Source organism: Meriones unguiculatus, chromosome 16, assembly GCF_030254825.1.
Source record: "Meriones unguiculatus strain TT.TT164.6M chromosome 16, Bangor_MerUng_6.1, whole genome shotgun sequence".
In the NCBI taxonomy this organism is placed as follows: Eukaryota; Metazoa; Chordata; class Mammalia; order Rodentia; family Muridae; genus Meriones; species Meriones unguiculatus.
In genome coordinates this window covers 1214022-1350906 of record NC_083363.1, presented here as the reverse complement: position 1 = coordinate 1350906, position 136885 = coordinate 1214022, and the positions used below count along the sequence as shown (strand labels likewise).

Genomic DNA, 136885 nt, shown 5'->3' with positions numbered 1-136885 from the left:
CTTTAACTCTAAGACGAGGGAAACCCTCTCTCAGCTTTCGGTCAGTGGTGTGTGTGTGTGTGTGTGTGCGTGTGTGTGTGTGTGTGTGTGTGCATGTGCGTGCGTGTGTGTGTGCGTGTGTGCGTACGTGTGTGCGTGCGTGCGTGCGTGTGTGTGTGAGTGTGTGCCTGTGTTGGGAAGGCAGCTCTGGTGGTTTTGTTGTTGCTGTTTTGGTTTTTATTTTCAGACAGGGTCTCAGCATGTAGCCCTGCCTATCCTGGGCTCACTCTGTAGACCAGGCTGGCCTTGAACACCCAGAGAGCCACCTGCCTTTCCTCCTGAGTGCTGGGACTACAAGTGTGACCACCACAGCCGGCCCCTTCATATTTTTTCCTATTACCTTTTCCAGCTTTCCATCGGCAGGAGGCACCTTTGCCGGGTGTTCAACACGGCTCCCATTTTGGGCTGAGGGATCCTTGAGAGAGGTGACAGCAGTGAGTGACGCTGCCGCCACCTGGCTGGACTCAGCGCTGCCTCCCTGGAGAGGCTCACTTCTGCCCTGCTGTTCCTCTGACGCCCAGCGAGAGGTGTGAGCAGGAGCTGCTGGTCCTTCCCTGGCTCTGCCCCACGGGAGAACTCTCTCGCTCTGTGGATTCAGACGGATTGCGCAAGCAGCTGCCCCTGCCAGACCTGGAGGGCCAGCAGCCCCCTGCCCTGGACTGCCAGAGTGATGCAGGGGAGGGGAGACCCGCTCCTCGCTCCTCCCCCACCCCGCCGCTCTGGCTTCTGCGCACAACAACCTGATTCTAAACCAGCTCTGCCTCCCTGAGTCCCCAGCCGGGGGCGGTTTGAATGACAATGGCTCCCATGGGCTCCCATGCTGACTGCTGGGTCCCCGTTGGTGAAACTGTTTGGGACGGATTAGGAGGTGTGGCCTTGTTGGAGGGAGTGTGTCACTGGGGTGTCGTTCCGGTGTTTCTGTTTCTCCCTCTGTCTCGTGGTTGTGTCTCAGATGTGGGATCGCAGCTATGGCTCTAGGGAGCCCGCCTGCCTGCCCGCTGCCATCTCCCCTCCATGCTGGTCATGGACTCTAACCCTCTTAAACCAGCAGTGGAAAAATAACTAAGACTCCAGGACAGCGGCTCCTGCGTGGAGCAGGAAGACAGAGAGTGGGGACACATGGATCTTGAAGGAGGCCTCTGGATTTTCCTGTGGAGACTGGGAAGGCCACACAGAGTCCAGTGGGAAAGCGCTCTGGGATAACTGGGCAGTTTTCTTCTGAGCTCTGGACACCCACCCACACACACAGATCCTCTCTTCAGACATGTTGGAGTTTTTATTTCTTTGTGGAATGACCGACACAGTGTTCCCCTGGAAGGGAAGCATGCATCCTTCCCAAGAACGTCAGGGACCCAGGGGGAGTTGGGACCCGGAAGAGGGAATGCAGAAGGGGCGGCGGCAGTGGCTCGGCTCCCCCTGAAGGAGGCAGCCCTGGCTTCACAGCAGGAGCGGTGGTTATCTCCCACTCATCTCCGTGGCCTTGAAGACTAAGATCCCTAGGACCAGGCAGGACTCCCCGGAAGCGTGTGGGGTGCTTCAGGACTATAGTGGCAGTTGTAGAGCGATATGCCAGCGTCGACGGCATTTCTCAGAGACAGGTATCTTCTCTAGAAAAAACACCCAGAGTTGAAGAATCACGTCTCCCTCGCCCAGGCACTCACTCAGGACAATGCTGCAGCCACCTCCTCCCTCCACAACCCTTCTTTAACGCTCCATCCGCTCCATCCGTCTTCCATACCTAAAGCTCCTCCCCGGCCTCCATTCCTCTTAGCATCCTTTGCTCAGACTCAGTGGTTTCCTCCTCTGGTTATGACTTGCTGTTCCTGCTTGTAACTCTCCCGATCTCCTCCCATCTACTTCCGACTGTGGTCCTGATCCACCGCCCCTCATTTCCCTAAGCAGCTTGTATCCCAGCGAAGGCACTCACCACATAAAAGAAGAGCCCAGCACAGAGCCCCAGAACCATAACGACAGATGCCAGGGTTATGAGGAAGATTTCCCAAGGCTTCAGGGACCCCCTGGACTTCTCCTCCATCTCTGGAGTCGCAGCAATGGTGTCCGTGTGGATGGAGGTGCTGTGTGTTCCTGCTGAAACTGTCAGGCTAGAGCTGCTGCCGGGACGCAGGCCCGAGCTGGAGCCTGTGCTGGTCGCAGTGGTGGCCGGGGTGGAGGAAGGGCTGGAGCCTGTGCTGGTCCCAGTGGTGGTCGGGGAGGATGAAGGGTCAGAGCCTGTGCTGGTCCCAGCGGTGGTCGGGGTGGAAGAGGGGTCAGAGCCTGTGCTGGTCGCAGATGAGGTCGGGGTGGAGGAAGGGTCAGAGCCTGTGATGGTTGCAGATGAGGTCGGGGTGGATGAAGGGTCAGAGCCTGTGGTGGTCGCAGATGAGGTCGGGGTGGATGAAGGACTGGAGCCTGTGCTGGTTGCAGATGAGGTCGGGGAGGATGAAGGGTCAGAGCCTGTGCTGGTCCCAGCGGTGGTCGGGGTGGAGGAAGGGTCAGAGCCTGTGATGGTTGCAGATGAGGTCGGGGTGGATGAAGGGTCAGAGCCTGTGGTGGTCGCAGATGAGGTCGGGGTGGATGAAGGGCTGGAGCCTGTGATGGTCGCAGATGAGGTTGGGGTGGATGAGGGGTCAGAGCCTGTGATGGTTGCAGTGGTGGTCGGGGTGGATGAAGGGTCAGAGCCTGTGATGGTTGCAGATGAGGTCGGGGTGGATGAAGGGTCAGAGCCTGTGATGGTCACAGATGAGGTCGGGGTGGATGAAGGGTCAGAGCCTGTGATGGTCGCAGATGAGGTCGGGGTGGATGAAGGGTCAGAGCCTGTGATGGTCACAGATGAGGTCGGGGTGGATGGAGGGTCAGAGCCTGTGATGGTCCCAGCGGTGATTGGGGTGGATGGAGGGTCAGAGCCTGTGATGGTCCCAGCGGTGATTGGGGTGGATGAAGGGTCAGAGCCTGTGATGGTCACAGATGAGGTCGGGGTGGATGAAGGGTCAGAGCCTGTGATGGTCCCAGCGGTGACTGGGGTGGATGAAGGGTCAGAGCCTGTGCTGGCCTCAGCGGTGACTGGGGCGGATGAAGGGCTGGGGCCTGTGCTGTAACCACTTGGCGTAGAGGCCGATGTGGAGCTGGTAGCTGTGCTGGCCTCAGCGGTGCTCAGCGTGGATGCAGAGCTGGGATTTGCGCTGGAGGTGTGGACAGACACTGCGGGAGAACACAGGTTTTGCTGAGTAAAGTCATGAATGATGACAGGTTAAACTGAGCAGCAGTGCTGCCTGCTCCTGCTCTGTCAAGTTTAGTGCGTGGGTGATTGTCCTCCGTACTCCCAAGTGCTCCGCGGGTGCCACGACTATCAGTCATAATCACGAATTAGAAACTGATGGTTTCCTTTTCCCCGTGGTGCTATGTGTTGGAATCCCTGAAGCTGGATTTGCAGGTGGTTGTGGGCCACCATGTGGGTTGTGGGAACGAAAGCTTGATCCCGTGAAAGAGCAGCCAGTGCCCCAAGCTACCGAGCCGTCTCTCCAGACCCACGGGGAATCTTACAGCAGCCCAGACTACATCAGACCATGTCGAAACAAACAAAAACCCACAAGAAACCTAACAAAGAGCAGCAATAACAGCAAAAAGCAAGATTAAGTTTATGTGATAATAAAGCTATTCTATTTTCTCATATAAAATAACAAAAGCTTTGTTAAAATGTCACACAGGAGTGATGGGCTGCAGCTCAGCTTAGTGGTGTTTGCCAAGCGTGGGCAAAACTGTGCATGTGGACTCAACTTGAATGTGCAGACACACACACGCAGACACAAACGCAGAGAGACACAGAGACAGAAACAGGGAATTACCAGGTAGCTGGGTGACGCACAACATGCCCTGTGCTGTTATAAAGCGCTCCGGCACGGGCGGCCCTGGGCAGGCGCTGTTATAAAGGACTCCAGCACAGGCGGCCCTGGGCAGGCGCTGTTATAAAGGACTCCAGCACGGGTTGAAGAGGTGGCTTGGTAGCGAGGTGCGCGTGCTGCCCCCGAGGGTTGGCTCCCGGCTTCTGTGCCGGGAGCCCCACCTTCACGGGCAGCTCCAGGAGCCGGTGCCGGCTGCTGCCCTCCTCACCGTGCACGCGTGGCACAGTCATGCGCGCAGCTAAGGTATTTGGCTTGATTTGGGTTCAGAATGGTGGAATCCCCAAGGAGCCCTCTTCCCCTTCCGTGGAGGCAGGGCACGAGTGTTAACTGACGTCAGAGCCGTGACGTGGTTTAGTTTTTTGAGTCAGCAGCGCCTCACTCTGTACCAGGCTGCCTTTGAACTTACTCCTGACCCTCCTGCCTCAGCTTCCTGCATGCGGAGATAACAGGCCCCTGCGGAAAGCACTGAGGGATCGCCTACGCACCACAGTAGTGGGCCTTTACGGGGCATGTCTGAAGCCTGCTGGGAGAAGCGCCCGGAGGCCCAGCGGGCTGTCTCACCCTGCGCTCTTCCGGAGAACCCGGAAGGTTCTTCCTGGCTGCCTGAGACGCTGCCTCCTTCACAGCGGCCTCACGCGGGGCCTCCCTTCGCTCTTACGACTCTTGTCTTTATAATCAGCTTGCCCATAAATCACTTATTATCTTCTCCCGTGTTTTACGTTCAGGCCTGGCTGGCTGCTGAGACCTCAGGCACGAGGGACCGAGCCCAACTCTATTTGTTTGAGTTGATTGATTTTTGTTTTATCTTTGGCTGAATTCCAAACCCAGGGCCTCCCCTATGCTGGGCAGGCGCCGTGGCCGGGAGCTACCCTGTGCCTCTAACCTCGTTTTATTCTGTGCCGTGTTATTTCGGGACGGGCTCTCGCCACCTTGCCCGGGCTTCTGTTGAGCTTGCTTGACAGCCCAAAGAAGCCTCGATGTCCTCCTGCCTCAGCCTCACCGGTGGCTGGAATTACAGGCTTGAGCCACTGGCCGCAGCTTGATCTTTAGATCCTAGTCTTCTTGATTGGAGGACTTAGGCTGACATGGAGTCAGGGCTATAGACAGGAGAGAAATTCAGTTTCTAAAGTATGAAAGACTGACGTTTAAGGAGCAGTCAAATCTTTTTACTGCTTGAACAGCTGGCCCATGCCACACAGGTTATGGCCTTCAACAGACGCACACACCGAGGTGGGGTGGGGGGCAGTCCCCATAGAGTACTTACTAAGTGGAGCTATGACTCAGGTTGTGGGCACTGTGAGACCAGAGCCCACTGTGCCGGCTCCTGGGTGAGGGCACGCTATCCCCTGAAGAGATGAGGAGATGGGTCTGTTCTCTGGGGAGAACTGGAGCTTTTCACAAGTCCTCCCGCCTCCCCAGAAGCCCCCAGACCATCCACATTTAGGTAAAAGCACTCACCACTGCCTAAAAGCAGGAGCTGCCAAGGCAGCCAGCGCCAGAGACGGCTGCCCCTCTGCATCTTCTGCCTCCCTGGGGCCAGCAGGCAGAGACACCTGGATCCCCAGCGTGGCCAAGCCCTAGAGAGCTCTTGAGGAGGGGGAGATGAAGCTGAGCTCCCGGGAGCCCAGTTCGTCTAAGGGCTTGTGCCTGGGGAGGAGGTGGTTGGGTGCCTGCGCTGTCAGGTGTCCCGAACACCAGGCTGTCACCTCCTTCTCACAGAGCGGCTGCTGCGACCTTTATAGATTCCTTTGGGCCAGGGAGAGGCTGGGCACTTAATCCTGACAGGCTGCCAGCTCTGAGTGTGCAAGGAGACGGTGCTGAGCCCAGGAAGGCAACCAAGGGTCAAGGGGATGGTACAAAAAAGGAGAATGACATGACCATACTGTCATGGGTTGAAACAGGAAGAGAAAAAGGAAAGGTGATCAAGATTGTCCAAGACAAGGGACCCACCCCTGAGGGATGGGGCCAGAAACCCGTTCTAGTTCATTTGTTTCCTGGTCAAGAAATTCTGTGGTTTGACTTGAGCAGAAAAAGAAGCGAAAGGATCTCAGCTGAAGGGCAGGGCCCCGAGTCACTGGAGCAGATGAAAACGTGAGACTCGGAAGGGAGCAGTAAGCAGGGTCTGGGCTTCCGGGCTGTAGGCGGACAGCACACACGCCTCCTCCTGCGCTGAGTCAATAGGGGAAGAGGGATCCGGGGTTGGCGAAGCTGCCCGGGCCTCTGCCTTTGTCCATTTTCTGGTGTTATGACAAAGCGCCTGCCTGGTTTGATCTCTGCTGCTGAGACAAAACACTCGCCCAAATGCAACTTGGGAAGAAGAGATTTGTTTATTTGGCTTATGCTTCGGGGTCACAGTCCGCCATTGAGGGGAGTGAGGGTAGGGGCCTGAGGAAGAGCTGAAGCAGAATCCATGGAGAGAGGCCGTCATTCCACCTCGCTCTCCTGCTCGCTTGCTAGCTCATGTTCAGCCAGCTTTCTCTTTTTTGTATATAATTTTTTTTAATTTTTATGGACATTGGTGGTTTTGACTGTATGTCTGTGTGAGGGTGTCAGATCCCCTAGAACTGGAATTACAGACAGTTATGAGCTGCTTTGTGGGTGCTGGGATTTGAACTCGGGTCCTCTGGAAGAGCAGCCCATGCTCTTAACGTCTTAGCCATCTCTCCAGCCCCTGCCTGGGGATGGTGCCGCCCACAGTGGGCTGGACCTTCCTGTGTCGGTTGGCAAATAAGACGCCCTCCCATACAGGACATATCAGAGGCCGGTATATTCCAGGTTGTTTCTCCGTCCATACTTCTCTCAGATCACGCTGGGCTGTGTGAAGTGGACAGCGACAGTGCCCGAAGCTGGAGACTATTAAAAAGAAAAGAGAGGTGGGTTTAGCTCACAGCTTAGGAGCCTCAACGTCCGAGAATGGGCAGCCCATGTGCTTGGCTCTGGTGAAGGCTCCGGGTCTCACCATGATGGCTGGTGCCACGGTAGAGGATACCAAGGGAGATGCACGTGTAGGCATAGCAGATGACGTGGTGAGATGCGAAGAAAGGGTCCTTAGGGCTATTCTAGGCTCTCTGATAACACCCGCTGTCTCCAGAGCAGGAGAGCCCCCACCGAGAGAGAAGCTGACCCCTGTCATGTCACTCTCCTTCCTTAGGCTCCGCCCCCCGACTTTCAGCACAGGGGTGCTCCTCCCCTCCTGGGATCCTTCCAGACAGGCATCTCTTGGAAGCACCCGCCAGCGCGAGCGCAGGCTCTGCCTCCGGGGCTAACGGGAGGAGGTTAGGCAGCCTGAGTCCTCTCGGACGCTTGAGTCCGGGCTGGACACTTGGGTGTTCCCAGCAGTGAGCACACACGGTCAGCTGGCGGAGTGTGACCAAACAGGTCCGGATGAGCGGAGGGTTTGGAGGACACGGGGAGGGACTCCACACGCCCGGGAAGATGGGTGCCCCTGGCCAGTCTGCCTGCCCGCCCCTCATCCTCTGCCACAGAGGAGCTTCACACAAGAGCAGACATTTCTGAGTGCGTGTGCGGGTGAACGGACATTCCCCGGGTGGAAGCGCTGCTGCGGGGCAGCAGTCAGGGGGTGTCGCCGGGCTTGGGAGGGTGGGTCTGAGACAGGAAGGGAGGCAGGGAAGCCCAGGGGTGGGCTCCCCGAGGCCTGCAGTGAAGGGGAGGTCCAGGCTTCCGCAGCCTGAGAAAGACCTCGCCAGCCCAACACTGGCTGGGCCGGAGGGAGGGGCCTCGGAGGCAGATCAGGGCCCATGATTTAGCTGCTTTCCAAAAAGCCGAAGCCGACCAGAATCTAAGCGGAACAGCCCTTTCCTCAAGCAGAAGCCAGGAGCGCTTTAATAACGCTCCTGACTCACCTCCAGGTCACACGCCAAAGCCACGCGCACTTTCTGCCTTTGGTGATCTGCGAGTCTGTTCGCTTCCTGGCACAGGGGCTTGCGGGTAGCCCAGGTTGGCCTCAAGATACAGACTCCCCCCCCCAACCTTCCTGGTGCCGGTTAGGCTAGCACACCCAGCATTTCTTTCCCCTTTGAGTCTGCGTGGAGCTTGGGAAGGAGCCCTGAGCCTTGCTCGCTGCCGGCAGCTCTAGTAACCTCCGCAGAGCTACAGCCCCGGGTGTGAATCTTACCTTCTGCCTTTTCCTTCATGAGACTAGTGTTCCTGGCTCACGTGCCACCAGCCATGGCACACAGATATACACAGGTGCAAGGGAAACAGCCTGAGCAGCCTAACCAGGCGTGATGGCACTCCCCCGGAATGCCAGGACGTGGGAGGGATAAGCAGAGGAGTGAAGGGTTCAAAACCAGCCTCCACCACGGAGTAACCAACCCCAAAGCTAAAGCTGGCCAAGGAAGGGCAGCTCTGAAGCGTGACACACGTGTAAACCCCTCTCCTTTATAGTCCACGTGTAACGAGCCTGCTTCGTGTTGCCCCTCTTTCCTGGCCGGCCTTCACGCGTGCTGTCTGTTAGGGGGTCTGACACTGTGTGGGCTTCTCACAGGGAGTCACCTGCAGACATCTGAAGGCTGAGCTGAGCAATGACCTTCCGAGTAGAACTGTGCACCTTTCCCAGGCTCACACAGGCATGGCCACGTGAGGATTCTTTAAATGGGGCTACAGGACTGAGGGTTTTGTTTTGAGACGGGGCCCTGGGCATCTTGGAACTCACCACGTCGACAATGATGGCCTTCAGTTTACAGAGATGCCCCTGCCTCTGCCTCCCGAGTGCTGGAAGTAAAGGCGTGGGACTCAGCACTTGGCCTCATTTTCTCCTATTAAAAAACAATTTTATGTCAGGTATGGTGGCACACCTCTTCAATCTTATCACTCAGGAAGCAGAGGCAGGAGCATCTCTGTGAGTTCAAAGCCAGGTGTGGGGTGGGGCACACGAGCATTGATCTCTGGAGCTGAGTCACTTATGTGGGTTCTGAGCACTGAATCTGTGTCTCTGGAAGAACAGCAAATGCTTTCCACCAAGCCAACTCTGTTGGTTTTATTTTTTATTTTTTTAAAAACACTTTTGTTGGGGCCGGAGTGATGACTCACAGTAAGAGCAGCGCCGGTTTGTCCCAAGGACCCAGGTTAGGGCCTACCTCCACACGGCGGCTCGCAGACAGAACTCCAGCTCCAGAGGCTCCGATGTCCTCATCTGGGTCCTGGGGCGCTGCATTCATGTGGTGTGTTGGCATATATGCAGGCAACACACGCACATACAATAAAAATAAATACACTCAAGCCAAGCGTGGTTCACCTTTAACCCCAGCACCTGGGAGGAGAGACAGATCTTTATGAGGTTAAGGCCAGTCGGGTCTATATACTGAGACCCCTTTTGAAATAAATCAATGACAACAAATAAATAAATTCGAGTCTGTTGGACAGGTTCTGTCAACTCCAGCAGGCTAATCCTCAAGGGCCTCAGGACTGAGGTCTTTCGAGTGACCTTCATTGCGTGTCTCTGGCCGGAAGCCGTGTTAAATCCAGCTGTGTTTACTATTTGTCTCTCAAGGTATGCGTTTCTTACCCTCTCCATGCCGTGCCTAGGGAGAGGCAATCTTACTTGCATTTCCTTCTAGGAAGGATGAGTTTCGTTTCAGCTTATATTCTCAGAGAAGGCTCGAGATTTAAGTGCAGACCTACCGCTGGTCAGGCCACCTGGGCTGGTCCCCGAAGGTTGAACGAGCAGGAGCTCCAGTTCCACAGGCTTCTTCTTACTTCCTTCTTTGGTTTGTTTGTTTATCACGCCACATAGCCCAGGCTGCCCTCAAACTCTTGTCCCTCTATCTCCAGCCCCCTGAGCGCTATAAGGCTTATAAGTCACATCCACAGACAGCAAAGGACCTGTCCTAGCTGCAGCAGAGAAATGTCCTCAGAAGTAAAGAAGATGCCATCTTAAAAATGTTTAAGCATATTTCTTTTCTGTATACAAGTGGGTGTATGCATGTGCGTGCGTGCCTGCGTGCCTGGTGCCCACGGAGGTCAGAAGGCACTGGATCCTCTAAAGTGCTGGGACTGGAGTTAGACAGTTATGAGCTGACACGTGGGTGCTGGGAGCTGAATCCGTGTCCTCTCCACGAGCAACAAGAGCATTTAGCCACTGAACAATCTCGCCAGCCCCAAGACGCAGCTTTATTAGGCATGCCTCACCGTGGCTGGCTCACCCGCCTTTTAATTTCAGCACTGCTCCCTTTCCTGCCATAACGCCCTGAAGATTTACCAGCCCGTCTCTTTCCCTCAGGGTATTTCCAGAGAGGACCCCTGGTCCGTTAAGTAGGTTGTAGTTTCATTCTGTTACTGTGAGAATACACCCTGATGGAGAAAGAGCAGCTGGGGTTGGGGGTGGGGGGAGGAGTTTACTTAGTTTACAATTCCACAAGACTATCACCGAAGGAAATCAAAGCAGGGATCGAAAGGTGGGCCTAGGCTATACTGTGTAATCTTGAAGGAAACCCAGTCTGTGTCACAGTCCAGAGCTGCCTCTGACCCCTAAGCACAGCCCTGTTCAGTCTGAGTTTATTTAAACCTCAATCTAGAGCCTGCGAAATGGCTTCCTGAGTAGAGGTGCCCTCGGCCAGGCCTGAGAGACCCCAGTTTAATCCCCAGAACTCACACAGTAGAAGGACAGAGTTTACTCTCCAGGTTTTCCCCCTGACTCCCATCTGTCAGTCATGCGTGCAATGCCACCTCTTGCCATCAATAAATAAATGCAGTAAAAACTTTAAAGAATGAATTTTATTCAAATGCTACTGAAAATCTGCAGTTTGGATACTAGAATGGAGCCTCTTTTCTTCTTCCAGTGAGAAGCTCCTTAGATCCTCTGGCATGGTTTCTTTTGATACAGGACCTGGCCTTGGGAGGCCGTGGATTTGCTCCTGCCTTCTTAGGTGACCTGAGCTAGCACCAGAGCCATCCTCCACTCACCCGTTTCCACACATGCTCACTTACTGTGCAGAAACTCAGTCCTACAGCTCGAATAGCAACTCAAACCAGGAAAACGAGGAACAGGTGTGAAAACATCCAGCTGCTTTGACCTCTGGGGGTGGGGCTAGGGGAGGTGCCCATCGATACTGGCTCTATTACACAGGAATTGGGAATGGTGGTCAGTCAGCACATGGACTGCCTGGTCATTTGATCTAGCAGGAGGAGGCAGAGGCTGCTGCCACACGGATATGCCCAGGCTGGAGGTGTTCGGCACTGCTGAGCTGGCATGGAGTCCCTCCCAGGAGTCGTGGCGATGGAAGCAGTAGTGGCCATATCAGGTGCTGTAGTTCCTGTGGAGGACGCAGCCATTGTCCAGGGCATCTCATGGAGGCTGCAGTGGTCTCAGAGCCCGAGCTGAAAGCCAGGGTGGACACGGGTCCCGCAGAGGAGGAGGTGACGGTCTGGGAAGTGCTGGGGGACTCCGTGGCTTTCTCGGAGGTGAGCTGGAGACCCTCATGTGCACAGACGTGGTGGAGGATGTGGTTGGGATGGACGCCGTCGTGCGTGGCTGCACAGCATGGCGGAAGGCATGGCGTGTGCGGATGTCATCACAGGGCATGTGGGAGGCAGGGACACCATGACGGCAAACAAGGTGACCACGGGCATTTTCACCAAGACCCTGTAGACACAGGGGCTTGGGCGGTTCAGAGCTGAGGGGAGGAAGAGTCCCTAGCGGGATGGGAGGTTGGCCAGGATATGCAGAAGCACAGCGCTGTCGACAATGGTAGCTTTCGAGCATTTGGCTTGGCCTAGGGAGGGAAATCTAGGCTGCCCCATCAGTGATTAGGGCAGAAACTGACCTAGTAGATCTCATGCTGGGAGAAGAAAGAAGCCCAAGATCCAGCCAGCAGGAGGAGGCTCAGGGCAGAGAGAGCACCAGGTCAATGAGAACCTGCCCTCTGGGTCCAGCCCTCTGGGCCCTGTGGTGACCTCCAGGAGGCACAGGGACACCTGCACACATGGAGAGAGTGTTTCCCCTCCAGACCTGCTCAGCACACGGCTGAGCTTCCTGTGGGCCCAGCCCTGCGCTCATTAAGAGGCTTCCCTGTGCAGTTCAGGGCAGTAATTAGTGACAGGAGCTCCCAGGGTAGCAGGGCTCAGTGGGAAGGTTGGACTCCAGGGGGAGAGGTTGTGGCTGCTGCCCTTGTGATTGTGGACAGCTATGCTGAGTCACATCTGCCCAGACAACTGACAACCACACATCCTTCTCCTCTTCTTCTGGGAGTCCCTGCCCGCCAGGGGCTTCACCAGGGGCCTAAGTCTGGGGTCCCTCTGGCCTCTGAGGTACCTATTTTCTGAACCCCAGCTTCCATTCTGCCCCCAGCAGAGCCTGTCCCCCACATGGGCTATCGAGAGAGACCTTTGGGCCAGAAGCAACCCAGATAACTCAGGACCATCCACTTCAGGGCTGGGGAAGGTTGACCTCGAGAGACCTCCCACTATCCAGAAATAAAGAGACAAAAGGGGCACCTAAAGACCTGTGACCCCGCTGTCTGGTTGAGGATGGGGTCTGGTGGGGAGGCCTATGGTATGTTGGACTGCCTTGGCAGCCACCTTTCTCCAGAGACAGTGGACATCATGGCTCTGTGGGTGATGGGCAAAGTTCTGTGGAACTCATAGTTTGGGCATCTTAACAGAGAGACATGGCTGCTTATAAATGCCGGTTTAATTATCCAGGTTATTTAATCTGAACAGCACTTCCTGCTTACACAGTACTTCCTGTATGCACAGCACTTCCTGTGATGACTCTTGAGGAAGTCTAGTGTTCCTGCATCGTGTCTCAGGCGGGAACCTTGTCCTACATGTCTTTGTATCAACAGCCCATATATAATGGATGTTTAAAAGTGCGGCTCATGGGCTGGAGAGACGGCCCAGCAGTTAAGAGCATGCACTGTTTTTGCAGAGACAGGAGTTTGGTTCACAACACCCATACTGGGTAGTTCATAAGCACCAGGAGAATCTGATGCCCTCTTCTGGCCTCTGTGAGCAACTGCATATGTGCAGGCAAACACACACACACACACAGAGGCACACACACACACAGGCACACACAGTCTAAAAAGGAAACAGAACCTTTTACCAACCTGAATTCCCCACCCCCCTAGTTTTGTCACCTGCAAATAAATCCACACTAGATTAAAATGAGCTTTTGCCTAAATCCAGAAACAGACATTTTAGAGATAGAAATCTGTCTCCTCTCTCTGCCCCTTTCAAAGAACTCCTGCCTGTCCTGCCCTCCAACCTCCCCTGCCCAGGGTCACCCAGAGGGCCACCGAGCCAGGGACACGAGCCCGTTCTTCCAGTCCGCACGTTACATTATGCTTTATTAGAGAAATCCAGCAGAGGGCACCCGCTCACCTGCCCGTCAGTGCCAGGTAAGAGGCACGGGATAAGCTGGAAACAAAAATCCCCAGAGCACACTGAGATTAACTGCCTGCAGAAAGGAAAGTGAGCATGTTGTGGGAGAGTGGGGAGAGGGGCTGCAAGGTGAAGCCAGCACCGGCCTTCGGCGAGGGACGCAGGAATACAGCTGCTGGGCGGGCACCCCAGCAGGGAAGGTTGGGGAGCAGGCTGTGTGGGCGAGACTGCGGGCAAACCCACACCCAACCACGAACGGGAGCCCACCACTGACATCCCGAGGAAGCAGGCGGAGCCGTGGGGTGAAGGAGTTTTGTGGTCTCTGTCTGTCTGTCTGTCTGTGTCTCTCTGTGTCTCTCTCCGTGGTGATGGAGAGAACAGAAAAGAAAATCCTTCTTTTCTTCCTTTATTCTTGGGCCCTTTTTTAATTAAGAAAAAGATACGATCTGGTATCTCGGGAATTCGGAGGTGTGTGCGTCTTAAGTGGGTGTGGACAGAATTGCTATAGATCAGTTCTTTAGCCTGGGCGCGCGCCCCCACTCCCGCAGCGCCCCGGGTCTTCCGAGCGGCCTCGGCCTCCCTAGCCACGCCCCTCGGACCTCGGGGGCGGGTGTCCCCACGGGCCCCGCCCCGCCGCTTTGGAGGGGAGCGCGCGCACCGCGCGTCCTTCCTTCTCTTTCCTCCGAGGGTCACTCTGTCACCCTCGCCACCTTGTTCTTCGAGATGTCAGTGAAGACCCGGCCGATGGGGTCTACAGCCGCTATCTGTCAGTTTCGCTCCCCTCTCCGAGTCCGCGAAGCTGGAGTCCTGGGCCCAGCTCTTCCAGGAAGGGGCGAAGCCTGGAAGAGCTGGGGTGCAGTCTCAAGGTCATGGAGGGGTCGGGATCTGGTTTGGTCTCAAGTTCTGCTGCTCCATCAGGTAGACGGGGTAGGAGTTGTGGCCCCCAATGTCCTCGGGGTCGGAGTCCTCGGAGTTCCGGCTCAGCACGTGGCGTGCGCGCGAGGCGCAGGAGACCTGCGGAGACAGGGGGAGGGGGAGACGGGGGAGGGGGAGGGCAGGGGGAGAGGCCAGCTCTTTGATTTCCTCACCCGCCCCCGGGGCGTTCTCCTGGGCCTGTGCCTCTGCCCTTCTCCTTGTCCAAGATTCTAGCCAAGCCTTGGTCCATGTTCCAGACCTGGAGTCCGGGTCCCACCCACAACCGGCCCCGCCCCGCCCACCTTGCCCTATAGAGCCGGCCCCGCCCCGCCCACCTTGCCCTATAGAGCCGGCCCCGCCCCGCCCACCTTGCCCTATAGAGCCGGTCCCGCCCACCTTGCCCTATAGAGCCGGCCCCGCCCACCTTGCCCTATAGAGCCGGCCCCGCCCCGCCCACCTTGCCCCTGTATCTCCACCTCATACCCACGACTTTCACCAACTCCCCGAGTTTCTCGCTCACTGCCCCCCACCCCAGCCCCAGCCTTCTAGCGCAGCCGCCCCGTCTCATGGATTTTGCTCTTTCTCGCTTTCACCCGGAGCCCACTATGTCTCTAACCCTGACCTCACTCTCCTCTCAGTCTCTCTCTGCCTCCTCCCCGCCCCGTTGCCCTTACCAAGAAGATCAGGCCCAGGGAGACCAGAAGGACGATCACGGCCAGAAGGATCACGATAACTATGGCCCACGCGGGGAAGGAATCGGTCCCCTGCCTCTCCCCAGCAGCGTGGGGGCCCGCGGGGGAGCTGTGGGTGCTCTGCCGGGGTCGGGGGGCTTCCGAGGGGGTGGGGAAACCCACGTCCGTCCTAGTTGTCACAATGCCAAGGACTCCTGGGTGCGTGGTCTCGAAATGAGGAGGGGGAGCCGTGGCTTTGTCTACCGTGGCCTTGTCTGCCGTGGCCTTGGCTGGGCTTCCCGTGGCTTTTATGGTCTTGGCAGCTGGTGCGGTTTTCTCCAGGGATCCCGTGGGACTCTCTGAGACTTTGGGGGCTTTCTGGGTGGTGGGTGAGGCCTCTTCTGAGTGGTCTGTAGACTCCGCTGAGGCGTGTGTTGTGTTTTCGCTGGCCGGTGTGGTGCTATGTTCTATGGGCATCACTTGGGCATGCGTGGTGTCCTCAGTAGCTGATGTGGTTTCTCCCCTGTGCTGTGCCGGTGTTGTTGGGGCTCTTGCGGTCCCATTGGCGGCCTCGCTCTGGCTTTCACGGTCGGTAAGCGCCACCGGAGCCTGCGTGGCCGTCACGGTCTCTCTCTCATACTTGGTGGGTGTTAGGGATGTTGTGGCCTCCTCGTTGGTGGACGTGTTATCTACCTTATGCTCTGCTGACGTCACTGGGGGATTGGTCGTCTTGCTGGCTGACGTGCTGCGTTTGGCGTGTCCTGTGGTGGTGTGGACAGGCTTGTCTGAGGCCGATGGAGCCCTGTGGTCGTCAGCTCCCGGGGTTCCTGGGGTCGCTTCTGTGGACTTTACCGAGGAGGGAGGGCTTTTCCTGAGCTCTGAGTCATGGGGACGAGTTGCGGGCTCGTGCGAGGCCGTGCTCGCCGGGCTGCTGACCTTCACAGGGCCCACGGGCGTCCCCGAGTTCCTTGTGACCCTGCTTTTGCTTGTGGTGGATTTGCACACCGTGGTTCTCCGGGGCGCCGAGGTCGGGCGTTTTCCCCCTGACCCTTTCTCCGTGTGGGTGGACTTGGGGTCGTCAGCTGAGCGTCCGCTCCGGACCATCGGGTCTTCTTTGGGGCTGCTGACCTTCTTTTCCAAGAAGGGAGGCTTTTCATGATCATCGGTGGCGCCCTGGGAGTCTGTGGCTTTGGAGTCGTCCACGGGTCTGTGGACGGGTTTGGCGAGGCGGCTGACGTTGCACTGCTTTCTGGGCTTCTGGGTTGCCGCAGGCTTCGGGAGGTCCGGAGGCCGTCGTCCTGAGTTCGGGTCTGCGTGCTCAGAAGGAGCTCTGTGAGGAAGGCCCGGGGGAGGGGGAGGTGAAGGCTCAGCTGCTGGAGGCTCGCCAGTCTTCTGAAGCTCCGGGAAGGCGTTAGCGCCTGGGGAGAGAGAGGGAGGTGAGAAACTCCCGCCTTCTGGCCTGCTTCTGCAGTAGGAACCCTCAGGAAGGCTCCCTGGAATTCCACACTGCAACCCCACTCTCACCTCGAGCTGTGGAACTTTCGCTTACACTGTACCTCAAGAGGGCTGCAGCCTCTCTCCTTTCCCACATTCTCTTGGGCTCCGGCATCCTTCCTGGTTCCTCTAAGTTGCTAAGATCTAGACTCATCTCTCATTGGTCAATATGGTCTCTCCCACGCACCCTGTGGGTGCTGCTTGGACAGTTCTGGGCCTCCCATTGGCTGACACGCTGTCAATCAAAAGCATCTCTCTTTCTGCCTTTCCTTCGCTGTGTGTCTCCCAGCATCCACTCCCCAGCTCATCTGTCCAACCCTGAGGTTTTGAGAGCCGGGCAGACTGGTATTTTATTGTTGGGTGTTCTAGAACTCCGTGTGGTCGGGAGAGCTGAGAGGGAACAGAATCCATGCCAGACCTTTGTCTCTCTGTAACATCCACTTCTGTCCCAGAAGTGACAGTATAAGAAACCGAGACGCACTTCCGGCAGAACTTCCTGGGCAGAAAGCTTGTGAGAGGAGGGTAAGATGGAAGAGGGTGAGGGAGAAGGACGGGAAACCCCCATTCTGGTGATGCAGGTTGCTCTGAGTGGGGGAGGGAGATATGGCAGCTCAGCCGCTGTAATCTTCCCTTGCTGGGTCCCCTCCCTTGTTCTGTCTGGGAACAGAAGAGCATGGCTCTCTTTACAGAAAGGGGTCTGTCCTTGTGGGAACTGGCAGCAGTGAGCAAGGCAGCTGGATTCTGGGAGTAGTTCTATTTGGAGACAGGGTGTGAAGGAAAATACCCGTATCAGCGGACAGATACGGGCCTTGAGTCAACGAAAACAGTAACTGGATAGGGACAGAGGAAGCGTCTCCTATTCTGACCAGAATAAGGAGAGCCAGGAGATGAGCAGGGAGGAAAGAGACATAACTGAGATTGTCAGCCATGTTGGCCCAAGGTGGCACCCAGCCTCTGGACCCATTCCCTGTCATGGGAAACAGATCTGTCCCCCTTCCACTGATGAGAATGGGGGCTGGGAATTCAGTCCTGGAGAGAGACATGGGGAGAGCGGACAGCAAGGGGGTGAGAGAGTACAGAAGCCCAAGCCCCATGAGGGACCCGAGTTGGCAGGAGGAGGCCTCACGGTCTCCGCTCTCCTGTGCCCTGAGCAGCACTCTCCCCTCAGTGCTGGGGAGCACCATTTCCAGGTGCCAGAGCGCAGATCCAGACTGCCCCACAGGAGTCAAATGCTTAGCCATCAGGTTGGCTGCATGGGAGGTGACAGACGGGTGGAGGTTGGGATGCTGGAACACATCCCTTGAAGAGACCATTACAGTGCCAGCTCCTTCCTCCGCTGACCAGTGAATGGCTTCAGCCTGTCAGACACTCCTGTCTAGACGGAGGGCACCAGCGCCAAATGTCACGGATGCGATCATCAAAAACTATGACCCAAGACAAAACTTCTGTCGTCAGGGGTCAATAATCTCCGCGATGGTTGCAGAAAGCTGACGCAGTAGGCCGGGCGCTCCATCTCTTCACAGAGACAGCCTTTCACGACTGAGCTTTCGGCCCTCACCAGGCTCTTAGAAGCTGCCAGTCTCCCCGTTTCCCCAGATATGGCACTGGAATGTCACGGAGAAAGTTCCAGCTGCAATAGCAGCGTAACTTTTGAAGAGAATTTCCCATAAGCCTCATTCACCTGTCCCCCAAACCTCTCGAGAGTGGGAACTATTTTCTGTTCGCCCAGCTTTACACCCGAGGGAACGGGGTTCAGAGAGGCTGGGTGATCTCGAGACACTGAGCAAGCAGGGTGGGGGCTGCCAGCCCCGGACTGGCTAAGACCTCAGTACGGAGCGCGGGGCAGTCTCCGGGCCGGGCAGGGGCGCAGCTGGCGTCCGCAGTACACTGCTCACGTGTGTGCTTACTTTATCTTTTCACAAGCCCACGGCGTGGGAGCTATCGCCGCACATTTTCCAGGCGAGGAAAAACCTGCGAGTCTAGCTGGCAAGGCCAGGTTTCCGCTACGCTCCATGTGCCAGACACGATAAGCGACCGATAGAGACGGCAAGGGAGCAAACAAGCAGCCATGGCGGAGAGCAGGCTTCCACTGGCCTTGCGGAATTGAGGGACAAGGCTGCAGCGCAGGCTTTGTGCATCAACTTTGTCCTCGCTGCGGCCACCTCCATGCTTGGAAGCTCGGAATAGCAGCCTCCCTGTGACAGGCAACACCACAAATACTGGACTGTCAGAGGAAACAGTTTGAGATGGTTGAAAAGACTTTAGAATGCCCACCGCTTTCTACCGTGCACAGTAAGAAAAACAACAAGCCTGTGATCCCAGCACTCAGGGAGCAGAGGCAGGCAGATCTCAGTGAGTTCAAGGCCAGCCTGGTCTACAAAGTGAGTCCAGGACAGCCAGGGCTACACAAAGAAACCCTGTCTCTACAATAAAAAAGAAAGAAAGAAAGAAAGAAAGAAAGAAAGAAAGAAAGAAAGAAAGAAAGAAAGAAAAGAAAAACAACAACAAATGTATTTGTGGCTTCCAAAGGTTGGAAGAGCCAGGAGCGACATCTGCCGTGTCAAGTAACTGGCTTCCGAAGATGAGCAAGCAGAAGGAAGGTGGCTGGCCACCAAGTCTGGGTGGGTGTCAGTTATCATTTTACCTTATTGTTAATTAATTAATTAATTTACTTATTTTGAGGCACGTTCTCATGTAGCCCAGGCTGGACCTGAAATTGCTATGTAGGCCAGGATGACCTTGAACATTTGATCCTCCTGCATCTACCTCCCTGGTGTTAGGATTACAGGTGTGCACCCCCATGGAGCCGGGAACGTTATTCAGGGCGTGCTTGGCAAGAACCTTACCACTGCAGCCACATCTCCAGCCCGGTCCCAACATGCCCTGTCCACGCTGAATCTGTGTGCTGCCCCTCGGGCAGGCGCTGGGGTTCTACACCTGCCCGAGTCTGGGCATCACCAGGTCGGGCGGACAGGGGCTGAGCCACACCAGAGCCGTGTTCCGGGGGCCTCGCCCACCCGGGTGACCTCCTCTCTCCTTTTCTCTCTGCTGTTCACAGCCCTGTGCCCAGCCCTGGCCCACACCCCAGACTCCATCCCACCCCTCTTGTCACCATCTCTGTGTGCCTCCATCTCTCCCCGCACCCTGCCTCACCAAGCTCAAGGGTGCTCCCTGACCACACCCATCATGACCGATGTACCCCGCCTCTGTCCAGGTGACCACAGCGAGCCTGCTTTAGCTCTGTACCCCGCCCCCCCTCGTAGGTTTGTTCTGTGCTGCAGCTTGACCCCCGGTGGACCTTAGCTGACACAGGAAGGGAAGCGGGAAGCTCAGGAACAGGGGAGCTGAGACCAGCGTCCGTGCTCTGTTGCAGGACCCTCTGGGCAGGAGCAGGGATGTCAGCTCAGGACGCCTACAGAGCACCCTGTAGAGGCTGTCCGAGGTGCTGAGTCTCGGCTCCCGCCCCTGCCATTCCATGGGACCCTGGAGCCTTTGTTTGTTTGGTTTTGTTTTTGTTTTTGGAGACAAGGTTTCTCTGTGTAGCCTTGGCTGTCCTGGACTCACTTTGTAGACCATGCTGGCCTCAAACTCACAGAGAATCTCCTGCTTGCTCTGCCCCCGGAAGTATCCAGAAGCACCCCGCCCCCACATTCCTCTAACACCTGTTGGAGATGTGGGTGCCCTGCCTTTTTGTCTACACGATGAAGACCCTCCTGTAGATGCCTGGGCCCCCTCGGTGTGCCCCTTCATTTGGCATCTCTGCTCCCTCACACTGCCCCAGTGCCGTCTGTTACCTACGTGAACCGACTCAGCGATGCTGCCTCCACCCCTGGCATCTGTCATGCCAGGCGGACTTCTCCTATCCAAGCCTTGGGGTGTTTTTAGACGGGGACAGAACCTCACTGAGCTGCCATGAGGGTTAAGTGTCTAAACACGGACAAAGCCCTCAGAGCCATGCCTGGTGCAGAGTGCAGTGTGCCCGGGTGCTGGCACTGGCTGGCAGCACCTTCCTGCTTCACCATCGGCCAGTGAGCTAAGTGGCTGAGTCAAGTCCAGGTCCAGTCTGCACAGAGCTCTCTGGAGCCCACCCCATGCTCCTGCCCCCCAAAGCTTGCCCCCTCCAGCCGTGTGATTTGGGGCGGTTCCCTTGCTCCCCAAGTTTCTCCTCCACTGGAAGACGGACGTTAAGGAGATGAAGTTCGGTGAGCATCGGTGAGCTCCTTACACGTAGTTACGTGTAGTTAGTGGCCTGTGTGTGCCAGCTCCCTCCCCGTCCCCAAAACTAAGCCCACACAGTGCCTTCACGCAAGCTTGAGGCTCTGGGCAGGCGGAGCCCTCGAGACCTCGTGTCAAAAGAGACAGCAGAGTCAAGATTCCCCTCCCTTATGTCGTGAACGCACTAGGCCACCCTTCAGGACACCCAGGCCACTGGCCTGCGCTCCCTCCTGTGACTGGCAACCGGCCCCATCAATACCGAGAAAGAAGCCCTTCGTGATTTCGAACCCCCGCCCCTCATAATGGTGACCCCTTTACCTCTCTGGGCATCTTACCTGCCTCCCAAGAAGCTGGAAGGAAGAGGAGGCAGCAGAGGAAGCCAAAAGTGGGACAGAGGCCACTGGTCACCTGAGCCATGTCACAGCTGGGTGGCTGGCCGGGGACCCTGCGTCTTATAAGGGGTCAGGTTTGACGTCATGGGGGGCTGGGGCTGCTCTGAACTAAGCCCTAAGCAAATGGAGCTGCCCCACCCGTCGGGGGTGCCCTGATAGTGGGAGACCGCAGCTGTGTCATGGAGCGAGGCACCTGGGTTCCACCAAAGGGTGGGAGCTGGGGGCACGGAAGGGATTTGGGTGGGTACCCAGCTGGCCTCCTGACCCAGCCCCGGCAGAAGGAAGGGCTTGCCCTGGGTGGCCCTCAGGCTCGGAGCCAATGTCCATGTTCTGGAAGGATTGGACGGCGCACGGGACATGTCTGCGCTCTGGGAGGAGGCACACTCACCCTCCGGTGTCTCTGGCGTCAGCCACTCCACACCCCTTACTCACACATGGTCACTCTCTGCCCAGGGTGGAGCTGTCCCCAAGACCGGGTGAAAGAGCAGTGAAGGGGGCAGCCCTCACGTGGCACACAGGCAGCTGCGCTCAGGTGTGTAAGATGATGGCACTGACTGCGGGGGCAGCTGAGGCAGCGGCAGGGACAAGACAGGCAGGGGGGCATCACAGGTCTGGCCTACGGGGATGTCTGTCCTGCCTGTCCCTCTCCTACCAGCCCAGCCCAGCAGCTGCCTCGGCAAAGCTACATCTACCCCTACAGAATGTGGACCCCCTATAGCATGTGGACCCCCATTTTCTAGAAGCTCTGCTGCCCATTCTCACTTCCATATTCCCTTTGAACCCCACACCCCGAGACTTCACCCATGCCGGCCTAAAGCAAGCATCAGTTTAGACAGCAGCTCCGCTGGGGCTCCTGGGGAAAGGGGGGGCCCACCCCTCCCTAAAGCTGCTTTACTTAAGGGCCTCCCACACTGTGAGCACCTAGGGTGATGTCTTCGTCCCTATCACCTCCGAAGCCCCAGTGTCTTGGACAGTCCATCAGCGGTCCTTTGCCAGTGTTGGGGATGGGGCTCAGGGGAGAGCGCTTGCCGTGAGCTCAAACCCCCAGCACCCTAAGGAATGTGAATCTCCTGGTGGGTTGGGAGCAGGGCTGTTGCTCCCTGAGGAAACTGGGTAGCAGAGGGTTTGGACAGAACTGAGACCAGGGTGGGAGGCTGTGGCCGTGGAGACTCACGAGTACTCTTGGTCTGACGTGATTAGGGCCTACACCCTAGGCAGGGCTGCATCAGGAAAGCGGAGAGGAGGCCAGGTGCCCGATGGCTCAGCTAATGAGAGATTAATGAGCCCTCGTGGCTGGGTCAGAGACTGGTGGCTCAGAACTGGGTAGCCTGAGGAGCACACAGCATGGCCGGCGGCATGAGGAAACTGAGGCAGACAGGACTTTCCTGGGGCTCCTCCAGGAGCCATTCTTGCCCCAGAGTGGTGACAGGAGGCAGCCGGGGATGCTACTGGCTGTCTGTATGGCTTGGAATGCCTTCCAGGATGAAGAACCATCCAGCCTGGGTGTCAGTAGTGTCAAGGGTGAGGAGTTAGAATAAGCCTCAACCAGCACTTGTGCACAAACACCCTCTTCCCACTTGGCTCACAACTCTCGGAAGACCCAGGCGTCTGGAGAGGAGGAACCTGGGATAGGTGGAGGCCAGCAGCCTCTCAGTTTTTAAAAATAACTCACCGTCATTCCCTTTTTTAACATGTATATTCTAATGTCTATGGCTGTTTGGCCTGCCCGCCTGTCTGTGCACCGCCTCTGTGCAGCCCCCACGGAGGCAGAATAGAGTTGGAGCCCCTGGAACTGGAGCCGCAAACAGCTGTGAGCCTTCGTGTGGGTGCTGGGAATTAACCTGGTCCTCTGGGCGCGGAGCCAGCATCCTCAACCTCTCCAGCCCCATCCGTAATTTATTTTTTAAATTTTTGTTTTCTTTGCTTGGCTTAATTCTCTCTTAATCTCTCTCTCTCTGTTGTTCTGAGACAAGATGTCCTGCGCTCCAAGCTGGTTAATGCCTGGCTCAATTGTTTTGATTTTGGAGGCAGGGTCTCGGTATCTTGTCTTGGCCGACCTGGAACTCGTTATGGATCCCAGGCTGGCCTCCAACTGGTGGCTAACCCTGCCTCTGCCACCTGAGTGCGGCGCTTACTGGTAGAACGCACCATGCCTGTTCTGAGATGGCACCTCACAGTCTCGAGAGGTGACTGTCTGAGCCGGGGGCAGAGGGGCCAGCCACAGGGTCTGCTGGACTCCTGGAGGCCAAGCGCCTCTGTGTATCTAAACACCTCACCATGAAAACTCATGAGGTCAGCCTCGCCATCTTGTTTTTTCCAGCCTGGCTGCAGGGGCGGACTTGCTGAAGCTGTACCTGGGGGAGGCAGAAACCAGCCTTTGCTCAGGGTCTACTCAGCTGTGAAGCCCACCTGGGAGACAAGTGGAGGGAGGTGACAAGCCGTCACCCCTGTGGAGTGGCCCAAGGGACACCGCAGGGCAGGTGGGACATCCCCTCCTGCCTCGAAGGGAGAAAGTTGGATGGGGGAACCCTGGGGACCAGCATCGGGCAAAGGAAAGGGGCTTTTAGTGGGGAAGTGTCGTGGGTTAAAGAGCTTGTGTGACATTTGGGGGAGGAGGGGTTTGAGCGGCAGGAAGGGGTGAGGGTTCTAACGGACCCCCTCCATGACAGGTTAGGGATGGTCCCGCCATCAGAAAGAGCATCTTCCGGCTGTGAGTCTTCGTCCCGTGGCCCCCTGCCTTGTGCTGGGAACTGAAGCCGGGGTCTACTGCTGAGCTCAGACCCAACTCCCGTTTGTTTCTCTGCCTCATCATTTTGTTTTGTTGTCTCGTTTTTGTCTCTTACACCAGCTGGAGCTGGCTGGGCCAGTGAGAACTACCCCTTCCCTTTCTCAGGTTGGCAGAGATAGCCACCATCACCTTAGGTGCCAGGTCTATGAGACAGAGAGAGGGCACAGACGGAGTTTCGGAATGGGACCCGTCGCCTGTGATGCCAAGCATGGCTGCAGCTGCTATCACAATAACATGAAAGGTTATCAGTTGGGTCAGCATCTCCCTACCATGGGCATGGCCACCACCACACTTACAGAGAATCTCTGTAAGTTTGGGGCCAGCCTGGTCTACAGAGAGAGTTCAGGACAGCCAGGGCCACACAGAGAAACCCTGTCTTAAAAAAACCAAACAGTTATTACTAAGCCCATTGGTCCAAGCATATGGACCTGTGTTCCATCTGCAACACCCATGTGAAAGGCCTGGCCTAGGGGCTGGAGAGACAGCCTAGGGGTTCAGAGCTCTGTTACTCTTCCAGAGGACCCGGGTTTGATTCCCAGCACCCACACAGTAGCTCACACCCTCCTGTTGCTCTGGTTCCGGGGGATCGATGCCCTCTTCTGGACTCTGTGAGCATCACACATGTGCTGTCCACACACATGTGCAGCACAGCACTCACATACAGCAGAAACTAAGGTGGACGGTCCTCGCGGCCTGGAAAGGCACGGAGGCTGGGGGAGGAGCCAGGCCTCATCCGCCCCTCCCTGGGGCCCGCATTCCAGAGCCCTTCCAGCAGTTAATCATTAAGCCTCCAAGAGCCACTGGAGGACCCAGGCTTAGGTGGGGCCCAGACACCTGTGGGAGCCCCCCAGCCCCCTCCTCCCACCTCTCCCTCATGCACCCTGTCCTAAGGTCTGAAGCAAACAGTGGGGGGGGCTGCCCTCCAAATTACCCAGGAGTCCATGCGTGGCCCTCTCCAGGGTCATGGGGACCGCTGGGGGGAGACTGGAAAATCCAGTTGCCAGCACTGGTGCTGAGGACCCGGGTGAAGAGAGGCCGTTCCCACATCCCCTCTGCCATCCGAGAGGTGAGGTAGCCGCAATGGCGTCTTCAGTGCACCTCTTCCTCCTCCTGGTCCTCCTCAGCAGCTCCTGTGCAGCGGGTGAGCGTGGGAGGAGGGCAGCCTGGCCTTGCGGTGGGCTGGTGAGAGGAGACGGGATTCCTCGGCACGGAGCCCCTGTCCTGACTTGATGGGGCAGCACGGGAGGAAAGGGGGTCTCCAGGGAAGACGGGACATGTGCCCCACCAGGAGGGTAACATGACCCCAGCTGCAGGGTCCTGAGCCACAGTTTTGGGTTCCCAGGGCCAAAGGTGATTTTGCAAGGAAAGCTGACTGAGGCTTCTCAGGCCTCCCAGGACTCCGGCTTTCCCAGTGTGCTCCAAAAGGTAGTTGTTAGGATGGGAGAGGGTGTGTGTATGTCTGCGAGTGCCTGCCAGGGGCTGGCTGGGCCGAGTGGGGTACCCCTCACACGGTCTTGCTCCCCAGATCTGCCGCCTCCTCCACCTCCCACCGGGGACCAACGTTACCCTTCATCACAAGGGGCCTTCACACCGCCTCAGCTGCGGAGCCTGAGGGCAGCGGAAGCCGGCGTGGGCGGGAGTGAGCAGGCCTTGGCCTAGCAGGCCCCTGCCCTGCTGTGTGCTAATAAACACGAGAGACCAGGTGATTGCCTCCGTGTCCAGAGGGTCTGTGCGCACAGGGCAGCCGGTGAGCTGCATGCCAGGGTCTCTGACTGATTCTCCCGTTCGCTGAGCAGGGGTGCCAGCGGACTCCCCGCCTACACCACAGAGGCCTGGAATGGAAGCGAAGGAACTTCAGACAGACAGACAGACATGCCACACACACACACACACACACACACACACACACACGTGTAGAGTCCTGCTTCTCCACGTGATCCCTGTGGCAATCCTGAATGCTCTGTAACAGGCCTCTTCATCTTCTAGAAGAGAAAAGCGAGGCTGGGAGAGGGCTGTTTGCCTGGGCTCAGCAGCAGCCAAGACGCCAGGCTCCTCACAGATGTCAGCCAAAGCAGGATTCTAACCGCAGCCCCAGAGGCCTAGGCAGCCTGCGGGCAGGGTGGGGTGGAAAGCAGGGTGAAGGGCACTCAGAGGGGTGCGGGGTTCAGCTGAGAAGTCGAGGTGCTGTGGGGAGGCGCTGTGGACCACGACCTCAGGGGTCCCAGATGAAGGGTCCATCCGATCCTGTTCGCCCACGGGGTGGGGATGGAGGCAGTGCCTGCATCCTTTTCTGGGAACCGCGTGGGTAAACTCGGGGAGGATGGCCCACGGGGCCTGTCCCTCAGGTGGGCACATCTGGGACGGACCGAGGCCAAAGGGGAACCTTAGGAGTTCACACCCCCTTGGGATCCAGGAACCCTTCCTCAAGTTTATCTCGAGCTGGTCTTAGTGGCACAAAAGCTTTAACTCCTGGGCTCGGGAGGCAGGAGGATCCCTGAGTTCGTGGCCACCCTGGTCTACTGAGTGAGTTCCAGGACAGCCAGGGCTACACACAGAGACCCTTTGTCCAAAACAAAATAAATTCTCCTGCCTCCTCACTGGCCAAATCTTGTAGCCTAGTCCTGACTGACCCCTCCGGAGGGTTGAAGTGATTGCCCGTCCATCATTCTCCACCCAGCCACCATCACCCCCATACAAGAGCGCCCTCCTGTGGGAGTGCAAGGTACCCCAGCAGAGCACGCCGCTGAAGCACGGGCAGGAGGCAGCAGAGCAGACATTTTGCTTTGCCTCTTTCCCTCCTTCTGACTGTCCTTCAACATGTAGCATCAGGCAGAGGTAAGCACAGGTCCCCGGGGGCCTCTGGGCTCTGTGACCTGTCCTGGGCTGCACCCGGAGGGAGGTGGCCCATGGGTCAGGGGTGCAGACTCCAGATCGGGGCGGGCTTGAAGAGTGGATGGAGGTGTGTTCTTTAGCCCTGCCTCAGGGCCACAGTCTTTCCCTAGAGCGCCACAGTTCACCTCGGGGTTCACCAGGGCTGTGGGGGAGTTAGAGGAAGGAAAATGAACAGTCTCCCAGAGTTAGGGGTGACTCATTCCCGGAAGACATTTCAAGGAGAAATGGCAGGAAGGCGTGGGGGCGGGGCTCCCAACTAGGGCCAACAGGGGAAGGGAAGACCCAGGGACCCCATATAGTACCTGAGGCAGCTTCCATTAGCCTCCTCTCATCCCTGGGGCTGTTACCTTTCTGACCCCACAGTTTGGTCTTCTGTCCTTCCCAGGGGATGCTCTCAGCAGCCCCTACATGACCAGCAGCCCCCCTTCTATTTTTATGGAGTGTCTTGTCCAGGATTAGAGAAGACTTCTATCGCCAGAAGGACTCGGAAGCAGCACGCATTTAACACTCCAAGGGCCCCTTCCGAGCAAGGGGACACCCTGAGACTAGCAGATGGGAACCCCAGTCAGTTCCCTGTCCAGTCCACCAGGAATGAGAGGACAGGTGCCTGAGGGAGGGGGCTCTGACGGAGCCGGCTGCTCAGAGAGCTTGAGAAGCAGGATGGAGGGTTAGGCCACTGCTCCCCAGTAGAGACGGAACGGACCCCAAGGCGCTGGGGAGGATGGGCTGGAGAGGACAGGTGCCCACCCAGTACACCCGAGACAGGGCTGTGAGGCAGGTCCTTAGCTAAGAGTGGGCACCTGGGTGGGCTGCGAGGCGGCACGGAAGACTCGCTCAGCAGACTCGCTCAGCAGACTCGCTCAGCTCGATCTGTGCATCATGCATGTCTGCATTCGCAGGAAACCAGACGCAGCAGCCCGAGTTGCAGGCAGTTGTGAGGCACCTGACCCGGGAACCGAACTTGGAGTCTCTGAAGAGCCCAGCCATCTCCAGCCCCTCTCCAACTGTCTCCTAAGCCAGGGAAGCTTAGGAAAACCCAAAGTAGTCTTTTTTTTTTTTTTTTTAAGATTTATTTATTATGTACAGGGTTCTGCAGAAGAGGACACCAGATCTCATTCATTCAGTGGTCCACATGGTCGCTGGGAATTGAACTCAGGACCTTTGGAAGAGCAGCCAGTGCTCTTAGCCCCTGAGCCATCTCTCCAGTGCCCAAGTAGTCTTGAAGCCTTGTGATTCAGAGGAAAGAGATGGCAAACATGGCCTGAGAGTGAAGAGGTTCCGGTTTCTGGGGGTGGTGGTGTGTGTGTGTGTGCAGAGGGCCAGTTCAATTGCCTGCTCAATGTTGCTTTTCCAGCCCACATTCCACCCCCTGCCCTGCCTCTGGCCTGCTCGCTCTGGAGGCTGGAGGGATTGCTGTCCTAGGGGACAAAGTATCCTCAGTGTCTGTGCTTGTGCCATGGACTCGCCTCTCCTCAGGAATGAGCACTTTCACTCCCAGTTAGACGACCCTGCCCACCAGGCAGTTTGAGGCCTTAAGGGCCAGCCCTTAAGGCTACGTTCTACCTTAGCTGTGTGCTCCTGGTTGCAGCTGGGTTCTCTTGGCAGTGGGCAGAGCGGGCGGCAAGGCCTGGGGACAGCCAGCCCAGCGTGACTGCAAGCTGGCAGGGTCTGAAAGGACTCCTGAGCTGTTTGCAACCTGTGTCATGTGAGGAGCCAAGGCTTCCAGCCTGCTCATCTGGGGACCAGAGGAGATGGGCACCGGGGATGAAGCTGGAGGACGGAGGACGCCCGTCAGCTCTGGCTGACAGCGGGATAGCGGGCCTGGCTTGTCAAGTTCCAGAGGATGGGAAAAGATCCGACAGCCATTCTCAAGATCTTAGCTGGAAACCCGGCTTCTGACAACATCAGCCTGCCTCCCTTGGCAGCTCAGCTGGCTGTGTGATAATGCCCCATCCAACACGACGCAAGCAGCATCAATATACTTGAGGAAAGAGCTGCCATTTCAGAGGAAGTCCTACCCTTCAAAGAGCCTACTGCTTGGTCTGGTTTTTAAGATTTATTTACTTATTTTTATGTGTATCAGTGCTCTACCTGCATGTACTCCTGCTGGCCAGAAGAGGGCACCAGGTACCAGTATAGCTGGTTGTGAGCCACCATGTGGGTGCTGGGAATTGAACTCAGGACCTCTGGCAGAGCAGCCAGTGCGCCTGACCACTGAGCCGTCTCTCCAGCACTCACATGGTTTTTTCAATGCTAACTTCTGTGATAACAAAAAAAGGTTTGTAACTGTGGACCCATGTGCAGCCACTAACCAGAGTTGAAGAGGAACTCTGTTCCAGTCCAGTCAGCTGGCTCCAGCACAGGTCCCCATTGAGAGCGAGTGCACATGCATGTGCTTGCGTGCGCATGCACACAGACGCACGCGCACGCACACACACACACACACACACACACACAGAGGGAATACAGGTCTCAGCTCGCTTTCTCTGACCTCTGTGCCACACTTTCTTTCCCAGGCCCGCACGGCTAGTCCCTGCCCCTCCTGGAAGTCTTAGCTTAACTGCATCTTCCTGAGGTTTACTCTGACCCATTTACTGTCCCACACACTGCAGCTCCCTGTCTGCCCTTGTCCCCGTTGATGACTTTTGAACTCTCTCACCCACTGAACCAAGGGAAAAAGGAGGCCCTCTGCCTCCTCCCTCCATCAAGAGTGCAGACACCTGGTAGCATCTGAGGTAGGTCCTGAGTGCAGCTGGGGTGTCAGAGGAATCAGACCGAGGGCGGCAGATGAGGTGGCCAGACCCTGCACGTCTGCCAGCAGCAGCACGCGTGAAGCCCCCAGCACGCATGAAGCTCCCAGCACGCGTGAACCTCGTGACCGCAGCAGCAGCAGCAGCGAGCTGCCCCTGAGCAGCGCTGAGAGCCAGCGCTGAGACTCCCGCCGATCAGCGCGCAGCTGGCTTCATTCTCTGGCTCCGTGTCCAGAATGAAGCTCCAGAATGAAGCTAAGACCCACGTGTGCTGGTTCTTCGGAGTCAAGTGAGGCCCAGGTGGTAACGGACCACAAGAAGGTGTGTCTGGGGCGTTATCACGTCATCTCCTCCTCATTCTTTTTTTTTTTAAAGATTTATTTATTATTTATACAACGTTCTGTCAGTACATCAGATCTTACTATAGATGGTTGTGAGCTACCATGTGGTTGCTGGGAATTGAACTCACGACCTTTGGAAGAACAGCAAGTATTCTTAACCCCTGAGCCATCACTCCGGCCCTGTCCTCCTCATTCTTACAGCACAGGGACCTGCTCTGCTTCCTCTTACAGAATGAGTCACCCTGAGGTCCCGCCGCACCAGCAGAGGCACCCGTGCTCACGCAGGTCTGAGGAGCGTGGCACTCAGGAGCGGAGCTCAGAGTCTCCCCACCCTGGAGCCTCATCACTCAGCCGCTGGAGGTGGGAGGCCGCCTGGTCCAGCTTTGACAATTCCAGGCGGAGGGAGGAGAGCTGGGCGGGAGAGGAGATGAGAATGGGTGAGCCGGCCTCCGCCCACACCCCCCGGATCGCAGGCTCCCCCCAGACTCACCCTCTGCTGCCTCTCCGCAACCCCCTCTGCTGTGGTCCGGCTCAGCTCATCAAGCTGCCTCTGTAACTTCTGCCTCCGGGCAGCTAGCCGAGGTAGCTGGCTCTGGGGGTCCACCAGACCCTGAGAACGAGAAGCCGGAGACCCTGCAGCCTGCACAGCCTCCCCGAGGCCCCTCCCTGCCACCCCTCCGCCCAAGGCTCCTCCACCCTTCTGGTCACCTGCAGCTCCATGTAGATCTTCACGGTGTCCCCCAGTGGGGCCGAGGCCCAGCCTGCGGGAGCCGCTGCCCCTGGGGGCAGGAATCCTACAGCCCCACAGTGGCTCAGGGTGCCCAGGGCCTCCAGGAAGGGCTGGAACAGGCTCTCGTCTCCCGGGTCGGAGCTCTGCAGCAGCACTAGTGGATGCAGGGACGGAGAAACGGTCAGTGCGAGCAAGGGTGCCTACGCTGCTTCCTGTGCCCGCAGGCTGGCCCTTCCCGACAGCCTCACCTCGGGGTCGGGCTTTTGTGAGCTGGTAGGTGGCTCGGAGGGCCCGCAGCGCCTGCACCACCTCTTGGACCCTGGAGAAGCAGCGTTCCAGCTCAGGCTGACGCCAGGACTCCTGGTGAGGAAACGCAGCATCAGCACCAGACTCGGCCTTTTGATTCTCCTGGCTCTGTCCTCTCTCCACCTGCCTCCTCTCCAGGCAATAGCTCCCCCTCAGGAGAACAGCATGAGAGCTGCCAACCAAAGGTTGATGCTTTCATCACTCTCAAGATGCCAACCAACCCCAGCTGAGCTACAAACCTAAATACTATCAACGCACAGAGCCCATTGACTGTCAATTTTAAATCTACAACAACTGTATTAGGTATAAATGTTTTGCAAGCATGCATTTTTATGTGTAACATGTGTGTGCCTGCTAACTCCCCTGGAACTGGGGTTACAGATTGCTGTGAGCCACCAAAGTGGGTGCTGGGAATTGAGCCCAGGTCTTCTGCATGAACAAATTCTCTTAACCGCTGAGCTGCCTCTCCAGCCCTGGACTTCCAGACTTTCGTTCTTCTCCCCGACCTGTTTTGTTTTGTTTTAGGCAAGGGTCTCTGTAGTCTGGGCAGTCCTGGAACCGGGTGGTCGGGCTGGCCTCCCACGCAGAGATCCTCCTGCCTCTGCCTCCCGTGCTGTTAAAGGTGTGCACCACCACCCCCAGCTCAAACTTGACTTCTTGAGGCTGAAAACAGCATTGTAGTGAGACAATATCAAAACCAGTGGGTCGGCATGGTGCCATGCCAGCACTCGGGAGGCAGAGGCAGGTGGGTCCACGGTGAGTCCCTGGCAGCCAAGGCTACATAGAGACCCTGTCTCAATTTACCAAAAAAAAAAAAAGTGTGTCTGGGGAAATGATCAGCAGGTCATCCTGCCAGGCGAGCCTGGCGACCTGACTTGGAAATTCACGTAAAGAGCTCCATGGCTGACAGTCACCTACAGCCTTCAGACATCAAAGGCTGCCCCGCGTCCCGGATCCCTGCCCATCCATGACTCACCAGGCTGTGGGCACTGGGGTAGGGGGCCACACAAATGCTGGGGGCAAGGGCACCACTCTGCCTGGGCGGCAGCCGCTGCCAAAGTTCTTCTGCCAAGAAGGGCATCAGTGGGGCGAGGAGGCGCAGCCCAATGTCTGCGCAGGAGAACAGGACCTGCCGCGGTCCCGGGGGGCTGGGTACATTCGCCAACACCGGCTTCACGGCTTCCTAAGGAGAGAGCTTACGGTAGAAGCATGGCCACGCACACCCTTCACCGCTGTGCCGGTGGGGACCAGTCCCCAGGACAGGGAAGGTCCTGCACATCTATCCTGGAACGTGCATGCGCACATGGTCCACAGCACGGATTCCCAGAGACGGGAGAGGAAGGGTACAGTTTAGGAAAGAGGCACAGACGAACTAGGAGGTCTGCCAGTGAGCCGTGTCCTTTGCGGGAACAAGGCTGAGAAGCAGGGAGCTCGGCGCACAGCCACCTCTGCCTGCCCTGACCGCCCGAGAGGCACTCTGGGCGGCTGTCACGGGACCCTGTCCTCCCCGCACGCAGCTGCCCACACTCTAAACACAGCAGCGTGGGGTCGAAGAAACCCCCTCTGCCCCACTCCCCGGCCCCCTGTTCTAGACTCCCCCACCTTCTCACTAGGAGGCCGGCCACAGCTCTGGACACTGCAGAGCCCAGGCCAGCGGAGGAGGAACACGCCCTTCCTCCATGAGCGGACAACCCGGCACACCCAGAGCCACACACCACCCAGGCCCGGACCCACCAGGCTGTGCCGCCCTCACCAGGTACACATCACAGAGACTGTGCAGCCAGAAATGATACAGGGTGTGGGTGACAAGGGAGAGCTCCCGGCTGAGGAAGCCCCGCTCACAGTCCTGGGCTGCGCAGGCCAAGCGGCTCAGAATCCAGGCGTCCACGGCAGAGGAGGGAGACACCTGCAGGAGGGAGGGCATGAGGACCCCAGGGCTGGACGCCCTTCCCCTGCCACCCGGCCAGGCTGGCTGCCCCTCCCACCGTCTCCGGCGGCTGGGGCACGAAGCCTTCCCCCAGGGCCCGGAGGATGAAGCGCAGTGCGTTCCAGAGCTTGTTGCAGAAGTGACGGTAGTTCAGGACCTCGGAGACAGACAGGTGCAGGTCGCCCCCTGCAGGAAGGAGGAGGAGTCAGTCACCCTCGTCTGGGGCTGCCCACACAGAAACCCTCGGCCAAACTACCCGCCTCGGCTCACCCAGGATTCCATGGGAGCACAGTGCAAATCGCAGGGCATCTGTGCCACACTCGGGGATCCCGTGAGGAAAGTCCTTTCTCTGCAACCAGAGGGAGGAAGGTGTGGCCAGCGCCTTCCTCTGCAGAGGAAGCTGCAGAGGCTCGGGCAGCTGCTGCGGCTCTCACCTGTGCCGCGGCTGCAATGGCTAGCTCTCCCGGGTCCAAGTTGCCCTCTGTCAGCTTGGCCTGCAGCACCTGGAGACGAGTGAGACGTTCATAGGCCGCGGGGTCAGAGCACACGAATCGTGTCCTGAGCTACAGCCCTGTCTCACCTGCAGCTCCTGCCCGCTGATGACATCCCGAGGGTCCAGCACGTTGCCCAGGGACTTGCTCATCTTCCGGCCCTGCCCGTCCCGAACCATGGAATGAAGCAGCACCTGGAGACGCGGAGCGGTCAGCCGAGGGCTTGGCCGGGGCTTCCGGGGCAGGCTGGGGCACGAGAGCACGGTACCTTGCGGAAGGGCAGCTGCCTGGTGAGCTGGGTCCCCAGCATGACCATGCGGCCCACCCAGAACAGCAGGAGGTCGCCGCCCGTCTCCAGGAGCGAGAGCGGGTAGAAGTGAGCGAGGTCTGGCGTCTGTGGCAACAAACAGCCTGTGAGGCCAGCCTGCCCCAGCCTGCCTCACGGAGAGCATGAGGTGGCTGCCGCTCCGGGATGGACACGGACACGGACACGGACACACACACACACACACACACACACACACACACACACGGGATAGCTCACCTCCTGAGGCCAACCCAGGGCAGAAAAGGGGAAAAGAGCCGACGAGAACCAAGTGTCCAGGACATCAGGGTCTGGGAAGGAGACGGGAACAGCTGGAGCCTCAGGCCCCGGCCCCTGCTGCCCCCAGGCTCCCTGTCAGCCCTCCACGGCCTGCCCACCAGGCACTCACCCCTCTCCAGGGTCAGCTCTGGGCCTGCTCTGCCCGTCTGCTTGGCGGCTATGGCTCTGGCCTCAGCTTCTGACCGACCAACCACCCAACATTCCTCAGTGTCATCCTAAAAACGAAGAGGGGACGCCAAGGGATGTGTGTGAAACTCACTGTTCAGCTTCCCGGGTGCTGAGCGGCAGACGGCTCTGGAGGAAGGCAGGCACTGGGAGGGGGACGGTCACTCAGGAGGTTGCAGGACAGAGCCTGACCTCCCTCCCCCTCCCCCCCTGCAGGCTCTTCCGACCAGAGGCTTCTCACTAACCTCTGCACTCTCTCCGACGACCTTGTAGGCTGGAATCTGATGTCCCCACCACAGCTGCCGGGAGACACACCAGTCCCTGTCCAGGACGATGCCCGTGATGCCAGTGTGACCAGTGGGCCCCTCCCCCCTTCTGAGAGCCACCTTACCCAATGTGGGCAAACCAGTGCTGCCAGCTCTTCTGGTGGAAGGCGGGCCAGAGCTCCAGGGCCCCTGACTCCACGGCCTGTCAGAGAGAGGTGGCCCACGCCTTTAATCCAGACACGCAGGCGGGCTCTGCAAGTTCGAGGCCAGCCGGGGCTGCACAGTGAGACCCTGGCTTAGAAAACATAACAACGACCCCTCCGAGGAGGCCAGTGTGAAGGCTCAGCAGGGGGAGGGCTTGGCTCACGCACGACGGAGACAGCAGGGAGGAGCCGGGTCCACGGCTTGCCCTCTCAGCGCCTCCTGCGAACCACAGGGCACACAGATGACTTCCAGGTTTAAAACTCAGGCGTGTGATGCATATGTGCACACGTACGGAGGCCGCAGGGCAACTTTGGGAGCCGTTGTCTCCGCCTGCCACACTGGTTCAGGACTGAACCGAGGCTAGGCTTCACAGCCAGTGCCTTTCCCGGCTGAGCCAACCATCACCTACGTCCCCGTGACGGCACAACACCGGAAAGGACCGGAAATGCTGCCCAAGGTTCTGTGCCAGAACAAGGACGCAAGCCGGCCTTCCTCCATCTCCACGGGGCCCGACGACAGGGGCTCCCCTCCTCCCAGGCCCACTGGCCCACACAGGGCCGTACCTTGGCCGCTCGGGCCCCCATTTCCTGGCAACGCAGGAACCACTGGCTCTTCAGCAGGTGTTCCACCACGTCCCCGGAACGGCTGCAAGGGCGGCAGGGAGAGGCCCTGAGGGCTAAGGAGAAGCTGGGGACCAGACCCCACAGGAACCCCGACACTTGAAGGGCTGAGGCACCCCGGCCCGGGTCCTGTCATCAAGAGCGACAGAACACGCCGGGCACACAGAGCCCAGGCTGTGGTCACTGTTAAGCCTCGTCCATTCCCTCTTGGTGCAGCCCCCGGTCAAGGTTAACAGGGCACCTGCAGATGGGCAGCAGCATGGGGTGCTCCCGTAAGCCCCGGAACAGGCCCCGCTCCCTCAGCGTGCACACAATCTTCTCCCGGGCCACAAATCGGTGAAGACCCTGGGGAAGGTGACAAGGTTAGGGGCCTCAGGCAAGAGGGGGAGGTGGGGCAGAGACGGGGTGACACCAAGGCGGGCTCACCTGCAGCCAGTCTCCACAGAGCGACGTCATGGTCCCATCCTCTGCAATGACACTCAGGGGGGTCAAGCCGTGCCGGGCCCCCATCTCGGCATCGGCTGGACTGTGAGCAGGCGTCACCTTCACCGCCCCTGGGGGAAATAGCTGCCTGAGGCTGGCTTGATGGCGGCTGTGGTTTCCAGGGGTCATCCCCTCCTTCCTCCCACTCTCCCACCTTCATCCTCCTCCCGTTCTCCCCTCTCACCCTCCCTGCATGCTCGGCATCCACACACCTGTGCCCACATGTGGCTCAACTGAGGTGTCTGTGATGACAGGGAGCAGCTGTCCTGTCAGGGGATGACGAAGCTGTCGCCCGTGTAGACGCTAAAGGGAAAGGTGAGCTGTCAGGAACGGGCATGAGCACTCGAGAGGGTAGGAAGCAAGGGAAAGGGGCCAGAGCAAGGCGCAGCGTGCCGCTTCAAGGGCCGGGCTCCCGAGGGAGAGCCCGGGAGTGTGGCCCACAGACGCAGCGGCCGCACTTGGTCCAGAGGCCGTGGCCAGTTAACCCTGCACGTGAGACAGAGCAGAACAGCAAAGGCAGGCGAGCAAGGCTGGAACTGGCGCAGAGCTGAGGAGGGTCTCCAACGGAGGGCTACCACTGAGGACAGGCTGCCTCACGGGGCGGGAGGCCTGGCGGGGCACACACCACCCACTCACCGTGTACCGTGGGTCGTCTGGGTGGACGGCTACAGCCACGTCGCCCGGCAGGGTCTCAGGCCTGGTGGTTCCCACCACAATCTCCGTGTCTGGAGACAAGATTCCAGCCCCAAGGTCAGCCATCAGGCCCAGCCTGCCCGCCCTCCCCGACAGGATCCAGCGGGCCCCCTCCTGCCTCCTCTCCAACATTCACAGCTGCAGTTTAGAACAGGGTTCCTTCCGCACTGTCTTACCAAGCCAGGGCCTTGCATAGCCCTGGCTGGCTTTGAACTTGCTGTGTGGACCCGGGGCCCCACAGCACAGCAGGTACCCACAGCAGTGCAAACCTACCAGAGGTCCCAAACGCCCCCCCCCCCCCCCGTGCACTCGAGAGAATGGGAGGCAGAGGTAGGAGGGCAGCTTTCAGGCCCACTCACCAGGCTCTCCATCCACAGGGAAAGCGACAGAGACGAGGAGCCCGAAAGACACAGGGGCCGGGCAGCCGGGCAGCCGGAGCTCTGTGCGGCCGGGCAGGGGCCGGCTCTCCACCTGGCGGGGCGAGGAGCAGGAGGGCCGTGTCTACGGTGCCCACGTGCAGGATGCCCACAGCCATGCGTTCTGTTCCTGCCACCCACCCCAGGGCTGGGAGGATCGTCCACCGTGAGGTCACGGAGCTCAGAGGCCGCGACGGGCGCCGTGCTGAGCCTCTTTACAGCGTTCCTACAAAGCCGCCCTCTCTGAGTGACAGTGACCGGAGCTGGCGAGAACCTGACACAGCTGCCCTCGGGGAGAGCTCCCCCCCAGCCTGGCTCCCTCGCTCACCTCAATGTCCGAGATGGCCGATCTCAAGGCGCACGACCAGTTGACCAGCTGGCGGCTCCGGTACAGCAGCCCCTCGCGGTGCAGCCGCACGAAGGCTTCCGTCACAGCTGCCGAGGAGCCCTGGAACGACCGAGTGTGCACCCTGAACTCCCTGGACCGGGGCCCCTCGACCCAGCACGGCCCACACTGGCTCCAACGATCCCCACGCCGCCGGCCTGCAGCGGGAACTCACGGCGTCCATGGTGAAGCACTCGCGGTCCCAGTCCAGCGAGGCTCCCAGCGCGCACAGCTGCTCGTAGATCTCCCCTCCTTTCCTGCACCAGAGACTTGGGTCGGTGAACACGCCGGAGCCCCTGCTGACACTAACCATGGATGCTCGCCTCGGCCTGCGGCGCGCCTGACCCAGCCTGGAAGCCGACGGGACAGAACCACGCACGCACGCACGCACACAGACACAGACGCACACAGACACAGACACACACACACAAGTGTGCACACCCTCACATAAACATAACGCACACGCAGACACGCATGCACCCTCTGCCCGTCAGAGCCCCTGCTCTGAGGATGTTAGGGACGAGGCAGGAGGAGGGGAATGCTGCCAGCCAGGAGAAGCGGTGACAGCAAAGCCTCCCCGTCCCCCGCCGGCCCTGCCACCCGCCGGCCCTGCCACCCTGCTCACACATGTTTCCACTCCCACACGGCTCTGAGGAAGTCTTCCCGGCTCAGCTCGTGTCTCCTCACTCTCCGCTCCTTCCACAGCTGTTTCTCCACCACAGCCTGGGATCAAGCACAAAAACATTGCTGGTCGAGTTGCTCTGGGTAAGGATACACCACCGAAGAAGCGAAGACGGGTCAACAGACACACCTGTGTAGCAATCCCCGCGTGATCTGAGCCCGGGACCCACAGCACGCGATCCCCACGCATCCGATGCCTGCGACGGAAGCACGTCAGGGACCCCGAGCTCACAGATGCTCACCAGCCCAGCCCCGCCAGCGGCCCCATGCCTCACCAGCGCACGAGCGCGTCCTGGATGGCCACTGTGAGTGCATGGCCGATGTGCAGGGAGCCGGTGACGTTGGGAGGTGGAATGCACATGGAAAAGGTCTCCCCCGTAGCGTGGGGCAGCCGCGCCTGGAAGGGAGGAAGTCAGGGGCCAGGGAGGAAGGGACGCAGCCGGGGCAAGCAGCACCCCCGGTGACCGCGGGGCAAAAGAACCTCAAGGAGGCACACTTTAATCCCAAGGAGGCAGAGGCAGGTGGATCTCTGAGTTCGAGGCCAGCCTGCTCTACAGAGTGCGTTCCAGGACAGCCAGGCCATACAGAGACGCCGTGTCTCAAAATAATAATAGTAATAATAATAATAATAGAATTTCAAGAATATCCAACAAGGGGAAAGGGAAAAGGAACTTCTGAAGCCAAGTGCCAAAAGAAGCAACGCTCAGCTGCGCCACCAGCTGAGCCCCCAAGTTCTGTCCCAGGGACCCCGCAGAAGGCCCTGCCTCGCACTAACCTGATACTCCGGCTTGAAGAAGCCCTCTCGCAGCCACCACGGGTACCAGGCCGCTTCCACATACCGGGGGCTGTACGCAGGGGGCAGGGGCGCGGAGACGTCTGCGGAAGAGGAAGAAAGGTCCCCCACCGAGCCGCACGCCGGCAGCGGGGCAGGACAAGCGGGAGCGCGCCCCACACTTCACCTTTCTTTTCACCCGGCTCCGTGGCGACGTCATACACTACTACCTCCTTGCGACTCCAGGCCTTGGCGGGCGCTGCCGGTGCCTGCGGGGAGGAGACGCGGTGTGTGCGCGTGTGTGCGGCAGGCTGCACTCACCCGATCCAGCCTCCTCCGCCCCGCCCCGACCTTGCTCCGGTCAGCTCGCCCGGCCTCCAGGGCCGCCTGCTTCTCCCGCAGGCGCCTCTGCTTGGCCTCGCGGTTCCTCCGCGGGAGGGGCGCGCCGGGCTCCGGCTGCGTGCAGAGCGGCTGCAGGCCCCGGGACGGCGGCAGCCCGCCGAGCGGCGGCCGGAAGGCGGCCAGAGGGAAGCGAGGCATCGGGAGCGCTTGGGGGCCGGCGGTCCGCTCATCGGCGGGGCGCGGGGTCAGCCCCTCACTGCGTCCTTCCGCCGGGGCGCGGCGCCTGGCGGCCGCGCTGCGGAATCACCCGCACCAGGCCGTGCAAAGGCGGGCGCTGTGCCCCGCGCCGGGTGCCGACGGACGCGCGGAGGAGCCGGGCTTAGAGCACCCGGGAGCCCAGCTAAGCGGCGCGGAAACTCGGAGAGCGGGGAGGGGCGGGGCGCCGGGGTGCGCGCGCACGCAGGGGCGGGGCGGGCGCGCTTGCGCAGAGAACGCCCGCTCGCCGGGCTCTGTTTGCAGGGTGGCCCCCGCAACTTGTGTGGGAAGACAAGGGCAAGCTCCCGGAGCCGCAAAGCTTTTTCCATACTTTTATTAAACAAGAAACGTCCCGGTTTGTAAAGCAAATACACCTGGGTCGGAAAGCCGCCCGCCCGCCCGCCCGCCCGCCCGCCCGCCCGCGGCCGGCTCAGGAGCTGTGCTTCTGCCGCTTCCAGAAGCGCTTCACGTCGCTGTGCCCCGCCGGCGTCACCACCATCAGCCGCTTGGCCGAGTTCTCCAACACCAGCACGCCCAGCTCCCGCGCGTGGGCCAGCAGCAGCTCAAAGTCCACTTGCGACAGGAACTGGTTATACAGGACGCCTGGGGTTGGGTGGGACAGGCAGGAGGTGAGGGGCTGCAGTGCGCTCGGCCCTCCGCAGCGTGCAGGCCGGGGCTGCCAGCCAGTGCCGCAACACCCGGAGCAGACACACATTCGGAAAGAGCAGAAAACAGCGCGTGCAAACCCGCCCCGGTAGTGGCTGAACCACCCCGCCCCTTGCCCTCGCCTGACTTAATCCGGACTGCACTGATCTGGACATATCCTGCGAGCAGAACATCAAGATAAAAGATGAGCTTTTCTCTCCCTCTCTGTGGAAACAAACGTGGACTGCGCCAGGCCTGTTTCGTTATCATGGCTGAACTGTCAGTCGGCCTCACCTCGTTAGCCAGTGCCCAAGCTTAGGTGGTGGTGGAGGGGGGCGCTCACCTTCAGTGAAGCGAAGTCTGTCCCGCTCCAGCTCCCACAGCCGAATCTGGTCTGTTATGGTGGGGGGCAGCACAGGAGTCTGCAGAGACGGGGGGGGGGGAGCTATAGCAGTCACAGGGCTTTGGGTGTCCCTTTCTCACCCATCCGCTCACTGCGAGGCGCCCCGGCTGCCAGCACCAGCTTCCCTGGAGCCAACCATACCTGTTTGAGCATGTCTGGATGGGCCCTGGTCCTTAGGAAATGGATTATCTAGGAAAACACAGGAGGCAGAAAGGCATCTGAGCAGCCGCCTAATGTGATCTTCCAGCCGAGAGCTGCCGTACTCGGCCTGTCCCTGCTCAGCTGTTACTGCCGGGTGGGAGGCACCTAGGTAACTAGCAGGTTACTCCCACTGGCCACACCTGCCACTCCCACGGCGCATCTTCTGCTCTAGCCGTAGCCCTGCCCTGTCTTTCTACTGTCTCTGAGCACTTGCTGCTGGGCTAACTGTCTTAACACCTAGTCTTCAACTGCGCTGTGGGGTGGACTGCTGCTTCCTGGGAGCGGGGTGAGACAGACTCGGAGCTAGACCGCCTCCCTTCGTGTCTCCCCTTCAGGCTCCGCCCCGAGTCCCTAATTCCTCTTCACGTGCCTGGTGCTCAGGCGCCCCGGCACCGCTGACAGGCCCGAGGCTGCCTCCAGGACGGGCACAGCCGTCTCCTGACCTCCACTCCAGGCAGCTCACCTGCTGCGCTGTGATGCCGCTGGCGATGGCCTGCTGCACGCTCTCCCGGGTCACTTGGGCCACCACCATGTTGGGGAATCGGTAGAGCATCTCAGAGAAAAGGGCGATGAGCGCAATCTGCAGCTCCGACTCTGGCCCAGGGATCCAGGGATGGAGAGCAGTGAGGAGGCTGCCCACACCGCCCTCCTCCAGCCCTGCCCTCACGTGTAAGAATACCGGCCGCTCACAGACCACCCAGGAGAGGTGGCCGGAACTGGGCTTTCTCCTGTGCCACCCCGTCCAGCCTTACCCGTATAGGCGTACAGTCGGTAGTTGGTTTCTACGACGATGAAGCCTGGCTGGTGCACAGTGCCCCCGGCCCCGGAGACGCCGGATGAGAGGTTGATGGCCAGGCGTGTGGGGTAGTAACGCCGGGACTTCCTCTGGAGGGCGCAGGAAATCAGGGTCCCCGTTCAGGTGACACCCTAACACCCTCCTCCTCCACCAGCCGCCTCATGTGAAACCGTCGGCCTTACTGTCCCCCTTCAGGCGACCCGAGCACAGAGTCCTGCAAGGGCCTTCTACTGCCCCCAACCGCCTAGAAGCCAGGTGGCTGGGTGTACACACCTTCCTCTGGAAAACAAGCCCGAACTCACGCAGGTGTTGCAGGAAGTTCAACAAAGAGTCACTCATGCCCTCTACAGAGTAGTCCTGGAGAAGAGATGGCCCTTCGGGTCACTGCCAGCCTGTCCCTCCTCTCGCCTCCTCATTGGTTCTGTGCTCACTCCTACCGTCCCACCTCCCCATAAGCTCTCCTTATCTCCCTCCTCACCTTGCCAAGGGTAGAGAAGCTGAGCTGGAAGAGGAAGGAGAGAATCTCCACCAGGTCCATGCCTCGGCTCTGAAGAGAAAGCAGAGATGAGACAGGAAATGAGGCAGAGGAAGCGGCAGGAAAAGGGAGCCGAGTACAGGGTGTGGCTGCCACTGGGGGACTTGGGAGTGAGTGCACTGACCTAGGCCCTGGCTCTCACCTGGGCCGTCTGCAGATACTGCAGCATGAAGTACCAGAGCTGGGCGGACGTGTCCAGGAGCAGGAACTGGAAGCCAGCGGAAGTGATGCAGGGCGGCTCTCCAGGCTCCGTGCTAGAAATGCAGAGGGGTCCAGAGAAGGGCGACACCTCCTCAGACTCTTCTCAGCCAACTCTCCAATCCCTCCTAACCCCCAGATGCCCCAGGAGAAGGCCGAGCTGCCCTCCTCACCTCTTCATAAGCCCAGCCTGGCTGAGCAGCTGAGCCAGGTCCTGGCTGACAGCTGCACTGGGGGAGCCCACCATGAAGTGCAAGACCACCTAGAGATGAAGGAAGTCAGGAGAGCGGGGGCTCGAGGGTTCAGGGGACGAGAGCACAGGGGCGCACAGAGGCCCAGTCCTCACCTCCCAGCGCTCCTCAGCGTACTTGTCAAGTGAGGGGACATCCCGGGCGTGCTTGTCTGGTCCCAGCTGACTTGTGTCATCAGACCAGGCCTTGCCCCTGTGGCCAGGATGGGCAGGAGTGAGGAGCCCTGTCTGTTTCCTGCTTCCTGGGGCTTTTCCCACCCTCACACCATGGACCACAAGAAGGGGACATTTCCTATACCCACACCTGGTCCAGTATATTCTTGAAGGAGTTGGGGGGAGGGGTCATAAGCTTGGGGGGGTATCAGGAGCTTCTCCCCAGCAGTGTAAGCAGCAGTTCCCCTGGCGTAGCTCAGCAAGAGAGAGAAATGACATACCCACCCAGAAGAGCAATTCGGAGGTTCTGGCGGAAGACAGGGTTGAGGATGAGGCCCTGGAGTCCACCAGGGAGCAGCTGGGTATGCCAGATACGGAGGCCACTCAGGAGCCCTGTGCTTTCCTCCTGGGCCCTGGACAGGAGCACAGTTGGGTGGTCTGTCATGAGTGGAAAGACCGCCAGGGGCGCCACCTCTCTTTTCTAAACTGGTGTCCTCAGAACAGTGTTGCAGAGTGAAGTTGTGTTTTCTTGCCTCAGATGTCTGTACTGATGCTAAGGAGAACCTGGTTGTTTTTCATTGCTGTTTCTCTCTCTGTTTTGATTTTGTTTTGTTGCAGAAAGCCTTCTCTGAAACTTGGAACAGCCTCAGGCTTACTATGTAGCCCCTGAACTTCTGATCTTCCTGTCTCCGCCTCTCAACTTCCAGGCATGCTTTTTTTCCCTTTTTGTTTTTTTGTTTGTTTTTGTTTTAACTAGCACACAGCTAGTTAGTTACAAATATCACAACTCTCTGAAATGGAAAACACTGCAAGTGTATTCAACAGTCCCCATGTAGAGGGGACTGTTGAAAGGCCTAGGTCTGATCCAAGCTCCTGTGTATGTACGCTGGATGCTGGCACCAGCTGAACAGAGGACTCACTTGCTGAACTCCTTCTTCACCCACAGGGCCACCGCAGCCTGAGGCAGAGGCTGCTCCAGGAATAGCATTCTCATCACCCAGTTCTTAGCCAGAGCAGGGAGCTCCCTGGAAGGTTCAGAGGCCACATGTTACCAGAAGCTACCTCACACCTGCATCTCCGCTCTCTGCCTCTCAAACGTCTCATGCCATCACCCATATCCTTGCCCAGCCCACTGGCCCCACAACCTCCTTCTGTTTTGGACTGATGCAGCTTAGAGCAATGTCTAATGCCCTGGTACTCACACTGGGCTAAACATTATAGCTAATTTCAGTCTGCAGGCCCCGATACCTTCCCCACACACTCCCCTTCCTTTGAAGACTCCTCACCTGAAGACAGCCAGACAAGTGGCAGGGTGCCCGTACAACCGGTCCAGCACCCCAGGGCTCAGGCCCCCTAAAAACTCCTGTAGATTTCTGCATTGTAGGTGTGTTCTGTTCAGTCCACCCCCAGAAGGGGCGCTTTCCATCACCTGACAGGGACAAATGTCAAAAGCCCTTCTCTGTGATCCAGGCCAGTGTCACTCTGACACCAGATCTATCAAGTCCACTTTAACCTACCATTTTCTGTACTTTCCTCTCTGGTACCACTCATCACCCATTCCTCCCAAACCCCTCATGTTCCTGCTTCTTCATCATGCAGCTCAGGATGGTCTAGAACTTGCTGTGTAGCCAAGGATGGCTATGAACTCCTGATCCTTCTGTCTCCACCTCCCAAGTGCGAGGATTTCGGGAATGTGGCTCACCTGGTGTTCCACATCTGCCCTAAAAGTTCAGCCTTTTTTCAGTCTCCAGGTGGCAGAACTGTTCTCATTTCTGTGTATGTTCCCCTGAGGAGCAAATCCAGATCCTCACCGATGTGGACAAGTGACAGAATTACCTTGGCAAAACTGGTTTGCATATCAATGACGTCTCCAGTTCATCTAAGCAGTGACAAGGATGATTGTTTGAGGCCGGTCGTGGTAGCGCACACTGTGGTCCCAGCACTCAGGAAGGCAGAGGCAGGGGGATCTCTGTGAGTTCGAGACCAGCCTGGTCTAGAAAGTCCAGGACAGCCAAGGCTACACAGAGAAACCTTGTCTCGAAAAAAAACAAAAACAAAAACAAAAAAAAAAAACAAAAACAAAAATCAAAAGATTGTTTGAGCCCAGTCTTTTCTCAGCTCCAAATCTGTCAAGTCCTTAGCTCTGATTTGGAGACACAGCTATAAACTGCCTTCATGCCTAAATCCCTTTCTACCCCTTTCCCCCGGTCAGCTTCACCCCCTTCATTGAGACCCACGCCGTCCGAGCTCCACACTTCTGGCTTTCCTTTTACGCCACCTCTCGCTCCACGCCTTCCCTTTACCCCCTCACCACTCGGATGCCCCTCGCGCACCCCAGCTCACCAGCTGTCGCTTAATCTCAGCTAATGTCTCTCCTCGGCTTCTGGAAGCAAAGGATGAGAATTCTAAACGGTGGGAGAACTACGAAGGACTTCACAGACAGGACCCAGCCAAGAGCAGTACAAAGGTAAGGGAGTGCAGATAAAGTGTGAGAAGTAAAGGGGATGAGAATAGGCTATGCACGCGCCTGTCGCGGGGCATGTTGGGAATTGTAGTCCTCTTCCTAAATGCATTGGAGCACCGTGAGGAGGCTCTGACTACAATTCCCGAAAGGCACCGCAAGACGACCAGACGAGAGAAGCTGTCTTCCCATTGGGATTCCCTAGGAACACCTTTAGTAGGACTGTTTGGTTCCGCTCCTCTCGTTTGCTGCTAAAGCCAATCTCTGTTCCGTCTAGGCAGGAGGCGGCACCCAATCCGGAGCTGCTCCAGAGGCGGCGCGCTGAGACCGCTCAGTGATGGGCGGCTCAGTGGTTGCGTGCTAGCTTTAGAGACCTCAAAACTGGGTTTCTGGACCTCTGATGTGAAGCTGAGATAATGCACAGTGAAGAGCATTTCCACGTGGCGAGGATGAACACAATCCAGTTTGTCCTTATTTGGCTACTAAATGCTCTTTTTTTAAATTTTTCTTCTTAACGTACATTGGTATTCTGCCTGCACCTATGTCTGTGTGAGGGTGTCAGATCCCCTGGAAATGAAATTACAGACAGTTGTGAGCTTCTGGGAATTGAACTCGGGTCCTCTGGGTGAGCAGTCTTAACCTCTAAGCCAGTCCAGTTCTTATGGGGCAGATTCTGTCCAGCCCAGTTCTCCTGTTCTTATGGGGCAGATTCTGTTATATCACAGAATACCAAGCCCAACAAGAGTAAGAAATCTGCACAAGAAAGCACCAGTGCTAGGATGAAAAGCACATTTACCAAAGGCGAAGATGGTGAGACCATGTAAGACTTTGTTATGCTTTTATTACGCTCTGGTATGTTGCTCTCTGGTTCTTTACTAATCCATATCTAAAATTAGCAGAGAACAACAACAACAAAAATGACAAAGCTTCATCACAGCGAAGAGCCCAGAGTTTGTATAGTTCCAAACACAAAAGTTACAGTGTAGGAAGAAATGTTATATGAATGAATGTTAGGCAGAATGAAAACAAAAACAAAATCTCTTACGAAGCAATAAAGAAATTTACCGCAGCCAGATGCGGTGGTGCACAGCTGTGATCCCAGCACTCCAGGAGGAAGAGGCAGGCAGATCTCTTTGAGGCCATCCTGGTCTACAAAAAGTGAGCCCAGGACAGCCAAAGCTACACAGAGAAACCCTGTCTTGAAAAACGAAAGAAAGAAAGAAAGAAAGAAAGAAAGAAAGAAAGAAAGAAAGAAAATCACAAGGGGCTGGAGAAATGGCTCAGTGGTTAAGAGCACTGTCTGCTCTTCCTAAAGGACCCGGGTTCCATTCCCAGCACCCAACAGCAGCTCACAAGTGTCTGTAACGCCAATTCCAAGGGATCTGACATCTTCACACAAATGCACATAAAATTAAACTTTAAAAGAAAGAAAAAAGGCACAGGCTGGTGAGATGGCTCAGTGGGTAAAGGCCCTCGCTGTGGTCACCTGGTTAGCAGAGGTGGAAAGAGAACTGACTTCTGTGAGGGTGCCACAGAAATACACGCCCAGCCTTTGCCCCTCTACACTGACACACAATAATAATGGAAGAGTAATTTTTTAAAAATTGAAAGTAATCTGACATCCTCTTGCCTGTAAATGTTAGAATAAACCTTGAACCAGAGGCTGACCAAGGCCTTGTATTGAAATTCTAGCCCCTTCCCCCTCACTGTCACTGACAACTCAGTCACCCCCTACGACCTTCATCCTGAGAGCAGGGCAAGGCAGTTTCTGTCGATAAAATGGCCTTTTTTGGACAAACAACTCCAGAAGGGAGAAGCTGCAGGCTTGCACATAACCCCAGAAGTGGCACTTAACTTCTCATTCCTCAAACCTCGCCTATATTCCCCAAGTAGCCCCTTCCCCTTTTGCAGACACCTTTTTAACACTGTGCCTGGTCCTGTCTAAAATAAATAGTGCAGTCAATTGAGGTTGGTCTCCAGTCTCTTTCCTGCCTCCTGTCTCTTTAAGCTGCTTCAGAAAATCTAACAATAAAATAATAAAAGAAGGGGGCTGGAGAGATGGCTCAGTGGTTAAGAGCACTGTCTGCTCTTCAAAAGGACCTGGGTTCAATTCCTAGCACCCATATGGCAGTTCAGAACTGTCTATGCCCCCAATTCCAAGGGATCTGATACCTTCACACTAATTTGCATAAAATAAAAAGTAAATAAATTATTAAAAATACTTTTAAAAAATAATAAAAGAAGCATAATTGACTAGGAAAAGAAGTAAGCAATAATAAGAAATTCTAATGCCTAGGAAAGAAATGAGAAATGTCTGACTCTCCATTGAGGAGAGAGAAAAAAGCAGAGACTGGACAGATGGTTCTGAGTTCAGTTCCCAGCACCCACACAAGGCTGCTCACAAATGCCTGTGACTCCAATTCTGGGGATCCAATGCCCTCTTCTGACACTCATGCCTATACATAACTTAAAACAATAAATCCTGTTTAAAAATAAAAAAAAAGAAGAAGCTAAAAGAAGAAAAACAACTGAAAGAAACAATCAAATCTTAGCAGGAAAGAAAAAAAGATAAAGGTGAAAGTGGGGTTGTTAGCCCGTGATCCCACAGGTAGGGGAGGTGGAGGCAGGAGAGTCAGGAGTGGTGGAGATCCCTGTAGTCAAGGCCAGGCTGTCCTACATAGAGAGCTGCAGGGCAGCCATAATGAGACCCTGCCTCAAAACACAGAACAAAAACTAGGCAGGCTGTGAACTCCCGATCGTGTCCCTCCATTTCTGGAGTGCTGAGATCGCAGAGAGGCATCGCGACCTCAGCTACTAAGAGCAATTTTAACATGATTGTCCTGTGACTCAGCAAAGTCACCGTTAGAATTCTATCATCCAAGCCAGGTGTGGTGGCACACACCTTCAATCCCAAGGCGAACGAGGCTGAGGCAGGGGTATCTCTGTGAGTTCAAGGCCAGCCTGGTCTACAAAAGCAAGTCCCAGGACAGCCATGGCTGTTTTACAGGGAATCCTCACCTGTAGAATGAATGCAGATTTACCCATCAAAGATGCTTCCTGAACTCAGTGGGAACAGCTCATGGGGCTGTGCCAGAGGCTCAGGGTTGGATAAAGCACAAATCATCCCAGCATTGATGTGGAGCAGAGGGGAAAATGCGAATCACACAGTTTTGGAGTGCGGGTGTAAGGACCAGAGTTCAGAGCCCAGACGGAAGTGTGGAGTGGGATCTCCAGAGCAGCTGGCTAGGGTAGCTATGCTTGTCAGGAAGCCCTGGGTGATTGGGAGACTGCGCCTCCATGGATAATGTAAAACCCACGGAGTATATCTGGGCCCAGGGGTCTTTTCTGAGACTGATTCCCCAACCAAGGACCATTAATGGATATAACCTAGAACCCCTGCTCGGATGTAGCCCATGGCAGCTCAGTGTCCAAGTAGGTTCCCTAGTAAGGGGAACAGGGACTGTCTCTGACATGAACTCAGTGGCTAGCTCTTTGACCTCCCAACCCTCCGTGGGAGGACCAGCCTAGCTAGGATACAGAGGAGGACAATGCAGCCAGTCCTGATGAGACCTGATAGGCTAGGGTCAGATGGAAGGGGAGGAGGACCTCCCCTATCAGCGGACTTGGGGAGGGGCAAGGGAGGAGATAAGGGAGGGAGAGTGGGATCAGGAGGGAATGAGGGAGGGGCTACAGCTGGAATATAAAGTAAATAAACTGTAACTAATATAAAAATTTAAAAAAAACCACCTTGAGGGTTCACCTTGAGTTTGCCTCACAGAGTTCAGTAGGTGACACAACACTGTTTAATAAGGCAACAGGCCACCCTTGAAGAAACAGCCTGATGGATCATCTAGAGGAGGTGAAAATCTTTCCAAGCCCAGGACCATGTAGACAGGTCACTTCCTACCAGCTTTGGTCTTTACAGCCGGTGCTACCCCAGGCACATAGCATAACCTAATAGAAAAGTGATCTTAGTGACTTTAATCTATCTATGTATGTTATCTATGTTGGAGTGCGGGTGTAAGGACCAGAGTTCAGAGCCCAGATGGAAGTGTGGGGTGGGATCTCCAGAGCAGCTGGCTAGGGTAGCTATGCTTGTCAGGAAGCTCTGGGTGATTGGGAGACCGCCCCTCCATGGATAATGTAAAACCCACGGAGTATATCTGGGCCCAGGGGTCTTTTCTGAGACTGAGTATGTGTGTGAGTACGTGTGTATGTATGTATGTATGTATGTATCTATCTATCTATCTATCTATCTATCTACCTATCTATCTGTCTATCTACCTATCTATCTGACTATCTACCTATCTATCTGTCTATCAGAGAAAGACTTGACAGACAAGGATACACCCAACTCTCACAAAAACTGAGAGCAAAGGGAAACTATTTGAGGGGCAATGCAGAAAGAGAGCAAAAGTGAGAGAGCTAAAGCAAGAGAGGGAGAGCGAGAGAGAGAGAGTGCAGTTTTACTAGGACAGTAATAGAGAGACAGGTGGCAGAGAGACAGAACTCAGGTGAAGACTGAATGAGCCCGAGAATGAGAAGGAGCCAGGAGTCTAGAGCAGATGGATGGAGTTAATTTGAGGCCTAGCAGAGCAATTCAGAGGCCAAGAGAAAAAGGAGACTGAATCAGTCAGCTGGCTGAGTTGGTGCCGGAACAGCTGAGCCGAACCAGCCAGCCCTGAGCTCAGAGAGAACTAAAGGTGAGCTTGTTCAGTAGCAAGTCTCAGAGGCTGAAAAATGTTCTAGGCTGTTTAGATCGTACAGAGGCTAGACGCTCCCAGGACTAGGCCTAGGACAGCAGACAGAGGCAGTAATCTTCCAAGACAACAGCTGAAGCAGGCAAATAAAGTTACTTTTACAGATCTCTATGAATTCAAAAACAACCCAGCCTAGGCTACACATCGTCATCATCATCGTCATCACACATAAAATGTCACACAAAAACCAAAATGTAATAAAATAAATTTTTAAGGGGCTGGATAGATGGCACCACACCTGACTAGAGAGCCAGTTCCTGCAGGCTGTCCAGCTACACACACACAGCTCCACATGAGCAAAATGCACACACACTAAATAAGTGTATGTAGTAATTTTTAAAATAAGGCGCAGAGGAGCAGGTGTGGGGCCTTCTGCAATTCCAGCACCTGGAAGGTGAGGGCGGGGGAATCTGGTGCAGGTCCCCCTCTGCAGAAGACCCAGTCTCAAAGCAAGGTTCCTGTGGTTGCAGAGCTGAAGACACACCAGAGAGGGACGGAATGGTCCCAGGAGACTGCGGTGCTGTGGCGTGAGCCAGAGCAGTGGAAGCGTGGAGAAGGAACTGGGACCTGGCAGACCCGAGAGCTTCCTGCTGGACTGGGCTCGGCAGCGGGAAGGATCAAGATGGCATTGGTGCCACAGAGCGGACACTGATGCAGGTGGGGCGGGTTTGAACACGCTCAGGCTGAACTTGGCAAGAACCTGGAGTCACGTGGTTCTGGCACTTAGAGCAAGTCTGGGCTCGGAGCTCTGGGAGCTACGGCTCCCTGCCAGGGCTCCCATTGCTTATTAGTCTAACGTCTGACCTCTGAACTCCAACCCATCAATGTCTGTCTTAATCTTAAGGCAACAGTCTGACCTGCACAGCTTTAGCAAGACGGTGAGATCTGTGACCTGGTCCCCGAGAGCCCATTAATCCAACCTCAGATTAAATTATCTCTGCTGCCCTCATTATCTATTTGGCTCCCTTTGTGAATGTTGTCATCCCCAGGGTCCTTATTTCACAGGACGGCTATGAAGATGGAGTGGTTTTCTCCAAACCTGCCGGGGATTGTTTTCGGACCACCCAAGGTGAACTCTTTAAGGCGTTCACCGTGGCCTCAGCCTGTCCTTGCTGGCCTGAAGCGAGCCAGGCTCACTCTGGCTTCCACCCAGACACCTCACACCTAAGACTCATGTGCGTGATTTCAAAACCTGACCCCGGGATCACCTGGGGCTCCCAGCCCTCAGGATCCTAGACTCCAGACAAAGCATAGAAGCCTCGCCTCTATATTTGATGGCTAGCTCTGCTCTTCATGGTGAATGGGACTGGAGTTCCCGCGGCTTCCAGGGAACCTCTGACTGCCCCGGCAGGAAACCTTTCATTTCTATTCCCTCTGCGGGCAGCGTGCACAGGGCTCTCATGGCCCGACAGGCTCAGGCCTAGATTACAGTGACAACAGACCAATGCTGGACCAGAGGCAGGATGTGGGACTCGGACTGGGGAAAGGAAGGGGAAAGGAAACAGAGTGGGATGAATGAGGGACAGGAGGCAGACATTACCCAAACCCCAAGAAATGCATCCACAGCCGTGGAAAAACTCAACTTTTATTACTACCTGCCTAGTGCAGGAGATTAAAACTGCCTCAAGCTAGGTCCATATATTAGTGTAAAAATCTGTGTCTCTCTCCCCCCAAATGTACAAACCCCACGTGATTATAGAAAAACCAATGTGGTAGCTACGATAGAATCCCCACCCCCGGCCTTGGGCTATTGCTCCCTCTGTCCCCATCCTAGCATTTACTCCACAGAAACATGTAGGCTGAGACGGTCTAGTTGCAGTGCGGTGGGTAGGAAGGAGAGGGCTGTGACTGAGGGTCACGGTAGGGGTCACCCCCAGGTCCAGTGTGTCGGGGTAGGACAGAAGGCGGCCACGGCTGAGGACCGCTGCAGGGGTTGGCCTTTCTTGTCCGTTCCCCCCAATTCGGTGTCCAGTGTGTGACAGGAAGGAGGCAGGGGGCGGAGCCTCCTCCCCGGGAACCAGTGTTGTCCAGTGGGGCCCAGGAGGTCCAGTGGGCCTTGTCCAGTGTGTGCCCTGCATTTGCCTCCGTCCTTGCCCAGGGGATGGCTGGAAGAAGTCAGGCAGGATCCCAAGCCCAGGGCCAGCTGGGTGGGTGGCGCTCGGGAGATGGAAGGAAGAACAGGAAGGGCGGGCGCATGTGTATCCCGTAACTGAGGCTTCAGCTCCCTGGGCGGGACCAGCCCACCTGCAGAAAGGCTGCCTCTCGGGGACGGACGGGCAAGTCAGGAGGTGGCGGGGTGTGGTGCCGTAGGCTTCTCCGGTGTTCGCGTCCAGCTTCCCCTGGCCGGCTCCCTACGGAAACGGGCTGCAGGGTCCCGAGTCTACACTGTGTTGAGCGCGTCATCTGCGAGGAACCGATGAAGCTGGGCGAAGGGCGGCCGCTGCTCGGGCTCCCGACTCCAGCACCGTAGCATCAGCTCGTACAGGGTCTGCGGGCAGGCGGGCGGCCTGGACAGGTAGACCTGCGGGGTACCGGCGGGTGGCCTTTAGTCTGCGCACGCTCTGCCCCGGGCCCTCCCGCAAGCCACGCCCCCTCCGCTCCGACCTGCCGGCCCTGGTTCCTGAAGAACTCCCCCGCGTTCTCGATGACCTGCTCGTCCGTCAGCTGCCCGAAGGGCTGGGACCGGCAGAGCATCAGCACCTCCCACAGCGTCACCCCGAAGGCCCACACGTCGCTGGCTGTCGTGAACTTCCCCTGGTACGCGGGACGGCGAGAGGAAGAGCTCACACACCCACCCTCCCCCTGGGTCCCCTCCTCCTACCCGACTCCTCTGGCCCTGCCCCCCCCTGCCCTCTCCTCCTCCCCCCTCTCCTCTGCCTGCCTCCCGCCTGCGGGTACTAACCCAACCCCTTCTACCCCCAGCTTCCAACCCTGAAGCCGTGATCCTGGACCCGCTCTGTAGACCAGGCTGGCCTCGAACTCACAGAGATCCGCCTGCCTCTGCCTGCTGGGACTACAGGCATGAGCCGCCGCGCCCCGCAGCACCCACACTCTTGGCTCCTAGATCCCCACCCCCACCACTCTTCCTTCCTTTCCTAGTTCCCTGATCCGCAAAGACCCTCGATCCTCACAAGAGGAGAGCGCAGGCCCAGAAAGGGAAGGGCTGAGGGGGGCAGCCGGCGTCCGGTCCCCGCCCTTCCCCAGCCCGCCCCTCCCGGCGCTCACCATGAGGATCGACTCCCAGGCCATCCACCTGATGGGGAGCACGGCCCGGCCCTGCACGCGGTAGTAGTCCCCGGCGTACAGATTCCGGCTCATGCCAAAGTCGGCGATTTTGATGGTGAAATTTTCCCCAACCAGGCAGTTCCGGGTGGCCAGGTCCCGGTGCACGAAGTTGAGTGTGGCGAGATAGCGCATCCCCGAGGCGATCTGGGCCGCCACGTGCAGCAGCATGGGGTAGCTGAGTGGAGGAAGAGCAGGTCACGAGCCGTCCGGACCCAGCCCTCCACTTTCCACACGCGTGTCCGAGAGAGGGAGGGAACCCCACACCTCAGCGGCTGGGGACATCACGGGCAAGTCCCACTCCAACCCCAAAGGGCTCCCGTTTCTTTAAGATTTATTTATTTATTATGTATACAGTGCTCTGCCTGCGTGCGAGCCTGCGCACCAGCAGAGGGCACCAGATCTCTATAGACGGCTGTGAGCCACCATGTGGGTGCTGGGAATTGAACTCAGGAGCTCTGGAAGAGCAGCCAGTGCTCTTAACCTCTGAGCCATCTCTCCAGCCCCCTCCCACCTCACTCCCGCCCCCAGCCCGTGTTTTCTTAAGCTGGGACAGGGGAGAGCTCAGAGGCTCCATGCCTCCGCGCCTGTTCCTCCTAAGATCTCGGCCTTCCTGGCCCAAGCTCCTGAATTCCCATGGACACCCTCACCTTCCTTCCCAGCTTGAGGGAGCACCACTTGGGGTGCTCTGAGGGGGCCCTGCCCTGGGACGGCGTACCTGATGGTGGGCCCCTGGTCAGGCTCTGGGTCCCCAGGAAGGCCCTGGGCGGCCTTGTTTTCCAGCCGGTGGGCGCTGAGGAACTGGTTCAGGTCTCCATTCTCCATGTAGTCCGTGATCATGCAGAGCGGGTCGTCCTGCACACACACGCCCAGGAGCCGGATGATGTTTGGGTCCTTCAGCCGTGACATGATCTTCACCTCCTTCAGGAAATCATTCCTGGAGAAGCAGGGAGAGGGCTGGCAGTGTGCCCTCCCTTTCCCCCCAACACAGGCTCAGCTGCTCCTGACGATCCCCCCCCACAAGGCCTCCCTCCCTTTTCTAGACGTCATCCCTGGCCCTTACCTAGAAGCTCTTATAATTCCATCACTTTGCCTCTCCCTTTTCTCCCTCCAACCCCTCCCATGTCCCCTTGAGGTAGCTCACTCTTTCAAATCCTCCGCGGCCTCTCACTCCTTAATCATATATTTAGATTTATTTATTTATTATGTATTCGTTGTTCTGCCTACATGCCAGAAGAGGGCAGCAGATCTCACTATAGACGGCTGTGAGCCACTGAGTGGTCGCTGGGAATTGAACTCAGGTCGCCTGGAAGAGCAGCCAGTGCTGCTTACTCCTGAGCTGTCTCCCAGGCCCTCATCCCTTAGCTGCTACTGTTACACGCACGAGCGTGAGTAGCGCAGCTTGTCTGTAGAGGTTTTTAAGGCTGACCACTTGGGGTTGGGTAAGCATTTAGGGGCTGCTCTTGGAGAGGGTTAATCCTCCCTCTCAGCAGCCCTGCCAACATCTCCCCATGAGGAGAGGCCCGCGTGACCCATCCCGGGGCACGGGTTATCGCTACTGCTGCCCCGGGTCTCACCTGGCGTTTTTGGTGGCGTCTGGCCGGAGGATCTTCACGGCTACCAGCAAGGGGTGTCCCTTGTGCACGCTGATGGGGAAGTCGCTGCTGACCAGGTCTTCGGGGTCCTCTACCTCACACAGGTGTACCTGGAGAAAGGAGGTGCTCCCATGGGTCACGAGGTCACAGCATCAACCCGCAAGCACGCGGCCAGGGGAGCACGGCGGCAAAGCCCCCTCCTCACCTCCCCAAACTGCCCCTCGCCAAGCTTCTCCTTGAAGCGGAGCCGTGACCGAGGGAAGTCCACTCTGGGGGGCCCGTCCCCCACGGCCCCCGGGGGCAGCGCGGGCACGGCGTAGGTGTTGCCCCCAGTGACGCCCTGCAGGGTGACGATGTCGGCCTCGGCGTAGTGGGGGACGCTGTTCTGGGGGGGCGGGGGGAGCAGCGGGGCGCCCGGCTTCTCGGGCTCCATGTAGTCCCCACTGCAGGCTGGGGGGGCAAGGAGAGGGCGGTGAGGCGGCAGCAGCCCCAGCAGCCCATCCCCCCGAGGCCCGGCTCTGCGCCCCCTAAGCCCCAGCTGCCAGCCTCCAGCCGGAGAATGGGGCTACCCACCCAGAGGCTGGAGGCGCACAGATGGCTATGGCAGACGGTACCAGGAACATTTATTTACCCCCTGGGTAGCCCTGGCACAACCCTGAGCACCAGGTAAGCCTGGGCTGGAAGAGGGCCTCCTCCGCCCAGCATCTGAAGGAGGCCCAAGCCCTGAGTCTCCGCCCTGTTCCAAACCCTGGTCCCACAGACCAGCAGCTCCTGCCTGTCAGCTCCGCCCCTCCCCGCCACGGCTCCGCCCCTCCCCGCCACGGCCCCTCCCAATCGCAAACACACCAAGCTCGAAGACGGGCAGAGAGACAAGGCACACAGAGAGGGGAGAGGGTGACAGGCCCCCAAGACAAGATGTCTGTAGACAGGAGGGAGGCGGAGTTGTCCCCTCCGGGCCCTGGGGGACGGGGCCACAATGAGAAAGCAACATGGAGGGAAGGGGGAGCAGACGGGAGGGCGGCGTGAGCCTTCACCTCTGGGACTGCGGAGAGAGGACACGGGGGAGGGGGCAAGCGCCCAGGGTGAGGCCCTCCTCCTCGCAGCTCTAGAGAGAGGGGAGAATAAAGGAGGGGTTACAGAAGAGTGGGCGCCACAGCAGCGCCCTCCAGCTCTGGAGAGCGGGAGAGGAGGCGGGACAGAGCTAAGAGCGGCAGCCGGCCCCTCGGCCCTGGGGGTGGCTTTCAGCTGGAGCTCAGGAGAGCAGAAAAGGCCACAGCGGGGAAGCGAGAGTGCAAGGTGTGAGGCTCTCCGTGCCCGGTGGAGGAACGGGAGCCTGCAGAGCCCAGCGGCAGAGGGGCTTACCCTGGGTGTTGGTGGGTTTGGCCCAGGCGGGCGTGGGGGGGCCTGGGCCTCGAGAGGGGCGGGCGTAAGTCGCCAGAAGGAGGCGGTAGGCCGGATTGGAGAGCAGCAGCGCTGTCGGGAGAAGGAGGGGGAGACACGGGGAAGGGATGAGACTGAGGTGAGACGGACAGGGAGACCTGGGATAAGGCAGGACTGGGGCTCATGAGAGTGAAAGCACAGGAGGCAGAGAGAGTAGAGCAAGGCCCTCCAGGGTGATGGAGAGCTGAATGGATGATGGATAGATATGGAAGGATGAGAGATGGATGGATACAGAAGGGTGGATGAGTGGATGATGGGTGGATAGAAATGGATGGATGAGGGGATGATGGGTAGATAGATATGGATGGATAGATATGGATGGACAGATATGGATGGATGAGGGGATGATGGATGGATAGATATGGATGGACAGATATGGATGGATGAGGGATGATGGATGGATAGAGATGGAGGGATGAGGGATGAGGGATGGATAGAAATGGATGGATGAGGGGATGGTGGGTGGATAGATATGGATGGATGAGGGGATGATGGGTGGATAGAGATGGATGGATGAGGGGATGATGGGTGGATAGAGATGGATGGATGAGGGGATGATGGATGCATAGATATGGATGGATGAGGGGATGATGGGTGGATAGATGAGGGGATGATGGATGGATAGAGATAGATGGATGAGGGGATGGTGGGTGGATAGATATGGGTGTATGACAGGATGATGGATGGATACAGGCAGATGAATGAGGGGATGATGATGGACAGAGATGGATGGGTGAGTAGATGGATGGATACAGGTGGATGATGAATGAGTAGATGATGGATAGATATGGATGAGGGGATGATGGATGAGTAAATTGATAGACATGGACAGGTGGATGATGGATGGATAGATATGGATGGATGAGGGGATGATGACTGATATTATGGAATAATGAGGGGATGATGGACAGACATGGATAGATGAGGAGATGATGGATAGATAGACATGGATGGATGAGGGGATGATGAAGGATAGAGATGGATGGATGAGGGGATGATGGATGGATGGATATGGATGGATGAGTGATGATGATGGATAAAGATGGATGGATGAGGGGATGATGGATGGATGGATATGGATGGATGGATCAGCGGATGAAGAATAGACATGGATGGATGAGTGGACGATGGATGGTACTAACATTGATATCTAAAGTCTGGACAGGCAGATGGGTTCCTGAATACAGGTAGGCTGACGGGTGGTTACATGAGTGGATGGATGGACAAAGAAAGACGGACGGGCGAGGACGGATAGATGGGTGGATGCGAAGTACAAATGCAGAGGACACAACAGAACTCTAGGACACAGTGACAGGATGAGACCAACAGCATTCTGGGTAACAGGCAGGAAAGCCTTTGGGAGGCTACACGGAGGGGCGTGGAAATGAGAACAGGAGGGTGTGGAGAGCACAGGAGGAGGAGGGCTACCTGAAGACACAGGCGGAAGACAATGGACCAGGACAGGCAGGCCTTACCAGAGCCGTTGGGGACACAGGGTGCAGAGTGGGGTGGGGTACCCCGAGGCCGGGGCTCCTGGTAAGGGGGTGGCTCTCGGGGCCCTGGGCGGTTGTTGATGAGGATGGTGTCCCCAGGGACGGAGAGGTGGACCGTCAGCTCCTCCTCCAGCACCCGGCGCTCCGCCTGGTTGCAGATTAGACGTTAGGTGACACCACTCAGCATGGCCTCCTGACGTGGTCTGGTCTGTCCCTTCCTGCGGCCCCACTTCCTCGAGGTCACCCCAAAGACCCAAACCTGACCCTAATCACAACCACAGCGGGAGTCACCCCACCACACATGTCCAGGGCCTCGGGCAACCGGCAACCTGCCCCTTCACTACACCCCTCCCCAGCCTTGGCTCCCAACAGGCTGGTTACATAAGGTGGACACAGCTGAGGGGCAGAGAGTGACATTTGTCCTCTGGCTCCTCCCCAAGGCCTGCCTGTGAGCGTGCGCGCGCACACACACACACAAACACACACAGACATGCACGCGCACACACTGAAACACACACACACACACACACACACGCACAGCACCCGCCCACCTTGCTGAGCAGCCGGCGCCAGTGCAGCCTCCACAGCATGAGGGCGATGATGAGCAGCAGCAGCAGGATGATGGCCACCAGGCAGCCGATGAGGATGGCCGTGGGGCTCCCCTCTGCCTTGGCCACCGGCTGCTGACCCCTTGGCTCCAGCTCTGACGGAGGGGAAGGGTCAGCACCAAGCCAGCAGGCGGCCGCCCCAGCCCGGGGAGCACGGGGAGGAGGAACCGCAGCATGGGAGGACAGGAGGGGGAGGAGCCCTGACACAGGGAGCACAGGAGGAGGAGCCCCAACACGGGAGGACCACCCAAGCACTGCTCACCCAGGCTGCTGACGTTGGTGGGAGGCGGCCCAGGCGGCCACCAGGGGGCTGGTGGGAAGGTGTCGGTGGAATCGTTGACCACATCTGGGGAGAAGGAAGGAAAGGGGAGGGTCAGAGCAGGGACCCAAGGGGCACAGGGGTGTGAGGGCCAGGGACCAGAGGCGCAGTCTGGAAGCCCTGCCTAAGGGAAGTGGGGAATTCGGGAGTCTCAAGGCTGTCCTTGGGGGTCTGCAGGCTCAGGGAAGAGGCCATCTCTCAACTAGTCTTTCAGGCTTGACCAGACTTCCACCACCCTCAAAATATTTCACTTTAGGGGCTGGAGTGATGGCTCAGCGGTTAAGAGCACCATCTGCTCTTCCAGAGGTCCTGAGTTAACTCCCAGCAACAACATGGCGGCTCACAACCATCTACAGTGAGATCTGACACCCTCTTCTGGCCTGCAGGTACACATGCAGGCATAAAAAATAAATAAATCTTTAAAAATCATTTTGAAAATTAAATTAAATTAAAAAATCTACCTGGGTGTAGGGCACATGCTTTTAATCGCAGCACTCAGAAGGCAGAGGCAGGCAGAGCTCTGTGAGTCCCAGGCCAACCAGAGCCACACAGTGAGACCTTGTCTCAAAAACACAATAAAATAAAAGAGAACTTACAAAACACAAAACAGAACAACCCAACCAAAAAAGCCTCTACAAAGCATTGGGGTCTGATTATGCTGCCCCGGTTTGAGAAATCTCACGGTGATGCGATGCCGGGAGCGCACGCGCGGACACCACAGCAGAGGACGGTCGGCGCTCACGCCGGGGCTTACCCGAGACGAAAGACACCTCGCTGAGGAGCAGCCAGGGCCCCGCGAAGAGGAAGCGGCACTGCAGGAAGCGGCCCACGCGGCCGCCCAGCGGCACCGAGATGGCCCTGGCTCTGGGGTCTCCGAGGCTGCCCCCCAGGGCGTGGCGCGCAGGCTCTCCCTCCCAGGCCGTGGCAGGGCCCCTTTTAAACCGGCATTCCACCCCGCCCGGCAGGCGGGCTCCCAGGGTGTGCATGTTGTTGCAGTGGACCTGCGGGAAGAGGGGGAAACTGAGTCAAGGCGGGGAGAGCCCAGCCGCCCCCACCCCGGGGCGCGCAGGGCACGCACCTGCATGGTCTGGAAGGCCCTCAGCCGGTCAAACTCAAACTCCATCTCCACGTAGCCGCTGGGGAAGCTCTGGTTGCTCCAGCCCACGTAGTCGTAGCCCGGCCACACCCGCAGCTCCTGGCTCTGCCTGAAGTCATCCAAGCCCACCACGCCGTCCGCCAGCTGGCCCAGACCGCCATACTGCAGCCTGCTCGGAGGTGGAGAGAAAGGGGAGTTGAGGGGAGACAGCGGAGGCCGGAGAGCCTGACTCTCCTCCGCTCTGTCCTCCCGGCGTCGTGCAATAAATACCCTCCTCTCCTGCATGCACCCGGCCCAAACCACGCCAGGCCGCAGCGCTGCTGCCAGTGTATATACTGCAGAGACCAGGCCCGCAGATGGTCCTCGCTGGGGGCACAGCCCCTCCTGGTGCTGAGGCAGCCTTGGCCGAGAACGGGCTGTGTGACTGCAGCCCCTCCCAAGGTCAGGGATTCCAGGAGCTGTGCATGTCATGTGGGTCTTCTTACAAGGTGGTCCTTGTCTGGTCCACAGGGGTCTAACACGCAGAGCGGCCTTCCGGCTGGCAGCCACCATTCTATCACTGTTCCCGGCCTGTCCTTCCAGGCCCTCGCTAACCCGCATTCTCCCCAGGCTACCCCGCGCTCTCCCTCACCTCCCACGAGAGCACACACACAGGTGAGCCTGCAGCTCGCTCCCACCCCACGCCCCACAGGCCCATCCCTCTTACCCGCCCACTGTGTAGCCATCATAGGTGGAGTCGTTGAGATGCACCTCCTCAGACAAGACCATGGTCTGCCCCACGGGGGCTGTGTACGACAGCAGTCCATCTGGGAGGGGGAAGAGGGGAGTCAGAGGTGTGGGGCCTGGGCCCTCCCCTGCTCTCCCCCCTCCCCTCCCCTCCACGCTGACCTCCCGGCACTCACCCCGCCACAGGCAGCCATAGAGCTCCACCCGCAGACACACACTCATGACGCGGTCGGCCCGGGGGTAGAAGCGGACCAGCCGGGCCACCATAGGGGGCCCGAGGTCCTTCAGCACCACTCCGCCGGGATCCTCGTTACCCGAAATCACCTGTGGGCCAGGAGAGAGGGCAGATGGTGGATGGTGGGTAAGGGCTGCAGGCAGGGCTCACCTACCCGAATCGGCCTAGGGGGCTTGCCCAGCACACGGCACCGAGGGGTGCCCTGGGCTCCGGAGGTCTGTCCTCGCCTGCACCTCAGCTCTCCCCCCCCCCCCGCCCCGCCGGGTCCCATTGTCTCCAAGCCATGCACGCCACTGTGTCCGGCACCCTGGCTCGGCACCCCCCCTCATCCATTCACGAGCTGACCACGCTGGACCGCATATGACCTCAGTGGACAGCTGTGAGGAACAAGAGGCAGAGTGTGGGGAGGAGGCGGGTGTCCACAGCTGCAGGATGAGACATCGCGAGGACTGGGCACACAAGAGGGAGCCTGGGGGTGTCTGGGGGAGGCTTGCCAGGCCCGGAGAGCGGGAGCGTGCGAGCCCTGACTGCCGGGAGGGGCCCGGCTTGTTCCACAGACAGCAAGAAAGACAAAAAACGCGGGTCTGGCCACAGCGTGTGCACCCTTGAACGCTGAGCCTGCAGAGACCACAGGAGGGCGCCAGACGCCCTGGAGCAGGAACCACGCCAACCCAGGTGCACTCAGCCAGAGGATTGGGGTGTTTTTTTCTGATGGCGCCAAAGCCAGGGCTGGGCTGAGGGCTGGGTGTGACCGTCTGATTTCCTTCAGCTGGGGGGACGGCTGATAAGCAGTGGACAGGTGAAGGGTTCAGACTTCGTCCCAGCGGCTTAGAGGTGGGATGGAGGGGTGGAGAGTGGCGGGGCGCAGGAGACCCACGGAGGTGCGAGTGGAGAGGAGCTGGGAGGGGAGCCGCGACGCCACCGCAGCCTGTGGTCCGGGCTGCTAAACACGGGATGGGGCAGGCAAACTTCCCCTCGCTGAGGATCAGAAAAAGGACCGGGTGTGGGGCGGGAGTGGGAAGCCCAGGCACGGCAGAGGCCGAGGTGAGGCCGAGACTCCCCCGGGACGTGCAGAGGCAGCCGGTTCGCGGCGGCCTGGAGTCGGGGATGCCGGTTCGCGGCGGCCTGGAGCCGGGATGCCGGCGCCAGAGGACGCAAGGAGAACGTGGTCCGCCCGGGCCTCCCCTCCGGGCCTCACCTCCTGACCCCAGCGGTCCCTCCAGTCCATCCAGCGGCGGCCGTCCCGGGAGTAGCGCAGCCGGTAGCTTCGGGAGAACTCCTTCCCCAGGCCCCCGGCATGGCGGCCCTGGGTGCCCACCAGAGCCACCAGGTGCAGCCTCCGGAGGTCCACCTGCAGGTACTCCTCCTCTTTGGGGAACACGGGCCCTGCGGGGCACCACGCCCCGTCGCCATCGCTGCTCTCCAGCCTGGGAGGAGGAAGGGGGTCAGGCCGGCGCTTGACCCTGCCTCGCCTTCCCGGGTGAGCATACGCCACCACAGCCACTTAAGGGCACTGGGACTTGAACAAAGAGCCTCATAGCCGCTGAGCACCCTAAGTGAGCCACCCTGGTGGCCCCGCTCCCAGGACACTGCGAGCGTCTCTCCGGCCTGGGCCTTCTCAAAAGCCTCTTGGCCCGTGCAGAGGGCCTGGAAGGGCACGGAGGGGTCCATAAGGGAGCTCCATCTAGGTGACCCGTGTCAGGTACCTGCTGTGGCGAGCAGCGGTGGAGTCTGACCAGGAGCTGGACACGGAGATGTCGCTGTCGGGGATGGTGCGGTCCTGCATGCCCAGGGCATAGCGGCACTTGGCTGGAGGACACGGGCACACGGAGGATTAGCGTCCCGAGACCTCGCGGCTCCCACGCTCTGTCCCCGGGGAACCCAACATTGAGTCTCCTCACCAGGGTCGAAATGCCCCTTCATGTCAGCGTCCCCGACGGTCACCAAGAGCAGCAGCAGCAGCAGGGAGGAGAGGGCCCCTGCCCCCATAGCTCCTGGTCCCCCGGGCCTACGGAGGGGAGGATGGCATCTCTGCAGGGCACAACAGGAGGGAGGCAGTCACCAAGGGACCTGGGCACAGCCAGCAGCAGGGGGCAGACAGGCCGGGTGCTCTGGGGGCAAGAACAGTAAAATGGCCAAAAGTAAAACTGAGAAGTCAGTTTAGAGAGCGGCTCTGCTTTCAGGCTGCCTCCTGCCCACCAGGCCCCGGCTGAGCCCTCACACGGGAGACCGTAACTTTACCTAACTTTACCGTCAGCCGCTGTGCAAGGCAGCTGCCGGGATCCTATTTTAACACACAAAGAAACCAGGCGGAGATCTGTTCATTGATACCATACCGAAGGCCCCCACCCCCTCAATCAATACAAGAAAATAAGAACAAAAATAAATAAATAAACCAAGACCTCTTGTGAAGAGAAACAGTTCATAAACAACCCAACACAGAAATGGCCGAGATTCTGAATATCCACCTTACAGAAAAACAAAGCCAACTATTTACAAAAAGAGTCAAATTCATCAGAACCAGAACAACACAAATCAGACTGACAAAGGAGTAGGTAGATAGATAGATAGATAATCTTCACTCTGTAGCCCAAGCTGACCTCAAACTCACTATGTAACCTCGGCTGGCCTTGAACCTGGCCGCAATCCTCCTGCTTCAATATCCCAAATGCCGGAATTACAGATGCACACTTGACATGCCTAACTTGACAAAGTTTTTGTGTGTTTGTTTGTTTTGTTTTTAGATTTCTTAACTGGGGCTGGAGAGATGTCTCAGAAGTTAAAAGCACCGACTGCTCTTCCAGGGGACCCGGGTTCAATCCCCAGCACCCACATGGCAGCTCACAACTGTCTATTACTCCAGTTCTAGGGGATCTGACACCCTCACATACATGCAAGACATACATGCAAGCAAAACACCACTGCACATAAACACACACACACACACACACAGAGGAATCATCAAGATTGATTTTTAAATTTTTTATTCATATTAGTGTTTGCCTGACGCACGGCTGTTCAGCACATGCATGCAGTACCCGAGGAGGCCAGAGGAGGGAGCGAGAACCCTAGAACTTGAGTTACTGATGGCAGCGGGCTGGCAGTCACCTGGGCGCTGGGCCCTCTGCCAGAGCCGGAAGCGCTCCTAACCCCTGAGCATCTCTCCAGCTCCAACAAAGTGTTCTTAGCGGTTATCTCTTCAGGGGAAGAGGGACAGAAGGGAAGCCACCATGGTCTGTGTGTTATAGCAGTATCATCTGCTCCGAAAACACTCTGGCGATAGGACCCTGACAGTAGGACAGTTCATACAGGGCAGGGAAGAAGCAGGAGGAGTAAGAACTCAGCACTGCCCGAAGATGTCCACCAGGAGCCCTCGGTGAGGACCCAGATCCCTGTGAACGCCCACAGGGGCCGTTGGGGGCAGGGCTGTGTGTGCTGGGGGAATAAGCGTCTCCATCACCGTGAAAAGAAAGAGAGTAAAGATCCAGAGAGGCGACTCCGCAGGTAGAAGGCATTAGCCTCGAAGCGTGATGACCCGAGGTCAGTCCCCAGGACTCCCGGGTGAAGAACATGGGGGTTGAAGGTGAAAACAACTCCTTTTTACTTGTTTGTTTTTGAGATGGAGTCTCTCTACGTAGCCCTGGCTGTCCTGAAACTGTGTAGAGCAGGCTGGCCTTGAACTCACAGAGATCCACCTGCCTCTGCCCCGAGTGCTGGGATTGAGGATGTGTGACATCGCCACCGCCATCCTCTGACTGACACACAACTGACTTCTCTTCCAGAGCACCCAGGTGCTCTTCCCAGCACCGGCTCGGCCATTTACACCATGTATAACTCGGGTCCTAGGGGACGCAGTGCTCTCTGGCCTCCCGGAGCCCCAGGCGTGACAGTGCCACACAGACACACACGTAAGACAAAACACCCATACGTATAAAACAAAGAATAAATACGTTTGATTTAAAAGCAGGTCAGTGGCACACACTGGTAACTCTCACGCGTGAGAGGTGAAGGATCAGGAGTTCAAGGCCAGCCACAGCCCCATCCTAGAGTTGAAGCCAGCCTGGGCTACATGAGACTGAATCAAACACCAGAAGCCCAAAGGCAACAAAAGTTTAAAAGGAAAGAAGGAAGGAAGGAAGAAAAGAAAATTGAGGGCTGGAGAGACGGCTCAGCAGTTAGAGCTTTTGCTCGTCTTACAGAGGATTCGGGTTCCCAGCACCCACATTGTGGTCCACAACCATCCATAACTCCAGTTCCATGGAATCCAGTGCCATCTTCCAAGCTCCAGGGGTACCAGACGCACATACATTACACAGACATACATTACACAGACACACATTACACACACATACATTACACAGACACACATGCAGGCAAAACACTCAGGAACACAAAAAAATATAAAGCCAGGCGTGATGGCACACACCTGTGATCCCAGCACTCAGGGAGGCCGAGGCTGGCGGGTCTCTGTGAGTTCGAGGCCAGCCTGGTCTACAAAGTCCAGGACATCCAGGGTTACACAGAGAAACCCTATCTCAGAATAAATGAGTAAGTAAGTAAATAAATCTTTAAAAAATTGCTTTAAATAAAAAAGTACGAGCCTGACTTGTCACGTGGGCCTCACTGCACTGCTGGCCTCGGAAAGCAAGACTAGGAAGCAATGACTCCACCCTGTGCCGGCCAAGGGTAAACAAACCTGGCCTGCAGGCTCACTCTCTCACATAGATCTAGTGAGTGAGGCAGGAGAGGGAAGCGCACAGGAAACCGTGAAGAACAGGCTGACTGTGTCGGAGAGAGGAACGGGCATGTGTGTGAAACCATGTCACACACAAACCAACATAAAACCCACTCTGATGTCGAAAACGTGAAGGTGTCCCAGAGAAGTCTGGCTGTTTGCCGAGGACAGCGCAGCAGAAGGAAGCATCTGCTGGCCCTGAGCCCCTCACACCTCCAGGCCTGAACCTGAGGCAAAGCCTCCTGTCCTCTGCATGGCCACTGTGGTAGCGAGACCAGCCAACCAGACGCCTGAGACACTGGCAGAGACTTGGAGCCCCACCCAGACCTACCGGCTCAGAGTCCCCAGGTAACTGTCTCCCTGAAGACTCGGGTGCATCACAGCTGAAGTCTTATAAACCCGGGATCTGCTGGGGTCGCCTGGCAAGGCCTGAGGCCTGCACTGGAGTCTAAAGGTCCTAGAATCCTGAGGGGACAATGCCCCTCCCACACCGGGTCCCCCAGCCGTCCGTGCCAGCCTCCACCAGCCCCGCAGCGCCCAGTTCTGACTTTCTGAAGGTAGCAGAAGAGCCTTGGGCAGAGAAGGCTGAGTTGCCTAGGAGATGAGGGCAGGCTTAACTACTGGGAGGCCAGGTCACCCCAGGAGGTAGGAGGAGTTGGGGGGAGCCTCCCCCATCTCTTTGTCTTCCTTCAGCTGCTCCCACAATGCTCTAGGGCAGGAATGTAAGAGGCAGCTGAGACCCCCATCACTGAGGCAGCAGCTGAGGGGCTGACTGGGCTGCCAGAGGGCTATCAACCCAGAAAGGCTGGAACCAGAAGGCGCCAGTACCAACCTCTCGGGGTGCAGGCCCCGTGGTGCGCGCCTGGGAAGCCTGGCAGGGAATTCCTGGGTGCCACTCTCCACCCCCACCACTGTGCAAACAGCAGGGCCCTTGTTCCCTGAGCAACCTTCATGCCTGTCCCAGATGAGTCATCAGAGCCAGACAGTGCTGAGAGGAGCCTGGGGCAGAGACACAAAGCCAGGCAGGGACAGGAGAGGAGGCAGGGGGAGACAGCAGCAGCACAAAGCCAGAGGTAAATAGAGCAGGCTCGGAGAGCAGGGCGCGGGGCCAAGTGGCAGGGCTGCAGAACCTGCTGTCAGGCCCCGGGGCGATCCCTTCCCACCGGCCCACAGGTGGAGGGGCTCCACCCCCGTGGCACCCCACCTGGGCCTTCCTCAGCCAATCAGGACCTGCTGTCCCAGGCCCTTCATCTCCCCTAAAGTTCATCTCCCTGCACCCCCCACACACAGAGTGTGCCTTGAGAAGTCCACTGTAAACACCAGAGTAAACCCACTGCCAGGCTCACGCCTCTGGGTGTCTCATGGCCTCTCACACACATTCTTTTTCTTCATAATCCTGACCCCTCCCACCTCTGGAGCCTACCGGCCCGTGTCCCACCAAGACCAGCTCACACACAACTCTAACACACACACACAAACACACACACACACACACGTTGGCATCTTTGGTTGTGTCCGGTTGCTTTGTGTTTTCCAGGTAGGTGGTGGGAGTAGGTTGGTTGGGTTTTGTTTTGAGACAGGTCTCACCGTGTAGCCTTGGCTGACCTGGAACTCACAGAGATCCGCCTGCCTCTGCCACCAGAATACCAGGCTTTAATATATAAGATCTGGCTGGTTTTTCGAGACAAGGTCTCAAGCAGTTGACCCTGCAAAAGCTCACTATGATACCCAGGAAGGCTGACCTTCACCTCTTGACCCCACAGCCTCCACCTGCGACCACAGGTGTGTGACACATCCTGAGGTGACCTATAGAGTCAGATCTCGCCATTGACTGGGCCGCCACCTGTTAACATTAAATGGCAGACACATGCTCCTGTGCCCAGAAAACGGTGTTAAGACACGCTCAGGCCCTGGGGTACAGGATCCCCAGGGGCCGGGGCACCCCCAAACACATGGCTAAGCCGGAGGGAAGAAGCCAAGAGCAGGTGGGGATAGGTGGAGCCGGGGTAGGAAGGGCGGCAGGAAGAAGGGGGCCCTGTCTCCACTTTCTGGCGCATTCTGTGTTGCGCCCCGTCCCTACAGTGCCGCTAGGTTCTGGACACACCTCCGCGCTCAGGCCAGCCGGGCGGTGGCTGGAGAGGGGGCGCTGGACAGGAATGCCAGGCCAGAAGGGGACCCTGGGAACGCCGCTCACTGGGCGGTGACCTGTCTCCTGGCACGGAGTGCGGCGGTCTGGCAAGCTGGGCGTCAGGCCGCCTCCCTCCGCCCGGGCAGCTTCACCGAGCACGCCCGCGTAGGCACGGGGGACACGGGCAGGATGACTCAGTGTGCCACACAGGCGCACCTGTCCTCTGGGGGCTCGGTCCCCGTCACCCGAGAAAGGGGACTGTTCCCGAGGACAGAACACTTCCTCTGCCTGGAAGGGGAACCAGGACCCCCGGGGCAGAGCCGGGGCTCCCCACCGCGCGCGTCCCCGCCCCGCCTCCTACCTCTCGGCGCTCTCCGGCCGACCCGGGCGTCCGGCCCCGGCTGGGGCCTCCTCGGCGGCGGGGCGCGGGCCGGGAGCGCAGGCGCCGGCGGGGCTCGGGTGTCGGGAGGCGGCTCCCGCGAGCAGCTGTCGGGGGCCTGTTCCGGGGAGAGGAGCCAGCGCGGGGCCGATCGCGCCCAGGCGCCGCCTCCCTCCCCGCGCCCGCCCTCCCGCCCCGGCGCCCGCGCTCCCACGCCCGGCGCCGCCCCTCGCTCTGCTCCTCCCGGCGTACCCGCCCCGTGAGTGCCCCCCCCCGAAGTGATCGGCGCGCCCATCCCCGCCGCCCCCGTGCTGGGGACAGCAGCACCCCGAGGGCGCACGCGGCCCGCCCAGGGCCCCCACGCGGCGGCCCCGCCAGGAGATGGCGCGGTCCCTCCTCCCCTTTTTCTGGGCTCGGTTCCTGGAGAGAAGGGGGGGAGAGGAGCGCAGAGAAGCAGCCCCAGGGCACGCAGGAAGGAGCGGGTTCTCACAGGCCCAGCACCGGTGCGAGAGCCCTAGCCGGGCTGGGGGAGGGGAGCCAGGCTCACCTGTCTAGCCAGACCCGCTTGGTTCTCACCCCCCCCTTTGCTACCCTCTGGCACCCTCCCCCCCCCCCCCGCTCCCAGCCTAGATTACCCCCGAGCCTGAGAGCCCACCGCCCTCTCCCAGTCTCCACTTCTCCCTGCCCCCTTCTTCCACAACCTCTTCCTAGCTCTGCAGCTCCCTCCAGTCCTCTCCGGAGCCCTGAGGTCCAGCCCCCCACACACACTCCGCGAGTTCTGGGTCCCCAGAAAAGCCTCCCTCAGTCCCAGCCAGCTCGGTCCCTGGTGGGAGCCGCAGAGTCTGGTTTCTGGCAAGGAGAGGCGCGGAATGGAGCCAAGACGAGGTGGGGAGGAGGGGAGGCTGGAGGAGGAAGATAGAGGCGCATCCTGAAAATCAGACCCTGTCCAAAAAAAGGGGAAAGCCAGACCCAGGGATACAGGGAAACAAGGAAACAAGGAAGGGAGAGCGCGGCTGAGCCTTGGGAGGGAGAGATGGGGGCGGGGAGGCGCTCGGATTGCTCTGGGAGGTGCTCCTCCGCTCAGCATCACCTGTCAGCCCCATCTCTCCCCACACCCGCTGCTTGCCAACTACCCGGACAACGGCAGGTCACCGTACAGTCTCCGGCAACCCTGCCGGTTTCACCATCCCGTTACACACCCCAACGGACTCAAACTCACGCCCAAAAAGAGTTTCAAACCAGACCAGTACACTAAAGCCTACCAGGAAGCTAAGCCGCCCCTAGGGAGAGGCCTCGGCGGGCTGGGCTGGGACTCCGCAGCTGCCGAAGGACCCGCTGAGAGTCCCCACGGTCACGAGGAGACCCGCCGGCGGCCTTTCCACGGAGCCCTTGGGAACCACCCTCCCCTCACATCACCTACCCCAACCCCTCTGCAGACGAGGCTGGGCGGGGCGTGCAGCCTGGCAGGCGCTGGGCTTCCCAGTAACCTCACCTGGAAGGAGACGGCCCCTCCTCCCAGGAGGACCGCTCTGGGGAACCCCCGAAGCCGCTGAAAGCTCCTCACGCCCCGTGGGACGTCCAACGCCCTGGACTCACACTGACCAGTGAAGGGGCCATGGGAGGTGTGGAGGAAGCCAGGGTCCTTAATCCTCTGGTCCTTTCCCACTCTCCCAGGGAAAATTCCTAGTCGGTGATGCCCACCTCGCCCCAGACCGAGGCTGGAGCAGTAGGAGGGACGCAGGGCTGGGGCCCAGCGGAGTCAAGTGACAGCAGAGAAGGCCCTGGAGCCGGCTGGAATGTGCCGCTTGGAGCCCGGATTCCCAGGGGCCAGAGAGGGAAATCCCAGCCATCCAGGGGCCTGGAGAGCTGAGCCAGCAACCACGAGTGAGCCCACGCAGCCATCCGTGGCACCCCTGAGCCCGCTGCCCTTTTCCCTCAACGCTCACAACTCCTCCCCCACCCCCCCCCACTGCACCCTAGAACCTGGGAAGGGCTCTCGATTTCTCCTTGTGCACACTCTCCCATGCCCATGCTGGACTGACTTTTTCTGCAAGCCCGGGGAGGAGGGGAGGGGATGTGAAGAGAAGACCCACAGAGTAAGAACCCCAGGCCTGCAGCCCACCCGGCCACTCCAGGGAAGCCGGACGGAACCAGTGGGAGGAGGGTGGCCAGATGGCAGATGGGCCCACCCCCACCGCCCAGAACACACACACACACACACACACACACACACACACACACACACACACACGCAGCAGTCCCTGCCCCAGTGGCAGCTGCCTCCGGGGAAGCAGGTTGGGTTAGCAGCTGGGGAGAATGGGAAGCCTGGGGGGGGGGTCACACTTTAAAGCCACTGAGTTCAAACTGGAAAATGAAGCTGGGGAGTGATGGCGAAGGAAGAGGTGGCATAAATCTGGGACAGAAAAAAAGAGAGACTAGCTGTGCTCGGTTTGGGGGAGGGACTCAGAAGGGATGATGGACCAGGGGACCAAGAGTCCGAGGGGGGAGGGGAGGCTGATGGTCACATGGGGACGAGGTGGCAGAACCTAGGAGGGGGCGCACAGATGGAGTGCAGAAGGCGGGGGAGGGCAAGGGAGATGGGGCCAAAGTAAACGGTGGGAGATAGAGGGGCGAAGGTGTGTGGGGAGGAGCAAGGGTTGAAGGGAGGGAAAGGAGGTGACACAGGAGGAAAGCAAACTGGAATGAAGAAAACAGAACGAGGAGGTTGGAATGAAGTTGAGATTCGGGGGCAAGAAGATAGAGAGTGAGGGATGGAGTTTGAAAGAAAAGACTGGGACACAGACAGACTTGGAAAGGAAGGACAACTTTCCAGGCAGATGCAGGGCCCAGGGAGAGAATGAAACCTGTCCAGGCTGGAGGCCACCAAGGCCCTGCCCTCTAGCCGGCCAACCTGTTTCCAGGGCCTGCATCCCTCTCCCTTCCCACCACGCCTCCAGCCAGGCCGTCCCGTCCCTCCCCACCGCAGCCCAGCCCCACGGTCAGCTCCTGCCCCCACCCCCACCCCGCCCCAGGTGAGCTCTGCCTTCCGCTCACCTCCGGGTTCTCCTGAGCGGCAGTCTCCCGAGGCGCAGGCCTTTGGGGATCCAGGTCTGAGGCCGATGAAGCCTCCGGCTTTGTCCAAGCTCCAGCCTCGGGGGCCCAAGAGCAGCTGCCCCGGCCAGCTGCGGCTGGCTTCAAGGTGACCATGGCAACCCAGCTCCGCTCCCCTCACGGAGCCTCTCAGCCCCCGCAGAGAGGGAGGGGACGGCCTAACCCAGAGAAAGGGAGAGGAGGCCGAGAACCGTGAAACTGGACCAAAGGGGTCCCCCAGACAAAGAGGCCCCCAGACAAAGAGGCCCCCAGACAAAGGCCGCCGGGAGGAGGGCCCGCGGCAAGCGCTGGCCCTGGGCGAGGGCTCAGAGCTAAGCTCATCCTGCAGGGCAGGGGACGAGGTGGGAGCACAGTCTGGAGACTGAGGGTGGTCCTTTGCGGAACCTCCTTCCGAGTCCGCGACAATGCACCCCTTTCCTGGGGCTTTGATTGGGTCCCCGGGGAGAATCCCAGTTTCTTAACTGGCTATCTCTGTGGAGCATGAGAGCACCCTGAAGCCCCAAGGCGCCTCTATTCACAGGCGCCGGCCTGTGTCAGCCTGTGTCCAGCATCCTGGGGGGGGGGCTCTCCAGCCTGTGGCCTGAAGACATGTGAACCCCAAAGCCGAAGGACAGTGACTGACGGGGCTGGGGGGGGCAGCACGTGGGAGAAAGCCCGGCTCTGCCCGCTCCCCGCCCCACATGCCTCCCCTCCCTCCCAGCGGGGCGAGCGAGCGGCCCAGGGCTTTGTGTGGGTGGCAGCTCCCCTGGCTCTCAGGATCTCCGACCCCGCCTCTAATCCATGTCCCGGGGAGTGAGTAAGACCTTGCACGAGGCAGGGCTCTGAGGTTTGAGTGCAGGGAGTGTGCGGTCGCGGAAGGCGGGCTCCGCGTGTGCAGGGGCTGTGGGAGCAGGGAGGCAGCTCCTCCTGCGGGCGGGAGGGGATCTGTGGGGAGCAGGACCGCGCGGAGAGATCTGAGGAGCTGCAGGAGCTGGTGGCACGCGCATCCCGCGACTCAGGGGGGCAGAGGCAGGCGGGTCGCCGTGAGTTCCAGGCCAGCCTGGGCTACGAAGAGAAACCCTGTCTCAAAACAAACAGAGCCCCACGAGATTCGCATGTGCTGTTCAGGAGCAAGACAGCTTGCACTCTGTAGCTGGTTTGGGCCTGTCCCGCAGGTGAAGAAAAAGAGCCTTGGGGCTTTGAGCTGGAAAATGACCGGATTAGGGTTTTTTTGTTTGTTTGTTTTCCTAAGAGGAACTTGGCAAAGTCTCAGAGATGCAAAGCTCTGGGCAAGGTGGTGGGAGCTTTGTCCTGTCCGCAGCCCCCCAGCCGGCGGCTCAGCTCCCACCCTGGCCAGGAACGCAATGAGAACGGACAGCGGCCCACGGGGCGCAGTGTCTCCTCCAGCCCTGGGAGGAGGGTGGGCAGGGCCCTTCATAAAAACCAACCCGCCAGGTCCAAAGATGTTGGAACTTGCCCTAAACCCAAGGCAAGTTGATACCTCGGGCCCGGAGCTTCTGGGTTCTTCCATCTCGCTTTTCCAGAAAGGGGTGGGGCTCCAGCGGGGCTCCGCGCGCGCACTCCTGAGCCTGGCGAGTTCAGGGCCCTCGGGAAACCTTACCGATACGGACTTGCTAACTGTCCTCCGTGGATTTCCCGGTGACAGCCATGAACAAGGAAACCACTGGGGGGCGCTGAAAGGCCTCAGGGGAGGGAGAGGCTGGCAGAGCACGAAGAACCCCAAGACACAGGGACCCACAGATGGGTCCGAAAGGATGAGTGTCAGGTCCTGAGGTCGGAGGTCGGAGGAATGCATGGGGCAAGGTGGGGGCAGGGGCGGAGGGAGGCGCCAGGCTGTTTACATTTGTTCTCCTAAACAAAGGGCCACTTTCTCTTCTGCTGTAGTTTGCTGGGGGGGATCAGCTACCTGCGCCTGTGCTGTACCCAAGGCTCTCAGGGCTTTCCAAACTTTCTCAGTTTGATCCACAAAGCAGTTCTGTGATGGGATTTTATTTTTTTATTTTTTATTTTTATTTTTGAGGCAGGGTCTCTCCATGTAGGTGTGGCTGTCCTGGAACTCGCTATGTAGACCAGATGATCACACTGACCTAGAACTCAAAGCCATCTGCCTGCCCCTGGCCCTGGCCATCGCTCTGGCCCTGGCCCTGCCTCCCCAGTGTACCACCATGTCCTACTGTGATAGGGAATTCTGAAATATGCTCACTCTTACCAGGCATGGTGGTGTAGGCCTGTAATCTCATCACTAAAGAGAACCTAGAAAGAATGGAGACAGACAGACCCAAAGACAGACAGACTGGACTCATGGTACAGGCATTGATTGTGATCCTAGCTGCTTGGGAGCCAGGGTCAGAAGCTCAAGGCCTGCCTGCGCTGCCCAGTGAGCTCTGGGGGTCGGCTTCGCTATGGATCCAGCACCCCTGCCTTCCCTTGCCGTCCTAGGCTGGGATTACGGCCAGGCCGCCACATCCGCCTGGTGCTTCTGCGGGTTCTGGATGTCTGAGCACTGGCCCTCAGACCTCGGGAGAATGCTTAACCACTGAGCTATGGTCCTGGCCTCCGAGACCACCCTGTCTCAGAGGCTGGAGGCGGTGCTGGAGAGAAGGGAGTTGAGCTTGGTTCTCAGCTCCCAGGACAGGCAACTCATAAAGTCCTGACTCCAGTCCCAGGGGCTCTGGCGCCCTCCTGTTGCCCCCATGGGTGCTCACACACGCAGACACAAATCAAAATAATATTTTTAGAGAGAACACTCCCCTCCATTCTTTCCTTTATCTCTCAGGAGGAACACTAGCAACCGCCTGTCTTTCTTGTTTGTGGAGTGGAGAGACAGCTCAGTGGTCAAGGGCACTGGCTGCTCTTCCACAGGACCCACAGGCTCTCCAGAGAACCTGATGCTCTCTCGTGGCCCCCACAGGCACTGCAAACATACAGCGCATCTACCTGCATGCGAATCAAACACTCTTGTGCATAAACTGTAGCTGGAGTGGTGACACACGCCTTTTAATTCCAACCCTCGGAGCGCAGAGGTGGAGGATCCCTCTCTGCTCTACAGGTGAGCTCCAGGCTAGCCAGTTCTACATCGTGAGACTGTCTCAAAAAACCAAAAAATTATTACTAATAATGACAATAAGTTAAAAATTTAAATGACAACTTTTTAAGTGGCAAATGATTAGCTTAAGATGCTACTGGAGGTCAAGGTCAGTGCTTCCTAACCAAGGTCACGGAGACGTCTGTGAATCTTTGTGGAAATTAACTCACTCCATCTTCTCCTTTTCTCAGAAGCTTTGAAGATTGTGGGAAGCGTGTTTGGGTCGCGTATAGGTGCCAACACCTGCCTGACTCCTTTTGACGTTGATCGGTTCACAGCCTCAACGTCATGGCTGCTTTCATACCAACCGAAAGCCACAAGGCCGTGCCGACATGCTTCTTGGCAATCTGGACAGACCTGAGCCAGGGAAGAACTGAGTCATTGCTAGGCACAGAGCGAAGCGCCCTGCCAAGGTCAGGGGAGCGGAGCATCGGACGGAGCTTCACAGCAGCTTCACGTCAGGGACACGATGCTATCCATCGCTTTATCCATGCCCATTTCCAAGTTGCCTTTTATTTGTGAAAACCGCCACTCTGTCCGGGGGTTTTCTCACCATTTTTATTGCCAGGGTGCCCAGAATCCATAGCCAGCTGCTTTGGCACGGGTGATAAAAATGGCTTTAGTCAAGTTCATGAAAATGACTCTTCTTCTGAAAGTGTTCCTTAGTCCAGGACTAAGTCAAGAATGAAATCGAGGGAGAGGGCTGGCCTAGAAAGCGGGGGAGGGGGCGCTGCCTCTGCCTCCTGAGAACTAGGATTAAAACCCTGTACCCACAACCCTTGGCCTTTTTTTTTTTTTTTTTTTTTTTTTTTTTTTTTTTTTTTTTTTTTTGGAGCGGGGGAGCTCTTTCTCAGAACAACAAAATCAACCTGGACTGTCTGAAGTTTTCCTGAATAAATCTGCACACCTTTTTTCTAGCTGTGTCACAGACTGGCCTCCATCTTGTTATGTAGCTGAAGATGACGGATGCTCCTGCCTCCACCTCCTAAGCACAGGCATTGCACACAGTGCCTGCTGTCTGTGGTGCTGGGGACAGAGCCCTGGCCTTTGTGTGTGCTAAGCAAGCGACAGCTGTCTGCCACATTCTTGAAGGACACAGCTTTCAGGTGGAAGGAACAAGGAAAACCGTATGTTCTGAAGAACGTGGTTGGTTGGGGCATGTGGCGAGTCTTTAATCCCGGCGCTTGGGAGCAGAGCCAGGCAGATCTCTTCAGTTCCCTCTTAGGTGGTCTACAGACCTAGTCTTTCTAGGACGCCAGGGCTACACAGAGAAACCTTGTCTGGAAACAACAACAAAAGCTGTGGCTGCAAATATAAGCCGACCTTCCAAAGATGTTGGAAGGTTCTGACTCCGTTTGAGGATGCCATCGGGTCATGGTGGGTTTTCTCCCTGCTGCACACATGGAGACTCACTCCCAGTCATTGACCAGATGCCTCAGCTGCAAATACCATGTCCCCACAGGTGTTTCCAGAAGTGCCCTGCAGACTCCTCGTGTCCCTGCGGGGGGGGGGGGGGGAGGCTGACAAGTCCCTGCAGTGTGTGGGGGGCTGACAAGTCCCTGCAGTGTGTGTGTGGGGGGCTGACAAGTCCCTGCAGTGTGGGGGAGGGGAAGCTGACAAGTCCCTGCAGTGTGTGTGTGTGGGGGGACTGACAAGTCCCTGCGGTAAGCAGGGAGGGAATTGATGTGGCCTGTAGAGAGGTATTTTCCTGAAAAGCTTTCCAAGGCCGAAGCAGCTTTCCTAAAATCACTTGTCTGCCCAGCCGTGCCAAGGAGATTGGGTTCTGTATATTGGGCTCAGGAGCCTTTAAACCAGCAGAACTGAGACTGTACAGATGAATACCAGAGAGAAATATGCCGGAGAGAAAGCCAACTAGAGACGGGTGTCAGAAAGTGCATGGATGTTTTTGTTTTGAGTGTAGTTTATTTCTTTGGCTTTGGTGTTTGCAGACAGGGTCTCACTCTGTGTCCTGGCTGGCCTGGATCGAGATAATCCTCTCACCTGAACCTCCTGAATGCTGGGATTACATTAAAATCCCTGAATGCTGAGCCACCTAATCGCCTGGCTCTTTTTTCTTTAAAGTCTTGTGTGGGTGGGACTGGCCAAGCATTCAAGGCTGCCTCAACTCCTGACTCTCACCACCCGCCCCTAGAGTGGGGAAGGAACCACCTAGCATGAAGCGGAGTCTGCACCCTAAGAGTTAATCCCCCAGGGAAAAGAGGAGCCTGGCAGCCTAGCAGGAGGGGGCTGGGAGGCGGCTGTGGAGAGCAAGCTGTCAGGGCCGATCAGCTTGAGAGTTAACAGGCTTTGCAAAAGCTCACCCAGGCAGAAACAGCATCCAAGAGCGATGAACTTGATCTGGTGCTGACGTCTTTGACCTTAAAGCTGAAGCGCTTTTTTTGTTGTTTCGCGTGTGTGTGTGCTGTTTCGGTCCCGAACTGCGCGTATGCAGACAGGGTTCACCCGTTCACTGCGTGTCTATGTTGAAGAGGACTCCAGCAAGCCTTGTCACCACATCTGGCAGGGCCCTGCCTCCAACCTGAGCAGGGACTTGTGGAAGCCGGAAGGCCCCGTGATGGATGACACAGAGACACAAGCAAATGAGGCTTGCCTGGTGCAGATTCCTCAGGAGAGCAAGCCCCGGCACGGCGCGCTTGGCTGGCAGGGCTCCTAGCGTGTGGGAGCTGAAGCAGGGTGTGAGGATGTCCCCCTACCTCCTGCCCTTGGCGGCAGATGGATCAGGACTTTAAGGGCAGCTACATAGTGTAAGGACAGCTCAGGCTGCTTGAGGCCCTGTCTCAACAACGGAAAAATGTTGAGTTTCCAGGGACAATGGTAGCTTCTTTCTCAGATCTCACAGTGGGAAGCCACGGCCCACTCCTGTTCCCACTGAGGAGGATAGCTGTTCCAGGAATATGCAAAGAGAAGGAGAAAGCCCTGGCTCTAAATAGAGCTTCTTTGGGAGGTAGAGTCAGGTGGACATGAGCTTGAGGCCAGCCTGGTCTCCACAGTGAGCTCCAGGACAGCCGGGTGGCTCAAAACAAAGAAATAAAAGCTCACTCAGCCAGTCAGCGCCAGGCCTGACCGGTTCTCAGGTTTTCCGGAGCTTCCTTACCCTCCAATCGCCAGGCCTCAATGGCTCTCGGGTTCGCCAGAGCTTCCTTACCCTCTGAGCTGTGGCTGGCAGCCTTCAGACCTGTTGCTTCTAGCTGCAAAACTTTATTCATCCGACCCAGGCCTAGAGCTGCAGGAACACGCCTCTGTGGCACCTGAGCCTTTCCTGCTCCCTGGCTGCCCTTTAAATGGGTCTTCTTCTTTTGGAGCCTGGTTCCTACTGTACATCCCCGCCTGGAACTTGAGGCAATCCTCCTGCATCTGCCTCCCCCAGGCTGGCGCTACACACATGTGCTCCAGAAAACCAACTAGAACTTTATTGAGAAGTTGTCATCCTGTGTAAGCTGCAGAGCTGCAAAGCATGCATTGTAGGTACACAGGAGTGTGTCTGTAACCAAGACCACCCTGAGCTGCACAGCGAGTTCAAGGCCAGACTCTCTGAAGCCACGCTCCGAAAAACCCAGGAAGAAGGAAGAAAGAAAAGCAAGGAGCCTGAGGTCTTCGGAAAGCGTCATGCCCGGGGCCAGGCACCCGCACCCCGGAAGTGGGCATCTCTGTCACCCTCTTCCCATCCATCCCACGTAACCACTGACCTGCTGCCTGTCCCTTCAGACCAGTTTGCATTTTCTAGAGTTTTCCGTGGATGCGCTGACACATCTTTCAGGCCTGGCTTTGCTCACTCTGGCTTTGAGGAGAGACCCTGTTCCGACTGAACACAGCTCAGCTCGGGACCAGGCCAGGGAGCGCTGCTCCCCGAGTCCGGGCCTGCGTTAGTGGAGTTTTTCTGCAAGAATGCCCGTCATATTGTGCAGTTAATACATATTTCTTAATGAGGAACAGGAATAAGTTATACTCTTTTTTTTTTTTTTTTTTTTTTTTGCCAAAATCTGTAACCTTGAATCCCAGCCTCTTACTCTTCCACACGAACCTCAGCAGTAAAGAGCGCTGAGGCATCATTGAAGAAGCGCAGTCCCTTCAGCACTGTGGATGAGTAGCCTCAGGCAGGGCACAGCGGCTCCTTAACTCTGCTATGTGTATTACTATAGGTCTGATTACTATTTAGTGATGGTGATTGACAGGCTCTAATTCTTTAGCCCGGACCTATCTGGGTTTTGCTGTATAGTTTAGACTGGCCTCTAACGTGTGGTAATCCCCCTGCCTCAGCTTCCAAAGTACTGGGATTTAACAAGTGTGAACCCAGTTACAGTTTGTGAATTTGCTTTTGTTTATAATATTTTTGGTTTGTTTGTAAAGTCGTTTATTCATTTATCTGTGGAGGTGAGAGGATAGCTTTCTGCAGTCTGCTCTTGCCTGCTGCTGAGTCCCTGGACTGAATCCTGGTTGTCAGGCTTGACAGCAAGCACCTTTGCCCACGGGCCACTTTATCAGTCTGGCTGTCATTCTGAACCCTTATCAAATGTCTTACAGAGCTGTGCTCTGGCTCTGCGCTTTCAGCCTTCCAGGAGTAGGTAAGGATGGAAGGTCATGCCAAGACCAGAGGGATGAAATTCTACAGTGTCCAGAATTTGTTTGAAAAGATCTCCCACAAGCCAAGCATAGAGTGTAATGTGGGTTATCTCAAGACTTGGGAAGGAGAAGCAGGAGGTTTTCTGTTAGTCTGAGGCTAGCTGATCTCAAAACAAAAACTCCAGCAAAAGAGTAGCCGGGGCAGACAGAGTTCATGTCTGCCCGTGAGGTCCTGGGAAGCGGACAGGGAGGCTCTCTCGGTGCGGCCCAGTGTGCTTGAGAATCACCAGTGCAGGCAGACTACAGAACTCCCCAGTTCTCTCTGCTGGGATCTTGTGTAAGGAACAGAAAATTCATCATTTCCAGACCGCCGTGCCTCAGACAATAAACCAAGGGTAAGTTAAGGCTCAAAACAAAGCTCACCTCAGTTCTTTCTCCTCAGCGCAGGGCAAGCCCTGAATAAGCAGCTTGCTTTCGGGGTGTCCACGAGACAGCGACCCCATCAGTGCTGACTGATGCGTCAGGAGCCACGCCTGATGGGAACTCAGAGGTTTCCTTTGATAATGAGCAAAGAACAGAGAAAAGGAAATGTCTTTCTTCTGAAAGGCTGCGTTTAGGTTTCTGGGAGCATTCCGGATATAGGAAGTTCTGTTCTTCCCTGCTTTATGCTGGAGATAAAATGCCCCTCCCCCCCAACGCACACCCTGCTCTCTGCAGAGCAGAAAGCGCTCTGAGCCATCTCTCCAAGTCCCACAGTGCAATTGAAGACTGTCCTCCAAGTTGCTGTGTAACTGAGGACCTCTAGTCATCCTCCCTGCGAGGTCTTCCAGCCTCACCTGCCGAGAGCTGGGAGAGCAAGTGCGCCCCGCCACACCTGGCCAAGTGCCCTGAATCGTGAGCGAACGACCTTCCACACCACACTAAACAACGAGCCAAGCTAGGCTGGCAAAGGTCGCAGACGGGAGGTTAATGTTTACCAGGTTTCTGGGCAGACGCAGCCATCCAGCTGCTGTGCCGTCCCGCCGCAGGTCCCTAAGCGGCGCGGGTGTGTGTGTGTGTGTGTGTGTGTGTGTGTATGTGTGTGTGTGTCTGTGTGCCACACACCTGTTTCCACGCCAGAAGCCGAGGCGGGGAGACGGAGATGCCGAGGCCAGTCTGGGCCACGTGGGAGATGCTGTTCACTTGCTCTGTAGCCCAGGCTGGCCTGGAGCTCGCGAGCCTCCCCACCCGCCTCAGCTCCCTATCAGGGATTGCAGGCGCGTGACAACAGGATCTCGAAGGGTGTGATCCAGTCATCTCTGTGCTGCTGTGGTAAACGCCTGGGACAAGCCACTTAAAGGAAAGAAGGGTTTGCTCTGCTTCCTGGTTCCTGGGTCTCACCACAGCTACGAGGCCGGGCTGAGGGAGAAGGCTTCGGCGGTGCACGCGGCTGACCAGAGCTGCCAGCTTGGCTTCACAGTGGCTGGGGAGCAGACAGGAAGCTCACTTTCAGGACTGTTAAGCTGTGAATTCGAAACAGAGTTAGCCCAGCTGAGCTCTCTGCTACGAGGCCTATACGCAAGCCACTGGAGGTGGGGCGGGGCGGTGAGGCAGCCTGGCAAGTTCAAGGCCAGTCGGGCCACCCAGAAAGCAGAATTCACAGATGGACCACGAGACAAACAGAACCGTGACAGAGCTGAGACAACTTTACATCCTTTCATGACTCATGCGTCCTTTTGCCTACATTCTGTCCTTTCTATCACCTTATTTTACCCTCTTGGGTCTCCTTTCTAAATTTTAGACTTTGCTCATTTTCAAGGAGGAGGGGGACTTTGTAAGCTGAAAATATTCCCTTTCCCCCTCTGTTTAAAACTGTATCAAGTCATCAAGTCATCCTTTCATCGTGCTATGTGGTATGTGAGCTGGGTTGTCATTTCTTTGTCTTGCAAAGTCTAATAGCTCTCTCGGGGGAGGAGACGTGAAGGACACTGGGTTGCCAGTGGCCCATCAGCTGAACCTACAGTGGCTTTCTTAGCACGGCTTGACTATTTCAGTATCTAGAAATGTGGTCGAATTTCGGAGGCAAACCTCAGCATGTGATTTACAGCCCAGGCTCGCGCTCTGCTGTCCCCACACCCTTTGCGATCTGTGTCGTCATGGGCATCTTCTGACTTGCTCGTGGGAGAAGCCATCTCGCCAGCCTCCAGGATACCCGGCGACCAGGCTTCTCCATCTCTCACTCGCATTACCGCCATCCTGATCCTCATGCAAGCCCAGCCTGGCTTTTCCAAGTCCTGGTGTAGCAATCCTCCCTCTCCCGCCTTTTTTCTTCTTAATGTTCGTCATATCAATTAAAGGATAAAATGACACCTTCTTTAATACTGTGGGGTGAAGATTAACCCAACACAGACGATGAAAAGATCTGAAGCGGGACCAGCTTTCTCCCAGATTCTTAACCCTGTGTCAGGCCCTTCGGGGTTACATAAATGAAGAGCCACCCCTTCCCAGGGTGGTGTCCCCCTTGGGCGCAGTCCTCAGGCTTCAGGTATTTCTCTCTTGAATTTACCATTGACTGGAGCAGGGCTGTTCCCGAGATCATCCTCACACCTAGCTGTGGACAGCCCCGCGGCCTGGGCTAAGCACCCTTCCGCCAGCCTTTGATGGAAGGTACCCAGTGCACCTTGAGGACCGCTGGGACTCATGCCCAGCTCTGGGATGATGCCAACTCCTGGAAAGGCCTGCGCTTCCCTGTCAAGTGGGCCATGAACAGCGGCTGAAAAAGCCTTGGATCTCAGGGCGGTGGTGGTGCACGCTTTAATACCAGCACTCAGAGGCAGAGGCAGGAGGATCTCTGTGAGTTCAAGGTCAGCCTGGTCTATGGAGCGAGTTCTAGGGCAGCCAGGGCTACACAGAGAAACCCTGTCTCAAGAAACAAAACAAATGAACAAACAAATGAGAAAGCTTTGACTTAAGATCACATTGGGAAAAATTGTCTCCCTTACCGGATTGGCACAGGAGCTTTCTGGTCCGCGCCCTGGCCTCCTCATGCCTGAGAACAGAATAAACAGGGCCCCTGACATCCGTAACTCCACGCTGTTCTAATGTGCTCAGAATAGGCCCCAGAAAAATTCTTCTTGGGCATCTCATGTCCACCTTGTGGATCCTACCATGACCTTCACATGCTCAGCTTTGCCAAGCAGCTGGGCAGCGTCAGAGACAAGCTGATCCATCCCTCCCTCACGTCGGACCAGGTGGCCAAGTCTGCGTCCGGGAGACCACGGTGAGGTGTGTGTCCGAGGAGCATTTTCTCAGCTTGGTCTGTCTGTGGTCTCCGAGGGTGCTGGGTTAAACATGGGAAGCTGTTTGCCATGATGGTGTCCCCCGCCAGGCACACCAAGGCGTGTGGATCCCTGGGGAGGCAGGGATCTTCTCCGCTTCGAGAAGGGATGGACACGTCCTGCGTGTGAAGGATGAACTTCCTTTAGATGCTGAGGTCAGCAATGGGAACTTTTCTCAACGCTCTTCCTAAAGTATGGTTAAGAAAAAGGAAAAGCGTGTGTCGGAGAGATGGCTCAGAGAGTGAAGGAGCTTGCCACCGAGTCTTAAGACCTGAGTTCAATCCCTGAGAACCGCATGATGGGAAGAAAAAGCAAAACTCCTGGAAGTAATCTTCTGACCGTCACTGAGGCTCTGTGTGTGTGCGCACACGTATGTGTGTGACATAAATAAAGCTGAGGTATAACAAAAGGAAGAAGAAAAAGCAGAGGGAGCTCTAGGAAGAAAGAAGAAAGAAAGAACGAAAGACAGAAAGACAGACAGCTTGGGCTGTGCTTGGCTGCAGAGACTGCCAAACACCTGTGAGGCTCTGGTACAGGAAAAGGGAAGCCAGGAGTATGGCAGAGAGCTGCAAACCTGTGATCCCACTAAGGACCTGAGGTGGGAAATCTGCCTGAGTTCAAGGTCATCCTGGCCTGTATGCTGAGTTCCGGACCAGCATGGGTTACACAACGAGTTGCTGTTTAAAAAAAAAAAGAAAGAAAGAAAGAAAAGAAAAAACAAACAAACAACAACAACAAGAAAAAACAGGAGGTACAGGTTAAGAGCACTGTCTGCTCTTCCAGAGGTCCTGAGTTCAAGTCCCAGCAACTGCCCAACCATCTATCATGAGATCTGGTGCCCTCTTCTGGCATGCAGGTGTACGTGCAGATTGTGCACTCATGTACAATAAATAAATAAATAAATAAATAAATAAACAAACCTTTAAAAAAATAGAGTCAGACAAGATGGCATACATCTATTATTCTAGCCCTTGGGAAGTAGAGGCAGGAGGATTGGGAATTCAAGGCCATCCTCAGCTATGTACCAAATCTGAGGCCAGCCTTCTCTGTCTATATAAGATCATGTCTTAAAACAAAAACAGCACCACCGGGCATGCTGGAGAGCACCTTACTCCAGCAGAGGGAGGCGGAGCAGGCAGATCTCAAGGCCCACCTGGCCTACAAAGTGAGTTCCAGGACAGCCAGGGCTACACAGAGAAACCAGCCTCAAAACTTAAAAACAAATCATCATAAGAAAGAAGCAAGTAAATGGATGAATCCCACTTCTTAGGCCAGAACCATCATGATCTAATCTCCCCAAAGGCTCTGCTTCCTGCTGATCTGGGGACCAAGCGCACGAGCCCATCAGGACAGGGCTGGTTCGACCTCAGCAGTGGACAGAAGTGTTTCCCCTCAACTGACAAATGTTTCTTGGGACCAGCATTCACAGTTTCGAGTTACAAGGCGACAGTCTGGCAACAGCTGTGGCTCACAGACCCAAGGTGTCTGCGAAAAGCTCCTGCCAAAAGGAGTGACGGGCTGAGCACCGAGCAGAGCCAGGTGGGCTCCTGGCCATCCAGCCATCCAGCACCCCGGCCATCCGCCCCCCCCCCCCCCACTGCTGCTCAAAGGACAGGGACAGGCAGGTCCTTGGCGCGGGTGCGTCTGTCCTTTGAGGGTAAGGAGCGCATTGGAGCCCCTGCTGGGCTGAGAGGGAGGAACTAGAAACCAAGCCGCCCCCAGGGGACTCGGTTCCCAGCTGCACAGCAAGGTGGGAGCTGTCGCTTCGCTCGCTTTCCTACTTGCTGTCTGTCTGAGAAGTGGCCCTGCAACCCTGAGCACACTAGGATCTCAGGGACCGCCTTCCGCCCACCCCAGCCTCTCGCCTGTGGTCTCCCTCAGAGATGGATCCTGTCCAGGTCCTGCTGACGGACAGCAACTCCTTCTCAGCAGCACCCCAAATTCTCTACATTCCAGGGAGGGACTTATCTCAGTCTCCAGATGCTTGGGAGGAGGGAGCAGCATTCCACACACGTCAGAGAGTGGACAGAAGAAGGTGCCCTACGGAAGGCCACTGCGAGGCTCCCCTGCCCCCAGGACCACAGGAGCCAGCCTTCTCCAGGCAGGGCTCAGCGGCCACCGTCCCTCACACCTCTTCCATCTCCTTTTTTCCCTCACAACATTCCTCCCTCTGCCAACACAGTAAGCCAGTTCAGGCTGAATTAAAGGCATAAAAGCAGGTTTATCTGGGGCAGCTCTGGGGCGGGTTCACTGGTCTCAGAGAATGGGGCCAGCGAAATCCCCATGCAGACAGGGAGACAGGGCAGGGGGGAGGGAGCATACATACATATACATACATACACATATATACACACACATACATATACATACATACACATACATACATACACATACAATATACATACAATATACATACATTATATATATATATTATACACATATATATTAGGAGCAGAAGACAAAGTTGAGGAGTTTAGGGAGAAAATTTTTTTCTTACATGTACCTTTGAAACTTTAGGCCCATGGTCTTCGTAGCTGGGGGGGGAGGGGAGGGACCCTGAGGGACCCCACCCTTTGGAATAGCCAATAGGCGGGTCTGTCAAGAGCCTGTCCTGCTCTAGCAGAGGACAAGAGACAGCTTCCTGACCGGCCGCTCCCCCACCCTACCCCCAAAGCTGCTCACTCCAGATCCAGGGGATCTGAGGCCCTCTTCAGGACTCTGAGGGTGCAAACCCATACACTCAGTCACATGTATATATAACTAAAAATAAAATAATTTAAAGCCGCCTTCAGGACTAGTGCTACGGTGAATGTCTGTATTCATCCCCAGCCCCTTGGGAAACTGAGGCAGAAGTTCAAAGTCAGGCTGCAGAACCTAGTGAGACCCTGTATCAGAAAAGACAGAGGGCAGCTAGAGCAATGCAGGGCCTGGGCGCAGAGCGGGCAGCGCTCTTCCTCAGAGTTCTGCCCCCTGGCACGGAGTCCTACTCAGACACCAGGGTGGCCCAGACCCTCATCACAGCTCTCGGGAAGTGGGGTCAGGAAAAGTCAAAGTGCAGGTGTCATCCTGCGCAGCTAGCTAGCCTGTGCTACATGAACTTGGTCCACAGCCACCACCAGCAGCAGCGGCAGCAGCTAAGTTTTCTGGCTGGAGAACACGGATTCGTGAGCGGCCAAGTGAGTGAAGCTAATTTATCTCCTCTTTTCTTCAGCCCTTGCTCTCCGCACTCCACACTTCCCAGCCAAGAGAAAGGACTTTGGACTCCCTTTGCCTAGGAGGCCGGAGCTGAGAGCCCCACACAGGCTGCTGTCTGGAGCCTGGAGCAAGTCTTGTGAGGGCCATGTGGTGGGAAGTATGCAGGGCTTTGGGGGCGGGCAGAGAGGAGAGTCCTGGGGCTGGGGAGCGAGAGGTCGTGAACTGTCCCTCGGTCCACAGCCCGGGCCAGCTCAAGGTCCAGCAAGAGCTCAGAGGAGGCCAGTGAGGGAACAGGACGGAGGGAATGCCCGGGCGCTGTACCCTGGCGTGGCCTCCTGGGCCCACAAATAGCCCCGTGCAGAGGCGTCCATGCCGCCAGGGCACCTTGGGGACTTGGCAGGAGGGACACCATGAGCTCGGAATGGATGGGCATGGGGAAGAAGTCCAGGCTGATGTGGGCCACACAGAGACTGAGGCTGGAGTAGAGAGGTGGCTGCCTGGCTCAATGGGACTCAGGAGCCTGGAGGCCGTCCCTGGGCCCTCCTCAGATGTGTGGACAAGGCCAGGAGGCAATGCCTGCTCTGTTCCAGCCCTTTTGCTCTGTGCTCTGCTTCACACAAGCTTGGCTGTCCTTTCAAGTTATTTCATTTTGGGATTAGGGTCTCACCATGAAGCCCAGGCGGGCCTGGGGCTCACAGCAGTCCCCTGCCTCAGCATCTGAGCTCTCGCTGGCTTTGTGCAACCCTGCCACAGAGGTGCCAGTTTGACAGCATGATTGGCATGTGAGAGTCTGTGAACCATTTCTTCTGCTCGTTATTCTGTGACTGCACTCTGCTTTACCAGTCCTAAGAAAGAGCCAAGCGTGCTGGAGCCGGTCTAGCTGACAGCTTGTGGGAGGCAGAGGCAGAGGGATCGCCTGGACTAGATAGTGAGAGCCTGTATCAAAAAAAAAAAAAAAAAAATTCAGGGAGGATGCCAAGCACCAGAACCCTAGCCCGGCCTCCCATTTCCCAGAAGGCCTCTCTGAAACAGGAACTCAAACAAGCCGCTGTGGTCTGCTTTCTGCTGAACGTGGTGGGATTGGAGGGGGGAGGGAGTGGGGGCGGGGGCTTAAACCTCCCTCGCCAGCTACAACCGAAAGTGTTAGGATTTAGAAAACACACAGCCACTGTGGTAATGTATTTAAAATGTGCCGCATACAACAGATGTGGTGCGAAAAGATTTATTGTACGGGGGTGGGGGAGAGACAGTGGGAGAATGCAGACGAGAAAGAAGGGGTGCGGGACACCCCACGAGAGAAAGTCAGAGAGAGCAGGGAAGGGGAGAAAAACTGAGGCAGAGAGAGTGGGCGGGGTGGCAGACAGGCTGTATCGCCATCACCTGGCCCAGTGGCGACACCAGATATTGTCAGGCCCCTACAGGCCCCTGAGGACAGCCCCGTTGAACTGCCTGCACACCAACGTAACAGGGAGGCCTTTAATCCCAGCACTTGGCAGGCAGGTGGGTCTCTGTGTGTTCGAGGCCAGCCTGGTCTACAGAGTGAGTTCCAGGACAGCCAGGGCTACACAGAGAAACCCTGTCTCAAAGCAAAACAAAACAAGAAACTACCCAGCACACTATGCAATGTTTAAGGGTTTTTTAACCTCCTTTCTTCCTCATTCACTTGCTTATTTTTATTTAATTTTTTTGTATTAAATTTTTTATTCGTGTGTCTGTGTGTGTCCGTGTGAACGAACCCCACGTGTGTGCATGTGTCCACGGAGACCACAGAGGGAGTTGGACACCCTGGAGATGGGGTTACAAGGAGCGTGTGCTAAGAATCAAGCTTGGGTCCAGGGAGAGCATCACGGGATCTTACTCTCCGGCGGGCGGCAGCTCCAGCCCCCACATGCTTAGTGCGCTTTCAGCTCCTGCAGAGGACCCGGGTTCAGGTCTCCGCACCCTCCTGTGGTTCCCACCCACCCGTAACCCCTGGTTCCGAGCACCCAGCACGCTCTCCCGGCTTCCCCGAGCACCAGGCGCACACATGCTCATGCACATAAAATCTTTAAAAAAGGAATGGGGAGCAGCGAGGGACACACATCCACGCAGGGAGCCTGGGTGTCCTCTGGACCAGGCCGCAGCCACCATGAGCTGTGGTTCCGTGTCTCTGTCTGCTGCTGAGACAGCCATCCAGGCTCTCCCCTCAGGACCATCAAGGAAGCTTCCCACCTCCCCGTCACCTCTTACAATCCGGCAGCACTGTGTTGAACGACGTGGGGCTTTTCTAGAAAAGCATGGCATCCGCTTAGCCTTTTCCAGGGGTTTTCTCAGCCGCGTAACCCCGACTGAACCCCCCCGGAGTCCCCCAGACGTGCTGGGTGGCTTCCAACGCCGTCCTTGCTCGTGTTTTGGCACAGTCTGCGGCGAGCCCTTCTTCCACAGAAGCTCGGCCCTCGGTCCTGCTCACCCCAAGCTGCCTCTCTGCCGCCCTCACTGCTCCGTGCGCCCCTCACGTCCTCTGATGGCCTGTGCCGGTCACCCTCCTGAGCCGCAGCGCCTGCTGTTCCACCGTGCTCTCTACGGCCCGGGGCAGGCGCAAGGAGAACTGGCCAGTGGCCCTGGGCCTCTTTTTTTTTTTGGGGGGGGGGAGACTGGGTTTCTCTGTGTGGCCCTGGCTGTTCTGGAACTCTATAGACCAGGCTGACCTTGAACTCGGAGATCCGCCTGCTTCTGCCTCCCAGGCACTCAAAGGCATGTGCCGCCTCCCGGCTGGCCCCGCAGCTCTGGACGATGGCCCCTTCGGGAGAGGCAGAATTCCTCCCGCGGCTCAGCTCCTGCACACCCCGCTGCCCCTGCTGGGCGTGATCCCGAGAAGACCCAGGTGGGAGCCGTTAGCACCCTGTTTCCGCCACACTGGCTGTTGCTATGTTACACAACCAGAGCCACGTGCAACCCTGACCAGTCTGTCCGAAGATCGCCGGTTGGATCCACCAGTTAGGAAAGGTGGATCCCGGCCTGTGTGCCGCGAGCACAGAAGGCCCTCCAGGTGCGCGGCGTGGACAGGGCGCCCCCGGGTGGCCGCCTCCCGAACTGCAGGCCCGCCCTCCGCGGCTCCGCACTCTGGGATCCGCCGCAGGACTCAGGGCCAAGTTTCTCTCCTGGCGCTCTCTGTCCTGACCTGACACCCAGTTCCGGGAAGAACCGGCTTCTGGAAAAGGCTTGCCCAGGCGGCCCGGGAGACAGTCTGGCTATGCGGGTTGTCTCGAGTAACTCTGAGAAGGCCGCGCGCAGGGCTCCGCCCGCCTGCCGGGCCCCGCCCTGCAAGGGGAGCTGGGGCCTAGGGATCCTGTTGGGGGCCTAGGGCTCCTGCTGGGGTCCCGGGCTCCTGCTGGGGTCCCGGGCTCAGCCAGGCGACGCCTCCTCCTCTGTGCAGTAGCTGCTCGCGGTTTTTGATTTTTGTTTGTTTTGTTCTTTTCGAAACGGGGTTTCTCTGTGTAGCCTTGGCTGTCCTGGGCAGCCTCGGACTCACAAAGATCCGCCTGCCCTTGCCTCTTCCCGGTGCTGGGATTAACGCTTTAGTCTCGGGGTCAGCCTCGGTTACAAAATACTAAGTGGGAAAACCCCAGAAACAAACAATTCAGGGTTCTAAAAGCTTCCTAGGCTGCACACCGGTATAACCGGTATAATCGGTCTATCATTAGCTGCTGCTAATTTGTTGTACCGAGTTAATCAGTTAAGCTAGGTGTGGTGATACATGCCTAATCCTAAAACTCGAGAGATAGTGGCAGAAGGATGAGGAGTTCAAGGCCAGCCTGGGCAACATGAAACCTTTTCTTTAAAAAGTGTGTTGGGGGGGGGGCTGAGGCCTGGAGAGACCTCAGAGAGGTCCTGAGCTGGGTTCCCAGCCCACACTGGGCAGCCCCTACGCCCACAGCACCCGCACTCACCACCCACACACCTAATTTAAAATGAGCTCTCCTAGGTTGGGACAGGCTCCCACTGGCCAGTTCCAGGCATCCCTGTGTCCACACAGAAGCTACAGCTTCCATCTTAAAGACAGGAAGAGAGACTTTAATCCGGAGCCTTTGTGGGTGCGCATGGCCCGGGAACACACTCACGTTCCCCAAATTCCACGTCCTCCTGGCCAGCCCTGCCACTAACCTACACTTCTCCAGCCCCCTGCCCCCCCCTCCGGCCTGCTCTTCCCCCAGCTGCTCTCCCTAGATAGCCCAGCGTTTGTCTACCCGCTTCCCTCTCCTCACAGGCCTGGCTCAGGGTGCCACGCCTACTCTGGGCGTTCCTGGATGTCCCTGCCTCTGCCTTCGTTCTCCCTTCTATCTGTAATAACCCCCTGACACACCTAGGAGCAGTCATGGTCTTCCTTTATTATTATTATTTTTCATTCACAAAGAAAGTCATAAATCAAGGCAAGTTCAAAACACATTGGAGGGCACAGCAGAGAGGCACATGGAGACGGGGAATTGGTGGGCACAGCAGAGAGGCACATGGAGACGGGGAAAGCTCTTTAAGATGCTGCCTGGATATAACCCATTTTAACAGTCCTGAATACCATCTATGTAAAGGCATTTTAAACTGAATGGCCAAATTTGGCCTATCATCTCTTGTAAATAAAGTTTTATTGAAACACACACACACACACAAAAAGATGCTGCCTGGTGACATTCTAAAACGATTTGTTTGTTTATTTATTGATTCAGTATACAGTGCTTCCCTGAACAGCGGAAGAGGGCACCGGATGGTTGTGAGCCACCACGCGGCTGCTGGGAGCCACCCTCTGAGCCATCTCCGTACCTGCTGCCATTCTTGGTTCTGGGACTGGTGGAAGGCGGTGTCCTGCTGGGTCAGCAGCTTCTGAGAGGTTTCTGTTATCATGAGGAGCTGGTTCAGATAAAGGCTGGAGCAAGGACTGGCTGTTCCAGAACAGAAAACCAGCCCAAATGGAGCACTGAGCCTCTGAACCACCAAATCTCAGTCTCCTCACAGGACCGAAATTCCACCTGGGCCTCCCCCCGCCTCTGCAGCCACAGAAACTCCATCCAGGAGCCTTTGCTCACAGCCAGGCACCGCTTCAGTTCAGGAATGTTTCTGCTTGGGGCCCCAGGCTGTGATCCCTGCGCCGTTAGGGCAGGCCCTCTGCTTGTGTCCAGTCCAGAGTGCTGAGCCTGTGCCTGACAGACACTTCCTCTGGGCCCACTCCTGTGCTGCGCCTGGAAGCCATCACTGAGGACAGCAACACCGGACAATTTGCTCACTGGGCCTTTAGAACCACCACCTCAGAAGCACCCTGGCTTCCGAGGGAGGAGAGTTCCCATCACACTCTCTCTCTCTCTCTCTCTCTCTCTCTCTCTCTCTCTCTCTCTCTCTCCATCCAGGGACTCCCAGGGACTGAGCATTGGGTTGGCACAACCCTCAGAGTCAGAGCTCCTCACTGAGGCCTCCCACCTGAGAAGGTGATTCAAATGTGGTCCGAGGCTGTTATAAAGTGCCTCCAGAGTGGGACTTAAAGCTTCAGTGACCGCAGAGACAGATGCCGTGCCCGCCGGCTGGGGAAGCAAGTCAGCAGCAAGAGAGTCAGTATTAAAGAAAATGTCAGCCGGGCAGTGGGGGCACAAGCCTTTGATTCCAGTACATAGAGAGAAGAGACAGGTGGATCTCTGTAAGTTCAAGGCCAGCCTGGTCTACAGAGTGAGTTCAAGGACAGCCAGGATTGCACAGAGAAACCCTGTCTCAAAAAACCAGAAGAAAAAGAAATAGAGAGGGAAGGCTTTAAACCCCTCTGTGGGGCCTGGTGCACACCTTTAATGCCGTGCTCAGGAGACAAAGGTAGGCGGGTCTCTGAGAATCTGAAGCCAGCTGGGTTATAGGAAGTCCCAGGATAGCCAAAGATACACGGTAAAACTGTCGAAAAAATAGAAAAATGGGGGGTGGGGTGCTAGAGAGATGGGCCAGCAGCTAAGAGCACTGCTCTTCCAGAGAACCTGGGTTCCACTCCCAGCACCCACACGGCAGCTAATGGCTGTTTAACACTCTGGTTCGGGGTGTTCTGGCTTCCTTCCAAAGGCAATGAATGCACAGGACACACAGGCTCACAATCAAGCAAAAACATCCATGTATACTAAATTAAAAAATATATATATATTATATTTATATTATATATATATTATATATATATATATTTAAAGCAGGCAAAAGACACCCAAGCTGAGGCTGGTAAATGGCTCAGTAAGTAAAGGAGCTTGCAGCAAAAGCCTCGCAATCCAAGTTCAAGTCCCAGCACCATACAAACCAGGCATGCGGATGCACGCCTGCCATCCCAGTACCAGGGAAGCAGAAACAGGAGGAGCAGAAGTTCAAGGTCATCTTAGGCTACTGAGTGAGTCCGGGTATGTGAGACCCCCGTCTCAAAATAAATAAATAATAAGCCAGGAGCTGGGCGCTGCCTCTCCCTAATTATCTTTCACCGCCTTCAGAAAAGACGATTACAGACAATTACTTTGCTTGGGCAGTGGCCTGGGGGAGCGCACGAATCCCAGCAGGGAAGTCAGCGCCTCTGGCTTCCCTTGCCTAGCCTCCAGCTCTGTCAATCAGCCCCAAGGGTTATCCCGGGTCAGGAGACTCCCGTTGCCACATAAAGCTCCTGGACACCTGCCCCTGGGGCCAGCAACCGCACAGGCAGGAGGCAGGGAAGACAGAGCAGCGGGAACGCAGAGATGAGCAGAGAACCTGGAAGCTGGTGGAGGCAGAAAGGAGCGACTAAGAAAGCAGAATGTGGAGGCCAGAGGCGGGTGCAGCAGAGAAAAGAGTGATCGGGAAGATGACTGTCACCTGGAAAAGAGAATTAGGGTATCATGTTCACTTCAAAACAAGTGACCGTAGGAATAAAAACAAACAGACAAACAAAAGAACAGGCAGAGAAACAATGGGACACCAGACCTTAATCCCAGAGCTAACAACATCAAAACCTGAAAGCACTTTCGTCAAGATCCCCTGATGACCCCAGGCTACAGGAGGAAACCAAGAACCAGCTCCCCAAGCTGTCCTCTGCCCTCGAGACACAGGGCTGCCCAGCTCCTTCCCCACTCCAGACACAAATCGATGGGGAAAGATTACTAGTTGTATGTGGGGTGACTCTGAGTCTTGTGTTGAAACAGTGTGTCGGGACGTGCAGGCGGCGGCCACTATGTGGCTGTGGGTCTCCACTTTCCAAGTGCTGGCCTGTCAGGCACCGGCGTCCACACCCAGCTGTGGAACTGTGAATCTTCTAGTCTCACTCTTCTATCAGTCTGATGTTAGAGAAGGGTTTCCCGTCCCAGAGTCGAGTAAGGAGTAAGTCACAGTTGTGGTGAAAGGGAACAGCAGGACCCTTATTCTACACGGGTGGCAGGATGTGAGGAAACCGAGCCCTCTCCCGGCCTCCGGGGTCACCGCGTGCAGCAGTGCATGGATATACAAGCCACGAGCACCCACAGGCAAGAAACGACATGAGAAAGTGAAGACAGGGAAAACTGAGGGCTACGGGGGAGGGAGGGAAGCCCCACACACCAGGATCTCATTTGCTCCTTCCTGCTGAGAGTCAAGATGAAGCCACACCCCCAGGAGCCGGGGTTATAAAGAGGACTTAGTGTGTTAGAGCCAACAAACGAGGGAATGGACAGATGGCCCAGAAATTAAGGGCACTGGCTGCTCCTCAGAGAGCCCTGGTTACGGCACCCAAACGGTGGCTCACAATGGCCTGTACTCCAGGTCCAGGGGCCCAGTGTCCTTTTCTGGCCACTGTGGGCACCAGCTCTACATGTAATACGCATGCATACATTCGGGCAAAACACTCATCACATGTTTTAAAATACGGTCTCACTATATAGCCTTGGCTGGCCTAGAACTCACTACAGAGACCAGCCTGGACTCAAACTCAGAGATCCATCCGCCTCTGCCCCACCCAGTGCTGGGATTAAAAGTGTTGCCACCAAACCCAGCATAATTAAAAAGTTTTAAATCCCAAACAAAAACAAATGAACGGTGCTCACTGGAGGTGAGAATGTTTATGACCTTGAAGGCGTGGTGTGAGTCTGTGTGCTCCTCTAATCCTCAGGAGCCACGCATCTTGGGTTTGGATTCAGGGTTTTTCACTGGTCTGGAAATAAGGGATGAGGCTCAACAGACCGCCACAGAAATCCTCGGATCCCTGTCTCTCTGGTGCTGGGATTACAGGTGGATACCAGCGCCCTCAGGTGTTTGTGTTTGGGGATCTGAACTACGACTTCTTTAGGCTAATCTCTTTCCAGCCAACCTCAATAGCTTCCTTCACCTGGCTGTGGACTGAGATGCCATCGCTGGCCATTTTGACTTTCCCATCACAGTTACCGACTTTAATCAAATTCTCTCTCCATCCAAACCTGTGCACAACAGGTTGTCCCTCTAAGCTCCTAAGAGCCCCTGAGGGGTTTCCAGCTCGCCTTTGAGGGGCCAAAAAACAAAATCAGAAAGCTTGGGAACAGTTCAGTGGTGGAGCCCAGGCCTCAGGTGTGTGAGGCCCAAAGCCTATTCTCCGCACAAGAATAAAGAAGGAAGGAGGGCGAAAGCAAAGGATGAAGGACAGACGGAGAAGGAGGGCAGGACCGGGCAGAGGTGCCTCCCTCCCGTGTTCTTGCTGAAGCCATGTCAGGTTTAGCTACAACTGGATCTCCTTGGTGGAGAATTCCGTGGAAAATTACCCAACTCTCTTCCAGGAACCCAAGGTCAGGAGGGCCTCGATAACTTATCTAGCTTCTGTTAAACTGCCAGCTTGTGCAAACCTCCTCCTCTGCCTACTCATCAGAGCTGCTGAATGAGATTCCAGGACCTGGTTTCTACCTTCAAAACCCTTGTGTTATGCACACACCTAGGTCACACCGAGGCCCCTGAAAACCTGGGTGTAGTCCCAGCGGCTGGAATAGACTCTCAGTCAGATGTAACTGCATCTGAGAGGCCATCTCAGGCAGGCTCCCCGTAACAGAAGGAGGATCTGAGAAAGGCAAGAACTCTTATTTCTCTAGACAGGGCCTTGTGTACGTCAGGCTGGTCTCAAACCTGCCATGTAGCCACGGACGGCCTTGAACTTCCTCTCCCCTGCCCCACGTCTGAGAGCAAAGTTATGGCCGTGTTACCAGACCCTCCGTTTGTGGTGCTGAGAGTCAGGGAGTGATGGAAGCCACACAGGGACCAGCTGAGCCTCAGCCCCACAGAGACACAAACAAAGCCCCCTTCTTGACAGCCCCCCCGACAGACGTGTCCATGCGTGGCCAGAAGCGGCCTGGCCGACCCTCAGGAGTCACTCCAGTCACCCTGAGACTGGCCAGCACTTCACGGAATCCAGTGCACTGCCCTCTTCATTCAGTCAAGGTTTAGCAGAGAGAAGGTCACAGCAAGGAAAGGCACTGGTTAGGACAGCGTAGGGACCCAGCCATGCCTGGGGCATTGGAGTGGAAGCTGAGGTCCTTAAGGCAATTTAGCAGCTATTAAAGAGCTCTTAATGGTTGTCCAGGTGGCTCAGGCAGGAAGGCTCTGGCCACCAAGCCTGATAATCTGAGTTCAGTCCTCGGAACCCTCATGGGCAAAGGTGAGAATTCACTGGGCCTTTTACCTGCACACACACACACACATGCAAAAAAAAACAACATGATGAAAAAAAAACAACAACAAACCTGATTTTAAAAATGTGGCCTTGGTATTATCAATAGGCCTTTTTTCCCTTACATAAGTGTTGGGGTTCGGGTGATTTGACTCCTGTATGACAGTGTGGGAGCCTTTCCTTAACTGAAGGACTGTCAGAGATGAGGGCTGCACAGAGAAACCATGTCTGGAAAACCTAAAACAAACAAACAAGAAAAGCTGCAGTGCTGCAGCTGTGGCTAGATGCGGAAGGTTGTGAAAACTGCCTGGCGTCGTGGGCCAAAGGGCAGAGCAGCCAGCCTCTAGCCCAAGGGTGTGGAGCTCTGGGTTCTGGCTTCTAAAGCCTGGAGGAATGGGCCACAAGTAAGCCTTAGGCACCCAAGGGCTGGAACTGCCGGTTCTGGAGTTTCCCTCCCTACCCACAATTCCTAGCCAAGTAGAGCCAAAGGGCTCCAGCCAGCCTACCGAGAACATTAACGGCAGTCAAATACAGGGAGTCTGCCCTCTTCCTCCCAGGGGCGTTTTATGCTTGGACGGTAGGGGTCTTCAAAATGAGCCTCAAAGAAGGGGTCTTCAAAATGAGCCTCAGAGAAGGGTTTATTTGCTTATTTATTTACTTACTTACTTATTTTTCGAGGCAGGGTTTCTCTGTGTATCCTTGCCTGTCCTGGACTCAATTTAAAGACCAGGCTGCTCTCCAACTCACAGACATTCGACTGCCTCTGCCTCCCCGGCTGCTGGGATTACAGGCGTGCTCCACCGCACCCGCCAGTGTTTCTTTATTATTTAATTTTAAAATTAAATAGTTAAAATAAAATTAAAGAGAATGTTTTAGGCGTTGGGGAGACCGCTCAGAGGTTAGGAGCACAGGCTGCTCTTCCAGAGGTCGCAAGCTCAGCTCCTAGCGCCCGGGTCTGAAGGCCCACAACCTCCTGTAACTGCAGCTCCAGGGGGTCGGATCGCCTGGAGCGTGGAGCACAGAGGCAGTGGTCCGAAATCGAGTCTCTCCATCCCCCGTGAGGTCTCTGGGGACTGACCTCAGCTCCTCCCGCTTGGAGGCCGCAACCGTGTCTTGTAGCAATGCTACAGTTGCTACAATGTTACAATTGCTCCAAGACATTGTAGCATTGTACAATGCTAAACAGGGTGGTCTGACCACTGAGCTTTAGCTCCAATAGGCCCACCCCCGCACCCCCGCACCCCCCCCCCCGCACCCCCTTTTGTTTTGAGACAGAGTTTCAACGTGTATCTAAGTTTGGCTGGCCTGGAATGTGCTCTGCAGGCCTCACGGTCCTCCTACCCAGCCCCGCCCCCACCTTTTTTCCAAGGGCTGGGAGCAGAAGCCTAGGCACCACCTCCGCTCCAGCCCTTTACCAGCACCTTTAAAATGTTGCTATTGTTTTTAACTGTGTGTACCTGTCGCTGTCCATACAGCGACACACATGGGGGCGGGCGGGGGTGAGGCATGGAATGCCCGGGAGCGGGGTTACAGGTGAGCGAGAGGCGCCAGAAACCAAAGCCTGTCCTTCGAAGGAGCGGCACATGCTCTCAGCCACTGAGTCAGGCTCCAGCCCTCGCTTCACTTTTCATTTGAGACAGGGTCTGCTAAACTGCCCAAACCGGACGCCAACTGGATGACCTCTAAGGCCAGGCAGGCACTCCTTGGCCTCAGCTTCCAAAATCCCAGGCCTGCACCATAACACCCACCAAGGAAAGGGGTTCAAACCCTCACCACCGTGCTGAGGGGCGGAAAACCACACTGACGGGCCGAGGCGCTGGAATGCGGTCCTTGGTCAGCATCTCTGGTCCTTTGTCTTTGGTTTCTGAGCAGCCATCTCGCGCCTCTCCTCCTTGACTCAGGTCTGCCCCCTGGCGGCCACAATAAATCAGAATGTACATTCGTGATTGGGGCCTCTGCAACAGTGTAACACTAATGTCTTCTTTCCAGAGTCGCCGCTTCCGATCAGCTCCCCACATCCCGGAGCTTTCAGCCCGTCCCTGTCGGATCCCTGGGGCAGCTTGGTCTTGGAGCGAACAAAACTGGTTACAATAAAATAAAAGAAGCAGCTGGGCCTGCAGCAGAGCTGGGAGAGTGCCTACCCACCAGGCCCGGAGCCCTAGCACCGGGCAAACCCAACCCAACAGGCACACCTGCAATCCCAGCATAGGGAGGCAGGGGGACCTAGGCTTCAAGATCCTCTAAGCCAGTGACTCCCAACCCGTTTCCACCCTTTCACAGCGCTGCCGCAGACGGTCAGAAAACGCAGGTATTTACACACAATGAATAACAGTGGCAACATTAGTTATGAAGTAGCAATGAAGATGACTTTATGGCTGGGGTCAGGACAACATGAGGAACCGTATTAAAGGGTGGCGGCACTAGGAGGGTTGAGAACCGCTTACCTAAGCTCTACCCTGGGCTAGAGGAGACCCTGACTTTAGAAAGAAAGAGGCCTGAGATGGCTGCGCATTTACCAGCACCTGCCGCCCTTGCCGAGCGCCAGCTCCGAGCCTCGGCTCACAACCGCCCAGAGCCCCAGGGCTCCTCCGGCCTCTCACGGACCCTTCCCGCACCGGCTTTCACCTGCGTGTTCCCACACAGAGACACCACCACTAAAAACAGCCGTTTTTAAGAAGGAACGAGAGAGGGGGCCTTCCTCAGACTCCAGGTTTGTTGTCTTCCGGAGAGGCTGAGCGGTCTTGAGCCCTCCAGCCTCCGGAAGGAATGGCAGGATCTGGCCAGGAAAGGGAGGACCGGTGTGAGGACCCCCCAGGACAGAGCGCCACGGCTGCTCTAAGCCACAGCTAACCACGCGGCACTGTGGAGAGGCTGCGGCAGGCGGGGAGAGCAGAGCTGCGGCTTCCCGGGGTCCACCCTCTGCAAGGCCCCGAGGACAAGCACGGTTCCTCCAAGGTTCACGGTGCGGACCCAGAGCACAGGAGGGGGCTCCCGACAGGGGTGGGGCGCCCCTCCCCGGCAGGCCGCACCGGAAAGCCTTTAACCTCAGGGATGAGGGCATCCATACCGGCTGCCCAGTTTTCCCTGGGCAGACACTGTAGTCCCCCCCGGCCGGGGGCAGTGAAAGCCTCCAGACACTCAGCCGAGGCTCCGAAGTTTTCCCAGCCCTCCCTGGCCAACGACAGGCTCGGCTGGGAGGAGCCTTCTGCCAGAGACCCAGGTCGGCAGCCTTAGCACGGCTGTGGCTTCCTTCAGAAGAGGTGCAGGATGGAGTTCTGAGTGGCACGGCAGCACGCCGGCGGTCCCGGCGCCGGGAGAGGAGGCAGGGGCCTGCGAACCAGGTTCAGGACTGCGGCCTGGGCCACACAGCGTCCAAGCCAAACCAGAGGCTGCCACCGGGGGGCGCTGGGAGCTCACCATGACAGCTCCCAGCAGCGCTGTTTCCCCGCTCTGTCCTCGGGTCCTCTGGATGGTCAGGACCTGGTGGTGTGGCGGACCGGGCTCCACCTTTCTCTGTGCTCTGCCGTCTTAGCTTGGATTTTTATTGTTGTTACCGAAAGCAGCCCGAGGAGGAAGGGGTTGGTTCCATCCTCACATCGCGGGGGAGGGAGAGTGAGTGGGGGAGGGGAGGGGAGAGGGACAGCCGAGACCTCGGAGGACTCGCTCACCCCGGCTTTCTCACACGTTGAGACCCCCTCCCTGGTGCCCCACCCGCTATGGGTTGGAGGCTCCAATAGGGACTCGCCCACGGGCCAGTCTGGTGGGGAGCATTTCCTCAGCTGAGGTCCCCTCCGCCAACGCCGTCCCTGTCTATGTCAGGTGTGACACAGACAGCTAGCCAGCGCGCGTTCCGAAACTCCCCAGTTCCACCCCTGTGGAGCGAATGGAGAAACGGGGAAGCAAGCCACAACCAGGAGGAACTGAGACAGATTCAGCGGCCCCGTGTGAGGGCCAAGTTCCTACCCCCGTCCTGTCCCGTTCCATTGGTTTTATTTTATTTTACTTTTGGGGATAAAGGTCTCATGCAGCCCAGGCTAGCCTCAAACTCACTACGTAGCCAAGGCTGACGCACTCCAGATTGCCTGCCTCTACTTCCCAGGCGCTGGGATTGCAGGTTTGGGCCCCCGGGGTCAGGCGTATCCTGTGGACACAGTCTACCCAGGTGTGGCTGGCTGTGTAGAGGAATCTTAAGTTGAGTGGATTCCCTCTCCCCCGGGCCTCCTGTGTTGGCTTTATGGGTTTCTCCTCTGTGGTCACCTGTGCTAAAGCTTCACACAGACAGGGCCAGCGAGCACCCTTCCCACCTCCCCACTCAGCCTTCCCAAGGGTGGTGAGCAGCAGTGCCTGAAACCTGCTCCAGGATGGAGCCAACCCGTGAGGGGCTGAGCAGGTCAGGCTGGCCATAGGCATGTGTGTGCTTGGGGGGGGGGGGGGGGCTGAGCAGGTCAGGCTGGCCATAGACATGTGTGTGCTTGGGGGGGGGCTGAGCAGGTCAGGCTGGCCATAGACATGTGTGTGCTTGGGGGGGGGCTGAGCAGGTCAGGCTGGCCATAGGCATGTGTGTGCGTGTGTGCTCGTGTACCTTGCTCGTGAGAAGACCCACCCACTGTGGGCCACACCAGCCCCGAGGCAGGAGATTCAGGCCCCTCTGCTCCTGGCGGCCCCTTCTCTCAAGCTCTGTGATCTCCTTGCTGTGGTGGACGGCAGCCTGCGGTGTGAGCTAAAATCAGCCTCCTCTCCACGTTGCTTTTGTTGGGTATTTTTATCGCGGCAGCGGGAGTGAAACCCGGGCTGCTGGCTGTGCCCTGAAACCACACTAGACTCCATGGAGTCCTCAGCCCAAACCTCAGAGAGTCGCTCTTGCTCCAGGCTGATTACTTCCCCTTGCGTGAGCCTGTGTGTGCGAACAAGCCCACACATGCTGTGGACCCCAGAGGCGGAGATCCAGGATCTCGTCACTCTCCACCTTTTTTTTTTTTTTTTAATTGATTTTCAGTGTGAGCGTGCATGTGTGTGTCGGCCAGAGGGGAGTCACTGGAGTGGGTTTTCTGCTTCGAACATGTAGGTCCCTGGGAAAGGCCATGAGGCCTGGCCTTTTCCTAATGAGCCTCCTTACTGGCCTCTCCAGCTTGTGTGCTTGGGGCAGCGTCTCCGTGTACAGAGCTTGCTGTTTTAGCTGGACTGTCTGCCCAGCGAGCTCCGGAGATCTGCCCATCTTCAGCCCCTGCTGGGGTCATGGGCACAGCTTTTACCTAGATGCTGGGAGCCTGAATTCACCCCGTGATGGTGAAATGGCATCCCCAGGGCCACCTCTCCATCCACTTCCTCCTCCTCAGATTCTAAGCACTCCTCTGCTGGCCTCCTTCCTCTCCTTCCTGCTCTTAAAAGCAAAGCTGGTTCTGTTTTGTTTGTTTTCTGCTTTCCCTCAGCATCTCAGAGAGATGCAGACACTGCAGGCTGCAGAGAGCTTGGAGTGCTGTGCCACCCCTCAGAGCTGCATCTGTCCCTCCTGGCAGAGCTGCAGGCAGGGAAGGGACCGCAGCCTCGAGGCCTGTCAGGCCCCACGGTGATAGCTAGAGCTGTTGTACCCCTCTTGGTCTTCCATACGCCTCAGCGCCACACCCCCGCGTCTGCCACACTCTGGGTTCCCCTCTTTCCTCTCTGGCACATCCCAGTGCACCTTCAGCTCCACTGCCAAAACAACAGCACTTTGGAGACTTACTGTGTATCACAAACTCCTGCGGGCCATTGGGGCCCTCGGTCTGTCCTTGTCTGTCTGCTGTCTTCATTTCCACAACCACTTCCTCTCCAACCTCTGAACCTTCCCAGAGGTGCCTTCCTGGCTTGGACAGGGACCTTGTTTCCCACACACCTGAGCGCTGGGCCTGCCATCGCCAGCCTGTCCACCATGCCACCTCCAACCGGCACAGTGAACTCCCGTTTACACCATCACTTTCCAGGCTGTTCACAGCCCTCCCAAGCTTCCCGTCCCGCCTCCCCTTTCTCTCCCCCCTCCTTTTCCCCTCTCCCTCTCTGTCTGTATGTCAAAACAAAGCGCCTCTTGGAGCTGGAGAGATGGCTCAATGGTAAAAGCATGTACTGATCATCGTCACCATTCTAAAGGTTTGGTTCCCAGGATCCGTGTCGGGCGCTTACAGCCATCTGTAACTTTAGCTCTGGGGCTATCTGGTGCCTTTGGCCTCCATGGGCAACTACATTCACATGTGTGTATACACACACTTATAAGTAAATAAGCAACTTTTGTTTTGTTTTTTGGTTTCTTGAGACAAGGTTTCTCTGTGTAGCCCTGGCTGTTCTGGAACTCAGAGGTCTGCCTGCCTTCGCCTCCCGAGTGCTGGGACTACAGACATGCACCCTGCTGCCCACAATTTACTTTTTAAAGGCTGTATGTTACACGAGCATGTACGTAGGTCTGGTGGAAGCCAGAAAAGACAGTCGGATTCAGCAGGCTATGCAGAATCTCCAGTCTTCCTCCAGAGCACAAAGCACCGTTAAACACCCGGCCGGCTCTCAGCCCGGCTCTCTGCAGGCTGGCCTTCCTCAGCAGCTGGCTCTGGAGTCTCCTTGAAAGGGGCGGCTCCCTCAATTGGTGTGTGAGAGCTGAGCGAATCCTTGGAGCCTGCTCCCATCTGGCTTCGGCTCGGGCAGCTGCACCGGCTTGTGTGAGAGTGAACCCCAGGGGTCAACAGGGCTCTGACTGTGGGGATTTACCCTCCTGGTGTGGAAATAGCTGGTGTTGGGTGCTGAGGCCAAGAAAACAGTCACCCGGCCACACCCACTCCGCACCTAACTAGGTGTGACCTCTGACTCAGGGCACCTAGGAATGCTATTCAGAGTTTCCTCATTACTGGTGATGAAAGGCGGCGGGGATTTACTTTATAGCTAGCTCTTTTAAAGGAGAGTCCCCGGAGCAGGTGGCTGTTAGCCAAACTCTCATCCCCAAGCCTAGACCTGCTTAATTTGGAGGCACGTCTCAAGGTTAGCTAATTCATTGCGCTTGGTGTGTATCTGTCACCTTTCCCCAAATTGAAATTTTCAGTTAAATTTAATGAGTAACCATGGGGAAGGCCAAGCAAGGTCCCTGGTGCCGAGGCTCAGGGTCCCACCTCAGGGCTGGTGTGGGGGTGCACAGTCCCCACCTCAGAGGTCAGTCAGGACTTACTGAAGATAGTGTTTATGAAAAGGGTAACTGACCATGACGCTGTCGGCTTCTTCCCACCTTTGCGGACGGCCACACAGCTCTGGTGATGGGGGGCTGCAGCTGAGCTGGGAACTGTGTTCCATACCTATCTGTCATAAGCCACCGGGTGGTAGTGCACACCAGTGACCGGGAGGAAGAGCAGCCAGACGCTCACCTTAGCAGGACACCCTGTCTCAAAACAGAGAAAACTGGATGACCCCGGTCACAGCGCAGGTGTCCTGGTTTTCCTCAGTGCTTAGATGGGAACCGTCACTACATCAGACAGCAGAGAAGCTCAGGTCCTGGGGAGACCCACCAAGAGCTAAAACAGTCACAAAAGAAAAAAGAAAAAAACCCAGCCGTCCTGAATTCAGAAGGGCAAAGTAAAGATTAGTTTTTCCTGAGGGGCTGTTTGCTGGGGCTCACTGGATGGCCACAGGTCTCATAAACCCAGCATCCTGGAGGCTAAGGTGGAACATTAGGAACCCAAGAAGTCTCACTACCCAGGCAGTTCGAGCCTGCATCTCCGTAGACTCGGTCTCAAGAAGCAAGCAAACTAAAAACCAAGGGCTAGAGAGATGATGGCTCAGTGATTGAACTGGTTGCTCTTCCTGGGTTCAAGTCCCAGCACAAACAACTCCACTCACCACCCACCCTTTAGGAACTCCAGTCCCCGGGGATCTGATGCCATCTTCTGGCCTCTGTGCGTGGGACAGATCCACAGACATGCTTGCAGGCAAAATGCATGTATGTGTGAAATAAAAATTAAAACGCCCCCAACAAACAAGAGCCAGCAAGGGAGCTCAGGGGTCGAAGGCGCTCGAGCCTGACGCCCTGAGTTTGGTCCCTTGGTCCCCACGTGATGGCGGGAGAAATGCAGCTCCACAAGAGTCACATGTATGTGCACGTGATGTGTAAATTAACCTAATTCTATATGGAATCAGGACTTGTGGACATGAAGAAGGGCTTCCCAAGCCTTTTCAAGTTATACACACAGAAAATAGTGTCAGTAGAGATAACGACAAAAAGCAAGCATGTCTGCCCTCAGCTGGACCCCGAAGGTCAAAGGACTGACCCTCCACTCACACTCAGCTGAAGTCTGCAGAGAAAGGACTAACCTCGCAAAGCCGTAGAGAAATGCTGCCAGGCAACTAACCACTGTAAATTCCAAAGCGATTTCCTAGAATTCCTACACATTTCCACATTTCCAAAATTCCTAGGGATTTCTACAAATTCCTAGAATTTGTAAACGAGGCTCACAAAAGTGAGTTCAGTCTCATGCTTATCCGTATCCCGGAAGGAGGAGCTGGGCCGCAGTGATAGCCAGGGAAGAGGAGCTGGGACTGTGTGCCGAGCAGGAAGCCCCGGGTTCAGCCACCAGCACCGTAAGAAACCAGCCGTGGTGGTGACAGCTGCAACCCAGGCACCCAGAGGAGGGAGCAGGATGGTGGGGTCAGGGTCACTGGGGTCAACACCAGTGTTGAGGCAAGCCGAGGAGACCCCATTTCAAAAACAAAAGTAGTTAAAAATTCTGGGAAGAAATCCTGGTGTGTCGCCCGCACTGGGGAGGCAGAGGCAGGTGAATGAGTTCAAGGCCAGCCTAGACCACACACAGAAACCCTGTCTTGAAAATCCAAACCAAAACAAATAACTCGGGAGTTTCCTCCCGCTTACCCCTTCTCCCAGCCGGTGTGGAGGCTCTGGGTGAGAACAATGGGCCAGTGACGTCACACAGGAAACCAACAATGGCCAGGTCAGGCTGACCTGGTGACAGCGTGCGTGCGCTTTAATCCACACACCTCCTCTCTCATAGGCCTTTGTTCGCAGAAGAAGGCCACGAGGAGCCAGGAGGAGAGGAAGCCTCTTGATGGCCGCTTAGCAGGGACTCCTCCATTACTGTGATAAAGGCCACATGTGGAGGAAAGGGTTAATTCCTACCCTGAGCCACTGAGGGAAGCTGAGGCAGGAACCTGGAGGCAGGAACGCGAGCAGAGACCAGGGAAGAGCAGGCTTACTGCTCGCAGGCTTACTGCTCGCTCCCCTTGGCCTGCTTGGCGGCTTTCTCAGAACTCAGGGCCACCGGCCGGGGTGGTCCCCCACGGTGGGCCGGGCCTTTCTACAGCAGCCAGTAAGCAAGAAAATGCCCCGAGAAAGGACTTGGCTCCAGGTAATCTGAGCGAGGTTCTCAAGGGAGGCCCCTCTTCTCACACGACTGCAGCGTGGGTCAAGTTGACAAATAAATTAACCCGAGTAGACTCTGAAAACCTTGAGGAGCGGGGCTGGAGAGATGGCTCGTCAGTTAAGAGCACTGGCTGCTCTTCCAGAGGTCCCGAGTTCAATTCCCAGTACCACACGGTGGCTCACAGCTGCCTGTAACTCCAGTTCCAAGGCCTCTGACACCCTCACACAGACACACGTTCAGGCAGAATGCCAGTGGACTTAAAATAAAAATAAACAATAGATTATTCTTAAAATTTAAAATCTTGAAGACCAGTAAGAGGGGCTGGTGCGAGTGTGGGGTTGGGGTTCTGTTTGTTGGGTTTGTTGGATTTGTTTGGGACAGGGCTCCCTTGTCGTGTGGTCTGGACTCAGACTTGAAGCATTCTCCTGCCTGGTTGTTCCGGGTGCTGGGACTGAAGGGGTGCACAGAGCTAGGGTTCCTGACACATTGTGCTATGAAGTTAAATCCCCCAACTTACAGAGGTCAAACAAGAATTCCACAGTGTGTACCCCAGGGCTTGAGAGAGGAGGAAGCTGTGTGGGCATCTCGTCTGTGTGTGTGTGTGTGTGTGTGTGTGTGTGTGTGTGTGTGTGTACGCATGCTTATGCATGTCCATTTTGTATTTGGGGGAATGGCCTGAGAGGCGAGGACAGATCAACCTCTGTGTACCCCAACTCCACCTCCTCCTGCTTCAGTTCCAAGCAAACTTACATAGATAAAAGTTGGCCTAGTTAAGCTTATACCTGATTTCTTTTTAAAGATTTATTTGTTGTTTTTAAGTGTGTGTTTTGCTGCATGTGTGTGTGTGTGTATCACATGCACACCACACCTGTGAAGGCCAGAGGAGGGCATCAGATCCCCTGGAACTGGGTTCTAAGCCACCATGCGGGTGCTGGCAATGGAGCCCGGTCCTTAACCTCCACACCATCTCCCCACCCCCCTCAGACTTGACTCCTTTTGAGTAACAAACACCCGATGAAAAGCCAGAAGCGACAGCACACTCAGGAGGAGCTTGAGGAGTTCAAGGCCAGCTCTGCATGCAGCGTGAGTTCAGAGCGGTTTGGGTCATGAAGGAAAGATGAAACGGGCAGAGCGGCTGGTAGACAGAGCGCCCTGGAGTCAGCAAGGGGCGGGTCCTCGGCTTGGGCTTGATGTTCTCACGGCTCTCTCTTGGTTCACCGCGGTACAGGACGCTGTTCCTCTCTCAGGAGCAGCCCTCCAGGAGGGCCTTCACCTCTGGACCAGCTCAGAGGCCTGTGGAAGTGGGCGTTTCCAGGAGAGAGGGTGCCAGCATGCCCCGAGAGGTGGACCGGCCCACTCACTCCGCCAGAGCACACGTCCGGATGAGCTGCCTAGTGAGAAGATGGAGGACGCCACTGAGAAACAGCGCCGAGGAGGCAGCGAGACCCAGCAAAGCTCCCTGGAAGGGCAGCCACGGGCACCGGCTTGTTCTGCTTCCGTGGGCGTCAGCCGATGAATGATAGGAAAGGAGTGGGTCGTTTCCCCGCCTCAGGGCAGGAGACAGCAGGGCAGGGACTCAGCCCAGCTCCACACACTGGCAGAGCCTTGAGCAAGTGCCAGGGCCTGGTGACTGTCCCACACGCTCTTACGCTGCGAGCTCTGCTGTGACGCATAGGGAGACGGGGGTGTCATGTGGATGGGGTCCCGCTGGAACGCTTTGACCTGGAACGGAATCAGGTGCGGAGGAGGGTGGGGTTGGAGGTGGGGTTGGGAGAAGGGTGCATGAAACAGCCACACAGAGTTCCACTCCTTCCTAAGCCAACTAAAAAGAACAAGCAGGTGAACAAAGGCGGCGGAACAGAGACGGCCCAGCGTAGGTGCCCGAGGATCCCGAGGCTATCGGCTCTTAGTCATCCAGCCGGGACTCTCCAGTCCAGGCCCACTGGCCGAGGCAGTGGTGTGGCTGTCCTGGGAGTCGCAGCCACTCTGTCCTTGGATTCATGTAGTCCTGTAGACCAGGGGAAAGCCCTACGCTTGGGGAGGGTGTAGCTCCGGGACAGAACCCAGTGCAGATGTTTTGCTAATTTACCTCGAAGTAAAACTGTCTTTAAATATTTATGTTTATTCTTACAGACTGGTTCAGCTCCCAGCCTTAATCAGAGAAGTCCTTTTCAGCAGCGCACAACAGTTGAAGCAAAGACCCATAACTAGGCCAAGTGCCGAGAACAAGGGGCTGTTGGTGCTCCCTCTCTCCCTCTCTCTCCCTGCTGCCTGCGGATCCAGATGAGAGACTCTAGGCCCCTCTCCAGGACTATGTCTGCCCACAGAGGACCAGGCATCAAGACCAGTCCTAGATTATAGTAGTCTGAAGTCAGCCTGAGTTACATGAGTCTGTATCTCAAAACAAAAACAAAACACTCACACACGTACACACACGCCCCCAAACCCTACGATAATGGTGATGATGATTATAACAACGGTGATGGTAATAACACAATGATGGTGGCCCTCTCCCTTCCCATCTTCCTGTCTCCACCTCCGGAGTGTGAGGATTACAGGAAGGGACCCTCTCTTTTCCTGGGCTGCACGTGTAGCTGAGCGGTTGAGCTCTGCCTGTCCTGTGTGAGGCCCTACAGAGACAGCAGCACACAGAGCGTTCCTGCTGGCACAGGCAGCTGGCACCCACACAAGCCTGACAGGAAGAATTCTTTCATGCTTCATGTGAATTAGAAAGAGGGCCTTCTTCCTTCCTCTGGGCCGGCAGCCATGATCTGACCACGGAGCTGAGCCCAGCTTGGCCCCGGTTCAGCCCTGTTCACCAGGATTTTGTGGGCAGGACGTTTCTGATCCAACCTTCCTGGTGACCCAGGGTTATCGGCGGGGACCATGAAAGCATCGTCAGTGGGTCGAGGGCTTTGGAGAAGAAGGGGTGTGCAGGCTCTCCCTCCGCTGCCTCTGGGAGGTGCAGCTCCCGCACAGCAGGGAGCGGCCATCCCAGGCCTCCAGCTGCCCCAGTCACAATTGGGCTTCCTAAAAATAGGCCAGTTGGCAAGGGCAGGGGACTCTTCCTACCCACAGTTCCTGAACTGTATGCAAATTACATCTTGGAAACCCAACGGATAAACAGGAAATGTGGGGTTAGGTAACCAGTTTGGTGGAGTTCAGGGGAGTTTATGTGACACCCCCCAAAAGAGTGACCAGGCAGCACAGGCCGGGCCTGGTGAGAGTTAGCTCTCTGTGTGACCCTGGTGCAGAGAGGGGAGTCTTCAGGGAGGTGGAGGACTGGGGAGGACAGCAGATCCAGCATCTGTCCCCCTTCCTCTATGTGTGTGTGTGTGTGTGTGTGTGTGTGTGTGCGAGCGCTCGCACGCAGGTGCCTGTGCACGTGTGTGGAGGCCAGCAGTCACTGTCAGCTGTCCTCCTCAACCACGTCTCCATCTTGTATTGTGACATGGCGTCTCTCTCTGATCCTGGAGTTTGCAGGCATCCAGGGCTGAGCCTCTGCATACAGGGGCTTTGCCAACCCTCTGTTTTCCCACCTTTGAATAAAGAGACAGGAGATGGATGGTAGAAAGTGAACTTTGTCTTTCAGAGGGGAGAAAGGAAGGAAGGAAGGTAGGAAGGAAGGAAGGAAGGAAGGAAGGAAGGAAGGAAGGAAAGAAGGAAGGAAGAGAAAAGCTGCTCAGAGAGCAGGCAGCTTTCTCAGGTGGTGGGGCAGACGGAGCCTGAGCCGAGAGCAGCCACCCGGCTTCCCTGTCACTAGCACCGGCTCCCTGAGGGCAAAGCACCAGAATTATGGATTTTCGGGCTGTCAGTTTAAATTTTTAACATATGTGCGGCTGCCTCCTCTGCGTGCAGGGCTCCGCACCCCTTGCTTGCAGTGCTTGTGGGGGCCAGGAGGAGAAGGTGCCAGATCGCCCCGGACAGTTGTGGGCCACCATGTTTGAGCTGGGAACTAACCCTGGGCTCTCTGGAAGAGCAGCCAGTGTGCGTCACTCTGAGCCACCTCTCCAGCTCTGCTGTGGAAAGGCTGGAGAGATGATGGGTCAGCGGTGAAGGGTGTGTGGTCCTCTTGCCGAGGACCCAAGTTCAGTTCCCAGCACCTGACTGTGGCCTCAGCCTCAGGGGCTCCTACACTCTCCTCTGGCCTCTGCAAGCTCCTGCATGCATGTGCCCGTGTGTACACATACATTTAAAAATACACTGAAAGTAAGTCCTTGTAAAGAAAGAGAAGCAAGGACTAGGTGAGAGCATGAAAGAAGGCAACACCCCAAAGAAAAGCCGGGTGTGATGGCACTTGTCTGTGAACCCCAGCAGACAGGAGGCTCAGGGGCTGGATGATCGCTCTTCAGTTGAAGGCCAGCCTGGACTACATAGAGAGATCCTGGAGAGAGGTGGGGGAGGGGAGGAGCAAAAATGTTAGTATTAAAAAGAGAAGAAAAACATGGAAAGAAGAGTGCTGATGTCTGCGACTGAAAATATTTGGAGTGGCCCGGCAGTGGTGGCGTAGGCACACCTTTCATCCCAGCACTCAGGGAGGCAGAGGCAGGCGGGTCTCTGTGAGTTCGAGGCCAGCCTGGTCTACAAAGCGAGTCCAGGACAGCCAGGGTTACACAGAGAGACCCTGTCTTGGAAAACAAGAAAACCAACAAACAAAAATATTTGGAGGGAGTGAGGAGACGCAGAGGAGACTCCTGACGGGTGGGAGATGGGGCGGGTCAAGCATGGGTGGGGTCAGTCATTCAACAAGAAGGGGCGCACACATCTGGAGGGAGGGAGGGACATTGGCTCCAGATGGTACTGGGATCCCAGAAACGTCTCGGCGTTTGGCTATCACTCTGCCTTTCCATAGACAAGTAACTCAGGTCCTGCTCCAGGAAGCATGTGGCCCTGGCCCCGGAAGTACTTCCGTTCATGTCTTCCCTATTCCTCTCACCTCCCTTTGTTTTACGAGCTGCCACCGGTCAACCGCGGCCAATCAGGAACTGCTGCTGTGCAGGGAGCGGAGCACATACTTTGTTACCAGGAGCTGCACAGCCCCGGCTTCACGGGTGAAAATGCAGATTTTCGGGTCAGAGACGACCATTGGGACTATGACCTCTGCCCAGGATACGTCCCTAAGCAGTTCTTAACCGCTCTTTGAGGAAGACACAATTTATCTCCACTGTGCTCAGCAGTGGATGCCTCTCAGACCTGTCAGCCGTCCCGGAGCAGTCGCGGTGAGACACTGCCCTCCCTTAGGCGGTGAGGGCAATGGTCTCTGCGGGAGCACGGTGAGCCCACCTCCGCCTGGAATAAACAATGACATCATCACTTTTCCACTTGGGCCCCGGAAGCATATGTAAGCTGTGTGTCACTTACTGGCTCAGCCTGTGCTGTGCTCAAAACTGACCTGTCTCAACAAAATTCACCTCATCCCTGTCTGGATGGGAGACCCTAACAGCCACCAGGCAGAGGAGGCCCCAAGGAGTGCTAATCTTCCTCCTGCTTCCTTGATAACACTGCCTCTCTCTGCTTACTCTCTCGTCTCCTTGCTCTTGCAGGGAATACTGGCTTCAGTGGCTTTGGTGATCGCTGAAGTAAGGGCCCATAACCCCTGTCTCCCCGCAAAGTGGGGACTGTGCCATCCCTTGGTACCCGAGAGCCTTCCCCTCCCTGCACAGCCGCACTATCGCTTCAGACTCAAGTTGTGTCAACAGTAAATGCCTTCTCTTTCCTCCTCTCCTGTGGATGCCCCTGAAAGCTCTTCCCTCTCTCCCCAACTGGGGTGCCTCCCTGAATGCCTGATGTGAAAGTTTCCTCTGAGATTGAACATTCTATCCTGGAAGGAAGCTTTTTAAATAGGAAGGTAAACAACAAAACCGATTCAGGATGTCCCTGAAGCTGACAAGATTCACTGTGCCCATTCCCGCCAGGTTACCCCCTCAGACAAGACAAGCTTCGGGGATCTGACCAGCTGCCTGGAAGAAGCAGAAACCAGCAGAGCTGCCTTCTGATAGAACCAGCAGAGCTGCCTTCTGATAGAACCAGCAGAGCTGCCTTCCGGTAGCTCCACCAACGGAGTCACCGAGGAAGATCGCTCTCCAGTGTGTTGAGCTGCAGTGTGCGCCAGGCTCCAGCTTTCGTGAACTGTCACCTAAGTGTCCGGCATTTGGCATGAGACACACCAAGCTCAAGTTCTCAGCAGAAAGGAGATTTATTCGCTTCAGACAAAGGGCAGGGAATAAGAGACAAAGTCAGGAGATAGAGGATGAGAGGGAAGGGGAAGGGAACAAGGGAGAGGAGGCAGGGCCATTTGTCCCTGATGGAGGGACAAAGGTCTGCCTCTAGATACAGGAGACAGACATGGCAAATGACAGTTTATAAAGGTAAAGGGGAACCCCGTGTCAGGATGAGGTGTTTGATTTTAATTGGGCATGTTGAGCCAAAGGGGGCTTTTGATTGCTGGACTTGAATACTTGGATAGCTGGACCCTGGAGGTCAGCCTCAGGAGGAGGGAGTGGCCTAATAAGGGAACAGACCTTCGTGGCTGGCCTTAGGAATGTGGCCTAAGGGTTTTCAGCAGGACAGAGGGCAAGGGGGAGAAGGGCCAGGCCTGCCGGAGCATGCTTGCCGTGCTGGGCTGGCTAGAGCCGCTTCCTCAGCCATGCTCAGTGGTGTGGCTGTCTTTGTGTCGTTTCTGCTCCTACAAGCAACCCTGAACCATATTCCTGAAACCAACCTGAGTAACAGCCCACTGGTCCGCCGAGCTGGACTTTGGTGGTGTGTGTCCTTTGTTCTGTCGGGGATGCCACTCTGGGGTGAGCAGGCGGGCCTATGGCTGAGTCTCCCCAGGAGTTTCATCACAAACCAGCGCCCCCCTCACAGTTAGCGTGCTTGTGGAAGGCAGGCAACATGGAAGGACTTTCCAGAGCAGAGTGGGAAGTCCAAGGGAGGCTTTCCATAAGCTCCCAGCTGCTGGAATGTGAGCCTGGGTCACCGGCTCCCTGAGGGAGTCTGGACAGATACTCACCATTGCCCAGGGGCTCACGCTGCGTGTTAGAGGCGCTAGGCTTGTGTGGAGATTTCACCGTCTCGTTCTTTATCCCCCAGTGGTCCCACTGGGACCACACAGACGTGTTCTCGGCTCCAGTGCGCATTTACCCGGAGTTTTTACTGCCTGGTAATAAACCACCAGAGCCTGTTCAGTGTGACCTCTGAACCTTGCCTGCTTCTTCCAGACATCAGCTGGGAACCATCTGGATCTGTGTTTCCTGACCTACACCGGTAAGACCCCCCCACTGGGGGCTCAGCACTTGCTGCTCTTCTAAAGTAGGTTCCCAGCAGCCACATCAGCTGGTTCACGAGAGAGGGGTCAGCAGTTAGAACACTGGCTGTGTTTCCAGAGGACCTGGTTCCATTCCCAGCACCCACGTGATGACTCATGGCCATGAAGAGCACCAATTCCAGGGCGTCTGATGCCCTCTTCTGGCCTCCACGGGCACTGCATGTACATGGTGCATAAATACACATGCAGACAAAACTCCTCTGCACATAAAATAAAAATAAATCTTTTTTTGAGGTAGAGCTTCTCTGTGTAGCCCTGGCTGATCTGCAATTTGTTCTGTAGACCAGGATGACTTTGAACTCAGGGATCTGCCTGCCTCTCCCGAGTGCTGGGATTAAATGCGTGCACCACCACCATCTGGCTAAAATAACTTTAAAAATTTTTTTATTATTATTATTTATTACAATTTATTCACTTTGTAGCCTGGCTGTAGACCCTGCCCTCATCTCCTCCCAGTTCCACCCTCCCTTCCTCCCCCCTTCATGTCCCTTCTCTAATCCACTGATAGGGGAGGTCCTCCTCCCCTAATATCTGACCCTAGCCTATCAGCTCTCATCCAGACTGTCTGGATCCTCTTTCTCTGTGGCTTGGTTAGGCCACCTCACCAGGGGGAACTGATCAAAGACCAGGCAACCTAGTCCATGCTAGAGGCTGCCCCTACTCCCCTTACCAGGGAACCCACATGGAGACTGAGCAGCCCATGGGCTACATCTGAGCAGGGGGTCTAGGTCTTCTCCATGCATGGTCCTTGGTTGATTCATCAGTCTCTGTAGGACCCCCCTGGGCCTGGGTTTTTGGCTCTTGTGGCGTTCCTGTTCCTTCCAGGTCTTTCTATCTCCCCCTTCTTCCATAAGATTCCCTGCACTCTGCCCAAAGTTTGTCTCAGGATCTGCTTTGATACCCTGGTAGGTAGAGTCTTTCAGAGGTCCTCTGTGGAAGCTCCTGTCCTGTTCCCTGTCTTCTCCTACTTCTAATGTCTATCCTGTTTGCCCTTCTAAACGAGGATTGAGTATCTTCCCTAGGGTTCTCCTTGTTGTTTGGCTTCTTTAGGACTATAGATTTTAGTATGTTTATCTTATATTATATTGGCAAATATCCACTTATAAGTGAGTACATACCATGTGTGTCTTTCTGCTTCTGGGTTACCTCACTCAGGATGATCTTTTCTAGTTCCATCCATTTGCCTGCAAGTTTCATGATTTCCTTCTTTTTAATAGCCAAGTAGTATACCATTGTGTAAATGTGCCACAATTTCTATATCCATTCCTCCGTTGAGGGACATTTAGGTTGTTTCCAGCTTCTGGCTATTGCAAAGAAAGCTGCTATGAACATGGTTGAGCAAATGTCCTTGAGCATCTTTTGGATATATGTCTAGGAGTGGTATAGCTGGGTCTTGAGGTAGCACTACTCCTAATTGTCTGAGAAAGCACCAGATTGATTTCCAAAGTGGTTGTACAAGTTTACATTCCCACCAGCAATGAAGGAGGGTTCCCCTTTCTCCACAATGTCTCCCTAAATTAACTTTTAAAAGACATACAAAACGAATAGTTTTTTTAAAAGACCTCTAATAAAGTCTTTCACTTGTCCAAATCCCTAGTTTGGAATGGTGGACAGAGGTTTGACTGTGGGATGGGCGCGACTATGGGATTCAGATCTCTGGAATGGAAGAAAACTCACACGACAGCTGCTGAGCTCAGCCCAGACCAGGGAGGCTAAGCATTCTGTGAGAGATGTAAGGAGCAGGAAGTGGCCTGTGGTATCCCGCCCTGAACACAAACCTGTGACGTTACCTTAGCTGTCAGCCTGACACAACCCAGAAGCACCTGGGGAAAGAGTCTCCGTGAGGAATGGTCCCATCTTGGGTTGGCCTCTGGGGGTCTGTGTAAAGTGACTCAGGAGGAGCCAGCCCACTGTGGGTGACACAGTTCCCTAGGCAGAGATGCCTGAGTTACGTAGGCATGCAGGGAAAGAGCGCAGCGCAGGGAAGTAGCCACGTTAGCACGCATGCCTTCGTGTTGCTCCACCATTACTGTGGATGCCGTGTGACCCGCTGTCTGGAATCTCTGCCTCCACTTCCCCGCAATGATAGACAGCAGCCTGAAACGTTTAGCTAAAACAAACCCTTTCTCCCCTGAGTTTCTTTTTGTAAGGGTGCTCTTCCTCTTCAGCTATGATTCTACAGGAGAACCCGTGTCCTGAGCAGCTTGAAGCAAACAGTCTGAGCTGAAATGCTAAGTCACTAGACCATTTCTTTAGATGGAACCGAGTTTCTGTGCAATCAGCAGCCACTGTGCCTCCCAGCCACCTGCGGGGGGTGGGGCACCTCCAGAGACTCATGGATTTAAGCCCTTATCAGCCTTCACCCAAACTTCTGCACTCCACCTTTTTCTCTAACCCACAGCCCTCCCCCGCACTTCTGTTCCAGCAGATAAGTGCAGAATGCCACTGTGTTCCAGGCACTGTGCTGGCAGCAGAATAAAGACAGCCAGGAAGCACCCCTCCCTGGCTATGGATCCCCTGCTCAGGGTGGTCACCGCTGAGTCAGAACCAGCCTCAGTGTCCACATCTGAGCCGAGCCCATCAGTACAGTCAGAGAGTGACTGGAGAGGCTCACAGTCCTAGGATTTCATGTCAACAGACCCAGACCCTACTTATCAACTGTGTGGCTTTATCTCCAAGCTTCTGTTCCTTTCTGGAAACAACTCGAGCAGAAGAGATGACTTACTCGAGTTGCTTAGTTGTTTGTTTTTTTGAGACAGATCTCAAGGAGTGTGGGCTAGCTTCAAACTTGCTGTGTAGTTGAGGATGGCCTTGAACTGCTGATCCCCCGCCCACCCCCATGCTGAGATTAGAGTTAGGCAGGGCTATGCCCTGCTTCGACGGGCTTTTGTAATGAGTGGGCTGAGTGCATGGCTCGTTCGGCAAAGTGCTCATCCAGCAAGACCCTGGGATCGGTCGCTGGCCCCACACAAAATGGTGTGATGCCTCATATGCCTGTGTGCCCAGTACTCAAGGAGTGGAGGCAGGAGAATCCGGAGTTAAAGGTCATCGCAGCTACAGAACAAGTTTGAGGCTAGCTTGAGAACTAGGAGAGAGAGGGAGGGAGGGAGAAGAGGGGAAGAGAGGAGGGGGAAGAGAAGAAGAGGGAGAGAGCAGGAGAGGGAGAAGGAGGGAGAAGAGGGGAAGGGAAAGAGAACTATGAGAGAGAGGGAGAAGGAGGGAGATAGGGGAAGAGAGGAGGGGGAGGAGAAGAAGAGGAAGGGGGAGGAGAAGAGGGGAAGAAGAGAGAGAGAAGAGGGGAAGAAGAGAGAGAGAAAGAGGGAGAAAGAGAGGGGGAGAGGGGAGGGAGTAGAAAGAACAGAAACTCAGGGTCTGCCCCAGCTTCGGTTCTCCCTCTCCGTGTGGGTCTTCAGTATACTCTTCCTCACGCCCAGAAGGTCAGAACACCTTTGAACTGCTGGAAAAACACAAAGCAGAAGACACAGAGTCCAGGAAAGAAAACCAGACAGTTCCAGGGAACCAAGTGCAGGGAGCCGGACTCCTGTTGATTTTGACCCAAGTCCAGTTTCAGCCAGTGGGGACAAGAAGATCTTGTCCAGAAAGACTGAAGCTGAGGGGAGAAGGGGAAGAGCCACAAGCTATACCGGGGACTCTGCTGGAAGAAGATAAAGTTTAATCTGGGCATTGGTGGCACAGGCCTTTAATACCAACATTTGGGAGGCTGAGGCTAGCCTGGTCTACAGAATGAGTGCTGGGACAGCCAGGGCTATACAGCAAGATCCTGTCTTAAAAAAAAAAATAAAAAATAACCAAAATATTTTTTCATTACGTGTGTGTGTGTGTGTGTGTGTGTGTGTGTGTGTAGGTGTGTAGGTGCCAGAGGGCCGGAGGGGTGGAGGTTCCCTGCAGCCGGGGGCACAGGTAGCTCTGAGCTGCTTGACGCAGGGAGGAATGGAACATAGTGACCTGGGGTGCGGTTCAGGGGAGAGCCCTGGCCTCGCACACGCAGGCCGGAGAGTGCCCACTGCGTCATCACGTCGGGCTGAGCTCCCCAAGGCTAGAAGCGAAACCTGGCAGCATTCCACAGCCAAAGTGAGAGAAGAAACGGTGGGCAGCACCGGCAAATGGCTGACGCCCCTGACACACGTTCAGCTCTGAAGAGAGACGCAAACAAACGTCCCCATATGCAGAAATGCAGAGAACGATGCTCAGTCTTGCTTCTGATAAGAAACGCAAATGCTACGGCCCTGATAGGTGTCCTGCCTATCGGATGGGGAAGAAGCCAAAGCCTGTCAGCACCAGGGGCTGGTGGAGCTGTGGGCATCAGGCCTCTGGGATAACGCTGGTGGGATGTGAAGGGGTGGGGGGCAATCATTAGAGCCACACACATACGCATCCTTTCAAAGTAATATTACTTCTAGGAATGTACTCGGAAAAAAAATCCCTGCCAAGGGCTAGGTGTGGGCATGCAGATCTTTAATCCCGGAACCAGTTGCAGGCAGGTGGATCTCTGCACGGTTGAAGCCAACCTGTTCTACATAGTGAGTCCCAGGCCACTCAGCTACACAAGGAGACTGTCTTCAGAACGAAACAGCAAAAGCTGGCATCTGTGGGGTCTTCTAGACATTCCCCGTCACTCCAGAGGAGGATGATCCTGAGTTTAGGAGTTCGAGGGCAGCAGATACCGAGCCTGCAGCTGTGGCTGGGAGCTGGGACTGAGGCAGCCTGGACGGGCATGTCCAGGACATGGCCTCTGAGGCATCTCAGGGGAGAGCCTCCAGCTGCTCCTGCCTCTACTCGGAGTTCTCATCTGACCGTGACATCACTGGGCTGGGGCGTGCTGCAGCGTGCCTTAGAGGCAGAGAACTCAGACAACTCAGACGGGAAGCTGCAGGGGACAAGAGGGAAACGGAGCTGACTCGACAGCCTTCACCTATAACCGCAGCCTAATAGGAGGCTGAGGCAGGAGAATCACCAAGAGTTCATGGCCAGCACGGACTACAACTAAGACCTGTCTCAAAAAACACGGAGGGCTGCGGGTGTTGCTCAGTAGAGAGTTTCTTTCGCCTGCCCGAAGACCTGGCTTCGATTTTCCTCACACAGGATAAACTGAGCCTGGAAACGTTAGGTCCACACTCAGAAAGTGCAGGCAGGAGAATCAGGGGTTCGAGGTCACAGCTGCACAGTGAGCTTGAGGCCAGCCTGGATTGCAGGAGACTATCAGAAACCAATCAAACAGAAAAACCTACCCAGATTGTAAAATGAACGTTTGTTCTCCTGGGTCAATTGTTGTTTTGGAGATTACTGCCTCTGTCTGCTAACCTAGGCCTAGAATGTTTTCAGCCTCTGAGACTCGCTGCTGGATAACCTCACGCTTTCTTGTTCTTTCTGAGCTCTGGGCTGGCTGGTTCAACTCAGCTGTTCCAGCTCAAACTCCTCTCCCAGCTGACTTACACAATCTGGCTTTTCTCTCAGCCTCTGCTAGGCCTCAAACCCACCCCAGCCATCTTTTCTAATCTCCTGGCTCACTAGGTCTTCACCTAGTTCTCTCTCTGCAACCTGCCTCTCTATTACTGTCCGGGTAAAACTGCCTTCTGTCTCTCTGTCTCTCTGTGTCTGTCTGTCTGTCTCTCCCCACTCCCTCTGTCTATGCATTGCCTCTTAAGTAACTTCCCTTTCCTCTCAGTTCTTGTGAGGGTTGGGTGCATCCTATTCTGTCAAGTCTTTCTCTGATTTGTCCGTTTTTCTGCCACTCAATTAGACATCACTTTCAAACATGGGTGCTTCCTTCTACAAACTAACTTTGCCTTCATCGTTGGAACTAAAGGTATGCACCACCACTTAAGCTCTTCTTTACCTGAAACTTGCTCTGGACCAGGCTGGCCTTGAGCTCAGATCTGCTTGCCTCTGTCTCCTGGATTAAAGGCGAGTTTGTATCCAGCCAGATCACACAGACCTGGAAGGTCTTTGGATGTGATGTCTTGCCAGAGCAGCCATGTTCTGAGTTAAAATTTCTCTACCCCAAACCAAAGAAAAAGTGCTAAATACTATCAAATATTCCACAAGTTCTATCTCCACTGGAGTAATCATAAACTACAGCACATATCCTCCCTAGCCTCTTCTCGCCTTTCCCTCTTTTTGGGGGTAGGGGTCAGGGTATCAGTATGTGCTCTAGGCTGTCCTGGAGCTCAGAGCCATCTGCCTGCTGGGTAAGGGTGTAGCACCATTGGCAATTCTGTCTTGTTTTCCAGGCTGGCCTCAGCCAATCCTCCTGCGTCAGCTGCCTGGGCAGCCAGGGCGGCAGCCTCACCTGGCTGCGGGCTCCATTGTAAACAGACGCAACCGTGGCCAGGACACACACGCGCCTCCCTCCGCTTGTCGCCTGTGCTGCTGTCGATGCCTGAGTGGCCTTTCCTCTCTCACCTGCTGCTTCTGTGAAAAGTGTCAAGGCCACAGACCTTTCCAGCTTGAAGCTGCTCTGGGCAGTTTCCCCTCACCACTCGCTATACGAAGAGGAAGCGCGTCAGCTCAGGGGTCATGACTGGGTAACAGAATGCCAAGCATTATAGGAGGGCTGGAGAGATGGCCGCGGTGGGGCCCCGGCCGCACTTGCAGGGAACCCGAGTTGGCCTCCCAGCACCCACACGACAGCTCACGACAGCTGTAACTCCAGCCCCAGGGGGCCGAGCCTCTGCTGGCCTCTGGGGAGGACAGAATGTGCAACTATGTACAGTCACACACTGTAGACACACACATATACAAAAATAAAATCTTTAAAAAAGAAGAAATGTCACATCGAGGTCAGCTTCGGCTACGAGACCCCTCTGTCTCTCAACATAATTCATTTCTAGTTCTTACACATGACAAGTGCTGGCCCTTCACATCTCCCATCTGAAGCCTCAAGAACGAGGGCTCTGCCAGCCCCTGTGGTTCACAAGGTGAAGGCGCTGGCTTCCAAGCCCAAAACCCTGGGTTTAATTTGAGGGGCCTGCAGGGTGGAAGGAGAGAGCTGAGTCCTGCGACTTGCCCTCTGCCCTACACAGACTCATGTATGCAAGTGCACACAGACACACATGCATGCACGCACGTCTTGCTCCTGTGGTTAGCAACAGTTCTGACCTCAGTGGCCACAAGCAGCCATATCTAGAATTACTTCCTGGAGTCAGTGAAGCCATTCGGGGCCCAGAGCCAAGCGCAGCGCTGAGCTGGGTGAGCTCAGGAACTGACTGGCCTGGTCTCCCAAGCGGGCCCAGCCAGGAAGTTAGGTTCCCACCTGAATTCGAATAGCTCCACGGAGGTCTTCACACACGCCGAAGCACGTGGAAATGCCAAATTCTCAAAGTACTAGCTGCCCACAGCAAGGAGGCACACAGGTGAGGACTCATACGCCCCTCCTCACCCTTTGGAGACAGTGTCCCTGGGCAGCCCCAGAGGGTCTGATATCACTCAAGAGATCTGCCTGCCCTTGCCTGCCAAGTGCTAGCACTAGCTGCATGTGACCCCACACCTGGCTTTTCCTTTCCCTCTTTCTTTCCTTCCTTTTCTTCCTTCCTTCCCTCTTTCTTTCTGACAGCGTCTTCCAGTGTACTCTAGACTGAACTTTGACTCAGCCCTCCTACCTCAGCTTCTTGTGAGCTGGTAGATATGGGCCTGACACTCCCCAGCTGAGAAACAACTTTGGCAAAGCCTTTGCTGTGACGGCTACAGAGGTGGCGTCATTGCTAGGAGCCTGGCTGCTTGGGCAGAGGACCTGGCTCTGGTTCCAGCCACACAGTGGCTCCCAACCCCCTGGACTCCGTGCCAGGGATCTGAAGCCGTCTTTTGGCTGCTGTGAGCATCAGGCACACACGTGGTGAACAGACACACACTCAGGCAACAGTCATCCACACAAAGTAAAAAGTGAAATAAACCTTCCAAAAAATACTTTGTTTCTTTGTGGGACCTAAACTGTGCCCTAATGTTCTCCAAAGCTGTGTCTGTCTGGTGACCCTGGGCCGAATGACCAAACAGTACATAGCGTCTCCAGGGAGCTGGAATGTTGTAGACCCAGAGCCAAAACTATCTTGGTCTGTCTTTAATGTCCTTTGAAGCCATTAAGTACCAACCACTGTATCTGGCCCAACACCGAGGCTGGCAGGGAAATCTTCCAGAACGGACCGTTAAGCCTAGTTGCCCACTGGCAGAGCCTAAAGCTAAGCACTACAACAGGTCGCCTCTGACGGCTGAGGACCCCTCTGATGGCTGAGCTTGCCTCTGATAGCTGAGGTCACCTCTGATATCTTAGGTCACCCCAGTGGCTGAGGTTACCCCTGAGAGCTGAGGTCACACATGGCAGAGATCCCCTACTCAGCTGTAACCCACAGCCGGCTCTTCCCAACAGGACCAATATGTTCCTTAAATGCCTCCTGCTCTGGGACTATTGGAGTCAGTAATCTGTTCCGCAGAGAATACATCATTTCCTGTCACCTGAACCCGTGTCCTGGGCCATGGTCACTTGTGTTTGGCCTAGGGCACACTATCTCCAAGACCAGGAGCAGTGTTTTGCGTTAACACAGCCACTGCCAACACTGTGATCAGAGCACAAGGGACCAGAGAAGGAAGCCCAGCTAGGGTGAACTGAGGGAGGGCGTCTTGATGGAAGCCCCCCTCCGTCATCCCATGATAAATGTGGATATTTGTGAAGAGGCTTGAGAGAGTACTTCAGGAACTGTCTCTACTCAGCTCAAATATCCCTCAGAGGAGACACAGAGCTCAAGTGAAAGGAGCTGGACTAACATGCGGTCAGAAGACACAAACAGGAAACAGTGTAAACACAATTAGAAAAAACCCAGAAAACCTGGAGAGTTATGGTGCCTCCCCGGCTTTCATGAAGGTCGAGTCTGGGTCAGCTTTCCTTCCGGGAGCAGAGCACGGCCTGTGAAGGAGCAGGCGCCAACCTCTCTCGCATTTCAGGACCCAAAGGTGGACGCGGGCCTCAGGGCTGGACAAGTCCCAACTCTGAACAAAGGTGTCTGCTTGGTCAGGTTGGGGCAAGACAGTGGGCATGGTGGAACACGTCTGTCATCAGGAGGTGCGGGCTGAGGGGCTGGAGGCAGTCAGCCCCCTGAGCACAGAGCCCACTCCAGCTTCAGTCCCCAGTGCTCGCCCAGCCGTGCAGTCTGCTCCGTTCCCTTCTGTCTTGACTTGTCAGTGTGGTCTGTTTAACGACATCCCGATTTGTCACGCGCGTGTCTCCCTGGGGACGGGTCTGATAAAGTAACGGTTACACTGGCTGAGGTCAGACTCCGCTGTTCCGAACACTGTACACACTCTGCCTTTTCTCTTTTCTTTTCTTTTCCGAGGGCTGCGGTCCCTCCTTGCCCACGCGAGGCAGCCAGGGCCTCGGCCTCAGTCCTGTCACTGCCTCTTCTCACGGTTTCAGGGAACGGCACTTAGCATTTGGGAGAGCAGAGGCTTGAGAAAGGGAGGTACGCACAGTGAGAGGTGACCCCGGTCAAATCCTGTGTTAGCTACTCTAGGGAAGCGTGCTCCTGATCACTCATACCCCCCCCCCCCACACACTTTAGATTCCTCAAACTTCCAGCTCATGCCAGCCACGGGCTCTGCTAAGACAGCCATGGTCACGGTCCTGTGTGTCCTTCCTCCTCTAGTTGCCTCGGTGACATCTTCCTTGACGTCACTGCTGTCACCCAAATGAACCCTGGAGCCTCTTCACAGGCCCTGCACTCCCCCATGTCGCACACTCTGCCACATGCTGCACTTCAGCATCTTTCTTCCACCGTCCTGTGGCCTCCAGCGGGCCGGGGTGCCATTCACCGCTGTCTCCGGCGTTTCGTGCAGCACCCTAGAAAAACTTAGTCAGTCTTGGTTGGGTTTCAGATGGGAGTGGCGGCTGGGTGGAGCAGGGTGGAGTGCTGAGGCCGGGCTCCTAAAGCGTAGATTATCACAGAGAGGCCTGTCCCTGCCCACCTCCGCCCTGGCAGTGCCAACAGACCGCCCTTCGGACAGGACCAATCGATCCTACACGGCACGCCAGCTGCTCAGCTCTGGCACCCCGATCCAATCTGGCTTGAACTCCATCTCAGGAGTCAGGAGCTATGCGCCTCCTCTGCCTCCTTTGTGTGTGGGTGACCCCGAGACAGCGGTGGCTCTGTGGCACACACTGCATCCTGAGGTCACACACTGGGAACAAGAAAGGAAGGCGAGGAAGGAGGGGGGCTGCAGGGCGGAGCTCTGTCACCCTCATCCACATGGGGGTGGGTGGGTCTGGGAGACAGCGCCCGCCATGCCTGTGGGCTCAGGAGAAAGGGGGTGGCTGCTCACTGCTGCTTAACCCTTCTCGGTAGGTTTCCTTCTCCTGAGCTCTGAGGGGCGTGCAGTTCCGGGTGCACAGACAGGGAGACACAGGCGGGCATGGTGGCACATACCTGTGATCTCAGCACCAGAAGGCAGAGGCCGGAGGATAGCCCAACAGTTCTAGGCTAGCTTGGGCTACAGAGTGAGACCCTGCCTGTGAACAAAAGCGAGGGCCACTGAGTTCAGTCCCTGTGTCCCCCTGTGGTAAAGGGGAGAAGCAGCCCCTAGAAGCTGTCCTCTGACCCTCTGTGTGCTGTGGGACCCACTCACACACAGACAGTAGATAAATGTTCAAAGGGAGAATGTTTATGTGTTAAATAGTATACATTCATTAGAAAGCTGGAGTTGTCTTGTTTTGTTTTTTTGTTTTTTAATTAAAAGAAACAAAGGCCAGGAAAACCTCTGGGGCCCTGTCAAACAGCTCGAGCCTGGCTTCCATTTACACAGAGACACTCCCTCCCTGGTCCGCACAAAGGGAGGCCACCACTTCTGCACAGCATCTAAAGTGACAGGCAGGAGTAGCCTGCTGGAGTCCCCAAACGCTGACAACTGGGGTTCAGAGCTCTGGGGGCTCTGCCCTACAGACCCCGTAGCCTCTGGTGGTCTGGGGGCCCTGCCTCCCACAAGGCACTACCTGGGGAGAGATTCTGGCCCACAGTCATCCTTCAGAGGAGGAAGTCACCCTCCCGTGTTGTGAAACCCCCTTCACCCCAACACAGGCAACCTAAGTTGTTTCCGGAACAGCTCTCCCCCACCATTTTTTAATGACAGACCATAATGAAAAGGTTCAGTGTCTCTCCCTGGAAGTCCCCATAACTAAAATCCCTGGCACGTTGTTCCTGTGTGTTTCCTGCCACCTTCCCTCTCCTGAGCACACACTTCTGCCCTTCCCCACAGATGTGTCTGTCCTAGCATGGCCGGCTGCTGGCAGTGAGTGGCCTCAGGTGTGGGTCCCGACCTCCTCGGGGCTCATCTGGGCCGAAGGGTCGGAGCTCAGCCGGAGTTCTCACAGTCCCAGAGAAAACCTCATGATGCTGGCAAATCGGCGTGTTAGGGAGACAGAGCCCCGGTTCATGGAGGGTGCCAATCCGGATTGTGTAAACACACCCACTGACCAGCTGGCCTGAGCTGGCTCCCTCCTGACAAAGTAAGTAACAAACCTGGAGGGGGGTGGAGGGAAGCATCATCATGTCTGCTCCTCAAATGCTGGGCCTTAGGAGGAGTGAGAACTCAGGCTGGGGAGCTGGTGCACTCAGCAGAGTGCTGGCCACACAGACACAGGGACCACAGTTCATTCCCCAGCCCCCACGAAAGCTGGGTGTGAGGGGCCTGAGCCTCTAATCCCAGCTCTTCAAAGATGGAGACGGAGGATCCCGTGGGCTTGCTGGCCAGCCCCTCCTGACCTTTGCATCCCAGGTCACAGTGAGAAAGAGACCGTGCCTCACTCCTGAGGAACAACACCTGAGTTGACCTCTGACCTTTTCCGGGACACACACACACACACACACACACACACACACCCTGGAGCTATCCTCCTGCCTCAGGCCCCCACTGCTGAAACTGCAGACATAAGCCATCAGGCTCAGACTTACAGCAGCAGTTGATGTGGTCTGCCTCACGGACCTCAGAGATGATACACAGAGACAGAAACTATGTCCAAAAGTGGACACCACGCCTCAGGCCGCAGCAGGGCGTCACCGCCGAAGGCCGTGGCTCAAAGCTCTGCATACCTGATTGCCACGCCACAGCAAGGCCCGTCGTGGTAAGAACAGACACGGGGATTTATGGCGCTATCTGTAACACACGGAGTGCCGGCCAGATGCCAGAAGAACCTTCCAGCCATACAAGGAAGCCGAAGCTTTGTCTCACAGGCTGGGGTCAGGGAGGAGGAGTCAGGAAGGAGAGGAGTTCTGTTGCTTCTCAAGAGGGAATCTCTGCCCTGATCCATCAAGAGACAGAGACGGGGCTTGTGGGAGATCCAGAGCCTGTGGCCAAGAGGTTTGGGCAACCTAAGAAAGCATCGGAAACTTCAACGTACAAAGCGTCTAATCAGCCGGGAGAGGTGGCACAGGCCTTTATCCAGGAGGCAGAGGTAGGCTAGGCGGATCTCTGAGTTCGAGGCCAGCCTGGTCTACAGAGTGAGTCCAGGGCAGCCAGGGCTACACAGAGACGCCCTGTCTTGAAACACACACACACACAAACAAAACAAAAGGGCTGGAGAGACGGTTCAGAGGTTGAGAATACTGTCTGCTCTTCCAGAGGTCCTGAGTTCAGTTCCCAGCAACCACATGGTGGCTCACAACCATCTTAATGAGATCTCATGCCTTGTGCAAGTGCACTTGCAGACAGAACACTGTATACATAACAAACAAACAAACAAACAAACAAAGCTGCACAGTGTTATCCCTCTTAAAAAAAACCACAAAAGCTTTTAATCAAAATGCTGAGGACTGAGGCTGGGCATAGTGAGGCGAGTGCTCCGTGAGAACGCAGGCAGCCCGGGGTCAGTTCCCACCATGGCATGGTGGTGAACATCTGTAAGGCCAGCATCAGGAGGCAGAAGCAGGAGGATCGTGAGTTCAAAGCCATCTTCACATACAGAAGGAGTTTGTGGCCAGCCTGGGCTACATGAGCCCTTGCCTCCAGGGAAGGAAAGAACCAGGTGTGAGCCTTTTCAGCTGCCTGACCCAACAGTTGCCTCACTTCCTGAGAGTCCATCACTCCTGTATTTACTGAGCATGCTCCACGTGTGTAACACCGAGCGAGCTGGTGGGGGGAGAACAGGGGCGGAGCCTCCTGCTACGGTAGAGAGCAGCTTAGAGACCACCCTCAAAACCCAGCACTTGGGAGACTGAGGCACGTCTGAGGCCAGGCTGGGCTGCGCAGTGGGTTCTAGGCCACGAAGAGCTACAGAGCAATACTTGTCTCAGAAGAAAAGTCTAGAAACGTAAGACAAAACAAGCATGGCAGTGCTGAGACAATCAGATACGCGTGAAGGAAAGACACGCACTCCCGCCTCACACCGAGGGCAGAGCCCCATCCGGGGCCTGCTGAGGGCGGAGCACTCGCTGCCTCTGCGGAAGACCTGGGCTGGTTCCCAGCACCCGGCAGCTCACACCGAGGGCCCTCCAGCCCCCAGCTCTGCTGGCACACCTCACTGGCAAAATTCTCAGGCATTAAATAGAGAAACAGAAAGAATCCTTACAACTCAATGAAAAACACAGACACCCCTGTTTATTTTTATGTGTGTGAGGGCTCTGTCTGCATGTACACCTGCACGCCAGAAGAGGGCACCAGATCACATTATAGATAATCGTGAGCCACCATGTGGGTACTGGGAACTGAACTCAGGACCTCTGGAAGAGCAGATGGTGCTCTTAACACTGAGCCGTCTCTCCAGCCCCTATAATTTGTTTTTGAGGCTGGATTTCATGTAGCCAAGTCTGCCCTTGGACTGTCTATCCCCCTGCCTCAACCTCTTGAGTGCTCAAACACGTCAATTTACAAATGGAGCAGCTGAGCATCATGGCCGGCACCTGTCGTCCTCCCAGGTGGGCTGGGAAGCCGAGTCGTCCCACGCGGTGCTGGTGGAAATATCAAGCGTGAACTCTGCAGACTGGGATTTCTCAAAAGGCCGAACCTGGCGCTTCCGTGTGACCTGATGTGACCTAGAAACAGCGCCCCCCTCCCAAGAGAAACAGAGGTGTTCCACTTCAAGTCCCTAAGAACGCCCAGAAAAGGCTCTTCCCAGCAGCTAAGTGTGGACACCAGAGTCCATCCTGGACGGGAGGGCGGGGGGGGCCCGCTCGTGTTGTATCGGCTGCAGTCGGGAAGCACAGAGGCATTCCCACGCTCTGCTCTCTTCTTTCAGTCCGGGACAGCCCGTAGGACGGTGCAGTTCGCTGTCAGGGGTGAATCCTCCTCCGGGAAGCAGCAGAGGTGAGTCCTGGTGGTCATTTCAGTCCAGTCACTGTGAAGCCCAGCATGTTGACCGTGAAGAGGAGCCCGCACGGGAAGTGGCCAGAGGGCTGGTGACGGAGCTGCGGCAGCGTGCCGGTGACCGTGCCGAGCAGGACACAGGCGGAGGCACACGCTAACTCAGATGAACCCTGAGACACCCCGACTACACAGATCTGTAGAGATGTCGGGGGTTGCCTGGGGCTGGAGAGGAAAAGACTCGTGAAAAAGTTCCCGTGGCTTTGGATAGGCCTTTTCGTGCATGTAGCTCAGGCTGGCCTCCAACTCAGGACAGTCCTCCTGCCTCAGCCTCCCAGACACCGGGATTGCAGGCATGTGTGCTCACACTCAGCCTGGGCCCTCTGAGGGAACAAAAATGCCCCAGAGTCGACTGTGGCAATGGCTACAGCCTCCGATGGCTGCTTTCTGAATATTTTTCAAATTTCACTTAGCCTGGCAAAATGGCTCACTAGTTGGCAGCTCCTGCTGTTCTTCCAGGGGACCTGAGCTCCTTTCCCAGCGCCCACGCTGGGCAGCTCACAACTGCCGCAGCTCTGGGGGATCAGCAGCCCCTCCTGGCCTCTTCTGGCACCTGCATACAGGCAGACATATGTACAGAGACACATACATACACAGAGATAAAGATAAATCCTTAAAAACACAAAGAAAAAAAAAAAACACAAAGAAAGGGGCAAACTGTCTGCCACAGTGACATAGGCAATCCTCCCAGCGCCTGGGCGGCGGAGGCAGGGGCTTGCCGGTCTAAGGAGCTCCTCCCTCCACGGCTTAGTGGTCGTGAGCACTGGCTGCTCCTCTAGAGGCCCAGAGTCTGATTCTCAGCACCCACGAGGCAGCTCACGACCATCTGTAACACCTGCCCTGCCTGGGCCCTGGACACATGTGTGGTGCACACACATGTGTGTGCAGGCAAGACAGCCATGCCCATGAAATAGAAAGAAATAACTTAAATTAAAAACCCGTGGTAGAGCTCCGGTCTGGCGTGTTTAGGGTCCTGAGCGGGGAGCAGTGATGGCTCCCACGGGGGTCTGCTGAAGGGAGCACGCAGGGCCACAGAGGCAGGAGGATTGCTGTGTGCTAGGGGTTGGCTGGGACTATGGAGTAACTCAAGAGAGAAGGAAAGAAAGAAAGAAAAAAAGAAAGAAAAAAAGAAAGAAAGAAAGAAAGAAAGAAAGAAAGAAAGAAAGAAAGAAAGAAACTGAATAAGGGCAGCTGAGTCTCAGCTCCTGCCTTCACTGTGAGGACCGAAGGAGGCAGAATCACAGGAAGGGTTGGTGAGCTGGCAAGACCCAGGCTGGGCCCTGTGGAGACCAGGGAGGAGAGGCCGCAGCTCGGCCTTCTGCCTAATTGCTGTGTCTGTTGCTCAGTGTTGTCCTGAGAGCTGAGCTTTTCAAATTCCACAAGTGAAGCTGGTCAGGAGCCTGCCCGGCTCCGCTGAGGATTTAGCGCCCTGCCCTGCCAAGCTTTCCAGGGTCGGGACCAGCCTTCTAGTCTCCACCTGTGGCCACCCTCAGTGTGTGCTGTCTCTCTTCCCAGACTTCCCTGCATGGCTTTCCTTTCCTCCTGGAGTCTGTTAGTCACAAAAGAACCAGCCGCCTGAGACGGAGCCACGGTGTTCTCTTGCTGAGGTCCTCCCCCCAGGACCCCTGAGCTCCCCAGCCGTTGAACCTGATTTCCTGCACAGAAACCTTCCCTGGAGGGAGCTGAGAGGTCCTGCTGGCAGGAAGCATGTTTCCTGGGCCGCAGAGCCCGGCAGAGAGCCACATAGCTGACGTCACCGTCCAGATGGCGGAAACCATTGCTCAACAGATGCCATCCCTCACGCGAACCCTTCCCCCCAACTTTCCTCTCTGGGTCCAGAAAAGTGTTTTCCTAGACAGGAGGCAGCTGAGCGGTCGGGGAAGTAGCTCTGACCCCGTGCCCCAGGCGGTCACCCCGTGCCCCAGGCATGAGTTCAAGGCTGGCTACGTCAGCTGACTAAAGTCATGAGGCTGAGCACTGGACACAGAGTCCTCAGAAGGTGTGAGTCTGCAGAGGAGTTCTGCCTCCGGGTTCTGACCCTTGACCAATCACTACCTTCCTTTGATATTGTTTTTTCAGCTATTAGTAATCAGGCCCTCCTTAGGGTAGGTGCAGGGCTGCAGTGACGTCATCAGTGGGTGAGCAGGGAGGAGGAGGGGCCCGGCCTGAGCAGGCGGGGAGGGCGTCTGGCCTGCCCCTCGGGAAGAGCCCTCTGGAGATCAGCTCTGCGCGTGGTTCACCTCTCTGAGCCCAGTGAGCAGACGGTGGGAATGGCCCAGTAGCAGCACACACGGACAGGCAGACGGTGGAGACAAGTGCAGTGCGAAGTTGCCCGGGCAGCAGGGCACCTGCCACACAACTGAAGGGACCTGAATTCAGAATCCCAGCGTGCAGACGGGGTCAGAGAACCCCAGTGCCGGAGAGACCACACAGGGCAACCCCTGAAGCTCGCTGGCCAGCCAGTCTAGCTAAATCAGGGAGAGACACTGTTTCCAAAAAGAAGGGGGAGAGCGATGGGAAGAGACACTTAGTATCAACCGCTAGCCACACACACAGACACACACACATACCACACTAACACACACACACACACACACACACACACACACACACCCGGGAAGAGTGGTAAAGGTCCCTGTTGTGCCAGGCTTGGTGGCACATGCCTTTGATCCTAGTACTCAGGAGCCCAGCAGATCTCTGTGGTTCATTTTTCTTTTTCGTCTTGCCATGGGGTCACCCAGGCCAGTCTCCAGCTTAGGGGCTCAAGCGGCTTTTTCCCTCCTCAGACGTCCAAGCACCAGGGAAGGCGAACGGCATCCTCTCTGACTAATACAGTTATGTCGGGAACCAGTATAAAAGATAACTCAGAGTTAATCCAGCCACAAAGGCACACACCTGTAATCCTAGTACCAGGGAGGCTGAGGCAGGAGAATTGCTACTTTGAGACCAGCCTGGGCTAAACAGGGAGGCCTGTCTCAAAACAAGCTAGCAAACCCACAAATATTGCCAGATGTGGTAGCTCCCAGCTTTCCACATGAAAGCGGGAGACTGGAAGGCCAGGAGTTCAAGCTCATCCTGGAGCTATGTAACGAGTTCAAGTCCAGCCCAGGGCACGTGGGACCCTGGAGAGAGGAGGCATGGATGGAGAAGAAGGGAAGAGGTGAGAAGAAGAGGGAGGACAAAGGAAGAGCAGGCAAGGTCATTTAGCTAACTGCCACGTGTGTCATTTTCTTGATTATGACTTCCTGATTTCTGCTAGCCCATCTAACGGAAGATGGACATCTAAAAGTGCTGGAGTCAGGTCCCAGAGTCTGCAGCAGGGTCTGAGGCCAGAGTGTGCCCCGGGGCCCGGGTCCTCCGAAACCTCTCCTGAGAGCCCTGGCATGCACCAGCGGCTCCTGTTGCTCATCTTTCCCTTCTGAAGCCCGCTCTGGCTGGCTCCCCCTTATCCAGAAACCTGTCCTAACCCTCCAGGTGGGCCTGACTTCTTTCTCTCTTATCTTGAGGACTCCCTCCCTTCCCGCCCCCAGTCTGGTGGGAGGGAACCTGAGAAGAAGGCTGCGGAGCTTGGCTTTTGCTGCCCCAGCATGACAGATTGCCAGCCCATGGTTCCGGAAACCTCTGCCTGGCTGTTGGCTGCCTGATTTTTCTTCGCTCCCCACTTCTCCCTTGTAAACTTTGCTGATCCTTCCCTTCCTCCTTTCCTTTTATTGTGTTTTGTTTGTTTAAGGCAGCATTTCGCTGTGTCACTCTGGCTGTCCTGGAGCTTGCTGCCTAGACCAGGCTGGCCTCAAACTCACTGTGTGGCCGAGGCTGGCACTGACAGCCTGGGTGTGAGGGACTATGGGTGTGGGCATGCTCGGCTTCTGTGGGCATGATTGTCCTCAGTTTACAGATCTGGTGGCCAAGGTCCGAGGCTCTGTGGTTTGTTAGATATTCAGCGATCTCAGAAGCCGGGGCTGAATCCCTGCCTCTCTGTTCCTAAGAACTGGCTGCCTGTGTCTCCAGAGTGTAGGCCAAGGATTTCCACCAGTTTTTGGAGGCCGCTGTGAGGTTGGCTCACCAGCACCCCAGAACCCACACTTTCCTCACCAGTGACATCCTGCCTCGAAGACATGGGAAGGCTGGTAGCACCACACACAAACACATTTATTAGACGCTTTTCCAGCTTGGGAGGCTGAGGCAGGAGGAGTTCAAGGCCAGCCCAAGCCACAAAGGAAAGCTCATCTCAACCTTCCCTCCCAACCCCTCAGAAAAGAGAAAGATTAATCCCAACACTTGGGCGGAGACAGGCAGATCTCTGTGAGTGTGAGGCCAGCGTGCAGGGAGGAGCGGAAACTGTGGCAGGCTCGGGGAGGAGAGAGGGCTCTGTTCACTGGAAAGAGGAAGGCGAGAAGCTTCATTGATGCTGCCGTTCCAGGAAAAGCCTCACCAGCCGCACGCCCAAGGTTCTCTGAGGCCATGCCTCAGTTACGTGTCTATAAAAATGTTAAACAACAAAGGGCAAACGTGTCATGGCCAGAAGATCCTGCTTGGACTGTTTGAAGTGGGAAGACCCATTTCCGAACCGGATCTTTGTGGGAAGAGACACCTTTAAGCCAGAGCTCATTCCTGATGGTGGCCTGCAGGGACACACAGAAGAAGGCGCTGGCTCTTTGCCTGCTCCTCTTGCTGGCAAGCCCGCTCCTGCACTGACATTAGAGCCCACCTCTTCAGGATCTCAGCGTCTGCTGCAGGCCAGCCGACATCCAGGACTGGACAACTGCTGGATTCTTTTCAGTTGTGGTTTATATCCACAGTTTCCCCTCCCTCCTCTCCTCCTCCCCTCCCTCCTCTCCTCCTCCATTTCTTTGCAGAAAATCGCAGGCCTCCATGGATGTCAACCAGCCATGACAGGTCAAGCAGCAGTGAGACCAGGCACCTCCCCTCCTATCAAAGCCAGATGAGGCAGCCAGGTGGGAGGGAAGGGTCCCAATGGCAGGCAGCGAGGTTCACAGCTATAGCCCCCATGCGTGGACGCTGTGGCGGGGGCCCTCAAGCTGCGGCCTGTGCAGCCTTCAGGACGGGGACCTGGCTGACCGGACGCACAGGATTCTGGGGGTTCAGATTCAGCCTGGCCTCCAGCCTTGCTTTCTGATCCTCACCTTGTGGTCCGTTTTCCTCTCCACTAACTGCCACACCCTTTCCCCTCCCGTCTCCCCTTCCCCCAAGATGGTACCCTCTAAACACGAGCGGGAGGAACGCGTTCTCACGTTGTCAGGCGTTTCTGTCACCGTGATTCAGAAGAGACCCATACTCAGGTGTGTGTAACTCCTGAAGCGCCGCAGCTTGAGGCTACCGAGAACGGTGATCTCCTCTTGCCGTCTCAGGCTCTAGCTGGAGCTCCCAGGCTGGCAGACCCCGAGCCTAAGCAGCCCACAGCACTGCCCACGGCCCCAGCTCCTTCCATTCCTTGTGAGCCTCACTACATAGCCCAGGCAAGCCTCGAGCTCACAGTGTAGCCCAGGCTGGCCTTGAGGTGGCACCTGCCCCCTGCTTCTCCCACCTCCCAGTGCTGGGGTCACAGGCAGCCCTGCGGGACCTTGCTGTGTCTGATGACCCACGCGAAGCATCTGGGAAACCAAGAAAGGCTCACTCAAAACCTTGCGTCGGGTGTGCAGAAGTGAAAAGTAGGCAGACTGAAAGTTCAAGGTCAACCTGGACCACCAGAGAGACTATCTCAGCAAACAACAAAGCAAAGCCCTACCAACACGAGGAGGAGGAGGAGGGAAAGAAGACAAGGGAGGAGGAGCAGAGAGGAGGAGAAAAGGGAGGAGAGAGGAGGAAGACAAGAAGAATAGGAGAAAAAGGAGGAGCAGGTGGAGGAGGAAGGGGAGGAAAGGGAGAAGAGGAGGAGGAGGGAGAGGAGGAAGAAAGTCCACGGATTGCTGAGAAGCCGGCGTCTCTCGGGTCACCCTCAGAGCTGGCTACGGCTTCATCTGTCTGTGTTCTGCTCCCTTTGATCCTTGTTGTGTTGTAATGATTCACTGGAGACAGTTACCCACAACTGTGCCGATGAAGCCAGTTAGGAGTTTTAAGTCCTTTTTATTGACTAAGTGTGCTCGACCCTCAGAAAAACCTCAGAGATCCGCCTGCCTCTGCTTCCTGAGTGCTGGGATTAAAGGTATGCTCCATCACGTCCATTAGACATACTATGTCTATTATCTGATAGTTCATCTAGACCCTGGTCCAGGCCATGGATATCTAGTGTTACCAAGGCAGACTTGACTGCTGTGGAGAGGAGGGTTAAGAGCTATCCCAGCAAACCCAAAATGGAGTCAGAACAAGGTGGTGTAACCTTAGTCATGTCGGTTTTATCTTGTTTTCCTTTTTAGTGTGTGTGTGCTTCTGTGACTGTGATCGCTCTGTGTGTGTGTAGTGTGTGCATGTGTGCAAGCGTGCTGTGTGCATGTGCTCATGTATATGCAGGTCCCTCGCCCATGAGGACATGTGAGGAAGCTAGAAGCTGACGACGGTGCATGTTTTGCGCTATCGCCTGACCTATGGCTTCCTGGCTGGCCACAGCGCCCCCTGCCCCCGGGTCTGCCTGCCCCTTAGGTGGCCTTTCCCTGGATGCTTGGGACATGAACTCTCATGCTTGTACAGCGGCACTTTCTTTCCCCAGGAGCCGAGCTGTTGCCCAGGTCCCTGTCCTGGTCTGTCCTGCTGAGACAGGTCTCCTGCAGCCAGGCTGCTGGTGGATTCCCCCTGCAGACCAGCCTGAGCCTCTGGTCCTCCTGCCTCTGCCTCCCTGGTGAAAGGCTTGCGGGCAGGACCCATGAATGGGCTCTGTGACCTTGAGCTGGTACAAGCAGGGGCTACGTGCCTGTGCCAAGGCTCTGAAAATCCCCTCCCACTGCAGCTCTGCCCTGGAGCAGACTGAGGCTCCCTGTGCCCGAGCCTCTAGTCCCCAGGTCCCAGAGGTCCAGAGTCCAGCAGCAGGCCGAGTGCCAGCCCCACCACACCTCGATACCAGCGCCTTCCACAGCAGGTCCTAGCCAGATTCTTCCTGTTTCTTCTGTAACACAAAAAAAGCCACACCTGTGTAAGACAAGGGCAAGGAAATCCCCACGGAGGACAAGGAAATGTCCCCAAGGAGGGAGAGGACATTTTTACTGCTGGCTACTTCTCAGCAAATTGTTACATTAAGTTCAGAGTGAATTGTCTTCCCGGCTATTCTGACCTGATTCAGTCCTGGCCTGTTCCAGAGGTGCGGCCAGATTCCCTGAAACAAGAGTTCTGGGTGTCTGTGGGCCGCTCGCTGAGTGCTGGGATCAGTGCTGTCCCGCCATCACTTCCCAAGTGCAGGGATTTCAGGTGTAGACCACCACACTGGGTTTTTGTGTGGCGCTAAGCACTGAATTCACGGGTGTCAGGCCAGTAGCAATCTACCAACAGACACACGTCTCCAGCCCCACAGAGCCCGACCCTAAAAAAGTGTTTTTGCAGTTCGAGGACAATTGTGTGAGAGTTTAAGAGAAAAACCACAGGGCAGGTGGGATGTGCTTCTTGACAGCTGCCTGGAAAGGGGAAAAGAAACAGAAGGCTGTGCTGCTTGCAGAGGCCAACGGATGCTGTGCTGGTTGCAGAGGCCAATGGACGGCCACGTGGCAAAGGGGGGGGAGTGTCGACCCCAGAGCCTTTGGGAAGGGATGCCCAGAGCTCACACTTGTCTAATTTAGGACTTAGAGAAGTGCAACAGTCTAGTGCTCTCTGGATCCGTTCTCTCCTTCCGCCATGTGGGTTCCAGGAACGGAAGTCAGGTGACCACACCTGACAGGAAGTGACTGTGCCTGCTGTACCAGCTCCCTGGCTGGGCCTCACTCTAGATGCCTGTTAGGGCCTGTCCTAGTTTAGGATGATGAAACACCATGGCAAGGCCACTTGAGGAGGAGGACGCTCATCTCAGCTTACACCCCCAGGCAGCAGTTCATCACTGCGGGGAGTCAGGGAGGAAAGCTGGGGGCAGGAGCTGATGCACAGGACATGGAGGGTGCTGCTCACTGGCTAGTTCCACGTGGCAGCTAGCTCAGCCCGCTTTCTATGGAACCCAGGACCAGCCAGGAGATGACATCACCTGCAGTGGGCTGGGCCCTCCCCATCAATCACTAACTAAGAAAATGCCCTACAGCTGGATCTTATGGAGACATTTTTCTCAGCTGAAGCTCCCTCCTTTCAGATAACTCCAGCTTGTGTCTAGTTGATATAAAACTACCAAGAACAAAGTCCAAACTTGTCTTAACTGTGCTGTAAATTGGAATTCCCATAATTTCCTCTGCATACTCAATTATCTTCTGAGCACAGAAGGATATGTGTTGGTGTACTTTTAAAAACTTTTATTTACATTCCTTACATCTTTCTCTCTTCACCCCCATCCCTTCCAACACCCCAACACCAGGTAGGAGAGAGAAAGGGTGAGTGGGAGAGGGGGCGTAGTTCTCTTAGCTGCTTCCTGCTGGTTAGGGTCGTCGGGTTCCTTGGAGCCAGTCCAGTCTGTGTTTCAGGAGATCTCCAACACCTTGTCTCACAACAGCAGCCAGGGGACGCAGCAGGAAAGCAGGAGCAGCCGAGTTCTTTCTCAGTGCTCCACACTCTCTGGGCTCTGGCATTTCTTCTCTCTCCAGAACCCTCAGATTTAAACTCTCTGCAGCTGGCAAAGAGCTCCTCTCAGAGGCGGCAGGAGGCAGACAGTCTGCTGCTGTGGATCATCTGAATCAGCCCCACATCCTACACCTGGGAACAAAACAAAAACATGTTTACATCCACCACAGATACGGGGTTTGCTGAGTCTGAGGCTCACCATGCGCAGCTCCAGGTCCAGGGTCCACGGGAGCAAGCGTGTATGTGATGCACACTTATCTGCAGGAAGCGCTCATAAGTAACAAGAATAAATCAGCAAAGCTGGGCTCGAGGTGCAGCCTGTGACCCCAGCACTCCGGGAGGCAGAGGCAGGCCGATCTCTGTGAGTTCCAGGTAGGCTAGGGTCACCTGGAGACAACCTGTGTAAAGAAAATAAAGATGGGAAGATTCTCAGAATGGGAGGAAGTGAGGGAGGGATGCAGGAAAGGCCTCTGAGGTGCTAGCTATTCCTGGGGCATTCAATAGGAATGTGAGGAGCTGGGTTTGTGGTCACCAGCATCTCCAGGAGCCCAGGCTAGCCTCAGACTCACTGTGCAGCCCAGGAGGACCTTGAACCTTTGACCCACCTGCCTCTACTTCCAGTTTGATGGGGCCATTGAACCCAGGGCACGCTAGGCTGGCACGCTACCAAGAAAACTCCACTCCCAGCCCCGTGCAACTCCAGTGAGTTCTTCAAAAGGTTGCTAAGGAATGTGAGTGAGGCTGGTGTGGAATTTACTGGGTGGAGGTTGATAAGGTCACATCTTAAGTCACAGGCCTGCAAGAAGTAGGCTATCTCCTCTGTAAACAGAAGTTACTAACCTTTAAAAAAAAAAAAGCCTAAAACCAAAGAAACTAAAAAAGTTACTAATCGCGTCTGTGAAATTCCAGGAGAGGAGGAGGTCATATATGCTGAGTCTTCCAGCCTGATTCATTGCTATTTTAACATTCTTACTTGAAACATCTCTAGATAAAAGAAATATCATCTCTTTGTTGGCAACTTCCATAGCAAATGTTAATTGTTATGGAATTATTTTTTTCTGTGATTTTTTTTTCCATAGATTTACTTTAGGGCGGGTGGGTTCACACGTGGAGGTGGAGCCAGTTCTCTCTTCCCGCCTTGTGGGTTCCATGGATGGAACTCGAGTCAGGCTCGGCTACAAACACCTTCACTATTCAGCTGCCCCTTGATGGCATTCCTAGCTCTCGGCTGGCTGGCAAGAGGCTTGAACAAGATTCCAGGACGAGAGCCCCCGTCATGTCCCGTACTCTTCTGGCTTTCTCTGCTGCATCGATTTCCCGCCTGTCATGGCACTCCTGTTCTCTTCTCACAAACCCGTTACTTCACAGCCCTACCCAACCCCATAATCCCAGATTCTGTGAGATTAAGTCGTTCACAAGGGCAACATGTTTAAAGGGGTGTCAAGGCTGGTTAGCTGGCCTCGCAGCTGGGAGCCCACGCTCACCACTGTCTGCAGGAGAGCTGGGGCTGGGCCCCGGGATCTGTATCCAGCAGGGGAGCTGACACCTGCTCTGAAGACGCCACATGCATGTGACATACAGAAACTCACATAGGTGCATACACATACACATTAAAGTAAATTATCTTAAAAGGGGGTGCCGCTCCCCCCGATGAACATAGCCTGATCCTGGCTGTTGTGTACTTGAAAGATACATGAACTCTTACTGATCTTCCTTCCTGGAAAGGCGGAGGGCTCGGTGAGCAAGCACGCTAGCTCAGTGTCTCAGTGCGCTGTAACTGATTAGCTGTGTTTGTCAGCTTAATCATTTTTAATTACCTGTTTATGTGAGTCTGTGTGTGCAGGTGTGTGTGCACGTGTGCCCGTGGGTGGAGGAGGGTAGGCCCCGGAGCTGCCTTTACAGGCCATTGATACCAGAGGCAGAAATCAAACCCGGGTCCTCTGAAAAATTAGTATATATTCTCAACTGCTATCCCCTCTGTACTCACTGGTCCTTTAGGACGTTTTAACTTATTTATGTGTACAAATGTTCTGTCTCCATGTTTGTATAATGTGCACCCGGTGTGCCCCTGGTGCCCACAAGGTCAGAACAGGGCATCGGATCCAGTGGAACTAGAGTTCAGTAGCTGTGAGCGGCCGTGGGGATGCTGGAACTAAGCTGGGCTCCTTTGCGAGGGGAAAGGGCTCTTAATCCCTGAGCCAGCTCTCCAGTGACCTGTCCCGACACACTGGCTCTTAAGGACAGGTCTCGTGTGGCCCGAGCGGGCTTTGGACTCTGTGTGTGGCTTCGGTGGCTTTGATCCCTGTGAGTGTACTTCCTGAGTGCTGGGATTACAGACATGTGCCGTCACACCCAGTTCATGTGGTGTGGGGACAGAGCCCGGGCTCCCTCGCTGCATGCTAGACAGGACCCTACCGACTGAGCTGCGTCCTCAGTCTTCAAACTGACCGAGGGTGAGCGCATGGCGAGTCCGGGGCAGTGTCCTGGGCTAACACGTGTTCAGAACAGCTGATGCTGCGCGGTGAGACCAGGATAAACAAGCAGACGCTGGCCTGGCAGCACCTATCCGCAGCCTCAGCATAAGTGAGGCTGAGGCAGGAGAATCATGGGAATACACCAGAAGGGCCAGTCTTGACCTGTATATCAAGTCATGTATCTAGGAGACGTATCAAACAAGAGGAATACAAACGGCAGCTTGTTTCTAACTGTGGCTACTTCTGCAAGGAAAAGTACTGGGTCCTGAGTGTGTCCCAGGAGCCCTGGCCTGC

The 136885-nt window shown here is 56.3% G+C and overlaps 6 protein-coding genes across 22 annotated transcripts; 1 reads left to right on the top strand and 5 right to left on the bottom strand.

Annotated features, from left to right (window-relative positions):
• Positions 1 to 1420: 1420 nt before the first annotated feature.
• Muc21 (mucin 21, cell surface associated) lies at positions 1421 to 4168 on the bottom strand. Its single transcript, XM_060369981.1, has 4 exons — positions 4100 to 4168; positions 3882 to 3996; positions 1967 to 3237; positions 1421 to 1646 (listed from the first exon to the last, which is right to left on the bottom strand). The coding sequence occupies exons 1-4, from the start codon at positions 4166 to 4168 to the stop codon at positions 1536 to 1538; spliced, it is 1566 nt and encodes a 521-aa protein (XP_060225964.1). The 3' UTR covers positions 1421 to 1535.
• A 9038-nt stretch (positions 4169 to 13206) lies between these two features.
• Positions 13207 to 16584, bottom strand: Mucl3 (mucin like 3). The gene is made up of 3 exons (XM_060369980.1): positions 16548 to 16584; positions 14870 to 16410; positions 13207 to 14294 (listed from the first exon to the last, which is right to left on the bottom strand). The coding sequence occupies exons 1-3, from the start codon at positions 16582 to 16584 to the stop codon at positions 14148 to 14150; spliced, it is 1725 nt and encodes a 574-aa protein (XP_060225963.1). The 3' UTR covers positions 13207 to 14147.
• An 8004-nt stretch (positions 16585 to 24588) lies between these two features.
• On the top strand, positions 24589 to 25458 carry Sfta2 (surfactant associated 2). Its single transcript, XM_021651284.2, has 3 exons — positions 24589 to 24896; positions 25098 to 25180; positions 25281 to 25458. The coding sequence occupies exons 1-3, from the start codon at positions 24719 to 24721 to the stop codon at positions 25365 to 25367; spliced, it is 348 nt and encodes a 115-aa protein (XP_021506959.1). The 5' UTR covers positions 24589 to 24718; the 3' UTR covers positions 25368 to 25458.
• Positions 25459 to 29757: 4299 nt separating this feature from the next.
• Vars2 (valyl-tRNA synthetase 2, mitochondrial) lies at positions 29758 to 39259 on the bottom strand. Its single transcript, XM_021651301.2, has 29 exons — positions 38833 to 39259; positions 38669 to 38750; positions 38485 to 38585; positions 37985 to 38106; positions 37840 to 37906; positions 37654 to 37751; positions 37204 to 37285; positions 36972 to 37091; positions 36587 to 36698; positions 36171 to 36259; positions 35747 to 35837; positions 35478 to 35605; positions 35293 to 35396; positions 34995 to 35076; positions 34353 to 34429; positions 34207 to 34282; positions 33906 to 34011; positions 33737 to 33807; positions 33461 to 33586; positions 33282 to 33386; positions 33136 to 33204; positions 32972 to 33050; positions 32760 to 32887; positions 32528 to 32680; positions 31751 to 31957; positions 30717 to 30828; positions 30447 to 30622; positions 30229 to 30348; positions 29758 to 30149 (listed from the first exon to the last, which is right to left on the bottom strand). The coding sequence occupies exons 1-29, from the start codon at positions 39019 to 39021 to the stop codon at positions 30042 to 30044; spliced, it is 3180 nt and encodes a 1059-aa protein (XP_021506976.1). The 5' UTR covers positions 39022 to 39259; the 3' UTR covers positions 29758 to 30041.
• A 138-nt stretch (positions 39260 to 39397) lies between these two features.
• Gtf2h4 (general transcription factor IIH subunit 4) lies at positions 39398 to 44767 on the bottom strand. Of its 6 annotated transcripts, none has more exons than XM_060368994.1 (15): positions 44603 to 44767; positions 44096 to 44295; positions 43546 to 43688; positions 43180 to 43284; positions 42541 to 42672; positions 42203 to 42299; positions 42030 to 42118; positions 41801 to 41912; positions 41602 to 41670; positions 41397 to 41480; positions 41080 to 41212; positions 40791 to 40921; positions 40268 to 40315; positions 40067 to 40145; positions 39398 to 39681 (listed from the first exon to the last, which is right to left on the bottom strand). In XM_060368994.1, exons 2-15 carry the CDS (start codon positions 44114 to 44116, stop codon positions 39509 to 39511), a joined length of 1416 nt encoding a protein of 471 aa, XP_060224977.1. In that variant the 5' UTR covers positions 44117 to 44295; positions 44603 to 44767; the 3' UTR covers positions 39398 to 39508. The 6 variants fall into 6 exon arrangements, with proteins under 6 accessions (XP_060224977.1, XP_021506978.1, XP_021506977.1 ...); XM_021651303.2 differs by having other exon boundaries at positions 43962 to 44290; XM_021651302.2 differs by having other exon boundaries at positions 44096 to 44290.
• A 6282-nt stretch (positions 44768 to 51049) lies between these two features.
• On the bottom strand, positions 51050 to 70786 carry Ddr1 (discoidin domain receptor tyrosine kinase 1). 12 transcript variants are annotated; one of them, XM_021651291.2, is made up of 18 exons: positions 70571 to 70786; positions 62176 to 62305; positions 61981 to 62083; positions 61473 to 61701; positions 60216 to 60363; positions 60020 to 60119; positions 59296 to 59482; positions 58972 to 59218; positions 58161 to 58244; positions 57842 to 57993; positions 57273 to 57438; positions 55720 to 55830; positions 54563 to 54807; positions 54340 to 54467; positions 53481 to 53699; positions 52706 to 52940; positions 52085 to 52234; positions 51050 to 52001 (listed from the first exon to the last, which is right to left on the bottom strand). In XM_021651291.2, exons 1-18 carry the CDS (start codon positions 70721 to 70723, stop codon positions 51861 to 51863), a joined length of 2928 nt encoding a protein of 975 aa, XP_021506966.1. In that variant the 5' UTR covers positions 70724 to 70786; the 3' UTR covers positions 51050 to 51860. The 12 variants fall into 12 exon arrangements, 11 of the variants coding, with proteins under 11 accessions (XP_021506966.1, XP_021506974.1, XP_021506973.1 ...); XM_021651299.2 differs by lacking the exon at positions 70571 to 70786 and adding an exon at positions 69009 to 69134; XM_021651298.2 differs by lacking the exon at positions 70571 to 70786 and adding an exon at positions 68779 to 68885.
• Between the last annotated feature and the right edge of the window lie 66099 nt (positions 70787 to 136885).

Excerpts from the sequence above, each read along its gene's own strand:
- Muc21 (XM_060369981.1), bottom strand. The coding sequence starts at position 4,168 with ATGACTGTGCCACGCGTGCACGGTGAGGAGGGCAGCAGCCGGCACCGG. Across the intron at positions 3,238-3,881 it reads GTGCGTCACCCAGCTACCTG|TGTCTGTCCACACCTCCAGC; the intron begins GTAATTCCCTGT and ends GTTCTCCCGCAG. Across the intron at positions 1,647-1,966 it reads CTGGGCTCTTCTTTTATGTG|AGAAGATACCTGTCTCTGAG; the intron begins GTGAGTGCCTTC and ends TGTTTTTTCTAG.
- Mucl3 (XM_060369980.1), bottom strand. The coding sequence starts at position 16,584 with ATGGGAGGCCCAGAACTGTCCAAGCAGCACCCACAGG. Across the intron at positions 16,411-16,547 it reads GTCCAAGCAGCACCCACAGG|CGAAAGTTCCACAGCTCGAG; the intron begins GTGCGTGGGAGA and ends GTACAGTGTAAG. Across the intron at positions 14,295-14,869 it reads CCCTGGGCCTGATCTTCTTG|GTCTCCTGCGCCTCGCGCGC; the intron begins GTAAGGGCAACG and ends CTGTCTCCGCAG.
- Sfta2 (XM_021651284.2), top strand. The coding sequence starts at position 24,719 with ATGGGGACCGCTGGGGGGAGACTGGAAAATCCAGTTGCCAGCACTGGT. Across the intron at positions 24,897-25,097 it reads CAGCAGCTCCTGTGCAGCGG|GGCCAAAGGTGATTTTGCAA; the intron begins GTGAGCGTGGGA and ends TTGGGTTCCCAG. Across the intron at positions 25,181-25,280 it reads TTCCCAGTGTGCTCCAAAAG|ATCTGCCGCCTCCTCCACCT; the intron begins GTAGTTGTTAGG and ends CTTGCTCCCCAG.
- Vars2 (XM_021651301.2), bottom strand. The coding sequence starts at position 39,021 with ATGCCTCGCTTCCCTCTGGCCGCCTTCCGGCCGCCGCTCGGCGGGCTG. Across the intron at positions 35,077-35,292 it reads ATGCTGCTGCCCATCTGCAG|CCGTTCCGGGGACGTGGTGG; the intron begins GTGCCCTGTTAA and ends CCGCCCTTGCAG. Across the intron at positions 34,283-34,352 it reads CACTGGTTTGCCCACATTGG|GGACTGGTGTGTCTCCCGGC; the intron begins GTAAGGTGGCTC and ends CGTCCTGGACAG.
- Gtf2h4 (XM_060368994.1), bottom strand. The coding sequence starts at position 44,116 with ATGCAAACCAGTTTTGCCAAG. Across the intron at positions 42,300-42,540 it reads CGAATTGCTCTTCTGGGTGG|GGGCAAGGCCTGGTCTGATG; the intron begins GTATGTCATTTC and ends TCCTGGCCACAG. Across the intron at positions 40,922-41,079 it reads CCGACTGTACGCCTATACGG|AGTCGGAGCTGCAGATTGCG; the intron begins GTAAGGCTGGAC and ends TCCCTGGGCCAG.
- Ddr1 (XM_021651291.2), bottom strand. The coding sequence starts at position 70,723 with ATGGTCACCTTGAAGCCAGCCGCAGCTGGCCGGGGCAGCTGCTCTTGG. Across the intron at positions 57,439-57,841 it reads GGCGCCGGCTGCTCAGCAAG|GCGGAGCGCCGGGTGCTGGA; the intron begins GTGGGCGGGTGC and ends ATCTGCAACCAG. Across the intron at positions 55,831-57,272 it reads CTGTGTCCCCAACGGCTCTG|CGCTGCTGCTCTCCAATCCG; the intron begins GTAAGGCCTGCC and ends TTCTCCCGACAG.